This window comes from Camellia sinensis, chromosome 3, assembly GCF_055761805.1.
Source record: "Camellia sinensis isolate YWXY chromosome 3, ASM5576180v1, whole genome shotgun sequence".
Classification (NCBI taxonomy): domain Eukaryota; kingdom Viridiplantae; phylum Streptophyta; class Magnoliopsida; order Ericales; family Theaceae; genus Camellia; species Camellia sinensis.
Genome location: NC_138963.1, coordinates 51,590,074 through 51,734,252, shown reverse-complemented (window position 1 = coordinate 51,734,252; position 144,179 = coordinate 51,590,074). Strand labels below are relative to the sequence as shown.

The 144,179-nt window shown below is 37.7% G+C and overlaps 4 protein-coding genes across 12 annotated transcripts; 2 read left to right on the top strand and 2 right to left on the bottom strand.

The window, feature by feature from the left end:
- Positions 1-54,516: 54,516 nt before the first annotated feature.
- LOC114265732 (uncharacterized) lies at positions 54,517-56,898 on the top strand. Its single transcript, XM_028206553.2, has 2 exons — positions 54,517-54,682; positions 54,854-56,898. Exons 1-2 carry the CDS (start codon positions 54,664-54,666, stop codon positions 56,896-56,898), a joined length of 2,064 nt encoding a protein of 687 aa, XP_028062354.2. The 5' UTR covers positions 54,517-54,663.
- Positions 56,899-68,697: 11,799 nt separating this feature from the next.
- Positions 68,698-72,569, bottom strand: LOC114265731 (disease resistance protein RPP13). Its single transcript, XM_082919741.1, has 2 exons — positions 69,695-72,569; positions 68,698-69,077 (listed from the first exon to the last, which is right to left on the bottom strand). Coding segments are annotated over exons 1-2 (2,760 nt in total). The 5' UTR covers positions 72,453-72,569; the 3' UTR covers positions 68,698-69,075.
- A 5,780-nt stretch (positions 72,570-78,349) lies between these two features.
- On the top strand, positions 78,350-109,752 carry LOC114265730 (protein PHLOEM PROTEIN 2-LIKE A1). 9 transcript variants are annotated; one of them, XM_082919738.1, is made up of 6 exons: positions 78,377-78,597; positions 84,994-85,213; positions 86,337-86,452; positions 89,481-89,514; positions 109,336-109,377; positions 109,517-109,752. In XM_082919738.1, the coding sequence occupies exons 2-6, from the start codon at positions 84,995-84,997 to the stop codon at positions 109,583-109,585; spliced, it is 480 nt and encodes a 159-aa protein (XP_082775864.1). In that variant the 5' UTR covers positions 78,377-78,597; position 84,994; the 3' UTR covers positions 109,586-109,752. The 9 variants fall into 9 exon arrangements, 8 of the variants coding, with proteins under 8 accessions (XP_028062347.2, XP_082775864.1, XP_082775866.1 ...); XM_082919740.1 differs by having other exon boundaries at positions 109,513-109,752; XM_082919739.1 differs by having other exon boundaries at positions 78,386-78,597; positions 84,986-85,213.
- An 18,414-nt stretch (positions 109,753-128,166) lies between these two features.
- On the bottom strand, positions 128,167-129,363 carry LOC145821517 (uncharacterized). The gene is made up of 2 exons (XM_082918038.1): positions 128,496-129,363; positions 128,167-128,411 (listed from the first exon to the last, which is right to left on the bottom strand). The coding sequence occupies exons 1-2, from the start codon at positions 129,361-129,363 to the stop codon at positions 128,167-128,169; spliced, it is 1,113 nt and encodes a 370-aa protein (XP_082774164.1).
- Positions 129,364-144,179: the final 14,816 nt, after the last annotated feature.

The following is a 144,179-nucleotide window of genomic DNA, read 5'->3' as shown; positions in this document are numbered from 1 at the left end:
TTGTATCCGGACTTAGGTTCCGTAGATTCTGTCATTGTATAATTGTTGTTGTTGTCCCTTATTTTCTCATTTGGAATTATAGAATGTGTTGGGCAGGTTTGTTTCAGGTTGGTTGGGTTTAGAAACCAAGTGTTGCTGTCCAAGTTTTTGGTTCTTCGCTCGAGCGAGGTGTTGGTCGCTCGAGCGAGAGATGGCGTCCAGTATGGACCTGTAGCTTTGCATTCTTGGCTCGAGCGAGCTTCTCTTCGCTCGAGCGAGTTAGTTCGTTCTTCGCTCAAGCAATATTTCCTTCGCTCGAGCGTGTGTCTGGTTTCGGACCTGGGGGTTTGAGTTCTTCGCTCGATCGAGTTTTCTTTCGCTCGAGCGAGCTTTTGGGTTGTTGGCTCGAGCAAGGCTTCCTTGGCTCGAGCGTTGCTTCTCTGTGTCTGGTCGCTCGAGCGACCAAGTCTTCGCTCGAGCGAGCCTATCCAGTTTATATACGCAGCAGCGGGTTTTTAATCAGTTTTTATCATCTTTTTAGATTCCAAACCCTAAGGTCCGACTTTTCTCTCTCCCTACTCACCTTCTCTCTTAGGTTTGATCTGTTTAGAGTGTGTTTCTATCTTAGATCCTTTATTAAAAAGATAGAGTGGGTCGAGGGCTTCCATTTAATCTGAACAATTGGCGATTTGGAGCACATTGGTATTTGGGTATTCATCTCTGTCTTCTCCATTTGGGTTGTCTTCTTTGAGGTAGGGATTTCCTACTCCATTTTATAAGTTTTGTTCTAAGTTTTGGTATTTTGATAAGTTGGGGTTACTTTGATAATTTTGGGAAAACCCTAGTTGTTTAAATTAATTAATTTGTATAATTAATTTAAGGGGATTGGGGAATTTGGTTAAATTCATGAAATTGGGAGATTTATTGCTTAAATGGTGTAGTTGAATAATGTAAATTACTCGCCCATTGAATTGTTGATATATTTATTTCCAGTCTAGAAATAACTGTTTTGGGCTATCGGTGGAGGATAGTCGTGATTGTTGTAGACATTGCATGTGGATTAGGAATAACTGAAATTAATCACATTGGTTAAGTCATTAATTTTGACTATTGCATTGATACAGAAAATACGTGTATTGATTGAGCATTGCATTTGCATACATTGTTTTGTGTGTGGGAGGAGATAGGGGATGTACTCCACGGTTTAGGGGAAGATAGGGGATGGACCTCTAAACCGGATTTTGTTTGGGAGGAGATAGGGGATGGACTCCATTAGCATCACTTTTATGTGTGCTTATTTATATAGAAGTGTTTTATTGATACAGCACTAAAATGTGTATCAATCTGGAAGTATGAAGTGTTTTGATTTGAGCTCGAGACTCATTTGTTTGTTGATATTGGAAGAATGTGAATATGATATATATATAATTCACTGTTGTAAGTTTGGCCAGGTTCTGAGCCATGTTGATAAAGTTGGAAAGTAAAACGTATCTTAGACAATAGTGTCATGAGGCTGTAAAATTAAGTAATTGATTATCTTGGTTAACCATCTGTTGAATGCTATTGCTTTATTAATTGGTTATATGTGGTTTAGTATATTTCTACTGGGCTGTGGCTCACCCTTTATGGGAACATCATTTTCAGGTTCAGGTGATAAACTACCTCCAAGGACTTAGCTTGGGAGGGTTTGGCTTCTGGATTGAAGAAGACTACCTTTAGTTAATGGCCTTTATTTATTAGTACATGTAAACATTCAAGCCTAGGGCTTTTCTTGTATTGAGTTAGAACTTATATTTTGTATCCAAGTGTTGGCTTGGAAAGATGTAAGCCTGTAGGGCATTTTATTCGATGTTACATGTAATGCTTTTATTTAGTAATACTCTGATGTATGAATCAATAAATTGTTTTCTTTAAATAATGCATGTCAATGATATATATATAATGGGTTTATTTTTGAGGGCGTTACAGCTTCTATCAATTAAAGTTGTTAGAGATCTTCTTTAAATGTTGTAACTAAAAAACAATAGAAGACTGGGTGGTTCAGGCGTATTGTCTGGTGCTACTACAAATTCCATGTATTCTGACAACAAAATTTTTTATGCTTAATAAAACCTTCCAATACGTTTAAACTGTCAAAAACTTCCATCAATTTAAGTTGTTAGAGAGCATCTTTGAATTTTGTTGCTAAAAAAAAAAATTAGAAGTTATTGATTGGGTGGTTCAGGCGTATTGTTTAGTGCTACTACAAATTGCGTATTGTCTGGTGCTACTAGAAATCGTATGTATTTTGACAAAATTTTTTTTCATGCTTTATAAAGCCTTCCAATACATTTAAACTGTCAAAAGCTTCCATCAATTCAAGCTGTTAGAGAGCATCTTTGAATGCTGTAGCTAAAAAATAATAGAATTTATTGATTGGGTTGGTTATTGTCTGGTGCTACTACAAATTGCATGTGATTAGTTGAGGAAGTGAGACCCGTCACTTTTCTGTTGGATTTTAAGAGATAAGATATAAGAGTTGGTAAATTATGAATGTTATGGGACAATGCTACAAGATCATTAAATAATTTTTTTGTGTTAAAACGTGTTATATGATATAAAGTATAAAAAATAAGATTTATTTGTGTGTGCTAAGTGTTTATTAATTTAGCAAAAAATTGTGTTTTAATATTATAATTAAAATATATGTTAAAATTTGTTACGTACATGTGAAATCTATTTAAATATTTATACTTACATATGTATATAAATTATTATTATATTTTTTAAAAAAAGCAAAGAAAAGGTGGTTGTCACGAACCGAATCAGGATCCTCTCTAGCCACTCTCTTCAGCCCCCGCCCTTGGAACGGTTTAGATCACTCTAGAGAGAATCCAACAGTCCAGATCACTCTATTAAAAAAACTAAAAAAAATAAATTAAATTTTTTATTTTTTAATAGAGTGATCTAGACCGTTGGATCCTCTCTTGGGTGAATCTGGACCATTGCAAGAAGGGTAGTAGAGAGTCGTTGGGGAGGATCCTTATACGTGATCCTTGTGGTGCATGATGTGACAGATCCTAGCTAGATGTACATGTAACCTCTACAAGCACGGAATAATCTTCTTGTATAATTCTGTTGATCAAGTTTGCACTCCTCCAAACGTCGTCGCTTTGTTACTTGAAAACACGTGAGCTGGCAGGTGTTTGCCTGAAACCCCTCCAATGCCTAAGTCAGCAAAATAGACAATAAGCTCTGTGTATTTAGGAGTAAGAATTCTAATACCTGTGCATAAGTCTTGTCATGAGCTTATATAGATTCTGCCTGACACAATCTTATTAGGACTCCAACTCTCTTTTAATAAAGTCCTTTTAGGAACCACATTCTCAGGATAAATCCTATCCTGAGAACACCCTTCTCACAGCCCACCAAGTGAAATGGTTCAAACCCCTTACCTCGGCTGGTAGTATGGTCAACCGAACTAACTTGGCTCCTGCCCTGAGTTGGATAGAACCAAGATGGCATTCTATCGAGCTGAACCTAGTTCGGCCCTCTGTACTGGTGATACCTTGGTCCGCTCCTGGACTACATCTAGTCAACCTGGTCTACGCCTTGGCTCAATGTCTGCCCAGCTCAAGATTGAGCTGCTTAAGTTCTTACCTCAGCCAGAACCGCTGCCCAACGACCAAAGAAGACTCTACCTAGCTCGGCCCAATTTAATAGGTGGACTTAGCCTGGCCTAATTTATACATAAATTACCCTCTTAATTGTCCCTTAATTCCATCTGCCAAGCATGATTGAGATTATTTGTCCTCTGGCCGTGCTAAAGTATTCACACCAACTGAGCTAGGGCTCGCTCGGCTACCAGAATCTTCCCCGGTCGTACAACTTGTTTTCCCACGTTTCTGACATTATGTTCTGATTAGGAAACGTGGCACGCGATAATTGCTCCCACCCTCTGTGACAGCTGTCACACACTGCCCCAGAAATTCAAAACGGCCCGCCTTTTTGACTTGTGCATATAATACAAACACATTCGAAAAGCCACTCACACTGTTCATTTTCCAAACTCCAATCCGAGCTGTAGACCGCCCTGAGAACTCCGCTCTCCGCGCTGAGGGTGCGAATCATGGTTCAGAAGCTACTACAGTTTGGACTTGTGTCACGGTTCTGAATCTAATCTCACAAAGTGCAATGTGAGACCGATAAATCACCAAAGAGTCCAAATCCGACAAATTGTTTTGGAAAACTGATTTTTATAAAGAAGTGCCAACCATGGACTGCTTTGCCAGATACAGAGTCGCCACCTAAATGTTTTATTTTGGGGGAAATTTAAGAAACCCTGACTCGTGCCTAAGGCCATGTGTCCGTCATCACCAAAGTTGCCTCGGCGCGGGAACTTGGGTACTAGAGGGGAAGGTCATGCAATGAGCACCCCCGCTCGCCCGATCGAAGATCGGCCTTTACTAACATGATATTTTGTTTTTGAAAACACATGTGTTCTTATTTCGGTTTATTAGCCTAGAATTACTATGTGATGCGCACAACATACAAGTATAGACTAGATCGCCTAAGTTGGAACAAAACATTGCATATTCATTTGTGAAAATGATTTGAAGTTTGCTACTCGCAAGTAGGCCAAGACATAGATTTTGCCACCCTCAAGTGGGCTTAAAACGTACATTTTGATGAATTGTTCCAATTCAAGCAATCCAACCTTCACCCACAGGCATTTATGCAGTTATATCAGTTAAGCAAATAGCCTCATGGCAAGCATGCTAAACATGGCAACATTTACACACATGCAGTATGCTAAAGTGTAAACACTCACAGTGTACTCCGAGCCAAAACAGAGAACTAGTTAGAAATCATGCATGATCCTAGTTCATGTTAAGATGGCTAATGCAACACATGCAAAAATGCAACACATGCAAAAATGCAACTTAGATAGTCTCGGCTATTCTAAGATGGCATATGAAATGCAACAATTGATACATGTATTCAAATTGGAATTAAAATTCAATGTGGTTTGTATGATGCGCCGAGCCTGGTGCATGCAAAACAAATGAATGGATGCACGCATGCAAGCATAAGGTATGCTAATCGAAATAGGCCTTAAAACTAACCATCGTAAGTTGTTAAGTAAAAGGGAGAAAGTAATGGGGGTTGGAAGACATGCATCACATACACGCACGCTTATTACAACAGTTGGCCCTCTCGATGGAGGGTCCGAATAAGAAGCTAACTAGCTAATCTAAGCTAATTAAACTAATTATTACATTACAAAAACTGAATAACTAGCTACAACTAATTATTACAAATCAAGCTAATTAAATACAAATAAGCAGCTAAACGCATTAACTACTTAAGTACAGAACCAAAGCATAAACTAGCTAAGGAAAGCAATAAAGGGAGGTCCTCGAGAAGAGGAGTGCATACATGCTCGGTCGCCTCGTTCTGAAATCCAATGCGATGCTTCGATTTGCCTCTGTTTGCAACTGCTCTCAGAACCTTGCACCAAGCTCCAAAAAGCTTCTAACTTACCTTGGGGACCCTCAGGAGCATGGCCGACCAGTTGTTGATGTTTCCAACCGCCTGCCGACCACTTTTCTTTGCTGCAGACCAGAAAAAGTGGTCGGCCAGCTAGTTTTTTTGGTCGGCCGACCAGTTGTTGTTGCACTCTTCCAGCTTGCTGCAATAGAGAGCAAGAAAGGGCATGGCAATGTATTTGCAAGATATGTGTGCACCACCACTCTCCCTATCATTTCATAAGCTCAAGGGAATGTGGTTCTCGACCCTCGGGCCACCAATCACGCATCTCGATGCATGATGGCCGAGAAGCTAAATTGCACAATTTCAATATGAAATGAATGCACAAATAAACACATAAAGCCTTGACCTATCATGCTTGATCAAGAGGGTCGGCGACCGAGAATTGAGGCACGTTTCATCACTTCAAGTATGAAATGTCCCTCGTTTCTCATCTTTGGACTAACACCTAATCCAAACACAATGCAAGCAACAACATGCATAACACAATCCAATTAACAACATGGCATACACAATGCAATGTAACAACATGGCATACACAATGCAATGTAACATGAGCATACACAATGCAAAGAACATGGCATACACAATGCGATGTAACATAGCATACACAATACAATGAACAACATGGCATACTCAATGCAATGTGACACAAGCATGCAAACAACATGGCATACACAATGCTAAATGCTAAGAACGACATGGCATACTCAATGCAATGTGACATAAGCATGCAAGCAACATACAAATAAACATGCTAAATGGACTTACGCCGAATGTGGACATACCTCATCCATGCCCAAAATAGTGGCCATTATGATGAAACTAAGGCATGAAGATCAAGACAAGCATGCTCAATGCAATGGCCCATCAACTAGGCATAAGAGCACAACTCTCAAGAGTGCTTAAGGAGTGATAAAAATGGAAGTGTAATAACACCAAATGCACTGAAATTAAGCAAGAAATGATGCCAAATCATTCAAACAACATAAGCATGGCATGCTAGGGTCCTTAAGGCATAAGGCTAGTAAAGAGGACTATACAAAAGGACATGCAACACATGGCACAAATGTGTGAACCAACCATGGACAGAGCTTAATTAGGTCTAAACAAAGACCAAAACATGCTAAGATGAGGGCTCAAGGACCTAGGCAAGATGGCATACATGCTAGGCCACAAACAAGGCAACAATGCATAACACTCAAAGGCACTTAAAGAGTGAATGAAATGGGAACATGGCAGTCCTATATGCTCTGAAATGTCATGGTAAATGATGCCAAATCATGCACACAATGAAAATGAAGCATGCTATGGTTCTCAAAGCTCAAAGCTAGCATAGGAACTTGCACTATAGCCATACAAAACATGAAGCATATGGTCAAGGCAACCTAAAATAGTCCTAGAGTATGTCAAAATAAGTCTAAAACATGCATGGAAGGAAGCCAAAACAAGCTAGCATGAAGGGCAAAAGGCATGATGCATACAAGGCCAAAAGGGAGGATTACACTACACCTATCAAGACCAAGCATGAGATGACTTAACCAATAAAAATCAGAGTTATATCATGGCAAAATAACCCCAAAAACACATTGAAATGATACCTCGCAAGCTTAGGCATGAAGGCATGCGCAATGACTCATGTTTAAGGCATAAAGGACCAACTCTCCAAAGCATGGAAAGAGTGACAAATGCAAGTGTATGGTAACATTACATGTACTGAAATCACATTTCAAATGATGCCAAATCATGAAAATAGTCCAAGTAATGCATGCTAATGGACTTGATACACAAAGCTAACAAGCTAGAATGCATTATAGCTATACAAAGCATGGCATGCATGACCAAAACAACACAAATCAAAGCTAGAGCATGCCAAAACATGGACAAAAGCTTCTTAGGGTTAAGTCAAAACATGCTAGAATGATGGTCTAAACACATGATGCATGTTAGGCTAGTTTGTGGGATTGCACTACAAGTGCATGGAGCATGCAAGGGGCTATCAAACCAAATCTTAACAGAGGTATATCATGGCAAAAAAACACCAAGAACATGCTGAGATAGAATCAAATCATGCTAGAAAGGCATGCTACTTCATGAAGCACACAAAGCTAGTTTGCAAGATTTACACTACAAGTGTAAAAAGCATGCATGAGGTGACAAAACCAAGTCAAAACAGAGGTATGACATACTGAAATAAGGCCAAAAATGGCCTGATATGGAGCCAACATATGCTAGATAAACATGCTCAAACATAAGGCAAGTAAGGCAAGCATACAAGACACAAGGAGAGGGGATAACCCTCTCCTATTTGGGACCTCAAAACACCATTTCCACCACTGAAATTCCTCTAAGTTTCAGTGGTGAGAAGGCCAAAACAAGGTGGTCCCAATAGCTTAAAAGGAAGGTTCAAAACAAGGCCTCACAAGGCACAAGAGGGGGTAGACCACCCCCAACACAAAAGGGACCTTAAACAAACATGTTAAGCCTTGAAAATCAGAACTTTTTTCAGTAGAAAGTCAAGCCAAAAACAGCATGCAAGTAGGGCTAAAAGCTTAAGCAAAAAGCAAGGTTCAAGAGGGTAGAAACTCACCCTTGTAGAACCCTTTAAAGCTGCAACTCCAGCAACTTTCCTTGATCAAAACCAGTCTAAAGACTTCAAAACCAACCTCAAAGAGCCTTAGCAACAAGAGTATGGTGTTTGTGTGCAATAGTGTGATAAAAAGGCACTTTTGAACACAAAAATGAAGAGAAGATGCAATATAGATACAAAGATGTATGTATAACTCTCAAGAACCAAAATGTGAACCTGAAGGAGGGAGGGAGGGCCTCATTCTTATAGAAAAATAAAGTGTAAGCTTGTTGGACAAGCTTTGGCTTAAAGCCATCCCTCCATACACGTGTATGGAGGATCACTTCTATGCCCTCCAGCTGTTACAGCTGGCCTAAAAATATCTCCAAAAAGGTGATGGAAAGTTGTCAAGTGGTCGGCTAGCTACTTCTACTGGTCGGCCGACTAGTGGAAGTGGTTGGCCAGGGAAGAAAGTGGTCGGCCATGGGGGGGAGATGGTCTGCAGCATGAAAGCAAGGTGGTGGTGTGGTGGCCAACCAGAAAAGGTGGCCCAAAGACCAAGAAAACCAGTTAGCCGACCAGAAAACTGGCTGACAAGAAGGAAAGTGGTCTCTAAGGAGAAGAACTGGTCTCCCACCCTTGTACCACCTTCCAAACAAGGAAAACAAGGTTTGTACCAAAAACAAACCAAAAAGGATGCAAGGCGAAAGTCCGGGAGGCAAGGCGCGCAGCCGGGAGCCTCGAAAACAAGTCTACAGGCATCAAAAGTGGTCTCCCGGATCACAGTGTCCCTCTAGGAAGAGGCAACAAGGTGTGGTTCGAAAACCAAGCCAAACGGAGGACATTATGCGGTCCCGAGTCAAGGCGCACGACCAAAGGCTCCAAAAATCGGAAACAAGTCTCCAAGCAGGAAAAGTGGTCTACGACCACAAAAGGGTGGTCCACAGACCTCCTTCTCCCTCCAGGGAAGGGAAAACAAGGTTCGGTCCACAAACCGAGCCGAAACACAAAGAGTTCAGAGGCCCGGGGGTAAGGCACCCAACCGAAAACTCTGAAACCTCGAAACGAGCATAACATGCGCAATCACCGAGCGCTCAATCGATGACGTCTGGGTCTTAAGGTCCGCAAAAAATGGGGTGTCTACACGAGCTCTTATTGTTGTGATCCGTCTATTGCTGCCACTGGTGAAGGCTGAATCGTGTTCCTGTGAACTCGTAATCAAACGACAAAGCACGCCTACTACGCGAAATCAGATTTGTCCTACAAATTGGTACATTTCAAAACGCTGTACAACGTTTTTGTTGATATTTGCTTGCTATTTTCTATGTTCTGCGATGTTTCGATTCAATCACGCCACTATGCATGCTCTAGAGTAAGATTTAAACCGTAAAACCACTAAAACACGTTTTCAACATAATGGAAAGCTACATGCTCATCCATCGGTTAGGATATAAACCAGTGAACCCCTGTAATTTTTGATTTGAATCCATAAATGCACCAAATCAAACAACTGTTGAGAGTCCATATACATGAGTATAACCGTACTAGGGATTTCCCTTTAAACCGAACTAATACCCTTGCCCCTGGTCAAGACCGGCGTAAACCCCACTTGTGTGTAGTCGAATTTTGAAACAACGCCCTTCACACCACCGGGCTAATACCTTGACCCCACTCTAGCTGAGCTACACGTTGCATACACTCGTCCGGTCGAGAAAAATACGAGTTAATATGAACTGTTGCCTTAGCCTGGTTATCATATGGTCATAACACATTCTATGTTCTTCACTTTGTAGACTTGGACTAGGTTATTTCAGGCACACCATTCACATTAACGCCGGGCTAAGGAGCTGAGTAGATAATTATAAACAAACTAAGGCCGCACCTATGGGCAAATATCGATGTATGGTGAGTTCGCCCTTTGCAATAGTCGAGTTTCATAGGGACTACCACATCCCTGACGACGTACAATTTACCCTTGCTGAGCTGGACACTACTTCATGGGGCAAGCCCGGTTTCGTCCCTTTCACCCTTATATCCATCATCGATGGTGGGCTTCAGTTCCCTATCTAGCCCCTCATCTGTGAGTTTCTTAGGCAAATCAGACTATGCCCTACCCAATTATCCACCAACACATATAGAATAATAACGGAATAGGTGAACTAAACTGTCATCTCGGTCTCAACCTCGGATTGGCCGAGCTCTTTCACTATTATTTGCTCGGTCAAAATGATGACGGTTGGGTTCATTACCTCAGAATAAGAAAGGGTCGAGAAAAAATCGTTCAGCGCACACCGGATAAAGACTTAAATGATGACGATTTCCTATGGGTTTCTGGTAACTTTGAAGACCAGAATGCTCAAATACCGAGTTATAACATAAACTGGAACAAGGGGGTGCCTGGTGAGAATAACTCAGTTTCTCTTTCTGGGTTACAAAACCTGTACTACTAATAAGCCGTACTATCACTTGCAATTTTCGCAGATTTGAACCGATTAAAAGCTGATTACGCTTATGCCAACCAAGCCGCACTACGCGTTGCACTACGGTACCGCTACTGCGACTGGATCGAGCTATTAGGGGTTGAACCAACCTACCGCTATAGCGGCAAAAGAAAAAGCAGAGTCACTGATTTTTCACTTGAGTCGTTGCCCGAACCGAACCCCAATCTTCCCTAGATCAATCTCATTCCTCTCACCGAAGAACAAGAAATGGCCAAAAAATAAACCGTTCGTGCCCTAATTATCGAGCAGGCCTTTGCCTCAAATACTGAGGTCCAGCCTGAGCTACCATCGACTGGTCAACCCCGTGATGCAATTGTGGCCCTTCCATCCACCAGTGCTATTGTATCTTGGCCAAGCAAAAGGCTCCGCACTAGCTCTGTCGCGCCACAATGCCTGGTTGATGAAGACCTTGAGCCGTTGGAGACAGAGCTAGCTGAGATCAAACTGCTCCAAGGGAGCCGAGGCTCCGGTCATGCCAATCCTTCTTCCCCTCTAACATGGGCACCAACCATGACCTTCAAAGGCCGTGCTGTGACTACCCATGATTCCGTGAGTGCTGAGAAGGATAACCTTTTGGCTTTCAACTTAGCCAAGCGTGTCTGTTTGCCAGCCGAAATGGAGCGCCACGCGCACCTGACCGAGCTGAAGGCGATTCGATCTGCTGCCAAGTTGCTTATTTTGGTAAAATCATAACTCCCAGACTAAATTTTGTAATTTTTTTTGTGTGGCCTAGCTAACCGATTTGTATGCTGCGCAGATTGTACATAAAAACCAAGTTGCTCACCAATGTATACTTGAGTTGCGAAGAATGGCTAGAGTGGCTATTGCTGAAACGAGCTCCAAAGAGGCCGAGCTAAAGGTCCTCAAGGCATCTTTGGCCAAGCTAACTGTCGAAAAAGAAAAACTGGCCGAGATGATCAATGTGACCGAGGCAGATAAACAGAAAGGCCTAGTCGAGAAAAAAGATTGCTACTTGCGCGAGCTCGCAAAGATAGAAAAAAAGGACGCCGAGATCCAAGAGCTAAAAAAAAAATGGAGGACACAGAGGACCAGGGTTTCAAGGAGGGAGAAGAAACCTACATCCAACAATGTGAGGCGGCAAAAGACATCCTTTTCAAGTGCGACTGGGAGGCTGCGGCTGAAAATTTCGGCTAGGCTCACGATTCTAAAATATTGCTAAATCCCCATTCTCATTACATGTTGAGCTACATGACGGACTACGCCAACACTGTCTAGCAGATGTTCCTCCAAGAGGAAGAGGAGGAAGTCCCCCATCCTATTGATGTTTCGCTTACGAACACTGACCCCGGCCGCTCAACCACCTTACCAGCTCGGCTGGAAGTGCCCAGTCAAACTGAGCCAATTTTGACCGGCGGGGGAGATATAACCGATCTGACTCAAGATGCTGATGCTGGGGCCACTCTGTCCAGTGGTGAGGCGCACAGTGACCATGATGCCAAGCTCGATGATTTCTTTGCATGACCGGGATCCCATTCTCTTGTCTTCTGTTATAACTTTGTTGCTTTTTCTTTGCTTTGTAATCGGACCATAAGCCTCACCTTTTGTAATCACCTTTTACCTAATGAAAAACTTCGATCAGTTTGCTCGGTTACTGTGTTTCTTCTTCGTTCATTATTTTGACTACATGCCTAGCTGAACTAATTTGCTCGGTTCTACATTATTCTGCCAACCTTCTTTAGCCTAGATCCTTATCTCGGCTAAAGAGTGCAAAAACTTTGTTAGTCAAACCTGCCAACGACCTTTAGCCTAGATCCTTATCTCGTCTGAAGAGTACAAAAAATATTGGTCAAACCTGCCAACTTTCTTTAGCCTAAATCCTTATCTTGGCTAAAGAGTTTCAAAAACTTTGTTGGTCAAACCTACCAACCTTCTTTAGCCTAGATCCTTATCTCGGCTAAAGAGTGCAAAAAATTTGTTGGTCAAACTTGCCAACCTTCTTTAGCCTAGATCCTTATTTCTGCTAAAGAGTTTCAAAAACTTTGTTGGTCAAACCTGCTAACCTTCTTTAGCCTAGATCCTTATAATAGTGCAAAAATTTGTTTGTCAAACCTGCCAACCTTCTTTAGCCTAGATCCTTATCTCGGCTAAAAATTACAAAACATGTGTTGGTTAAACCTGCCAACCTATATTACCTCCCAGTCGGGCAATGAGTACAAACAAGTTTACAAATAGAGGAATACAAGTACTGAAAAAAAAAGTCTACTTGTTTTACTGAATGTTTGAAAGAAAATATAACTAAATAAAAAAGCTAAAAATAAAAGACTTTGAGATTGGTCGTGTTCCATGGCATTAGGATAGCTTGGCCGTCTGCGTCCTCAAGGTGATATGCTCATTTGCCTGCTAGACCAATCACTTTGTATGGTTCCTCCCAGTTGGGTCCCAATTTGCCATCTCCAGGTAAGTATTTCCCATTACTTTGTGTAGGAATTGTCTTGGATGTAACGCCTTGTTGTATTTTCTAGACAGCTCCTGTTGTTACAAGGCAATATGGACCAATGCCCTTTCTCTTCTTTCTTCAACAAGGTATAGTTCCAAGGCTATGGCCTCTCCATTCAAGTCTGGATCAAAATTTTCGCTTCTAATAGTGGGGAGGCCGACTTCCAGGGGGATTACTGTTTTCATGCCGTAGGCCAACGAAAAAGGCGTTTCGTCGGTCGATCGTCGTGGCTTAGTTCAGTAAGCCCATAAGACATGTGGAAGTTCTTCTGTCCATTTGCCTTTTTCTTTTTCCAGCCTCTTTTTCAGACCATCTAAGACTTCCTTGTTTGAAGCTTCCACCGGGCCATTAGCTTGGGGGTACGCCGACGTGGAGTTATAAAATTCTATCTTTTATTCTTCACAAAAACCCCTAAAGATTTTTCTATCAAATTGAGTGCCGTTATCAGATATCAAAGCCTTGGGAATTCCAAACCAGGTTATGATGTTCTGCCAGACAAACTTCTTGACATCTTTCTCTATGATGGATGCGACTGCTTTTGCCTCCACCCACTTTGTGAAGTAGTCTATTGCCGCAATAAAGAACTTTTTGTTGCCCCGGCACGGTTGGGAGTGGTCCCACTATGTCTAGGCCTCACATTGCAAAAGGCCAAGGGCTGGTCAAAGGTAGGAGCTCTCTAGATGGCTGATGGATTTGATGCGCGAATTGCTGACATTTTTCACACTTCTTGATATACTTCTCGGCATTTGCTTGCATGTATGGCCATCAATACCCTTGTGAGATAGCTCGATAGGCCAGAGATCTTCCCCCTTGATGGCTTCTGCAAATGCCTTCGCGAATTTCAAACGAGAAAGCCTCGACCTTGCTGGGATGGACACATTTCAAGTAAGGTCTTGTGAAGGACTTTTTGCAGAACGCAAGGGATGGATAAAGCCAGACCGTTGTGATTTGGCGCGAATCTTGTTGGCTTCCTTCTTTTCTTCAGGTAGAATGCCATCTTTTAAAAACACTATGATGTGGTCCATCCAAGAGGGACCTAGATCGGCGCAGCATACTTCGGCCGCTTCAGGTTCTTCAATACTTGGTCTTGGCAAGAAGTCCATTAGCAATGGGTGTGGGATAGACGTGTCTGCCATCGACGCAAAACCAACCAACTCATCTGCCTTGCTATTTTCTTCTCAGCCGATTTGCTTTATCCTTACCACTTCAAACTTCATGATCTTATTTTTGACCAACTCTTAGTACTTGGCCATTCTATCATCCTTTGCTTCGTAGTCGCCCGAAATTTGGTTGACTACTAGTTGGGAGTCACTGTACACCATTAGCTCGGTGGCCTCAATGCGGAATGCTAACTTCAAACTGACTAACAATGCCTCGTACTCCGCCTCGTTATTGGATGCTGGAAATCTAAGGTTAATTGTTTGTTCAATGGTCAAGTTATCTGGCGAGATGAGGACTATCCTAAGTCCAGCACCGTGCCTGTTGGATGCTCCATCCATGAAGAGCTTTCACATTTCCCTTACAAATAGCTTCCAGCAAGTGAAGGGATCTGATGACGCCTTAGGATCTGGGATGTTGACAACGCTTTACTTTGTGTCCGTTGTAGTGATTTGTTCCTCACTGCTCGATTGTTTTAGCATTATATTCTCAAACGTTTCCTCAGCAGTCACTGTAGGACTAGGTGGTTCGCTGCTCGCTTGCTCGTCTTGTTGCGGGGGCGGTGGTATTCCCACGGCCCTTTCCCCCATTTGCTCGGTTGTTTCAGTCAAGTCCACTGGGCAGACATAATGACTACCTGGCGCAAACTCTGCCACGAAGTCTGCCAATGCTGGGGCTTTTATCGTGGCTCATGACTAAAACTTGATGTTGAACTATCCCAACTCCATAGTCCACTTTAATATCCACCTAGAAAAGTCTGCCTTTTCAAATAAGGCTTTTAAGGGGAATGCTGTTAAGACGACCACTGTGTGGGCGTGGAAATAGTGTGCCAGCTTTCTTGAGGCCATCATTAAGGCTAAAGAGAGCTTTTCTAATGGCAAGTACCTTGTTTCAGCGCCCAGTAATGTCTTTCTTACATAAAAGATGGGCAAGTGCTATATTCCTTCGACGCGCACCAACACTGCGCTAACAGCGTGCTCTATAGCGATCCCGGGTTTACCCTTGTTGTACAGTGATCCGGACATGTGTCCGTGGATGTTGGTAGTTGTTTATTATCTTGTTTGCATTCTTTTTACTTTGTATATTGAGTTAAGAGATGTGTTGGGCAGGTTTGTTACAGGTTGGTTGTGTTTGGGAGCCTAGTGTTGCTGCCCAGATTTTTGGACCTTCGCTCGAGCGAGGAGTTGGTCGCTCGAGCGAGAGTGAGGTTCGTGTCTGGTGGGTCGAGCCAGGGTGGCTTCGCTCGAGCGAGTGTTGCGTCTGGTTCTGGACCTGAGAGTTGCCTTTCTTGGCTCGAGCGAGCTTCCTTCGCTCGAGCGGTCTGGGTTTTTCTTCGCTCGATCGAGAACTTCTTGGCTCGAGCGAGAGTTTTCTGTGTCTGGTCGCTCGAGCGACCAAGTCTTCGCTCGAGTGAGCGTGTTTTATATCAGCGGACAGTAGCGATTTTGAACTTCAGTTTTTCATTTCTTTTTTTGATCAAACCCTAAATCCGAGACCCTCTCTCTCTAAAACTTACACCCTCTCTAAGATTTGATCTCCCTAGAGTGTGAATCTAGCCTAGAGCCTTTGTTAAAAAGATAGAGGGCGTTGAGAGCTTTGATTTAATCTGAAAAAGTTTGGATTTGGAGCAAGTTGATCTTTGAGTCTTCATCTCCTTTTTGGCTTAAACTTCGAGGTAGGGATACCCTACTCCTCTCTATGGATTTTGTCTTTAAATTTTGGTATTTTGAGATGTTGGGCTTGGCTTGGTAATTTTGTGAAAGTTTGGGGCTTTTGTGCAATTTTACAAAAGTTGGGATTTTATTCATAATAAACCTAGATGCATGTTTGGCATAGAGAAATGGAATAAATGTTGAATCATTGATGAAAATGGGACCTAAGGGTTGAAATGGTAATTATGGATAACGACCTAATTACATTGTTTAATTAATTGGGATAATTAATTGTGAGAAATGAGGAAATGAAATGTTGATTGAATATCCATTGTGCATTTATTTTCTGTTTAGAAATAACTGCTTTGGGCTATTGGTGGAGGATAGTCGTGATTGTTGTAGACAATGCATGATGATTAGGCAAACTGAAACTAATCAATGAAATGTGTCATGGAACTTGACGGTTGATAGAATACATTAACTGTATGTATTGGGTGATTGTATATAGAACCAATGTGTTTATATACGTTATGTGTAGAGGAGGAGATAGGGGATGTACTCCGCGGTTTAGGGGAAGATAGGGGATGTACCTCTAAACCGGATAGTGTTGGGAGAAGATAGGGGATGAACTCCGTAGATACAGCTCATATGCTTGTCTAGAGAAGTGAAGATAGAGCTTATATGCTTATCTTGGTAAAGTGTGGATACAGCTTATATGCTTATCTGTGAATGTGGGATATTGTTGTTATACATATCTGTTGAGAATGTGGATATAGCTTATATGCTTATCTGTGAATGTGGGATATAGTTTTTATACATATCTGTGGAAATGATGATAGAGCTAGCATGCTTATCTGTTGAAAAAGGGAAAATGAAAGGTAACTTAGACTCTTAAGTTATATGACATAAATGTGTAATTTATGTGAATGTATCTGTGTTAGCCATCTATCAATTGCTAATCTTTTAGTCATTGTTCATGGTTGGTTTAGTGTATTTCTACTGGGCTGTGGCTCACCCTATATGGGAACATCATTTTCAGGTACAGGAAGCATGCCACCTCCAAGGACATAGCTTGGAAGGCTAGAGGCGGACATAATGTAGTCGTTTTACTTTTTGACGTATTACATGTAAATACAAGCCAAGGGCTTAATGTGTATGAGTTAGTACTCTTTTGTTGTAACCAAGTGTTAACTTGGAAAGCTGTAAGCCCGTAAGGCATTTTGTTTTGATGTTAACATGTAATACCTATGTAATGGAACTCTAATGTATAAAAGTATGTGGTTAGTTTATATGTAAATGCATGTCTTATCTGATGGGTTTAATGTTGTTATTTTGAGGGCGTTACATGCTCGGACACTGCTAAGTAAATGAAGAGTTCCTCTCCTGGCACTGGGGTTGCCAACAGTAGCGGGGCGGTCATGTATTCTTTTAAGTTTTTCAGAGCTCGGTCAAAATCATCATCCCACTCAAACTTGGCTTTAAGTGCTTGGAAGAACGGTCGACACTTGTCTGATGACCGACTGATGAATTGGTTTAGGGCTGTAGCCAGGCCTGTGAGATGTAACGCCCCGAAAATTAGGCAGGGTATATCTATTTATGCTACAAAACCCACTTGATAGACAAACACATATATATAGCTAACTATTCCATACATCCATTTTCATTAAATCCCAAATGCCAAATACATGCTATTCACATCTTAATGCCCCAGTTCCAATTCCAATTATACATTTTACAACAAGTATAAAATGGAAGTCAAACAGATAATAAGTGCCCTACAGGCTTACAAATTTATCCAAGAACATTCTTGGTTACACAAAATGGAGTTTCAACTCAACGCAAATACAGCCCTGGGCTTACATTCAACAAATAACAATAAAACAAAAATGAAGCCTCAGCTCTGAGTCCTCCTAAGTTAATGCCTTGGCGGAGGCATAACACCTGTACTTGAAATGGTTTCCCTTATAGGGTGAGCCACAACACAGTAGAGATATACTACACAACATATGAACCATGACAAGACTAAAGAGGAGTATGCTCATGCCATGCTCATGATAAAACAATTTATCTCTCTTTTTATAAAGCATGTAATGCTGAGATGCAACAACAGATATAAAACCATTTCCATTTTAAACCATAACTGTTACATGAATACAGGCTCTGTGAATCTCTAAGTGAGTGTCTGCAAGTAGGCCCTAATGCACTATCACTGTCATTTTTACCAGTAAACTGGAAGGCTCGACACCTAACTGCGCGGTTCTACACCCCTTACCCAGATTCACCAAGTATTCATCTTTTCACAAATAGATACATTTCCAAACATTTCTAAAAAATAGATGCATTTCTAATAAAATGAATGTAATGCAATGTCCAATACAACAAATAAGGAGTGTGGTTCAATTTACTGAAGTCTCATGCATTTCTACAACAATCACGGCTATCCTCCACCGATAGCCCAAAACAGATATTTCTAAACAGATATTTAAACAATTAAATTTCAAAAAAAAGTCCGATAAATACAATCTATTCCACATCTCATCAAATATGAACAACTACACTAGTTTTCATATCACAATCACGCCCGGTAACCTCTCAAGGTCCATTTATAATCGTGTCGGTTTTATTCCAACAAATACATTAAGCAAAATAATACCGTTAATGCCCAAGAAAACATCATTTTCTTTCCAAACTCATTCTCCAAGCATTATTCAACTATGACATCCTATTTTGATCAAAAGCCCCAAAAGTTAAACATAATTTCTTTGTTTTCTTTAAAAATACTCTTTTGGTCGCAAACCGGTAAAAATTTCAAAACCAATCGAGTCGAAGTCCGTTTTTGTTCAAATTTAAAACATAGCTCTTTCATAACCTTACAAACATATTCCAAGTTTACACTTTTACAATTTAGGCATCAACTCTTTATTTTTCTCAAAAATTCTCTTTTAAGCAAATAAATCACAATTTTTTCAAAAATTCTAATTAAATTATATACAACTCTAAACTCCATGTAATCAAGTAAAAGTGCATAAAGAAGAGTAGGAAAAATCCCTACCTCAAGTTCGAAGAGGAAACAAGCAAAAAGCCCAATTTTTGATTTTGTTGGATTTTGATCTCCACCGGTCAAAACGTTGCTCTCATTAAGCTTTTCCCTTTGATCTTAAGAACTATGGTCTAAAACCTAATAGATTTTGGTGGATCAAAAGTTTTACATGATGAATGTCAAAGAGAAAAAAAAAATGAGGAAGAGAGAACTGAGCCAAAAGAGAGAGAGAGAGAACCGAAAGTGGGAGAGAGAGAGAGAGAGAGCTAGGTAGCTCTGGAAAATGCAAATAAAAGAATAGCAAAAGGGTTGGACAACCCCACGTGGGGTTTGTGCCTTTTTTATTTTTTCAAATTAGTACAAATATCTATCAATATATATACATATATATATATATATATATCAATTAAAAGTATGTTTCAATATCATTATAAATTTAGTAGCATAAATGACAAAAATGATATAATCTTTTCACACCACAAAATATATTTCGTTTAATGGCACACACCATAAATATTCACAATTTTTTTATGGCAATTAAATAATAATAATAAAACCACAATAATATTACATGGTTACTAACGGGTCACAATTCAATCAATTGGGTCTAAAATGAATGGAGTTTAATAATTTGAAATAAATCCCCAACTGAGATTAAAATATAAATTAACTTTAAAAGACTTAAGGTGGTCCCCAACATTTACATAATTAAATATGAACCAAAATGATTAAGTATGGGCTAATCAAATAAAATCCAAAAATTGAATTTATATCTCATTTATTACTCAAGACCCAAGAATCATTATAACTAAAACTAAAAATAATAATTTTGCCAAGCAGGCCTCACAAAGTCGAAATCAAGAAGTAATATAATTTATTTTCACCAATTTAAATAGAATGGTCGACGACACCACAACAATAATAATAAGGGCAAAATTCAATTTGATTCAACTCGTTACATGAGATATTGTACTTTTTTGACTGTGTTGGGCCTTTCTAGCTCTTGAATGGCTTTGATCTGTGATGGATCAGCTTTTATCCCTCGGTTTGTCACTAGAAAGCCCATAAATTTTCCTGACCCCACGCCAAACGCGCACTTGGATGCGTTTGGTCGCAATTTGTGGGTCTTCAAAATTCGAAATATCTCAACTACGTCTTTGAGATGGTCTTTTCATTCTTGCTCTCGACCACTATGTCGTCTATATAAGCTTCCATTGTTCTGCCTAACAATAGCTCGAACATTTTGGTGATCAAGTTGGAACGTTGCTCCTGCATTTTTTAGGCCAAAGGGCATGACCTTGTAGTAATATAATCCCCTGGGTGTTGTAAAGGATGTGACCTCTTGGTCCAGTTCATACATAGCAATTTGATGGTAACTGCAATACTCATTGTTATCCCAGTTAGGCAACCCAATAGGGGGGTGAATTGGGTAATTAATTTTTTTTTTTACAATATTAAAAAAAATAATAAACACAACATTCAGAATAAAAAACAACACAATAATTATTAATATAAAAGTAAGAGAGATAGGGAGAGAAAATCAAACACTGAGATTTATAGTGGTTTGGCACGCCAGGCCTACGTTCACTTCCCAAGGAACCTCCGTGAGAATTTCTTCACTATCAAAATGAATCAATACACCACCAATGCTTCACTAAGCTTGTGGACTTTACACAGATCTTACTTTTAACAATTGAGTCTCATTCAACAATAAATACCTTACCCTTACAAAAATCTCTCACAAAATAATTAATAAAAATAAGAGGTGCTTTAACTCTCTTTTACAATAATTTTATCACAAAGAGTAGATATGAAAGTGTAAGAACAAGGACTACACTTAAATCTGAAAGTGAAAGAGCATAATACAATGCACTCAAAATTTTGGAGCACACAGATTTTTTCTCTTCAAGTTCTTGATTTTTCTTTATACAAAACACTTCTATTTATACACAAAAATATACCCGTTGGAGGTAGCATGCTCCTTGCTGACGTCATGGATTATGTGGGCACGCTCCTTGACAGAACAAAAGACATCTATTTGTTTTCAATAAATACATCATGTGGCACCCTTTTTTTTTTGTCAAAAATTATGGCTAGATATTTGAACAAACTTACTAACATGTGGGTTTTGACCATTGTATATATATATATATATAAACAATTGAGGTAAAAATAATGTGCCTGCAAAGTCTACATTCTCCTTTATATAAAATTAATTTATATAGAAGATGTAGCTTCAACATTTTAATTTCAAACTACAACATGTGAAATGTGTTGCAACTTTTCAACCTTTTGTTTTTAAATTATATTAATATATATATGTGTGTGTATATATATAAGCAAAGGATGTAAAAAAAAAATATATACAGCACCGCTCCGCCATGCCACTTTATATTTTATATAAGATGCAATTCCCAGCTTTGCTAACTTCATATTATATTATATATTCACATAATATATTTAAAGTATGTAAAATAATTGCACATGATACTCATTATGTGGGTATGTTTTACATAAGAAAAAGGTGCAAAATTATTTTGAATTTAGTGCAATATGTATACAAAAGATATAATACAATTTTACTTAAAAGGGACAATCACATCAAATTTGTCAAAAGATGAATAGTGATCAACTGAATTATTCAAAACAAGAATAGTAAAATTTTCAAAATAGTTTTATTTATATAACAAATGTATCATACAAAAAGTATTTTAAATAGTTAATATTTTGTGTCCAATAATATAAATATGTATATTATTTACAATTTTTCAATTAATATTTTAGACATTGTCAAAATTAAACAACATGATTAACAATCTCCCTCTTTTTGATGATGGCAATACATGAATGGATTTGGCAAAATTAAAATCAACAAAATATTTGATAATTTTGTCACATAAGATATTTGACACATGCACAACAACATAATTTTGTCACATAAGATATTCGATACATGCACAACAATTCACAGCAATTCAATCATGTTTTTTTTCTCCCCCTTTGACATTATCAAAATAAAATAGGAAGGTTTTGAGAGAATTTTTATTTATTTATTTATTATTTATTTATTATTTTTTTTTTGCAGTGATCAAAACAAAAATCAGAGATGCGAAAAAAAATATATATATATATATATAATAATGGTGCTTATGTCTTGTCGTGATAATTATAGGGATTTTGGAGCATCACCGGCGCCTAAAATGTTGACAAACAAGAGATTTTAATAGATATGCATCGAGTATTGGATCGGTGGAGTGTATAAAAAATGACAAAAATGATAGGCAAAGATACGAAATTGTTAAGTGTTGTTAGAGAAAAATTTGGTGTACCTTCTTGTGTAATCATGTCATTCCTTACCTTAACCATCAATGGTTCTGACATGCAGGAGGTGCCTGTAATGCAGGAAAATGAGAGGTTACCAATGGTGTAGTCACACGCTATTCTTCTAAATGAGAGTCCTAGTGTTGTCGGTAATCGGAATGATATCAATATTATTTATAACACTATGGCTCTTAGTACGCAGGCGATGACTGCGGTTTCCAATATGGCTCGACGACTATAAGCAAGAATACAAGAAAATCTGCAATGAAGAGATGGGATGTGCTTGTTAAAACAACAACTGACTAATACTTGTTAGGAGAAGAGAGAGCTAGAAAGGAAAAATGGGCAGTTGGAGAATACAGTGCAATATTATGCAACAGTTATAATGCCAAGACTCACAGAAGTCGAAAATAGAGCGAGACATGTAAAGGAGGCTCATGAAAAGTTGTTGAGGAAGTGAAATGCAAAAAATCCGTGAAGCCTTCTGAAAACTTACATGTAATCTATAGCGATCCCGGTTTTACCTTGACCTTTATTGTGTTCCAGACTCGGGTTCCGTGATGGTATATTGTTGTCTATGTCTTGTTTCTTCCCTTTAATTCTTTGAATTTGAGTTTTGGGACTTGTGGGGCGAGTTTGGAACAGGTTGGTTGTCTTTTGGTACAAATGGTAGTTGCCCAGATTTTGGCCTCTTTGCTCGAGCGAGGCTTCTTGCGCTCGAGCGAGCTCTGTGAAAATGTTTCTTCGCTCGAGCGAGGATTCTTGCCCTCGAGCGTGCATCTGCGTTGGGTGGCAGACCTGAAGCTTTGCATATTACGCTCGAGCGATGTTTCTTGCGCTTGAGCGAGGCGACCTTTTTGTGGCTGGTCACTCGAGCAAGAACTCCTTCGCTCGAGCGAGCCTGTGTATATTAGATCGTGAATGAAACATTTCAGAACACTTTTTGCAACCTACTCTCTCTAAAGCTCTCCAAATGCAGGTTTTCATACCCTCTCTCTAGAAAACCATCTTCTTCCTTTGATTTCCCCAAATCCATTGGGATTTTGGCCATAGTTCCTTCGTCAAAGTTGTGTAACTTTTCGAGGGCTTCGTTGTGTGCGGTGGAGATCGAGTTTTGACACCGTAAATTTTGGGGTTTCATCTCAATCTTTCCTCAAAACTTGAGGTAGGAAATTTCTATACTCTAATATGGTCTTTAGCTTAGTTATTTTCTATTGTGTATAGATGATGAGATTTAGTTGTGGTTTGGAAAAATCTAGGATTTGGGTGTGAAATGAAAAGAGGGGTTTTGATGGATATGAGGTAAATGAGTATGAGGCTTGAAGATATGATCATGTTGTGCCAAAATAGTTGATTTTGGTGAATTGGGTTTATATTTGGAAAGAGGGGGATTGTGTCCTAATTTTGATTAAATCATTATTTTTCATAAATAATTGGAATTAACATTGAAAATGTGAAATTGGAAGGTTGTGGGTATAGATGGTGATATTGGATAAGTATTATCTCAACTATGTAAGTTTTGAATAAAATACTTATTTTGAGATTGAACATCTCTTAGAAATAATCGTATTGGGCTATCGGTGGAAGATAACCATGAGTGTTGTCGAAATTGCATGAGGATTAGGAGATTTAATGCTAATCTATTATTGGTGTCATTGAATATGACCATGTTATAAATACATTGTATATGTATGTTTATTGGGAGGAGAAAGGGCATGTACAACATATATGATTATGTTTATAAATACATTGCATATGTATATTTGCTTGGGAGGAGAAAGAGGATGGACTCCATTTTAAACAAGTTGGCCAGAGTGTCTTGGGTGAAAGACCCGAAATTTCATATATAAATGGGTGCCGATTCCTTTGGACGAAATATCCGCAAAATGGCAGATTTGAAGTGATTATATGTGTTTTGCATAATTGGAAACCATTGAGTTGTAGTCTCATTTTGGTTGTTGAAAGATAATGAATTTAACTCATGAATTGGGTAGCATATATGAACTTGAAATGAATTGAAGGAAAATGGAAATGAGGTTTGGTCTTAGTGGCATATGAATATGCAGGCCTTGTGGATGTTTTAGTATCGGTATTGTTTATGCACGTAGTATTTATGCCTTTGCTAAATCTCATATATTGTGTTAGATTATCTCTACTGGGCTGTTGGCTCACCATATACGGAAACATCATTTTCAGGTACAGGTGAGGTGTTTACCTCTAAGGCAATAGCATGGATGGACTCTGGGGAAGCAAGAGCTTCTTAATTATGTTTTGTTGTGTGTATTTTATTTATTTGTAAAGCCAAGGGCTTAAGATATAATAGGGGAGACTCAATTTGTGTAACCAAGCAATGACTTGGAAAGATGTAAGCCTACATGGCATTTAACTGGTTGTTAAACAGTGAACTCTGATATATGAAAGTATGTTGTTTCTCATATTTATTCTGCATATGAGTTATCTTTATTGTATTATTTTGGGGGCATTACAACTTGGTATCAGAGCGTACCGGGTTTGAATAGTTTGGGTACGTGGGAAGTTGTTAGTACCATAATGGGTTTGTCTCGCTTGATTGAGATGTTAGCATGTATTGTATGCTTATGTGATAACATGCTTATGTGATTGTGTGGGTATGGAATTTAGTTCCTAAGATGTTTATTGAGTCTACGGGTTTGTGTAAGTCCTATTAGAAGAGCACTTGATCACTGCTATTTATAATTGGAACTCTAACAATGCCGTGGGACGGTCATTATCTAGGAAGGAAATTCGTATGTGTTTATGGGATTATATGTCTATGTGGAGTGATTTATTATTGTCCAATGTATTAGGCCACGAGTGAGTTAAATTTGGCACGTTTATAAATGTGCTAATCCTGTTGTTACCTTTATTAGGATGTCAGGACGTGGGCGTGGTGGTAATAGGCGTGGTAGGCCTAGAAGGCATAAGGTGCCTTTACTGGATGATATTCCGACATAGGAAGAAGGAGTTGGTCGAACCAATGTGGCCGAACCAGTAAATCAACAGGCTATAGGCGTCTTAGCCCGCGAAATGGTCGGAGTATTTAGGGAGTCTATAGACATTCTCCGAGCTGAGAATCAAGTCCAGGCCCAAGTAGCTGAAACAAGGCCATCTTTCTTAAAAAGAGAGTTTTTCTGGTCGAATCCAGATGAGTTTTTGGGTGATCCTAAGGAGCCATTGAAGGCAGATGAGTGGCTAGAACAGTTAGTGAAGACATTCGAGATGCTTGGCATCGAGGATGATCAGTTGAAAGTGATCTTGGCGTCTTTCCAGTTGAAGGGGGATGCGGGTCAGTGGTGGAAGTATGCGTGTGGGCGCATTGGAGGAACTTGGGAGGCTTTTGTTGAGGCTTTCCAAGATAAATTTCTACCTCCGGCGGTTAGGGAGAGGTTGAGAGATCAATTCTCTAAATTGTTGCAGTTGAACACGCTAGTGGCTGAGTTTGAGGCAACCTTTACTAGTCTGTCGAGGTTTGCACCTGAGTTGGTGGCGACTGAGGAATGTCGTTGTTTGGAGTTTAAAAAGAGGTTAAGGACAGGGTTAATGTATAAAGTTGCCGGTTCCATGACTAGAGATTATGGGCGCCTTGTGCAGTCTGTAGCCCACCTTGAAACTATTATGCAGGCAGAAGATGAAAGGGTGAGGGGCTCCAGGAGGAGTTAGGATAGTCAGGGAGACAGTATAAGGCAGAGGGGTTCCTACCCTCAACAGTCTCAAGGAACTCAGTCGAGGTCCACTTTTCCAATACCGAGTTCAGGTTCTAGGAGAGGTGGGCAGAGAGATTTTACTTGCTTTAAGTGTGGTCAGTTGGGCCACAAGTTTCCAACTTGTCCTCAGAAAGGAGGAGGACAGCGAGCAGCATCATCTTTAGCTCGTTTTCAGAGCCAGAGTCAGGGAAGAGGCCAGCCGCTCACTTGCTATTAGTGCGGGCAAGCGGGGTACCTAAAGAGGTTTTGCCCATAGTTGGTGGTACACCTGGTGTGTCTGGTTCGAGACAGACACAGAGTTACCAGTCGACACAGTCAGCACAGGCCTCGAGGGCTAATTAGGGAGTCTCTTCGGCTTGGTCTGTGCATCAAGCTTATGCTTCGAGAGGTGAACAGGTTGAGCATAGGCCTACTGGACGCATGTATACAGTTGTACGGCTAGATCTTGTACCTGATCCTTTTGTAGTGAGAGGTACCTTTTTGTTTTGCAATTCAGTTGCTAATGTGTTGATTGATATGGGTGCATCCTATTCTTTTATGTCGTATGCGTTTGCATTAGTTTTGGGTTTGGAGTTGGTACAGTTAGCATCTCCTATTTGTGTAGAGTCACCTATTGGTGGTCAGACTATCTTGAGACAGGGATGTCGGGGTTGTGACATCGAAGTTACTGGTCGTTGATTACCTTTTGCATTGGTGTTGATTGATATGCTTAGTTTTGATGCCATATTGGGTATGGACTGGTTATCGTCACATTAAGCTGTTATAGATTGCTACCGTCAGAAGGTTACTGTATGTACCTTGAGCGGTGATTGCTTTTATTTCTTGGGGGACTGGATGGTTAGAGTCTTATCATCGGTATATGATCCGCGTGGGCGGAGTGAACTTAGTTGTCTCCTTGCTAGCTTTTTAAGTAGTGAGTGTGATGAAATTCGGGTTGAATTGCCGAGAGTAGTTTGTGAATACTCGGATGTTTTTCCCGAGGTTCTTGTCAGTTTACTGTCTCACCGAGAGGTCGAGTTCTCTATTGATTTAGTGCCTAGCACGACACCGGTTTCTATGGCACCATATAGATTTGCACCTGCTGAATTGAGTGAGTTGAAGAGTCAACTCTAGGAATTGCTAGATAAGGGTTTTATTCGTCCTAGTACTTGACCTTGGGGAGCGCCGGCTCTCTTTGCTAAAAAGAAAGATGGAGCATTACGGCTTTGTATTGATTACAAAAAGTTGAACCGGGTTACTGTTAAGAATAAGTACCCAATGCCTCGTATAGATGATCTGTTTGATCAGTTGAAGGGGTCTTGTTGTTTCTCTAAGATAGACTTGAGATCGGGTTATCATCAGTTGAGGGTAAGGGAGGAGGATATTCCGAAGACGACATTCCGTACGCGACATGGCCATTACGAGTTTCTTGTAATGCCTTTTGGGTTAGCTAATGCTCCAGCTGTGTTTATGGATTTAATGAATCAGATCTTCCGTGAATTCTTAGATCGTTTTGTGGTCGTCTTTGTGGATGACATTTTGATTTATTCACCTTCTGAGGAGGAACACGAGGAACATTTACGAATAGTACTTGAGTTACTTAGAGTCCATAAGTTGTATGCTAAGTTTGAGAAATGTGACTTTTGGCTGGAAGAGGTTAGATTCCTAGGCCATGTAGTGTCAATGGAAGGGGTGATTGTAGATTCATCCAAGATAGAGGCAGTGCAAGATTGGGCACAACCTGAGAACGCTTTCGAGATTCGTAGTTTCTTAGGGTTGGCTGGGTATTACCGCCGGTTTGTGAAGGATTTCTCTAGACTAGCTTCACCTTTGACTAAGTTGACTAGAAAGGAAATCAAGTTTGCGTGGAGTGAGACTTGTGAAAGGTCGTTCCAAGAGCTCAAGATTAGACTCACCACTGCTCCAGTATTGATTATACCGAAGAGGGGTTTGAGTTATTCAGTTTATTGTGATGCTTCACGAGAAGGTTTAGGTTGTGTATTGATGCAAGAGGGTAAAGTGGTAGCCTATGGCTCACGGCAATTGAAAACACATGAGAGGAATTACCCTACTCATGACTTAGAGTTAGCAACGGTGATTTTTTCCTTGAAGATTTGGAGGCATTATTTGTATGGTGAGAAATTTGAGGTGTTCTCTGATCACAAGAGTCTGAAATATCTGTTTGCACAGAACGACTTGAATTTGAGGCAGATGAGGTGGATGGAATTCATAGAGGATTATGATTTTGAGCTTCATTATCATCCCGGGAAGGCCAATGTTGTGGTCGATGCTTTGAGTAGAAAGCCAATCAGCAGTGTAGCTTCTATTGCCATCCGAGAATGGGAAATGTTGGGTACTCTTAATGAGTTTGACTTGCATCTGGGCGAGTCTGTTGAGTCTGCGGCTTTGTTTTCAGAAGTTGCACAACCTACACTTGTGAATCAAGTGTTGGAAATGCACAAGGGTGACCTTGAGGTGGAATCCTTTCGAGAGAAGATTTCCAATGGGAAAGTGGAAAGAGGTTTGACTGTGTATTCCGACCAAAGTGTGAGATATCGTGACCGTTTGTTTGTACCGGAGTCTTGCCAAGAGGAAGTACTTCGAGAGTTTCATCATTCGCGCCTTGCGGTGCATCCGGGAGGCACAAAGATATATTGTGACCTTAGTCGCCAGTTTTGGTGGAGGGATATGAAAAAGGATGTGGCTGTGTTTGTATCGAAATGTCTTACTTGTCAACAAGTGAAGGCTGAGCATCAGAGGCCAACGGGTTTGTTGCAACCCTTACCTGTAGCTGAGTGGAAGTGGGAGCATGTTACGATGGACTTCGTTGTGGGCCTTCTGAGGACTCAACGGGGTAGTGATGCCATTTGGGTGGTCGTTGACCAATTGACTAAATCGGCGCATTTTATTCCCATGCACGTAAGTGACTCGGTAGATTATCTTGCCGACCTGTATATTAGGGACATAGTGAGGTTGCACAGGGTCCTTGTGACGATTGTTTCGGATAGAGATCCGCGTTTCACTGCTCGGTTGTGGCAGAGTTTGCAGAGTGCCTTGGGCACTAGATTGACTTTTAGTACTGCGTATCATCCTCAGACTGACGGGTAGTCCGAGCGTACTATTCAGATCCTTGAGGATATGCTTCGAGGCTGTGTCCTTGACTTTAAGGGTTCATAGGAGAGACACCTACCCTTAGTGGAGTTTGCTTACAATAACAGTTTCCAATTGAGTATTGGCATGGCACCGTTTGAGGCCTGGTATGGTCGACTGTGTAGATCCCCTGTGTGTTGGGCCAAGGTAGGTGATGCACCTTTGTTAGGTCCAGAGTTGGTTCGGGAAACTACGGAGAAAGTTGCACTTATCCGTAAGAGGCTAGCTACGGCCCAAAGTTGCCAGAAGAGTTATGCCGATCGTAGGAGGAGACCTTTGTCATTTGAGGTGGGTGATCATGTCTTTTTGAAAATATCACCTAGACGGGGTTTGATGAGGTTTGGAAAGAGTGGGAAGTTATCCTCTCAGTTTATTGGCCCTTTTGAGATCCTTGAACAGATTGGGGAGGTTGCTTACCGTTTGGCGTTACCGCCACAGATTTTCGAGGTTCATGACGTGTTTCATATTTGTATGCTTCGGAAATATGAGCCGGATCCATCGCACGTGTTGGATTGGACCGACTTAGAGGTAGATGAGGATGCTTCGTATGAGGAGAGACCGGTGGAAATCTTGGATGAACGGGACCAAGTCTTGTGAGGCAAGACAATTCCCTTGGTAAAGGTATTGTGGAAACATCACGGAGTCGAGGAAGCGACTTGGGAACGTGAATTAAAAGTCCGAGAGAAATATCCGGATTTGTTTGTTGATGCATGAGCATGTATTGAGAATTTATTGTATTAATGAAAAGTCTAAGCATTGTATATGTTTTGAGAATGTGGAATATTGTGGGTGTTGTATCGTCCTTGGAAACATTGTATATGCTGTGTACGATTTTTGAAACTTTGGACTTTGGTTAAATATTGTAAATGTTTTGGGAAGATTGAAAATTTCTTTTTAATTTGGGACTTGTGGATCGAGTCGGTGTGAATAGATGACCGGAGGATGGGTCATGGTGTTGAACTTGTGGGAATAACATGGTTGTGAATAGTTCAATTATGTTTTAGAGCCTGATTTGTAATTTCGGGGACAAAATTTCCTAAGGTGGGGAGGTTATAGCGATCCCGGTTTTACCCCGACCTTTATTGTGTTTCGGACTCGGGTTCTGTGATGGTATATTGTTGTCTATGTCTTGTTTCTTCCTTTTAATTCTTTGAATTTGAGTTTTGGGACTTGTTGGGCGAGTTTGGAACAAGTTGGTTGTCTTTTGGTACAAATGGTAGTTGCCCAGATTTTGGCCTCTTCGCTCGAGCGAGGCTTCTTGCGCTCAAGCGAGCTCTGTGAAAATGTTTCTTCGCTCGAGTGAGGATTCTTGTGCTCGAGCGTGCGTCTGTGTTGGGTGGCTGACCAGAAGCTTTGCATTTTACGCTTGAGCGACACTTCTTGTGCTCGAGTGAGGCGACCTTTTTGTGGCTGGTCGCTCGAGCGAGAACTCCTTCGCTCGAGCGAGCCAGTGTATATCAGATCGTGAATGAAACATTTCATAACACTTTTTGCAACCTACTCTCTCTCTAAAGCTCTCCAAATGCAGGTTTTCATACTCTCTCTCTAGAAAACCATTTTCTTCCTTTGATTTCCCCAAATCCATTGGGATTTTGGCCATAGTTCCTGCGTCAAAGTTGTGTAACTTCTCGAGGGCTTCGTTGTGTGCAGTGGAGATCGAGTTTCCACGCCGTAAATTTTGGGGTTTCATTTAAATCTTTCTTCAAAACTTGAGGTAGGGAATTTCTACACTCTGATATGGTTTTTAGCTTAGTTTTTTGCTATTGTGTATAGATGATGAGATCTGGTTGTGGTTTGGAAAAATCTAGGATTTGGGTGTGAAATGAAAAGAGGGGTTTTGATGGAGATGAGGTAAATGAGTATGAGGCTTGAAGATATGATCATGTTGTGCCAAAATAGTTGATTTTGGTAAATTGGGTTGATATTTGGAAAGAGGGGGATTGTGTTCTAATTTTGATTAAATCATTATTTTGCATAAATAATTGGAATTAACATTGAAAATGTGAAATTGGAAGGTTGTGGGTATAGATGGTGATATTGGATATGTATTATCTCACCTATGTAAGTTTTGAATAAAATACTTATTTTGAGATTGAACATCTCTTAGAAATAATTGTATTGGGCTATCGGTGGAGGATAACCATGATTGTTGTAGAAATTGGATGAGGATTAGGCGATTTAATGCTAATCTATTGTTGGTGTCATTGAATATGACCATGTTATAAATACATTGTATATGTATGTTTATTGGGAGGAGAAAGGGGATGTACAACATATATGATTATGTTTATAAATACATTGCATATTTATATTTGCTTGGGAGGAGAAAGGGGATGGATTCCATTTTAAACAAGTTGGCCAGAGTGTCTTGGGTGAAAGACCCGAAATTTCATATATAAATGGGTGTCGATTCCTTTGGACGAAATATCTGTAAAATGGCAGATTTGAAGTGATTATGTGTGTTTTGCATAATTGGAAACCATTGAGTTGTAGTCTCATTTTGGTTGTTGAAAGATAATGAATTTAACTCATGAATTGGGTAGCATATATGAACTTGAAATGAATTGAAGGAAAATGGAAATGAGGTTTGGTCTTAGTAGCATATGAATATGCAGGCCTTGTGGATGTTTTAGTATCGGTATTGTTTATGCACGTAGTATTTATACCTTTGCTAAATCTCATATATTGTGTTAGATTATCTCTACTGGGCTGTTGGCTCACCATATACGGAAACATCATTTTTAGGTACAGGTGAGGTGTTTACCTCTAAGGCAATAGCATGGATGGACTCTGGGGAAGCAAGAGCTTCTTAATTATGTTTTGTTGTGTGTATTTTATTTATTTGTAAAGCCAAGGGCTTAAGATGTAATGAGCGAGACTCAATTTGTGTAACCAAGCAATGACTTGGAAAGATGTAAGCTTACATGGCATTTAACTAGTTGTTAAACAGTGAACTCTGATATATGAAAGTATGTTGTTTCTCACATTTATTCCGCATATGAGTTATCTTTATTTTATTATTTTGGGGGCGTTACATAATTGAGTAATATTTTCTCCTTCTGAAATAAAATTGCAAGCATTTCTCTTAAATTTTTTTGTCTGAAAAAAAAAAAATTGTTGGTGCAGATAAAGGGAAAAGAAAATTATATATACTCCCCCTAAAATTATGCACAGAATATACAAACACCCTCTTAAGATTACTCGTTTTTTTATGTTTTATTTTTATTTCATTGATGTAATCTCAAAAGATTACATAATACGAATTTCCCCTAAATTAATGCACAAAAGAAAATTACACAAATTGTAAGAAAATAGATTACTAATTTATAATACCAAGGGCCATTAAGATTCGGCCAAAAACAACTACACCAAGTGCACTTGCATAAAAAGAGAAAATACAAATAAAAACAATTTCTTCAGACAGGGTAGAAGCAAATATTATTAAATCCAAGAGAGTTTGGAGCATATGCAACCATATAAAAAATATAACACAATGCAAAAATAATTTTAACATGTTGATCGGCGACGATGTTGATGATCGGAAATAATGGAGAAGATCGGGGATGAATTTTTTTAGATCGGTGATGGATCTTGGTGGATCAGTTACGGATCTTGATGGATCGGTAATGAAACTTGAGGAATCAAAAATGATGTCGAAGATCGGTGATGAAGATTTTGTGGAGAGCAGTGACGGATCTCGGTAGATCGGTAAGGGATTTGGGTGGATGATGGTAGTGATGAAAGTGATGGATGATGTTGTGGATGGTGGAGCTGATGGTGGACGATGGTGAGAATGAAGATGGTGTCTGAGGATGAGAGGAAGAAAGAGAGAACGAGAGAGCGAGAGAAAGAATATATAAGATATTATTATTACTCCCTCTGTCCCAAAATATTAGTCCCTTATTCCATTTTTCATTGTCCCAAAATATTAGTCCCTCTTCAAAAATCAAGTACAAAAATAATATAAATTTCTTATTTTGCCCTTCTTTTATATTAATAAACAATATAAAAAGTACAATTATGACATTGATATTCCCAAAAAATGTACTATCAAAAGGGTAATTTTGAAAAATCAACTTTTTAAAGTGTAATAATTGTACTATCCAAAAAAGTTAGATTCCCCTAAAGGGATCATTATTTTAGGATAGAGGGAGTATTATTATTATTTTTAATCTTAATTTTACTTTTATTATTATTATTAATATTAATTTTTTTTGTTTTATTTTATTTTATTTTATTATAAGGGAGAATTCTTCATACCAAATTTAGTTCTAATATAACAAAATTGTTCTTCATTAAGAGGCTTGGTAAATATGTCAGCTAATTGACGATGTGTAGGCACAAACTCAAGTTCAATGTCACCTTTGAGTACATGATCTCTAAGAAAATGATGCCTTATTTCAACGTGAGTGCTGAATAGGATTTCTAGAAAGGTTAATGGCACTTGTGTTGTCACATTTTATAGGAAAATGATCATAGTGAAGTCCAAAATCTTGAAGTTGTTGTTTCATCCAAAGTAATTGTACACAACACCCAGCGGCAGAATGTATTCTGCATCAGTAGTTGACAGAGTCACTGAGTTTTGTTTTTTGCAAAACCAAGAAGTGAGAGAGTATCCAAGAAAATGACAAGTACTACTTGTGCTTTTTTGATCAAGTCTACATTCCGCAAAGTCGGCATCTGAGTAATCAAAAAGTTCAAAAGTGGTTTCCTTAAGATACCATAATCCCAAATTTGGAGTGCCAACAAGATATCTGAAAATAGGTTTGACTACGGTAATGTGTGACTCTTTCGGTGCGGATTGAAAATGTGCACACATACAAACGTTAAACATTATATCGGGTCTACTTGCAGTAAGACAGAGTAAGGAACCAATCATACCTCGATATTTCTTTTCATCTATAGGTTTACCTTGCTCATCTTTGTCAATTTTTATTGATGTACTCATTGGAGTTGCTGCAGGCTTTGATGATTCCATTTCAAACATTTTGAGTAGATCTTTGATATATTTCGTTTGATTTAAATGGATTCCATCATTAGTTTGTTTAATTTGTAGACCAAGGAAGTAATTTAACTCCCCCAACATACTCATTTCAAATTCACCCTGCATATCTTTAGCAAACTCTTTGCACAAATTTTCATTAGTAGCACAAAAAATAATATCATCAACATAAATTTGAACAATTAGCATATCCTCCTTTTTGGTTTTTATAAAAAGTGTTGTATCAATTTTTCCTCTAGAAAATCCTTTGTCAAGTAGAAAATTATTTAATCTTTCATACCATGCTCTAGGAGCTTGTTTTAAACCATGTAAAGCTTTTGAAAGTTTGAAAACATGATCCAGGTATTTATGACTTTCAAAATCGGGAGGTTGTTCAACATAAACTTCCTCCAAAATGTACCCATTTAAGAAAGCACTTTTAACATCCATTTGTTACAATTTGAAATCTTTAAAACATGCAAAAGTTAAGTAACATTCTAATAGCTTCAAGTCTAGCAACCGGTGCAAAAGTTTTCTTAAAATCAACGCCTTCTTCTTGATTATAACCTTGGGCTACTAATCTAGCTTTATTTCTAGTAACAACTCCGGATTCATCCATTTTGTTTCGAAAAACCCATTTTGTTCCAATAACTGGATGATCCTTAGACCGAGGAGTCAAAAACCAAACTTCATTTCTTTCAAATTAATTTAATTCTTCTTGCATTGCTAAAATCCAATTTTCATCTTTTTCAGCATCTAAAAATGATTTTGGTTCAATTTGTGAAACAAATGCTAAGTTATCACAAACATTTCTAATAGAGGAACGAGTTTTTATACCTTTTGCTGCATTACCTATGATAAGGTCTTTAGGATGGCCATGAGCATACTTCAAATCCTTTGGTAGATTTGATTCGTTTTTTGAACGAGCATATTCTTCTTAAAAAATTTTCATTGTGATTTCTTCTTTTTGTTCAGGGGATGGATTTTCTTCATTTGTTATGTAAATGCTCTCTATTCTTGGATATGTTTCTACAGTGTCATCACTTACAAGATTCTTGGAAACAACGTTGTTAGATTCATCAAAGGCAACGTGTACAGATTCTTCAACAAGTAAAGTTCTTTTATTGAATACTCTATAAGCCTTACTAGAATTCGAATAACCAAGAAATACAGTTTCATCCGATTTAGCATCAAATTTTCCTAAGTTATCTTTATTGTTATTTAATAGAAAGCATTTACAATCAAAAGCACGCAAGTGGCTAATATTAGGCTTTCTACCTTTCCAAAGTTCATTAGGGATTTTCTTAAGAATAGGTCTAATCATGGCACGGTTTATAACATAACATGCAGTGAAAATAGCTTCAGCCCAAAAATATCTAGGTAAATCAATCTCACAAAGCATAGTACGGGCCATTTCTTCAAGAGTTCTATTTTTTCTTTCAACCACACCATTTTGTTGAGGAGTTCTAGGAGCTAAGAAATTATGATCTATTCCTAGGTCATCACAAAACATAATGAAATCATCATTTTCAAATTCTCTACAATGATCACTTCTAATACTACAAATATTAAGATTTTTTTCATTTTGAATTCTTTTACATAGTTTTGAAAAATTATAAAAAACTTCACTTTTGTATGCTAAAAATAATATACCCATGTATATCTAGTATAATCATCAACACAAACAAGAGCATACGATTTTCCTCCTAAACTTAATGTTCTAGATGGTCCGAATAAATCATTATGCAAGAGTTGAAGCGATCTAGTAATTGAAACAATATTTTTAGATTTAAAAGAAATTCTAGTTTGTTTTCCAAGTTGGCATGCATCACAAAGTTTGTCTTTTTCAAAACTAATTTTAGACAATCCAATGACTAACTCATTTTTTGAAAGTTTTGAAATTAAATCTAAATGAGCATGTCCTAATCTTCTATGCCATAACCAACCAGTTTCATTTATTGCAGATAAACATTTAACATCAAAATGAGAAGACAAGTTATGCAAATCAAACACATATACATTCTCATATCTATGTACTACAAACAATGTTTTATTATCTTTGGTGTTTTCAATTGTGTAGTGAGTTTTTTTTAAAAAATTACGGTATTACCTTTATCATATATTTGACTAATGCTATTCAAGTTATGTTTTAAACCTTCAACAAGTAAAACATTTTCTATAATAGGAGAAGAATTTTTACCAATACTACCTACACCAATGATTTTTCCCTTGCTATTGTCACCAAAAGTCGCATATCCGCCATCCTTTGGTTGGAGTGTGTGAACATAGTTTTATTTCTGGTCACGTGCCTTGAATATGCACTGTCGAGATACCATCTATCCTTACTGGATTTTCTCTTGAAACATACCTACAAAAATTTGATTTTTCTATTGGTACCCATATTTTCTTAGGTACATTAAAGTTAGAATTTGACACTCTTGAAATGTTCTTAGGGACCCACATCTTTTTTATTTTAGCAAAATGATTTCTTTTAACAGGACATGAAGGTGAAATATGACCTTTTGTACCACAAACATGACATGTGAGATGAGAGTGCCTAGAAGATGCATGCACAAAACCATTTTTGGCAATTTTTACTTTTGAAAAATGTTTACATACTAAAAGTATGATTTTGATTTTTAAGAATTTTATCTAAAGTCTCTCTACCTTGAATGAATTTGGAAAGAGTATTTTTCAAGTCTTCGATATTTTCTTTCAAAATAATTTGCTCCTTTTTTAAAGACTCATTTTCTTCTTGCAATACAACTAATTTTTTCTCAGAAATTGAAGACTCTTTTCGAGTTAAAATATCATTTTCCTTTTACATTTTCATGGATTCATTTTCTAAAACATTTATTTTGGAATTTAAGGATTCATTTTTTTTTTTGATAAACTTGAAATCACTTTCTTTTGGTAGTTACTTTGCAAAATAAGTTTCATAAATTCAGCATGTATTCATCAAAAGCTGATTGTAATTCATCAAACATAAATGATTCGTCATTTACCTCATCTTTATTTCCAAGTGCCATTAACTATAGGTTTGCAACCTCATTTTTGAAAACTTCGGTTTCTGAGTCGCTTTCATTGCTATCTTCTCCCCATGCTGCAATCATGGCTTTCTTCTTATTCTTCTTGATTGTTTCTTAAGTTCTAGACGTTCTGATTTGTAGTGTCAGGTTTTCGCATTCGTAGCAGGTAACTTCAGATTTTTTGTGATTTTCTCCCATTTGAAAATCCTTGTTGAAGTCTTTTCTAAAAAATTTTCGCATACCTTGTTTCTTTTTCGCAAACCTTTTGAACTTCCTAGTGATGAATGCAATTTTCTCATCATCATCCTCCTCATCCTTCTCATCCTCTTGATGTTTCAAAGTGGATTTGAAGGCTATTCCTTTCTTCTTGTTGTTGTCCTCCTTTTCCTTTTCTTCTTGTATTATAAGCTCACGAGTTAAGAAAGATCCCATTAACTCATCTAGACTTAGCTTTGATAAATCATTGGCTTCGGTAATAGTAATGACTTTTGTCTCCTAACTTTTTGGCAATGACCTAAGCACTTTTCTTACAATTTCAACATTAGTATATATTTTGCCAAAAGAAGTTAAACCATTAATAGTTTCATCAGGCTTCATTTTAAAGAGTTCATAATTATGGACTAGTAAACTAACTCAAGATCCTTTAACTTGTTCGGTTCCCTCATGAGTCACTATAAACATATCCCAAATTTCTTTTGCGGTTTTACATGTGGAAATTATGTTGAACTTGTTGGCATCTAAGGCGCAGTACAACATGTTTGTGGCTTTGACATTAATTTAGGCCATTCTAGTATCTGATTCATTCCACTCATCTTCAGGTTTTGGTACCTTAAGGCCATCTATGGTTTTGGTAGGAATTTTTGGACTATTGCAAATAATTTTTCAGCATTCATAATCATTAGATTGAATATGTATGGCCATCCTAGTTTTCCAATAGCTAAAATTTGTGCCGCTAAACAGTGGTGGCCTATTGAATGCTTGTCCTTTTGTTAAGGAATAACTAGGGGTTGCAATGATCTACTCTAAGACGGTTAAGTCACACAAACTAGAGTCTAGGCTCTTATACCAATTGTTATCCCAGTTAGGCAACCTAAGAGGGGGGTGAATTGGGTTATTAAAAAAAATAATTTACAATATTAAAAAAAATAATGAACACAAAATTTAGAATAAAAACAACACAATAATTATCAATATAAAAGTAAGAGAGATAAGGAGAGAAAATCAAACACTGAGATTTATAATGGTTCGGCATGCAAGGCCTACGTCCACTTCCCAAGGATCCTCCTTGAGAATTTCTTCACTATCAAAATGAATCAATACACCACAAATACTTCACCAAGCTTGTGGACTTTACACAGGTCTTACTTTTAACTATTGAGTCTCACTCAACAATAAATGCTCTACCCTTTCAAAAATCTCTCACAAAATAATGAATAAAAATAAGAGGTTTTTTAACCCTCTTTTACAATAATTTTTTCACAAAGGGTAGATATGAAAGTGTAAGAACAAAGACTACACTTAGATCTAAAGTGAAAGAGCAGAACACAATGCACTCAAAATTTTGGAGCACACAGATTTTTTCTCTTCAAGTTCTTGATTTTTCTCTATACAAAGCACTTCTATTTATACACAAAAATATATTCGTTGGAGGTAGGACGCTCTTTGCTAACGTCATGGATTACGTGGGCACGCTTGTTGTAGCGATCCCGGTTTCGACCCTTCTTTCATGTTTTGCCACTTCGACTGGACAGGTTGGGGATCGAGCTTCCTGGTCAGCTCGCGGGGGTCAAGGGGGCAGCGCCCCTTGGCAGGGTCGAGGGGCAGCACCCTCGAAGCAAAAATGCAAAATGCATTTAAAATTGCTTGTCTGCTCGAGCGGCCGTTTATGCGCTCGAGCGGAGAATGTTTGGTTCCAGAAGTTTGACCAGTCTGCAAATGTACTGGGAAGGTGTATTCGACGCTCGAGCGGGGCTTTCCACGCTCGAGCGGACCATGTTATATTAGTTTATGAATCTGATATTTCAGATCACTTTTGCATATCTCTTTCTCTAAAAATATTTCCTCTCCCTTCTCTCTACATTTCCCTACGCCAAATTGGATCAAAACCTTGATTTCTCAAGATCCATTAGAGTTCTGCCATAGGTTCTTCATCAAAGTTGGCTAACTTCTCGAGGGCTTCATTGCGTGCGGTGAAGATCGAGTTTCAACACCGTTGATTTTGAGGGTTTCATCTCATTTCTTTTTCAAAACTTGAGGTAGGGATTTTCTTAGAGTTATATATATATTTTTGCAAGATCTAGATGATTTTCGAAATCATTTTTCGATAGCTTTGAAAATTGATAGTTAATTCAAGAAGTTGAGCGATTTTGAAAGTGGGTTTGTCTCTTGTTCTTTTAAAATGATCTTATGGGTTTTGATCTTCGTTGATTGAAGAAAAGATGATTTTGGAAAGTTTTCTTTCAAAAGATTTGAGTTGTATAGTTTTGGTGAGAAAACCTAGAATTTGGAGATTTTTTTTAAAGAGACTGAAAATCCATGAATGATATTGTTATATTTATTTTTTGTGTCAAAATAAATGGATGTTTGGAAAATTTCTTATTTATATTTATATAAATGATGAATTTCAGGGAATATGAAAATTGTTGTTCATTTTGGAAATTATTGTTCAAAATGTTGAAATAGTCTTGAAATGACTAATTGTAGAGGGAATTGTGTTATTCCTTAGATGATGAATTGGAATAAAAGTATTTATATTCATCTTGTGTTATTGGCATATCAATTCATTTGATTACATTAAACTTTGAAAGTTGATTTGAAAACTTGCATTGAGAAAAGAATGTTGAGAAACAAGTTTCCATGAATTGGTTTTGGGGTAAATACGGTGGTAAGTCTTGACAAGTGGTGTAGATGAAATTGAATAGGTGTTGAGCCTTCTAGTTAATACTAGTAAAAATGACAGATTATAGGTGTCGAGCCTTCTAGTCAATGCTGGTAAAAATGACAAATTGGTAATACTTGTATAGTCTACTTGCAGACACCAACCTAGGGATTACCAGAGTTGTATTTACCGCTCTTGAAATGAATTGTTAAGTTTTGAAGAATTGAAATTGCATGACATCATTGAGCATGATGGTTTTCAAAGATGAAGATGTGATTTTCTTTCAAAAGGGCATAGCATGACATGTGCATTTCATCTCTTGAGACTTGTATAAAATGTATATACTTCGTTAAGGATTTCCTACTGAGCTTTATGCTCATCCTATGGGATTTTTGTGCAGGAAAAGATGTGGTGATGCTGCCTAACTAGAGGCGAGGAAATGTGTGTTGAGAGTACGAGACTCTCATTTTGCTGTGACTCTGTGTGTAAGCCAAGGGCTGTATGTGTGTGGGTTTGAATAACCGTTTTGTGTAACTAGGCTCAAGCCTTGGAAACTTGTAAACCCCTTGGGGGTATTTATTTGTTTATTTACTTGTTGTTGGATTAATGTATTGTTGCATGAAGAACGATTGTATCATGTAATGTAAGTTTGGAGATTTATATTCGGTTTTCCTTGAAAGAGCCATGAATGTTGTATTATCATTTGGGCTAGAAATTTGGGGCGTTACACTCCTTGACAGAACAAAAGGCATCTATTTTGTTTTCAATAAATACATCATGTGGGACCCCTTTTTTTGGTCAAAAATTGTGGCTAGATATTTGAACAAACTTACTAACATGTGGGTTTTGACCATTGTATATATTTTTCTATCTATATCTATATCTATATCTATATATAAAGAATTGAAGTAAAAATAATATGCCTGCAATGTCCACATTTTCCTTTATATAAAATTAATTTATATAGAAGATGTAGCTTCAGTATTTTAATTTCAAACTACAACAAGTGAAATGTGTTGCAACTTTTCAACCTTTTCTTTTATATATATATATATATATATATAAGAAAAGGACGTAAAAAAATATATATACAGTACCGCTCCGCCATGCTACTTTATATTTTATATAAGATGCAATTCCCAGCTTTGCTAACTTTATATTATATTATATATTTACATAATATATTTAAAGTGTTAGACTTATTTATTTTGATGATTTATTTAATTATGTTTTAATTTATTTGAAAGAGAAAAATAGAATTCAAAATTTATTTTGATGATTTATTTAATTATATTTTAATAGAATCAAAATTTATTTTGATGATTTATTCGAAAGAGAAAATCAAAATTTATTTGTCTAATTATTTCTCACCTAAACCTTTATCCTAAATGTTGTTAGAATGTATTTAATATTTAATTAAATCAGGAGTTCAAACAGCCCATAACAAATGTTCAAACAGCCTAGCATAGCAACAGGCCAAAAGGTTCAAGTGGAAGATATTCAAATTAGTAATGATGGAAGTACAATGGCTATAAACGGCTATAAAAGTTCAAAAAGCCAAAAGGTTCAAAAGGTTCAAGTGGAAGATATTCAAATTTGTAATGATGGAGTGGAAGATATTCAAATTAGTAATGATGGAAGTACAATGGCTATAAACGGCTATAAATTCAAATGACTACAACGGCTATAAACGGCTATAATTCAAATGAATACAACGGCTATAAACGGCTATTATTTTCATTATATATACCAAAGTCTCTAATGTAAACAAGTAACAAAAACCTAAAAATATTCTTTGATCTATAATCACTCACATCTATTCTCAGAAATTATACACTGAGCCTTATAGCTTTAAGCCCATCTTTCTTGTGTGAGATTTATAGAAAAATCAAAACTTCATTTTATATATCTATCTTTGAGAGATATTTATTGTAAGCTTTCTTTGAAAGTAAAAATACCATTTCATCTTGTAAAAGTGTTGCAAACACTGTGTTCTTGAAATCTTGAGAGTGATTGTGAATCACCTAAGATTTGTAAGGGTTTAGGCTTGTGAAGTTTGTGTAAAATCCGTGGAGGATTGCTCTATTTGTAAAGAGGTTGCTAGCACCCCTATGAAGCTAGAAGATAGTGGAAAGTCTCAAGTGAAACTTGAGGAGTGGACGTAGGCCGAGTTGAAGCCGAACCACTATAAATTTGTTTGCCTCTCTCTCCCTTACCTCTTTATTTTATTTTAAATTGCCATAGCTATATTTCACATTTTTACTGTGTGCTAAAATCATTAACTGACATAGTTGTTAAGACACTTGTGTTAATTATTTTTATTTCATTAATTATATTTATCTATTATGCTAGTCATAATTATTATTAAGGTATTATTAATTTTAATTGTAAAAACCTAATTCACTCCCCCTCTTAGGTTGTCTTTTGGGTAACATAAAGGATGTAAAATAATTACACGTGATACTCATTATGTGGGTATGTTTTACATACAAAAAGATGCAAAATTATTTTCAATTTAGTGCAATATGTATCAAAAAAATATAATACAATTTTACTTAAAGAGACAATCACATCAAATTTGTCAAAAGATGAATAGTGATCAACCGAATTATTCAAAACAAGAATAGTAAAATTTTCAAAATAGTTTTATTTATATAACAAATGTATCATACAAAAAGTATTTTAAACAGATAATATTTTGTGTCAAATAATATAAAATATGTATATTATTTACAAATTTTCAATTAATATTTTAGACATCATTAAAATTAAACAACATGATTAACACGCATCAAGAAAGCTAAGTCGGTTGTGACCTACAGTTAGGTCCAACAGTTGGTCTATCTGTGGTAGAGGGAAACTGTCTTTTGGACACTTTTTGTTGACTGTCTTGTAGTCCATGCAAACGCGCCACTTGCCCGTTCTTTTTGGGCACCACTACGGTGTTGGAGATCCACTTGGGATAGTGAACCTCTCTGATTGCCCCTGCTTCTAGTAGGTTTCCCACTTCCTCAGCCACTACCTCAGCGTGGTGAAGTGGCGATAGGCGAGTTCGCTGTATAATTGGTCTGGCGGTTAGGTGGACATTGAGTTGATGACAGATGAAGTTAGGGTCAATGCTTCTAGTAGGTTTCCCACTTCTTCAGCCACTACCTCAGCGTGGTGAAGTGGCGATAGGCGAGTTCGTTGTATAATTGGTCTGGCGGTTAGGTGGACATTGAGTTGATGACAGATGAAGTTAGGGTCAATGCCAGGTATATCGTACAACGTCTAGGCAAACACCTCGATGTTAGAGATCAAGAATTCCATGATCTCTATTCTCTCGGTGTTGGACAAAGATGAGCTGAGCAAAAAAAACTTTTCTGGGACCTTCTCGTTTATTTTGACCTCCACCAAATCTTCTACTGCATTTTGTTCAGCTACCTTGCCGACGTCTGCGAATAGCTCGTTGCTTTCTGGCTTCTCCATCATTTGTACGAACCCTTTTGCAGCTTGGCTTCCATTTATTGTCACGAAGCACTGTTTGGACATGATTTGGTCTCCTAAGACCTCTTCAATCATTCCAGTTTCGTTAGGGAACCGCATCACCTGATGGTAGGTTGATGCTACCGCTGGCATGGCGTGCAACCATGCTCTTCCCAAGATTATGTTATAAATGGAAGAGGCTTTCAATTCCCAGAACTCCACTTGTTTTGCCATTGTTCCAGCTTTTACTGGCAGAATTATCTTGCCAACCGGCCATTTTGGCATTGAGTTGAAGCCGACCAAGGGAGATGTCGCGGGTGCTAAATATTTGTCCTCCAATTTGAGTTGCTTGAAGGTCTCATAGTACATTATCTTGCACGAGCTCCCTTGGTCAATCAGGATACGTTTGATGTCAAAATTCTTGACGCGCAAAGAAACCACTAGTGCATTGTTGTGAGGGCTTTGCAACCTTACTAAGTCCTTGTTAGAAAAGGTGATGACATTTGTTGCCTCCGTTTTCTCTTTTTCCACAGTAGGCTGTGCACTCTGTACCTCTCTCATGTGCTCGGCCTTCTTGATTATCCCTCTGAGCTCACATACTCATTCGATGATCCCATGTATCACATTGATTACGCCTTGGAGCGGACCGTCAGCTGGCATCCTATCTGGCATATTGAGGTTTTAGGGGGCTAGCTGAGCTCCCCCTTCAATATACTGGTCCAGATGGCTTGCGGCCACTAACTCCTGCAAATGCTTCCTTAATGGCGTACAAGTTTCAGTTCGGTGTCCCACTTTATCATGGAAGGTGCACCCATACCTAGCGTCGTAGCCCTTTTGCGCTTCTCCCAACTTGGCTGGTCGCTGAACAAAGGGTGCGTCGCGTATCTCACTAAGAATTCGGTAGATAGGTTTATTGAACACCGTGGTGATGGCGGTGCGGACTCTCGACCTCCTTGCTTGGGGGTTTCGCCGTTTGGTAGTTTGCCTCTACCATTGTTGTTTGGTCGGTCCTTACGGTTGATTGTATTGACTTTTGCCATGGGCTTTTTGTCCGACATCGCTGTTATGTCGGACTTTGTCTTAGCGCGAGCACCATCTTTATACACCCTGATATGCTGATGCACTCTCTCCATTAGGGCCTTCATTATGAGGGGTGACACCATTATTATTGAATCCTTTAATTTATTGCCCGTCGGTAAACCCTGTTTGTATTGTGCGATAGCTAGGTTTGCGGGGCAATCTTCAATCAGATTAAAAGTCTTTCAATACCGGTTATTGTAAGACTTTAGTGTTTCTTTCTCGCCCATGTCGATGGAGTGCAGCTGGTCTATCTCCACCAGCGTCTTGGTGTTTGTCTTAAACCTGGTAACAACGATTCTGCAAGTTGCACCCATGAAGCTATGCTACCTTCTGGCAACCTCTCAAACCATGTCAAGCCCAGGTCACCTAAGCTTGAGGGAAACAAGATACACATTAGAGTCTTGTTCTGTCAGTACATAGCCTTAACCTGGCGGAAGTGGCCCAAGTTTATGTAAGGGTTTGATTTCCCCTCATAAGTGGTTAACTTTGGCTAATGGAAGCCCAAGGGTAACGGTTCGTTCTCTATTGCTGGAACAAACGGCGAGCTTTGCAACCTTGCTAACGCTTTGTTTGCTGGCTCGTAAGCAAGGCATGGTATTGGCATTCTAACCTTAACACTTCTATGTGTCCAAGGAGCCAACCGTTGCAGAGTAGAGACCCTTTGGAGGTCGTGTGCATGGGTGTCTTCTCTCATTTGAGCACTCTCTTCTAGCACTGTCCGCAGGTCCATTGACCTAGGCAACTCCGTATGCCTAGATGTCGTTTCGTGTGTATGTGAGGGCCGATAACTGCTTCCCTCCGTGTAAGACCTTTTAGTCTTCGTTTTCTCAGACCTGGAGAAACGAGTCCTGGAAGTCCTTGATTGGGTCTCGCCTGTCCTGAGGCTCCTGCTTTCACTTTGGGAGGGTGTGACTTGCCTGTTACAATCCTCTGAGTGGTGAGAATCCGTTTTGCCTTCGCGGATCTCTTCTCCTGCCATCCCTTTTTCCTTTATCTGATGTTTCATCGTCTTCATGTCAGGGGTCATTCTCCTTATCAATTCGTCTTGCTCATTCACGCGATCTTCCAGAACCTGAGGATCAATCCTCCGCCTCTGTCTATCAGGGCTTTGAAAGCGACGAGGACTAGTGCCTCGTCTTTCTCGCGTGTCCCTCCGCGAGTTCCATCACTGGGGTTCTAATTCTGCCATGGGTGGGGCAAAAGGCAAACCTTCGCGCCTCACGCCCCCATCTGGGGTTTGTCTATCAATAGCAGAATGTGGCAAATCTTCATTGTGCGCTATTGAAATCAATTGAAAGAAAACTTAATCAAAAGGTTTGTTCTCTGTTGCCTTCCCACAGACGGCGCCAATTGTATGAGCATAAAATAATCTTCTCGTATAATTTTGTTGATCAAGTTTGCACTCCTTCAAACGTCGCCACTTTGTTACCTGAAAACACAAACGTGAGCTGGCCGGCGGGTGTTTGCCAGAAACCCCTCGAATGCCTAAGTCAGCAAAATAGACAATAAGCTCTGTGTATTTAGGAGTAAGAATTCTGATACCTGTACATAGGTCCTGTCATGAGCTTATATAGATTCCGCTTTGCACAATCCTATTAGGATTTCAACTCTTTTTTAACAGAGTCCTTCTAGGAATCACATTCTCAAGATAAAGCCTATCCTGAGAACACTCTTCTCATTGCCCACCAAGTGAAATGGTTCAAACCCCATACCTCGACTAGTAGTACGATCGATTGAGCTAACTTGGCCCCTGCCTTGAGTTGGACAGAACCAAGATGGCATTCTACCGAGCTAAACCCAGTTCAACCCTCTGTACTGGTGATACCCCGGTCCGCTCCTGGACTACATCTAGTCAACCTGGTCCAGGCCTTGGCTCAATGTCTGCCTGGCTCAAGACCGAGCTACTCAAGTTCTTACGTCGGCCCGGAACGCGACCTAATGACCAAAGGAGACTCTACCTAACTCGGCCAATTTAACAGATGGACTTAGCTCGGCCTAATTTATACATAAATTACCCTCTCATAACCTAACCAGCCAAACCAGCTGTATCTAATGAGGTGTTATTTAAAAAAAAAAATTAGAGTATTGTTAAGGATCTAAATATTTTATTAAATATTTTATCAAATATTTTATATGAGTACGGGATTCGTATAAGATCCACATAATATGAGTCCTACATTTATGTGAGATATTTGATAAATTATTTAGAATTCTTGACATTTTTCCAAAAATTATTAGTTGATCTAATAACACCACGTCACTATACGACTAGCTAATCATAAATTACTTAAACGTACATGTAAGCCAACTAGCCAAACCAACTGTATACAATGAGGTGTTATTTTCCCAACTGTATACAATGAGGTGTTATTTGAAAAAAATATTATTAGTTGGTTCAAGTATACCATATGATTATATGCTTGATTAATTATAAATTATTATGTTCTATAATATTTTTTAATCATTCAATATAAATTGGAATAGGGAGTGAAAGTGGCTTATTTAAACACCAACCCCTCCCCCCAAAAAAAAAAAAAACAAAACCTAACATTGTACCATATATGACGATGACAAGGGGATTGCTTTTTCTATATATCCAGACTGGTTCCAACCAAAGGAGTCCTAATTGGTGGGCTCTAAACAAAGCTTGTAAGAGGTGATTGGGAAATTAGTTAAAAGTTGGCTTTTAGTTTTTTTGATTTTTTTGTGAGTAAAAAATGTGAGAGGCAATGTGACTCAAAATGAGAAAAATTTATTTCCACATACTTAATTAGCTCAGGGCACATATTTTCTCAATATACACATCTAATAATTTGATTATCAATTAATTTTCTCAATCTACACACTTAAAGTTACAATTACACCCTTCACTCATAACCATTGTGCACACACACCGCTAACCCTCTTTTTCCACACGTTTGATTGACCCTACTTCCATATTGACCCACCTACGCCTTTGAAGACTTTGGTCTGAAGTGAAATATTTCCTCCATTGAAGACTTGCATAGAAGACCTACATTCAACCTCCATTGAAGACCATTGTAAATCCTCCAAAATAGTGTTGAAGGTAAGAAATTTTTCCATTTTCTTATTACATTTATCATTTGTTATTGCATTTATTATTTTCGGACTTATGTGCACTCCATTAACATAAAACTTTCGATTTCGGTCTTGTGGGTGACGGTTTGGGGCCTTCAGCACTGGGTTTCCAAAAAAATAGACTGAATTCGGAACATAACTTTCGAATAAATTGTATTTTTTCGATAAATTACTTCTGAAAAAAAAAAAAGAAATCTCGATTAATAGTTTTCAAAGTTTATGAATTTATTCCATCCTGTAGTTCTGAAATTATTCCATGTTTTCGGCAGTTTATGAATTTATTCGATTATGTGTGAATTAGTCTTTTCTGACTCCCTTTGGAATATTATGAGATGAAGATTCAAACACTAGGAAAGACTTGGACTTGGTTTTCGATTCAGGGTCATTATTGTATGGCTGCGTTTCAGCCAGCCACTCAAAAGATAATAATGTGCGCAAATGAAGAACAATAGGCGAATTACATTTAAGTGGAGCAGTGAAAGAATAATTTTATAGAGCGACAAACAAAGTGAAAACAGTGGAAAAATTATGATTTATTTTTTTTAATTAAAATAGTGTATATTGAGATTTTTTTTATTCTTAAAAGATGTGTATAGAGAATTTTTGCATATAATATTATGGGTGTTACTGGATGCCTATTATAGTCATTTTAAATTAGGATATAGCTGTTATTAAATTAAAAATTCATTAGGTATGTTTCTTGAGTTAATTAGGTGTGTGGAAATATAATTTCTCTAAAAATGAATTAAAAGTTAAAAACTAACTTTTTACTAGTTTTCCAAAATGCCCCTAAAATAAAAAACACGAAACTCTGGAATTTTTTTTAAAAATTTATTCTTTATTTATTTATTTATTTAAATTATTATTTGGGTTCCATTTTATGTTTGTGGTTGGAATGAATTTCATGACCTCCTTCAGAGGAAGAGGAGGTGGATGATGCTTCACTTTCACTGTTTCATCATGCTGATGCCACTGCCTGATGTCACCTACATATATGGACAAAAACAATCTTATTATTGTTTATTTTAATGCATTTGCTGACCAGCGCATCAGTTTCATGGAGTTTCTGTGAACTACTACTAATAATATTGTTAGTGTGAAACAAATATAAATAATAAACCGACAATGGTAGGTAGCTCAAATTTTTGTGGTTCAAATGGTTCAAATCTGTCAAAACGACGTCGTTTTGACAGATTTTGCGACAATGCTACGTAGCTCAAATTTTGTGGCTCAAAAGTGGCTCAAATGGCCAAAACGACGTCGTTTTGAGTACAGAACAACATAAAAATGGCCAAAACGACGTCGTTTTGGCCATTTGAGCCACTTTTGAGCTATAAAATTTGAGTTACGAGACATTTTCCTTTTCATAATAAACCCACAATGTTGGTACATGGTAAGAGCTTGTTTGGGAAGACACTCTAGGCTAAAATAATTATATAAGATAAAATATGTTATTTTAGTCAAGTAAGATAAAATATCATATTTAACTCATAATCATTTCATTTTTTTTCTCACAAAAGTTAAAAATCCTATCCCAAACGAGACATTTTATCCCCAGGTTAAAATAACTAAAAAGTCAAAAAATCAACCCACATTCCAAATGAGTTCTAAGTTGGTACTTTGAAGGGCAACTTGCAGATTTATCTTCAAAGTTCCAAACCATAGAAAGTCTCACAAGAAGAGAGTGAAAGAGAATGCTGCTGGTGGTAGCTAGCCAACTACTCACCAGTTCTGTTTATTGCAATTTATGGAGGTTGAACGGTTCGAATTATCGAAACAAGATCTGTGATGAGTCTTCACAGGTCCAACAACACCCTCCAATCTCATCACGGATTGGACGGAAGCCAGATCCATTGATATATGATAAAGTAATAATATAGAAAGTCACATATATTTTATCAAAAAGAAAAAAAGAAAAGAAAAGAAGAAGACAAACACCGTCTTACAGACTTACATGTGGCACAATCATGACCATTGAATATTAATAAACTGCTGTGAGATCCATTACATTTGTGCTTATGATTGTATCATATAAGATAGTATTTGAAATGTGATCAAAAGAAATAATCTTTGTAACGTTATTCTATTTATAAATTCAATTAAATGACACAAATATCAATGATGAAAAACAATTTTAAGGAAAAATTATTTTTTGCTCAATGAGCAAATTCATGTGGTGTTCAAATTTTAATTTGATTGGTTAAAATAATAGATTTCACCACTTTTGTTGTTTCTTCTGAAAAGATAACACAACAAGTGTCTTTTCCCGATAAGTGTGTAGCAATATTTCAAAACCACCAAATAACTTCTCAATTATAAGACGCAGAGAATAAATAAATTAACGCCCTCAAATGTCACCTGTGTGGTATTTTCTCTTCAATTAACAACAGACTTGGTGGCTAGTGTCATACATGAATTTACAACAACAGTCAGTAAGTGTTTTTTAGCTCCAAGTGTGGTGTACGAGCATGAAATATTCTTTTCATATAATTATGTTGATTAAGTTTGCATTTTTTCAAATGTTGTCGTTTTGTTATTTGAAAACACACGTGAGCTAGCTAGTGGGTGTGTGCCAGAAACCCCTCCGATGTCTAAGTTAACAAGTAGACAATAAACAACAAGCTCTATGTATTTTTGAGTAAGAATTGTAATACCTCTCCATAGGTTCTGTCATGAGCCTTTATAGATTCTTCTTGGCACAATCCTAGTAGGACTCTAACTCTCCCTTGCAGAGTCCTCCCAGGAATCACACTACTAAGGATAATGCCTATCCTTAGAACACTCTTTTCATTACCAACCAACCTTTTACCTCAGTTGGCGCTACGGTCAACCAAGCTAGCACGGCTCTGCGTTGCTCTGGGCAGAACCGTGGTAGCCCTAACTGCAAGATGGCGCACTACCGAGCTACACTTAGCTCGGTCCTCTTCCTTGGTAACACTTCGGTTCGCTACACGACTTAGCTTTAGATAGCTAGGTCAAGGCCCCAGTGACATATCTTTGCTTGGCTTGGGGTTTGGATGGCCTAGGATCAGGCTATCCAAGCTCTCACCTCAGCCCATAGCTAGGCCCAATGTCTAAGATTGATGGACTTAGCTCGACTCAATTTATATACATAAATTACCCTTTCATGTAATTAACTTGTTACTAATTTGGTTGTTTGTTAACTATCGACAACATTCTGAGCAAGGATCCTCTTCTTGGCTCCCTACTTGGTAGGCTATTGAGCCCACTTTTGGACCCAATTTTGATGATTCGAACTGTTCACATTTTAGGATTTGTAATGTATATCATACACGTAAAAAATCAAGTTGATTGGATATCGGAAGAACTAAAAATCGTTTATTAAAAAAAATTTAATAAACAATCTTATTGTTTAATAAAACTTTTAGATTTTTAGTTCTTCCGATATCCGATCAATTTGATTTTTTATAAGTATGATATACATGACAAATTTTAAAATGTGAATGGTTCGGATGATCGACATTAGACCTAAAAGTGAGCCCAATAACTCACCATATAAAGAGCCAAGGAGAGAATTCAAGGAGAGAATCCTTGCTCCAAGGGTTACCTGGCTTCACCTACTCATTTCAGTAAAGTGGGGTTGAATTCAAAGATGGACACAAATGGGGCATTGTCCTAGTCCTAGAGGACTTGATTTCTTTCTCAAAGCCTGTGGGAGTGAGCTTTTTGTCCTTTTGCGTGGCTATGAATTTTTTAATTTTTTATCATTTTTTTTTGCACCGACAAAAAAGATGCTTTGTGTGTCGTCATTGAATCTGTAAGTTTTGGTCTTGGGATGATCAGTTATCGATCAGATTTAATTTAACTCATAAAAATGGATCTATTACGGAGACACTAATAAAATTCAGTCACACATCATAGAAGAATCTAAGATTGATCGGAATACAATACGAAATCTCAAAGAGAACCAGTTGAAAGTCAGCCATTTTTACACCCTTAAGGTTCGAACCTGGGTCTCACCCTTGTGAATTGAATTGCTTTCTTCACTTAGCCACTACTCCTGGTGATTTCTTAGTGGTTGTGTAGATTGCTTTGGAGACCTAGTTTCTTCCCCCCCCCTCCCCTATTAATTTATATATTAAAAACTGTTAAAAGAATAAATTTTAAATTTTTTATTAGTGTTGAAAATTATGTAAAAATTATATTAAAATAAGTAAAAAATATATTAAAATATGTGAAAGATATATTAAAATTATTGACAACTCTTAGAACTATTTTAGAATTATCAAAATATTTACAATTTCAATATAATTTTTACATATGTCAAAATATTTTTATTTATTTTAAACTTTTTTTTTATTTTTTTTTTACATATTTCAATATCTATATCTATATCTATATATATATATATTTTGTGTTATGTAGAGTATCTTGGGTCAGCTTACGTGCACCAGACTAAGTCCCTGCAGCTCGAACAAGCCTTCTAAAATAGGCTTTGTAACGGCCCAAATTTGTAGCCCAAATGATAATACAACAATCATGGCTCTTTCAAGGAAAAACCGAATATAAATCTCCAAACTTACATTACATGATACAATAGTTCTTTGTGCAACAGTACATCAATCCAACAACGAATAAATAAACAAATAAATACCCTCAAGGGTTTACAAGTTTCCAAAGCTTGAGCCTAGTTACACAAAACGGTTATTCAAATCTACACACATACAGCCCTTGGCTTATACACAAAGTCACAGCAAAATGAGAGTCTCGTACTCTCAACACACATTTTCTCGCCTTTAGTTAGGCGGCATCACCACATCTTTTCCTGCACAAAAATCCCGTAGGGTGAGCATAAAGCCTAGGAGGAAATCCTTAACAATGTATATACATTTTATACAAGTCTCAATAGATGAAATGCACATACCATGCTATGCCCTTTTTGAAGATAAATCACATTTTCGTCTTTTGAAAACCATCATGCTCAATGATACCATGCAATTTCAATTGTTCAAAACCTAACAATTTATTTCAAGGGCGGTAAATACGACTCTGGTAATCCCTAGGTCGGTGTCTACAAGTAGACTATATAAGTACTACCAAATTTTCATTTTTACCGGTATTAACCGGAAGGCTCGACACCTATCCGCGTAGGTTTTCGGTCTTTCACCCCGGACTCTCAGGCCAACTTATTCAATATCATCTACATCACCTATCAAGACTTACCAACGTATTTACTCCAAAATCATACCATGAAAACTTGTTTATCAACATTCTTTTCTCAATACTAGTTTTCAAATCAACTTTCAAAGTTTAATGTAATCAAATGAATTGATATGCCAATAACACAAGATGAATATAAATACTTTTATTCTACTTTATCATCCAAGGAATAAAACAATTCCCTCTTCTCAAGTATCCTCAACAATTAGTCATTTTAAGACTATTTCAACGTTTTGAACAATAATTTTCAAAATGAACAACAATTCTCATATTCCCTGAAATTCATCATTTATATAAATGTAAACAAAAAATTTTCCAAACATCCATTTATTTTGACACACAAAATAAATATAACAATATCATTCATGGATTTTCAGTCTCTTTAAAAAAAATTCCCAAATTCTAAGTTTTCTCACCAAAACTATACAACTCAAATCTTTTGAAAGAAAACTTTCCAAAATCATCTTTTCATCAATCAACGAAGATCAAAACTCATAAGATCATTCTGAAAGAACAAGAGACAAACCCACTTTCAAAATCGCTCAACTTCTTGAATCAACAATCAATTTCAAAGCTATCGAAAGATAATTTCGAAAATCATATATATCTTGCAAAAATATATATATATATATATATATAACTCTAAGAAAATTCCTACCTCAAGTTCTGAAGAAGAAATGAGATGAAACTTCCAAAATCAACGGTGTCGAAACTCGATCTTCAGAAGTTAACCAACTTTGATGAAGAACCTATGGCAGAACATTAATGGATCTTGAGAAATCAAGGTTTTGATCCAATTTGGCATAGGGAAATGTAGAGAGAAGGGAGATGAAATGTTTTTAGAGAGAGAGATATACAAAAGTGATCTGAAATATCCGATTTACGAACTGATATAATACATGGTCCGCTCGAGCGTGGAAAGCCCCGCTCGAGCTTCAAATACACTTTCCTAGTACTTTTGCAGACATGCCAAACGTCTAGAACCAAACATTCTCCGCTCGAACGCATAAACGGCCACTCGAGCGGACAAGCAACTTCTAATGCATTTTGCATTTTTGCTTTGAGGGTGCTGACCCTTAACCCCGCCAGGACGCTGCCCTAGGACCCGCCAAGGGGCGCTGCCCCTTGGACCCCCGCGAGCTGACCGGGCAGCTTGATCCCCGACATACTCAGTGAAGTGGCAAAACTGGGATCGCTAAGCTTACACCTTGTGGTCCGTGGCCCCAAAGTATGTGTTTGCTGGCTAAGAGATTCAAACCTGAGGTGTTACCCTTGGACCCGCCCAGGGGCGCTGCCCTCTGGACCCCCGCGAGTTGACCGGGCAGCTTGATCCCTGACATACTCAGTGAAGTGGCAAAACTGGGATCACTAGGCTTACGCCTTGTGGTCCGTGGCCCCAAAGTATGTGTTTGCTGGCTAAGAGATTCAAACCTGAGACCTGGGAGGGAGCAAACCTCCAGGTCTCAGTCGTCATCCACTAGGCAAACCCCCTTGTGGTTTATCTATATATCTATATATATAAGAACCGCCTAATTGCTTGAGGTTCGTATTTTCTTTCCGATTTTGCCCTTTCATTTTGATAATTTATTAATGGTGGCCTATATGTTAAGTGAAGGTTTTTTTTTATAATTACACAAACATTTTTGGTCAATTATGCAATAAGTTTTTTCATAATTAAATGAACATTCTTAGTCAATCATAAAATAGATTTTTTCATAATTACGCAAACATTCTTGGTCAACTGCCTCTGGCTACTGAGCCTAGTCTCAGTCGGGATTCATTCTTTCTCTCTCCACAGCTAAACACCCAATCACAAAAGAAATCATATCGTTCAGAAAGCACCCATTTGACAAAAAAAGGTTGCATTTTTCAGCTATTCTGGAAGCAAACCGATGATGTTGTTGCAAGCAGGTACTAATATAATAGAACAGATTTTGGTAATCACCATGCTGTTAGATTCATGTTGCAGAATCATTATCCCCTTCATTAACCATCAATTTTTTCACATTTCATCTGCACTACGTATTTTCTTTCCTTTTTCTTTCTGCATTTAGTAACTGATGCATATGAGTTTTTGATCAGTTGTTGGCAGTATGATTATAATGAACAAGAGGAGGACGATGGAGTCCATTCCTCCAAGTTTGAGGCAACTGTGGAAGGAATGGGAATTGCGAGTAATGATTCTACTTAGCCTCACTACCCAAATAGTTCTTGTCATTCTGGGCAATCGTAGAAAGTATATTGCCGGAACATGGATCAGAATCATTGTTTGGACGGCCTACTTACTCGCCGATTCGGTAGCGATAATGGCCGCTGGAATACTCTCAAATAATCTTGGAGACATCTGCAGGAAGGATTCTTTTGGTCCAGAGTATGAGCTATTAGCATTTTGGGCTCCAATGATGTTGTTACACTTGGGTGGCACAGATGCAATTACTGCTTACTCCTTGGAAGACAATGAGTTGTGGAAAAGGCACTCATTTGGAGTAGTTGCCCAAGCAATGACCACAATGTACATCTTCGTTTTGGCTTGGACAAGCTCTTTATTTTCCCTACTCTTTGTTGTAATGTTCTATGTTGGGCTTGTCAAGTACTGTGAAAGAGTGTGGGTTCTATATTGGGCAAGTGACAACAAATTTAGGGACTCGATTCCAGATATCCCTTCTGGTGAATCCAAGCTTGTGGAGGAATGTAGATTGAAGCAAATGGAGGGGTACCATGTCACACCACATCAAACTCTTGAGGTTGACGTGCCGAATCATTTAACCAATAATATTCCATCATCATCACTTGAATGTGTTCCTTATGGAAACGAATTACTTGCAGCATATGGGTTTCTTGAGATGGTCAAGCGTCTCTTTGCAGATCTTGTAATTGGCTTCCAAGATGGGTATGCAACCTGGTCAATCTTCGCAAACCACGCCATGTCTGCGAGCAAGGCATTCAGGATAATTGAGATTGAACTAGGGCTTATATATGATTTGCGCTACACAAAGGCAAAGATAGTCTACTCTGCTTGGGGCATTGCTGGACGATTCATCAGAATATTTCTGACCCTCATTGTATTGCTGATGGTATCTTTGCATGAGATAATACTAATCACAGAGAAACATCGCCACCACTCCAAGATTGACCGTACCATAACTTTGGTATTGTTGGCGGCCGCTCTTCTCGTGGAGTTATGGGCATTTCTGCAACTAATTCTCTCCGACCAAACTGCTTATTGGTTAATTAAGCGTAAGAATACCACCATCTTACGAGTAATCAAGTGCATTTCACATTCACCACTAACTAATTGGGCGATTCCAAAACGGAGGTGGTCGAATTCCATTGCTCAGTTTAGTCTGCTAAAATTTGCCTCGAGAGAAAACCCCCTCCCCTGCCTTAGAGTCCAAAAAATGCTAGGCATTGAAGAATTTCTAGATACTATCCAATACAAGAGTACTCCTATATCACTCAGCAAAGTTGATTTAAGAGGCAGAATCTTCAAAGATATCCATGACAGTGTTAGGCGATGGACGGAAAAGTATGGCTACGACACAAATCTTAAAGCTATATACGGGCAGAGGGGAGGCCGCACAATAGAATGGTTCAATGATCATGATCTTGAGTGGAGTGTCGAATTGGAGTTCGACCAGAGTATTCTTACTTGGCACCTTGCTACAGAAATCATGTACTACCAAGATCGCGAACCTAATGAAATAGGCAATTGTTTGTCACGATATATGCTTTACCTCCTAGTCGAGCATCCTTACATGTTGCCACTTGGGATGGCACACATCAAGTTCCGGGACATTTATGCCGGGCTAGGGGACTTCCTTGAAAAGGAGGTCATCAGGGACAATTATCCTAGGCCAAGAGAGTTAATTGAGGAGGGAGATTCGGAGGACGAGGCCGGGGATGAGAACGAGGACAAGGAGGATCTAGACGCCACATCTAGTAGCCACGCCAGTGGCAGTGGCAGCGGTGGCAGCCAGCAGCCAGCGGCAGAGTCCAGAAGAAGCGGCCGCTGTTGGTGGTGGTTGAAACTGCCACCACCAGCCGCCGGCAGAAGCATCCAGAAGCAACAGAAGAAGAAAGACCCTAGAAGTGTTGGGTATACCTCCTTATTGGAGTGTGGTTTGTAAGTTGGTTAATTTAAAATATAAAGATGTGAGGCATGTTCCCGACATTCGCCTCAATTTGATCTCTACCGGGAAACTAGATGATGAAGGCTACAACAACAAATTTGGTGATGGAATATGGAAGCTCACAAAGGGTTCCTTGGTGGTGGCTAAGTGTAAGAAGACTCATACACTTTATTCGATGCAAGGAAAAATTTGTAAAGGTGTTGTCAACACACTTGAAGATGATACTTCTACTGAATTGTGGCACAGGCGACTTGGGCACATGAGTGAAAAGGGGCTGCAAGTTTTGTTCAAGAAAGAGCTTCTACCCGGTTTGAAAGGTACACATCTTAAAACTTGTGTTCATTGTTTGGCGGGTAAACAACATAGAGTTTCTTTTCATAAAAATGTTGTTTCTAGAAAAGAAAATGTTTTGGAGTTGATTCATTCTGATGTTTGTGGTCCTTTAAAAGTTAGAACACATGGTGGTGCACTTTATTTTGTTACTTTCATTGATGATTATTCAAGGAAAGTTTGGGCTTTTCTACTAAAAACTAAAGATCAAGTTCTAGAAGTATTTAAGCATTTTCAGGCCATGGTTGAAAGAGAAACAGGGCAGAAATTGAAGTGCATCCGATCAGACAATGGTGGTGAATACATTGGGCCATTTGATGAGTATTGTTGTAGCCAAGGTATTCGGCACCAAAAGACAGTTAAGAAGACTCCTCAACAAAATGGAGTTGCCGAGAGGATGAACCGCACAATTGTGGAAAGAACAAGGTGTTTGCTTTCACAAGCTAAATTGCCAAGATCCTTTTGGGGTGAGGCATTGAAGACAGCGGTTGACGTGATCAATTTGTCTCCTTCCTATCCTTTGAATGGTGATGTTCCAGAAAGAGTTTGGACCGGTAAAGATGTGTCTTATGAGCACTTGAGAGTGTTTGGTTGCCGAGCTTTTGTTCACATTCCAAAAGATGAGAGGTCCAAGCTTGATAGTAAGTCAAGACAATGTATTTTTCTTGGCTATGGGCGTGATGAATTTGGTTATAGATTGTGGGATCCGGTCGACAAGAAAGTCATTCGAAGCCGTGATGTTGTGTTTCTTGAAGACCAAACAATTGAAGACTTTGGCAAAGGTGATCAACCGGAGCCAAAAGCTAGTGATCTCATTGACATGGATTTATCTCCTTCATCTTCAGTTGATGATGAAAACGGGGGAGATGTGCAGCCACCCATTGAAGATGTGGAGGATGATGCTAATCCTAATGAAGATGAGCCAGAAATTGAGGAAGAGCATCCAACTCAAGTACCGTCACCACAACTTGAGTTGAGGAAATCTACAAGGGACCGACAACCTTCAAGAAAGTATCCTCCCAATGAATTTGTGTTGATTTCTGATCAAGGGGAGCCTGAGAGCTACCAAGAAGCAATTGAGCATGCAAAGAAAGGTGATTGGAAAAAGGCCATGGAAGAGGAGATGAATTCCTTAGTTGAAAATCACACTTATGATTTAGTGAAGTTGCCTAAAGGGAGGAAAATTCTGAAAAATAAGTGGGTCTTCAAATTGAAGAATGATGGCAAGAATCTGAGGTACAAGGCACGTCTTGTTGTGAAAGGCTTTGGGCAAAAGAAAGGTATTGATTTTGATGAAATTTTCTCACCAGTTGTAAAGATGTCTTCTATTCGGGTTGTACTTGGCATGGCTGCAAGTATGAACCTTGAAGTTGAGCAACTTGATGTGAAGACCGCATTTCTTCATGGTGACCTTGAAGAAGAAATTTACATGGAGCAACCGGAAGGCTTTGTGGAAAAAGGGAAAGAGAAATTTGTTTGCAAATTGAAGAAAAGTTTGTATGGTCTCAAGCAAGCCCCGCGGCAATGGTACAAAAAATTTGACTCTTTCATGATGAATAATGGTTTTTCTAAAACCACTTCGGATCATTGTGTGTTTGTGAAAAATTTTCCAGATGGTAAATTTATTATTCTTTTGCTTTATGTTGATGACATATTAATTGTGGGTCAAGATTCTACCTTGATAAACAGGTTGAAATTGGAGTTGAGCAAGTCTTTTGCTATGAAAGATTTGGGGCCGGCAAAGCAAATTCTTGGTATGAAAATTGTTCGTGATCGCAAAGGGGGGCTGATTTGGTTGTCTCAAGAAAGCTACATTGAGAAAGTTCTTGAGAGGTTCAACATGAATAAAGCAAAGCCGGTTGGTTGTCCACTTGCGGGTCACTTCAAGCTTAGTTCGAATCAATGTCCTATAAGTGAGAAAGACAAAGAAGAGATGTTGAAAGTTCCTTATGCTTCAGCAGTTGGTTCTTTGATGTACGCCATGGTTTGTACAAGGCCGGATATTGCTCACGCCATTGGTGTGGTGAGTCGTTTTCTCTCTAATCCGGGTAAAGAACATTGGGCAGCGGTAAAATGGATTCTAAGGTATCTTCGAGGGACTTCGAAGGTGTGTTTGTGTTTTGGGAATGGTAAGCCGATGCTTGATGGGTTCACAGATTCTGACATGGCTGGTGATGTTGATTCTCGGAAATCTACTTCGGGGTATTTGATGACTTTTGCAGGGGGAGCTGTGGCATGGCAATCTAAATTACAAAAATGTGTTGCTCTCTCAACTACCGAAGCTGAATTTATTGCCATTACAGAAGCTTGCAAAGAAGAGTTATGGTTGAAGAAATTTTTGCAAGAGTTGGGTTTGAAGCAAGAAAAGTATGTGCTTTATTGTGATAGTCAAAGTGCTATTCATTTGAGTAAAAATTCTACTTTTCATTCGAGATCGAAACACATTGATGTGAGATACCATTGGATTCGTGATGTGTTAGATTCGAAATTGTTACAACTCGAAAAGGTTCACACAGATGATAATATTTCAGACATGTTGACAAAGACTTTGTCGAGGGACAAACATTTGAAGTGTCGAACTTTGGCGGGTATGGTTGATGTCTCCACCTAAGTCGGTAGGGGGAGAATTGTTGGGTATACCTCCTTATTGGAGTGTGGGACCCAATTGGTTTGTTAAAGAATTTTAATTTGACTTGGTTTAGGTATAATATATTTTTATATATTATATTTGAGGAGACCCAATTCAATTTGGATACAATTAGGTTTTGATTACAAAACCCTAGATTCACAATATAAGTTTTGGTTTTTTTTTTTGTGTGTGCCGTCGGGAGACCTAGTTGTAGTGGCTAATTGATTTTGGGTAAAAAATTGGACTTGGAAATCAATTCGGCTGGGTTTGACTTTGAGCAGCAGCATTAACTTCTATTGATCATCTTCGGTGGGTTATCATTGTGATAAGAATAGTGATGCTTTGCTTGGTTGCTGTTTGAAGATAAGTTGGTTCGTTATTTTGGATCTTTTACAATTCTGGTTCTGAAGATTTTGGTTCTTCTATTTTGTGAGGTCTTTCCTCTTTGTTTATTTGTGATTATTTAGAATTCACCTAAGGGTGGTTTGTGAGACCATTAGTGTCTCGTTTGTAATCGTTTGGAATTATTTGGTTGATAGTGGAATCGGATTTCGATCCCGTGGACGTACCTCACATTGAGGGAACCACGTAAAAATTCTTGTGTTGCCTTTGATTTAATTTTTCCGCATTAGTTTTTATTCCCATTGATTGATTTACTTGTGGGGAATCACATATTTTCCCTAACAAGAAGAATAGTTGATATGCTGCTTCAAAAGTATGGACAGAAGAAACTGGAGAGGAGCAATTCTGTGATACTGCATGGGTGTAAGCTAGCATCACTACTTGGTTTGAGAGATAATAGATGGGAAATAATAGATGCAGTATGGATGGAAATGTTGTGTCATGCAGCTAGCCAATGCAGTGGAAGATATCATGCTCAACAATTGAGACGAGGAGGGGAGTTTCATACTCATGTCTGGCTTCTCATGGCACATTTTGGCTTGAATGATCACTTTCAGGTCATACCGCGTAGCCGCGCAATGGCTGATGCAGTTCTAAGGTAGATTAAACAATTAAAAGGGAAGTCATAGGATTTATTATATTTCTTTAAAAATCAAGATAATTGAGTGTAATTTAGCCAAAATATTTAATTTAAAAATTTGGCCAACGACTGAAAAGGCCATTTGTATAGGCGTGTAGTGCCATTCAGATAAAATTGCTAGACCAAAGTTATAAACTGATTTACTTGGCTGCTCTGCACTTGTTGTGTCCATTAGTTGGTTGGTATATGCATAGTTTGAGCTTTGGGTTTTCTTGGCTGAATTTGAAGTTGTTGCATGTCAGCTATTTGTGGGAACTTCATTTGAATTAATGGTTTTGTTCTGTGTATGTGGAAATGAATTTGTCAGGCTGTGTGAAAATAATACCATCTTTTTTATTGGGTTAGTCATCTAAAACCGTAAACTCATCTAAAGAATATGTTCATCCATTCAAATTTGGAGAAAGTTATTTCGTAATTTTAGAATAATACTCTGCACTATTCATTTTATTGTTGTCTCTCAAAAATGATTACAAAATATTTAGAATTACTGTTTTAGTCAATAAAAAATAAGTTAGGACGTCCATAAATTTGCTTGAAAATCATTATATATTTTCTCTAAGTGGGGTTCACAATTTTAAACCATTAAAATGGTAAAATTATTCGTTGCCTTTAGCATACCATGTGATTATGTTATCCACCAATTATCAAATATTATGTGTCATGCTTTTCATTCATGTCCTAATACAAAATTATCAGTTGTATCCCCTTAATCAATCACAACATTCTTAGGATATAGCCAATGGCCATGTTCATGACTACTAAATAACTTCTCATGAAAATGTGTATGTTTTGCAAAACTCTAGTCAATTGTCGCAAGAGAAATTATTTAATACTCTTTGAACATTACTCTATTTCATTTATAAATTAACACATAATAACTTGTATCTTAAAATTCTAATACAAAACTTTTTATCTCTTAAAAATTTAAAACAAATATAATAAATTCCATAATTTAAAGCAATAATAACACCCTATTGGATGAAGTATACGAGAACGATTCTATGTGATGCTCCAATTTAAATTTGAATAGTAAAAACAATTGAACCCACCACTTTTACGTCTCATTTGTGAAGACATCAGCACACGTGTCTATTGAGTGGTGTGAAGCAATGTGACAGTTGATTGGCTAAAACAATTGATCCCACGACTTTTATGTCTTATTTAGGGATTGTTTGGGGTGTCCTAAATAAGTATATTTTTTATCTTATTGGATTAAAAAATTAAGAAAAAAAATATGGATGCTTGGGTTAACTTTTTGATTTTTTATGAAAAAATGTGTATTAAAAAATTGTATAAATTAGTGTGTAGGGAAAAATTAGGATTGGGAGTTGTGCAGCCGTAATTTTTGAATTTTGGTGAATAGTGATAACTTTTTAACTTTTTGAGTAACTTTTTGACTTTTTGACTTTTTGGCAACTTGTCAAACTTGGCCTAAAAATAGATAAAGGTAAAATAAACTAAGGCCAAGTTTGGCAACCAAAAAATAATCCATCTTTTTATCTTTTTTCCATCACATCACCTCTCTATTTTTCTGCACATCTTTTCATAAAAAGACAAAAAGTACACTTATTTAGGTCATCCCAAACAACCCCTAAATAAGTCAATAAGATAAAATATTACATTTAAATCATAATCATTTCACTTTCTCTTACAAAAGTCAAAAAAATAAAAAATAAAAAATTTGCTAAACGAACTTTTTAATCCCAAACTAAAAAGGTCCTAATTCCAAAAAGCCAACTAAGGAAAGAGGTTAAAAGACTCAGTTTTTTGACTTTTTAATTTTTTTAGTCAAAAAAATCAGCTTTTTTACCCAAAAAAAAAGCCAACTTTTTGCCAAAAAAATCACAAATAAAGCCAAAAAATTAAAAAGTTAATTTTTTACCAACTTTCCAAAACACCACTAAATTTTTTTTTGCCAAAACAGAGGAAGAGGAATTGTTGATTGAGAGAGGCGGAATTTGAACGATTGCCAAGTGCAAGACTATACACAATTCATTAAAAAAAAAAAAAAAAAAGGGAAATTTATTGAAAAGTTCTATCTAATAATTGTCTACTGTATTAGATTTAGTAAATATTTTTTATTGGTAAGAGATTCATCTTTTTGTAAAATAGTTTGATAAGAAGTCTATTTTTTATTTTTGGATGACATTTTATTTTCAATTTTATCCTTTAAGCTATCTGTTTAATTTTTTTGACTATCTATTTAAATAATTTTTTATTTGTTTAACTTTTTTGACTTACTCTGAAATTTTGTTTGGGTGAAAAACCTTTTTTCTTTTTCTTTTTTTATAAATATTTTTTGATATTTGGTATAATAAAAAGAGAAATGATACAAAACTCTAAATCTAGAGTTCTAATTTGAGCTCTGGTGATCTGGTAAAGCAAAAAAAAAAAAAATAATAATAATAATAAAATAAAATAAAAAACAAGGCACAAACACCACATCATGAGTGGCGGCCAGCTCATTAGAGCTCCTCTAGAGCTCTATATTTAGAGCTCTCAAACTTTATCCTAATAAAAAATGAAAGTTAAATGAAAATATTTTTTTATAATCAATAAAAAATAAGTTTATATTGACAGAAAATATCTTCTACTTTTAAAAGGTAAAAAATATTTTATGGACTAAAATTTACTAAAATATCTTCTACTTTTAAAAGGTAATAAATATTTTATGGACTAAAATTTACTAATGTCACTATACTATCATTGACACTCTCACCTCCACTATCACATCACTATCACTGTCACCATTACTGTTGCTATTACCATTGTCACAGCCCACTATCATATCACCACCTCCACTTTCACTTTTGTTTCACCACCACCACCACCACCACCACCACCAACACCAAATATAAAAAAAATATTTTCTTCCGAATATATTCTTTGAAAACAAAATTTTCATAAAAAATATTTTTAATTTAAAAATATTATTTGCCCAAACAAACGAGCCTGAGTGTTGTGAAGTAATGGAGCAAAAGCTACTAAATAACGAGAAGTTATTGGTTGGTCCAAGAGCAGCTTCACGTGATGCTATATATTGCAATTGGTGGAGGGGATAAGACTCACGATTTTGTGTTAAATGATTAAAAAATATGACAGAATATAGTAATTTGTGATTAATTAAAAATATAATCACGTGATATTTTTGAACCAACTAATAATCAGTGTATTTGGTTTCAGTGTTTTGAAAATTGAGTTTTTTGTTTTTCGTTTTAAGTGAATATTTTTAAAAATTTAAGCATTTTTTTTTAACTTTTTTAGATGCACCTTACTTAGATGTATATAAAAAGTAAAATATTTGTTGACAAACATTTTAAAAAATTAATAAATACAAAAAAATATGAAAAATATATTGATTTTTTGTATTTTTTTGTATTTTTGGTATTTAGTAAATTTTTTAAAGATTTTTTTTTTCACAAAAATTATACTTTTTAAGTGTATTTATGTTAGGTATATCTAAAAATTAAAACATTTTCTTAAAATATTAAAAAAATTCAGTAAAAAAAAAAATACAGAAAACAAGAAAGTAGAATTTTCTGAAAAGTGTTTTCAAAAAACTGAAAACAAACAGAGTGAATATTTTTTCAAATAACACCTATATGTTGAGTGAAAGTTTTTTTTTGTAATTACGCAAACATTTTTGGTCAATTATGCAACAGGTTTTTTTCGTAATTCCGCAAACATTCTTGGTCAATCATGAAACAGGTTTTTCGTAATTACGCAAACATTCTCGGTCAATTATGAAACATAAATCATTTAGTTTTTAACAAATTATAAATACACCCATTAGGTTTGTTTCAAATATGAATCAGTCCTATAATATTAAAAATTACAATTACCGTTTGTTATAAATTTTCATTGAACACAATACTTAGGAAAAAAAAAAAAAACCAATTCTCTTATACAATAATAAATTATCAAAATTGTTTATTGAAAAATATTTCTCGTATCATTAAAAATTGTAAATTGACTTAATGATTTATTTATTAACAAAAATAGTTAACTAAAAAATATTTTTCATATCATTAAAAATTGTTAATTTACTTAATGATTTACTTATTAATAAAATTGGTCATTTTTTATGTGAGTATGGTTTATGTATTAATAAAATTAGTTATTTGTATATATATATATATATATATTTTCTTATACTTCTTTATTAGTTCAATGAATTATCTTAATAGTTTTTTTTAGATGGGAGAATTATCTTCGTATTTATTTTATATTTATCTGTTGAGAAAAGCTACACACCTTATTTATTTATTTATTTATAAATTTAGAAGAAATGTTAAAAAGTCATAAATTCACCCAAAACGATATGGTAATAGAATTGAAATCTACATTATTGGATGTACAACAAATCAGAAAATGATACATATCAAACCACATAATTCTATTATATTTCTATTCAACTTCATATAATAATGTTTTAATTTTTAAAAAATTATCAAAATACAAAACTTAAATATACTGTAATAATAACCCGTGCCTTGCACGAGCCTTCTTAAACTAGTATAGATATAAGAACCGCTTAGCTGCTTAAGGTTCGCCTCTTTTTTTTTTCATCCCAATTTTACCCTTTTATTTTGAATAATTTACTAAAGGTGTCCTATATGTTGAATGAAAGTTTTTTTTTATAATTACGTAAACTTTCTTGGTTAATTATGCAACAGTTTTTCCGTAATTACACAAACATTCTTGATCAATTATGAAACAGGTTTTTTCGTAATAACGCAAACATTCTTGGTCAATTATGAAACATAAATCTTTTATTTTTTTAACAAATTACAAATACACCCATAAGGTTTGTTTAAAATATGAATCGGTTCTATAATATTATAAATTACAACTATTGTTTGTTATAAATTTTAATTTGATACAATATTCAGGGGAAAAAAAATATTCTCTTATACAATAATAAATTATCAAAATTGTTTATTGAAAAATATTTCTTTTTTTTTTGGGTGAATAAAAAAAAATATTTCTCATATCTTCAAAAACTGTTAATTGACTTAATGATTTATTTATTAACAAAATGGTTGATTGCAAAATATTTTTGATATCATTAAAAATTATTAATTTACTTATTGATTTATTTATTAATAAAATTGCTCATTTGTTAAACGAGTATGATTTATGTATTAATAAAATTAGTTATTTGTATATGTATATGTATTTTATTTTGCTTCTTTATTAGTTCAGTGAATTATTTTAGTAATTTTTTTTAGATGAAAGAGTTATCTTAGTATCTGTTTTATATTTTATTTGTTGAGAAAAGTTACACACCATACATACTTTTTTTTTTAAAAAAAAATTCGGAAGAAATGTTCGAGACTCATAAATTTACCCAAAATGATATGGTAATAGAATTGGAGTCTACATCATTAGATGTATAATAAATCAAAAAATAATACATATCATATCACATAATTCTATCATATATCTAATAATTTATTCTATTCAATTTTATTGAATAATATTTTAATTTTTTTTAAATTATTACAATATTAAACTTAAATACACTATAATAATAATCCCTGTTTTACACGAACCTTTTTAAACTAGTATATATATATATTTGTCAGGGAAAACTCTGAGTTTGTATATATATATCATTGTAATAGATAAAGTACAATAACAAAATTAGTAAAATGCACTCCCTTTATAGCGACCCCGGTCTTTTCCCATTTGATTATTGTATCCGGACTTAGGTTCCGTAGATTCCGTCATTGTATAATTGTTGTTGTCATTCATTATTTTCTTATTTTGAGTCTTTGGTTGTGTTGGGAAGATTTGGAGCAGGTTGGTTGAGCTTAGAAACCAAGTCTAGTTGCCCAGATTTTGGCTTGTCCGCTCGAGCGGGGGTTTGGACGCTCGAGCGGGGAATACACCCATCCAGTATGTCCTGTGTAGTGTTGGCCGCTCGAGCGGGGGATTGGACGCTCGAGCGGGAAGTCGTGAGTGACGCTCGAGCGGGGATTTGGGCGCTCGAGCGGGGACCTGTCTGCAAAAACTTCTGGGAGTGTGCATTCGCCGCTCGAGCGGGAGTTTGGCCGCTCGAGCGGGAGTCTGTGAGTGGCGCTCGAGCGGGGGTTTCCACGCTCGAGCGGGGCGACTGGTATAAAAATCCGAGATCCGACTTTCTGGATCATTTTTCATCTCCTTTTTGATTTTAAAACCCTAGAACCGTCTTCTCCCTCTCCCTACACACCTTCTCTCTTAGGTTTGATCTACTTAGAGTGTATTTCTACCCTAAGTCCTTTGTTAAAAAGATAGAGTGGGTCGAGGGCTTCCGTTTAATCTGAACAATCCTGGGTTTGGAGCACTTTGGTTTTCGTCATCTTCTCCATTCGAATTCTTCGCTTCAAGGTAGGGATTTCCTACTCCATCCTATAAGTTTTGTCCTAAGTTTTGGTATTTTGATATGTTGGGAGTACTTTGGTAATTTTGGGAAAAACCCTAGTTGTATTAATAAATTAATTTGTATAATTAATTTAAGGAAATTGGAGAAATTGGTTAAATGCATGAAATTGAGGAATTCATTGATTAAATGGTGTAGTTGGATAATTAAAATCACTCGCCTATTGAATTGTTGATATGTTTATTTCCAGTCTAGAAATAACTGTTTTGGGCTATCGGTGGAGGATAGTCGTGTTTGTTGTAGACATTGCATGTGGATTAGGAATAACTGAAACTAATCACATTGGTTAAGTCATTAATTTTAACTATTGCATTAATACAGAAAATACGTGTATTGATTGAGCATTGCATTTGCATATATTGTTTTGTGTGGGAGGAGATAGGGGATGTACTCCACGGTTTAGGGGAAGATAGGGGATGGACCTCTAAACCGGATTTTGTTTGGGAGGAGATAGGGGATGGACTCCATTAGCATCACTTTTATGTGTGCTTATTTATATTGAGTGTTTTATTTGATACAGCACTAAAATGTGTATCAAACTGGAAGTATGAAGTGTTTGATTTGAGCCTGAGTCTCATCTGTTTGTTGACATTGGAAGAATGTGAATATATTATATATAGTTCACTGTTGTAAGTTTGGCCAGGTTCTGAGCCATATTGATAAAGTTGGAAAGTAAAACGTGTCTTAGACAATATTGTCATGAGACTGTAAAATGATGTAATTAATTATCTTGGTTAACCATCTATTGAATGCTAATGCTTTATTCAATGCTTATATTTGGTTTAGTATTTTTCTACTAGGCTGTGGCTCACCCTTTATGGGAACATCATTTTCAGGTTCAGGTGATAAGCTACCTCCAAGGACTTAGCTTGGAAGGATTTAGCTTTTGGATTCTGAAGACCATCTTTAGTTATTTGTTTTTATTTGATATATAATCAAGCCTAGGGCTTTATTTGTATTTGAGTTAGAACTCATATTTTGTGTCCAAGTGTTGGCTTGGAAAAATGTAAGCCCGTAGGGCATTTAATTTGGTATTATATGTAATGTTTTTATTTAATAATACTCTGATGAATGGGATAATGAATTGTTTTCTTTTAATATTGCATGTCAATGATATATATATAATGGGTTTATTTTGAGGGCGTGACACCCTTCTCTATGCTATTATTATGGGTCTATGTCGAACTATTTGATCATAATATTTTTTTTGGGTTATTTTGAGAGGAAACTTATAAGCTGATTTTTGACTTATTACGGAAAAATAATAAAAAATAGAGATTTAATTTGATCTAAATAAGTTAATAAGTCAATAAATTAACTTATTTTCCCTTTATATATAATATTTTCATTTATTTAATCAAGCCTAACACAAATTGAAACAGAGTTGCAACTTTATTTTACAAAGAAAAGCACAGTGATGTGAAGAGTATTAATACAGCAAGCTGCGAAATGGACATTCTTTTTTTTTTGGTAACAGTAAAGCAGTAATATTATGGATAAAAAAAGTAAATGGCTACAAGGTTCTAGGATAGTAGACCATCCTAGCAAGCATCATCAAACATTTGATTACAAATACAAGGAGGGGAATGTTGAAAAATATGAGTTTCTTTTATTAGCAGAATTCCTTGATTTGTTAGATTGTCAGCATAAGTATTTTCTTTCTTAGAAGTGTGGTTGGTTGTCTTCACTTTCAAGCAGTTCATCAGCAAGCTGCAATCTAGATTTGCCTCCAGCCTCCATGAGTACTAATCCTACATTAAAAACGTAAATATATGTCACAAATAATTTTTTTTTTTTGGAAAAAATTACAACATATTGTGATTTTTATTAAAAAATATTATGACTGTGCTAGATTATTTTTAATTATTTCAGCAATCAAATTAGTGTGTCTAAACTTTTTAGACACTCACATAATCTCTAATCATTGTCGTATTTTTGTTCAAATTTGATGAAATTTTAAAAAGACTAAGGATTAGAGTTGATTTTCTTTCATAAAAAGTAATTAAAATAGGTCTAAATATAAGTTTGGAAATTTTCAAAAATGATTTGATGAAAAAAGACAAAAAACCGAGGGGAGTGCTCAGTCTCATATCAAACCTTCTAGTCAAATTAGATTGAAAAAAGTGAGAGTAAGCATTGGACATATGATCCAATAACGGCAATTCTCAAAAACCATGGTCTTGTTCATGTTTAAACATAAATAATTTTTTATTTTATTTTATTTTTAAATAGAACGCCTGGCAATTCAATGTATTATTGTTGAGTACAGAACTACGTGTAAACTGTAATGAAAAAGATCTAAATCCGAACATGAATGTATTTAATTTAAAAAAAAAAACTTTCATGGTAGTGAAGAAATTGAACTTACAGGCAAGGGGGAAAGACTTCCACTCATTGGTGACTACTATGTCTCTGTCTCTGTCCAACTTTTCTCTCAAATCTGCTACAAACTCTTGTGGCATGTTTGTTAAAATCATTTCTTTCAATTCAGGCAGCTCCTTTAACCCCTCCAAGTTTTCCAGATTATCACAACCTCTAATTTCTAATTCCACAAGTTGGGGCAGAGCTCCCTTCCTCACTGTCCATTGCCTTAAATCTTCCAGCTTCCACAATTTCAAGACGCGGAGTTCGAGAAATTCCCCAGAAAGACATCTTATTTTCTCCCCAACATAGGCGCGTGTGAAAAGGTTGAGGATGTTTAGCCGAGGCAGCTTCCCTAGCACACGCATCGAATCTTTTCTTAGTCCCGACATCGACAATGTTAGGATTTTGAGATTGAGAGGAAGATTGTGTATCCCATCTTTTATCAGTCCAAACAAATGTAATTTTGACAGAGTCTGATGGTCTTTTAAAGGACTCAACACGAGGTCTGAAGGTTGACCGAATGGAAGGTCTCTTGATCTCAATTTCAAGGTTTCAAGTTTGTCGAGTCGTGAAATGCACTCAACTGTTTTATCTACCGATTTAGAATGGCAAGTGAGTCCTAATTTCTTTAGGCCTGTGAACCGGTCCAGGCGATAGTTGTCATTTTCTTTATCAGATTCCTCTTTAGAACCAATCAGGAGCCCCGTTAACGTCTCAAGTTTGGATGTTGAAGTCAAAGACTCTTTCGATGATGGCTTTCGAATGGACACCCCGGTCATATAGAGATGCCGAAGGCTCTTTGCCTTCCAAATTGAACTTGGCAAAGCGGTTATATTAGTATACTTCAAATCTAAAGTCTCTAGGCATTGCAAATCCCCAATAGACTCCGGACATGTGTATAGGCCGGTCCATCGCAAGCCTATGTACCTTAGGTTCTTCAAGTACTGGCCGAGTTTCTCGGGTAGCCAAGGTTTGTAGACACCCTCTAAATCAAGCACCTTCAAAGGAACAAAACTTTTCCCCTTATTGACTACTGAATTAAGCAAATTACCAATTTTTGTGTTGGATGTAACTCGCTTTTGGGCTTCGAAAGAAACATAAGAACATAGATTTTGGGTATGAGATTCTGAAGTAGACTTAACCCCAAGAAACTGATCTGCAATCCTCCGAATAATATGTGAATCTGCAACTGTGCAATCTGAATTGAGACGGTGGACGTGAAGAAATCCTATATCCTCGGCTTTTGGTAAGAAGATATTGTAGAGGAAACACGGCATACGACATGTCTTGGGGCTTCCGTCTGATTTCCTTTCCGCAATTTCAATCATGTTTCTTCGCTCTAGTTCTTTCAAACATGTCATGGCCATATCTTGAGAGTCGATGCTTGGTTCATTTGATGTTTGAACAAACCCCTCAGCAACCCACAACTGCAATAACCTCCGCGTTGGAATCTCATACGATTTAGGAAACATAGCCAAATAAAGAAAACAAAGCTTCAATCTAGATGATAATTTTTCATAGCTCAAATCAACAATACATTTTAAGAAATGGTGATCCTGAGCAAGGAGATGATCAATGACTGTTGACCACTCGCTTAATTCTACAGTCGACAACAAGCCTCCCAACAAGACAATTGCCATAGGCAAACCGCGACACAATCTCAGAATTTCAGCCTTGACATTGTTTAAATTATTATGTGAACTATTGTCTGGTTCCGCTTTGTCCAAGAACAATGCCCAAGTATCCTCTTCTGTTAACTGCATCAGATTCAGAGGATGACTCCACGGATCTACCTCTGACGCGACCTTAGAGTGGCGAGTAGTGATTATGACTCTGCTACCATTCTCGGCGTCTGGGAAGGGACTCACAAATTTGAGCCAGTCATCAGTGGTGCAGATATCATCCAAGACTATTAGAAACCTGAGCTCCATTAAAATCTTGAAAAGGAAAATTGAGAGTTCGTTCTCCTTCATTAGCTCTATGTCTTTCAATAAATTTGGAGTCTGTCTGAGTATGACAAGTAGTACATCTTTGTATGAAAATTCTTTCGGAACATGGAGCCAAGCACGGGACTGGAAATGCTGCCGAATGTCTAGTCTGTTGTAAACTTTTCTTGCCAGAGTTGTCTTTCCGATTGCTTCTTCGCCAACTAGCGAAATCACGCGGAGGCTTTTCTCGTTTTCGTCGATCAATCGTGCTACGATCTCTTTTTCAGCATCTTCGCGTCCAACAAATATGTCATTATCAGGTCGGTAGTTTTTAATTGCTCGACTAAGTGTGTGATGATCAAATTCAAGTGTAGTATTGGTTGTGAGATCGTGAGCGATGCGTGCTTCTAACCGATCTGCAAATTCACCATAGGAAGCTCTGAAATGATTTACGATTTTCTTCATTTTGGTGGTGAATTGAACTTGTCTCCGTGGTGGAAACACCATTAATGGCTTTTGAAGAATAATTTGACACGCTGCACTAACACCATCTGATCTTCTTCTTGTTCTGTTTGCATTTAGGAGGAAAACATCGGTGATGTGTTCTGCAAAGTAAACAGTAGGAAGAAGACGAGCCTTTAGCGAATTGTTACAACTGGTGTTATTCTCTGCTTCGACTTCGAGGAAGCTCAAAATCAGTTTGAGTTCGTTGATGGTAACACGCAAGCTCTTTCTGAGTCCAGGAAAGATTAAAAATCTTCCCTTGGCAAGCGCTAGCAGATTCTGCAATTTCTCTGATAATAATGAAATTGTAATGTGCAATTCGGTCCCCATGGTTTCTCTCAATCTCTTTGGTTCTTCGTTCTTAATTTCACACTGGTTATGTTTCTATCAAGGATTTACAAGGGGATAAGGAAAAGACAAACAAGGAAAAAGTGATTTACAAGTAAAAAAAAATTAGAGAAATGGTATATAAGTTTGGATTTCCACAGGTTTGTTATTTCAACAACTTGAGAGAATATTTGAATGAATCCATTTTGGGGTTGATCTAGTAATTCGAATGGGTTATTTTTTAATACTCGTTAGCTAAAATATTTATGTAAAAAATTAAGATGATTGGGTATTAATAGGTATATATTTGAATTACATTTGTATTACAAAAAATGAATAGTTATTTTTAAAATTATAATTATCGTCTAATTTTTTTTTATAAATGTGATTAAAACATATAATTACTGATATCTAATCATTTTTGCATATATATTCTACCCAATACATTTTAAAATGTGAATGATTCGTATCACCAAAGTCAGTTCCAAAATGAGTTCAACAAGCCCAAATGCTCTCTCAAATTTTTGGTTCCAAAATCAGTTCATCAAGCCTAAATACTCTCTCAAATTAGATGGCAAACTTGAGAGATTCTTATCACATATTATTTTTGTAATCTTTTTATATCACATCTCATATTGGTTTTCTTGGAGAAATTTTTATATGCTAGAAGGGTACCACGTGGCACTGTGAAGTAGTACCTTCCACTAATTAAAAATGCATATACTCCCTATTGTCTCTCACACATCCAACATAAATATAATATATTCTACTATCAAATTTAATCACAATAAAAAAAAAATACCATGTAACATTTACCTTATTGACACCAAAAAATTTCTCGTTTTCTTGAATCAAGATAATAGCATAAAGCTAGAGACACAAAAAGTATATACAAAAATTTAAACATAAATAGATTATGTGCTGAGATTTACTCTAGAGACACAAGATGTGAATACAAAAATTTAAACATAAATAGATTACGTGGTTGATATTTACTCTTATTTAGTGGAGTTATACTTAAAAAATAATAATTTGAGCTACATATTTATTTTTTTATGTAAATTTTGTGTATCTACCCTTATTCTTAATAATATCTTATCATACAATCCATTGATACTAAATGGTGGAAAAGAAATGTGATTAATAATAGTCCTAAAAAATTTATACAAAGAAAACATTTAAAATGATATTTCAATGGCATTTGTAAAATTATGATGATGATTTTTTGATTGAAAATGAATAGAACATAAAAAGTCACTTCATTGTATATAGAAATGAGATGAGATTAGAAGGTGCTTTCTAAAATTCGTAAAATTTACTACAGATCATATTTTAGTAATTTGAATTGTTCTTTTTTTAAATCTATATGAATATATCATTCTTAAAAAAATAAAAAATAAATTAAATAGATCAAATTATTCCAACGCCCTTTAAGATTTTATTGTATTTAATTTTGGAAAAAAAAATGAATAATAAAATAATTTCAAAACTAGACTGTCTTTTTTCTTCTTCTAATATATGTAAGGGCCTGCGAAATAAATAAATTAGATATGGTCAAAGTAGAGCTCATAATGCCCCCACGAAATTGGACAATACCTCCCCTCTTTATTTGTATTTGTATTGGAGGGAATTCATTTCTCATAGAAATTAGATTTGTACGAGAAAGAATCCATTTCTTATAAAAGTTTTGAACAAAAATTTTATTTATACAACATTACTTATAGGAAAAATTACTCATAGGTCTCATATTGAAAAATGTTGCTCTATTTAGTTTTAAGTGTTTTTTTATAATCATTAGTCCTTTTTTTACATTACAACATTATCATCAAAACAATATCAAACATTATCATCAAAACAATATCAAACATCACAACATCATCATCAAACAACATCAAACATCATCATCAACACAACATGCAGCCTCCCCATTTTTCTTCGTCTTCAACATTAAGTACACCATCAAAAAAGTTGAGGCTCAGATCTACGAATGAACAGGCGTGAATCCGAAAACGCCATGGCTACAACAACAAAGAGCTTCTCATTGTACAGTGCCATATCTCATAACCAAAACTCACGAATTCGAAATCGAATTCGAAAGCGACGGTGATGTTTAACGAGAGGGACGTTGTAGATACTGTTAGGGTTAGGGTTCCTCCGAATTCATCATCATCATCATCATCATCATCATCATCATCATCATCATCATCACCTTGTGCTCGTGATTGTTGTTATACAAAGTTCTTGCTTGAAAACCACTTGACTTTCAAGCGAAGCGCTTCCCCTGCGAAGATTATGCGTTACGAGGACGGATTGTGGGTTGATTTCGCTTCAGAAGTCGTCAATTTGCTCCGATCGGGGTTCGTGGAAGGGAAATTGGTGGTCGAGGTTCGAATTGAGGGAATTCGTTGCTTGTTCGATTTTTATCGAATGTTGCAGATTGATGAGAGAGAGAGAGAGGGGTGATTGCGGGAGGGGGGGGGGGCTCGAATTCGATCTGAGATGTTGTTGATGTTATGATGATGTTTGATAAAAAAATTGTTATGATGATGTTTGATCGAAAAAAATTGTTATGTTGATGATGTTTGATCAGAAAAAATTGTTTAATCGTTATTTTGATGTTTGGTGTTATTTTAATCGTTATTTTGATGTTTAATCGTTATTTAAAAAATTGTTTAATCGTTATTTTGATGTTGTTTTGATGATGATGTTGTGATGTTTGATGTTGTTTTGATGCTGATGTTTGATGTTGTTGTTTGATGTTGTTTCGATGATGTTACTCATAAATCTGATGTTTGATGTTTGATGAATAATCCTAACGTTTAATGGTTCCGAATCTGTGTTTGATGTTTGATGAATAATCCTAATGTTTAATGGTTGATGACGTTGCTAATGTTTGATGTTGGATGAATAATTCTAACGTTGCTAATGTTTTCACCGACATTATACGAATAATCTTGCCGTTGCTAATGTTTGATGTTTGATAAATAATCCTGACGTTGCTAATGTTTGATGTTTGATGAATAATGTTTGATGTTCGAAAAGAAGGGAAATCATAAAAAGACCTATAGTAAGTTTCTTGGGAAATAGGACCTATTAGTCCAACAAAAAACCTTCGCGACTAAATGGGTTAACATTTCCAAATTTGAGAATTATTGGTCCTTTCCCCCTACTTATATATATATATATATATATAAACTAATAAAAAAGATAAATTAAGATCTAAATATAAGTTATAACAACAAAGTCACAAATATTTCAAATTATCACAAAGGATATTATCTAGATTGTGTTTGGTTAGAAGATTTTGAAAGAAATTTGAAATTCTCAAAGAAAAAATAAATTATCTAATTTTATGCACATTTTTTTATTTTAAATTTTTTTTTTTCCCCTGAATCTCCCAACTGATACAACCCTAATATATTTTACAATCGAAAACTTCATATGTCAACAAGTCAAACAAAACAGTGAGTGAGACCGTTCAAAAAAAAAAAAAAAACAAAACAGTGAGACACAGTTACACACCCTGTTTGGATTGCCGGATGCAGGATAAGAAAATAAAAATAAAAATGATTATAATGTTTTATTTAAGTGAAATTTTTTTAAAATATGCTTCGTCATAATTATATTTGGATAAAAAGAAAGTACTTGATATTAACATATGAGTGAAAATTCTTTTACCTTTTTGTATTTTAATAGATAATTTCAATATTATAAAACTACACAACTAATCAATTTGTTTAAATTTTATTTAAATCATGAATTTGAAAAAAAAATTTAAAAAAAAAATTGAATGACTAGTGTGTTTAGTTTTAGTTTTCTGAATTCAATTTTTTGAAAATTGAGTTTGTCATTTTTCGTATTTTTTTTTGTTTTTAGTGAATATTTTTTAAATTTTAAGTAATTCTTTTACTTTTTTAGATACACTTTACTTAGAGGTATCTAAATAGTAAAATATTTGTGAAATAATATTTTAAAAAATTAATAAATACACAAAAATATGAAAAAAGTACTGAATTTTCGTATTTTTTATATATTTTTTGGTATTTAGTGTATTTTTTTTAAAAAAATTTCACAAATATTATACTTTTTAAGTGTATTTATGTTAGGTGTGTCTAAAAATTAAAAAAAATTGCTTAAAATATTAAAAAAATATTGAAAACATTAAAATACAGAAAATAAAAAAGTAGAATTTTTTAAAACTGTTTTCTGAAAACTATAACGAAACAAGCTGAGCTTTTATTTTTATTTTTTTCTTATTTTTTGAACTCTATCCAAATTTACAATCTAAACTCACTAACATCATTCAACTTGTTTGGTTTCCTAACTCAGAATTTACTTTTCAAAAAATTGAAATTTTTTATTTTTCAAATTTTTTATTTTTCATATTTTTTTGTTTTTATTAATTTTTTTTTAAAAAATATTTTAAGCAATTTTTTTTTTGATTTTTAGATACACCTAACATAAATACACTTGAAAAGTATAATATTTATGAAAAATCTTTAAAAAAAATCACTAAATACCAAAAATACACACACAAAAAAAAAGAAAGAAAATTCAGTATATTTTTCATATTCTTGTGCATTTATTGATTTTTTAAAAATATTTTACTTTTTAGATACATTTAAATAAGGTGCATCTAAAAAAATAAAAAAATATTTAAAATTTAAAAAATATTCACTAAAAATTAAAAAAATTACGAAAAATAAAAAAGTCAATTTTTAGAAAATTGAATTCAGAAAATTGAAACCAAACACAGTGATTATGTTTTGTTAAAAATAAATAATTATAAATTAATATTATATTTGGATCATGAATTTGAATAAAGATTTAGAATTTGAATAAAGATTTAAAAAAATAGAGAAAATTAGTTAACAGTTGAATAGAGAAAAAAAAAACACAAATATTTCACTTGCACCCCATTACAAATTTACTTGCACTCCTATGCTTTTGTAATTTTTTTTTCTCCCTATCACTATCAAGTAATTCAACATAATTATGTATCACTATCAAGTAATTCAACATAAATATGTATATATATATATATATATATAGGATAATTCTTTAATGTGCAAGTATATGGTATGTCACTTATGTATTTTTGTGACTTAAGTTACACATTTTTATGATAACTTACGACACATTTATGAGTTAATTTACACAAATTTGTGTTAAGTTATGCGATTTTGTGAGATGGTTTATGTATATATTTGAAAATTTATGCCAAATTATAATTTCTTAAATTTTTATAGGTTAACTTATGTGAATTTATATTTAAGTTACACAATTTTGTAAAGTGGGTTACGTATGTTTGTAAAAACTAACACTAAATTATGATATCTCAAATTTTTATGAGTTAATTTATGCAAATTTGTGTTTAAATTATGTGATTTTATAAAATAACTTATGTATTCTTGTGTTTAAGTTACTCCCTCCGTCCCAAAATAATGGTCCCTTTTGGGGAATCTAACTTTTTTTGATAGTACAATTATTGTACTTTTAAAAAGTTGGTTTTCCAAAATTACCCTTTGATAGTACACTTTTTTGATAATATCAATGTCATAATTGTACTTTTTATATTATTTATGAATTTAAAAGAAGGGCAAAATGGGAAATTTATATTATTTTTGTACTTGATTTTTGAAGAGGGACTAATATTTTGGGACAATGAAAAATGGAATAAGGGACTAATATTATAGGACGGAAGGAGTATGTGATTTCATGTTTTTAATGGAATTTTTCTTTGCCCAAAAAAAAAAAAAAAGGAAAAAAACAACTTACACATATTTACATAGCCCTTATACTTTCCAAATAAATTATAATTACATTTTATTCATATTTTACATATTTTTTTATTTTATATTTAAATTTATACAAAAATCTATAATCACAGCCCACAGTATATTTTGAGAATTATCTTTCCCACAATTACTCATCACATTGATAAACCAAAGGACATTTCTTATACTTCCTCGCCAAACCACTCATCCAATCCAAAGCACCCACATGATTTCCGAGCGATTTTGAGAGAATCAGGCAAAACAATCGTTACTTCTTTCCAATCAAGTTTGATCATAACGTCTATATATCTCTAAATTTTTTATCTGAGCGATTCGTGATCTGTGGATCGCAAAGTTTAGAGACAACAGAGGTCAGTGATTGTAGTTTTCTTCTCATCTTGCTGTTTTTTGCTTGATCCAGTCAATTTTGCCTAAGCAAAACAACATGTTAAAAGCTTTTTTGCTGTTTCTCCTAATCTTTTTCCCCTGTTACCTACCAGTATAAAGATGTTTGTTTGTTTGTTTGTGTTTTTCAATTTATACAATTCACTCACTTTCTTTTCATGAACCAGCGAGCACATAAGCAAGAAATCCATCTGTATATCTACTTTCACATGTGATGATGTAACCATGGTCAAAAGAGGTAAAGATGACCAACATGACAATAGATTTTGTAGAGAGCCCTCTACAAATGTTTTTCTCTCACGTTATACGATTTGATCTTGACTTAGAGACAAGGATACAGTAAAACTCATTCCACGATTTTGCTTGGATGTGTATGGTAAAAAATTCCTATAATACACTTTCCCACTTTTTGCTAATCATTTTGACAAATTGAACATCCTGTAATCTGGTAAAAATAGGCTTTTCTGCCACTTCCAGTATCCAGTTCTGTTCCATCTACCCATAGGTAGATTTTGTTTATGGATCTAGGGGGATGCTGCCACTTCCTGTTGATGCCGTCACTTTCCGGTAGATGCTGCCTCGCTTCGACCCCTTACCCTTCACTCACTCTGTCCTTCCTTTCTCTGCTTCCTTTTCTTTTCTTCTCTGCTGCTGTGTTGTTGTTGGTGGTATTTTTTTTAAAAATTTTATTGCCTCCCTGTCAACATGGGTTTGTGGTTTTGCTGTGTTTTGTGTCTTTATTTTAATGTTGTATTTGGTTGGAGAATTTGAAAATGGAAAGAGAAAAGAAAAAGGTAGGTGAAATATAAATAAAATATACCTATATTTCACCTAGTTTCACATAGCTTTTCTTTTTTTTCTTTTCAAATCCCTTCTCAAATCTCTTAACTAAACACAACATTAAGGTACGACTTCCTGTCTCATTATCCTTAATTTCATTTCCATGGCCTTGTTTCTGCATCTTTCCCCCAAATCCTAGGGTTGTATTTGGCCATGTAGTGGAAGCCCTAGATTGGGGCAGTGCTATATTGTGAGGTGATCTGGTTGTACTGGTGTCGAGTTTCCTTGGCTTTGGGTTGGGGGGTGTGATCCTCGTGATTCTCTTGTTTGATGAGTGCTTAATATTTCAGGGTCTTTCCATTGTCCTATTGGAATGAGTGTTTGACTGTGGCTAGTTCTAATATAAATTTACTTAATGCTTCGGGATCTATTCGGACTATGGCTAGTTTTGGTATATTGATGCGGGATGCTTTGAGGTCGCTTCACTTTCTTTTCTGTGTTTTTTTTTTTTTTGGATTTGTTTTGACTGCGGCCAATATTTAACATGATTTTCAGGAGAGGTCCTTATCAGGATGGCACTTTGCTGCTTACTAGGATAGCGAGTAACCTTATAGGGCTAAGCATAAACACAAGTTAATGGGTGTCGATGGATTTGTGAAGGCGATTTGGGTGATAGATGTGCTTTTATTTTTCTATTTCTTACCCATTTCATTTGTTTTATCTATTGATGAACTTATTTTCCTATGAGCATGTTAGTTTCACCTAGCCTCTCGGGTTGTGAGAGATTTATCATAGTAGGTGAGGTGTACTATTTCGTCCAAGCATGTGTCTTGGGTGTCTCTTCTTTGAAGTTGTGTTGACCCTCAGGATTGTGGAGCAATTTGGGAACTTGGTAAAAAGTCAGTTTTTTGGCTTTTTACCTAGTTCTCCCAAAAAAGCTACCAAAAAAGTCAAAAAGTCAAAAAAATTAATTTTTTACCAACTTCTCAAAACACCTCTATGTATTGAACATCGTTATGATCTCTTTTTCTGGTATAAAATTAACAGCCTACGTACAAATAAAATAAATAAATAAATTAAAAGGAAAATTAAAAAAGATTTAATACTATTTGGTTGACGAAGACGTGACCGAATGTTGCCTTGAGGTTGTCAGTGAGAAAGATGGATTTGGAGGAGCCAGTACTTCTTTGACAAATAACTTAATTAAACAGGAATATGAGTTACAAAAATGTCTAAATATAAGAGGCTCCAATACATCAAAGCAGAAAACATAGTATGAGAACTATGGGCGTGGGGGGGCTATCAGGGTACAAACATCTATGTGCAAGGGAAGAAGCAACATGCTTTGCCAAAGCATCTGTAGCAAAAGTAAGGATGGATATTGATGAAGAGCTCTTGAAACCTTATCGTGTCTATTGCCAACAAAATTAGTTTGGGGCTAGCTTTCGAGGCTTTTTGTATGCTCGGATGGATACTGAAGAAGAGCTTATCATGCTTGATATTTCTTCTAGCTTTGAGGTGTTGGTGTTTGTTTTTTATGTCTGTATCATTTTATTATTGAATCAATTAATTTGGGGGTAGTCTAGTTGGCCCCTTGCAACTCTCGTAAGTCTCCTCTGATTAACGTCTCTCCTTGTGGCAACCTAGTTGGGATGGGGTTTGTTTTGCCATGATGCATTTGTACGTAAACAATTTTGATGTAATTTGGGATGTTTTGGGTGTACCTTAGTTAATTACATCAATAAATTTTTTTTTTGCTGATCCCAAAAAAAAAAAAGTATGATTTTTAAAATGAACAGGTTAGCTGTGCATCCTGGGCTTTTGCTTTCATTTAAGAATTAGAGCATTTCAGAAATGGAAAACAAGTGGGGATACAATTAAGAAAATTTGTTGGTACTTTTGGCAGAGATACGATGGATGACTTTGTTGTGATGGAAAAATTAGCAATAGTATCCGCGAATAAGCCATTTGGAAGTTCTCATCTTGCTTTAGTTGAAGGATGAAATTTTTGGTCCATTAGTAATTCAAGTGGTTGGAGGTGGCCGTAGAGGGAGTGGGTTGGGATCACTACAAGAAAAAACACTTTTGGCAACCACCTATTTTTTTTGGTCGCAAATAGTCCACTTTTTGCGACTAAAATTTAACTTTTGGCGACCACAATTTTTTTGATCGCGAAAAATCACCTTTTGGCGACCAAAAAAAAAAGTTGGCTGCGGAAAGTATACCTATTAGCGACCAAAGGCTTTTTTGGTTGCGAAATATCACCTTTTGGCGACAAAAAAAAAAAGTTGGTCATGGAAAGTATACCCTTTGGCTACCAAAGGCTTTTTTGGTCGTGGAAAGTATACCTTTTGGCGACCAAAGGCTTTTTTGGTCGCGGAGAGTATACCCTTTGGCGACAAAAAAAAAAGTTGGTCGCGGAAAGTATACCTATTGGCGACCAAAGGCTTTTTTGGTCGCGGAAGATTACCCTTTGGCAACAACAAAAAAAAAGTTGGTCGCGGAAAGTATACCTATTGGTGACCAAAGGCTTTTTTAGTCGCAGAAGATTACCCTTTGGCGACCAAAAAAAAAAAGTTGGTCGTGGAAAGTTATGGCAGGATAAATTTTTAAAAAAAGGATACTACAGTAATTACATGTTATTTTTCTGTTTAGGCATTAAAAGTTAAAGGAAAATTTACCCATAAGTCCTAGTTTTTGAAACGTTGAACCATTTAGTCCTAAAAGTTTTCTTATGCTCCATTTAGTCCCATTTTTACATCAACATGATGTGAATGATGTAAATGATCTGATGTTTCATTCTATAATTTCAAAATTTATTGAAATCTGATGAACATTAGATGTTTTTCATCCTATATTTTCAAACATTATTGAAATTTGATGAACATTAGATGTTTGAAATCTAATGTTTGTAACATGACTCTGATGTTATTAACATTGTATCTGATGTTATTAACATTGTAATGGGACCTTTCAGTCTATAAGAAAACTTTTAGGACTAAACAGTGCATAAGTTATTAATTTGGGATTTATTGGTGCATCCCCTTTTTATAAAATAATATATAACCCGATTTTTATGGGTTGTATAATTTTTCTGCCAAATATGAACAAGAAGCATGTTATTGGCAGAGTGGATTGGGTGCATGGTGACTCATTGGTTAGGAGTTCAAGTCCCAGGCAGCACAAAAGAATTATTTTTTTTGGGTCAAGGCGCTTACTTTTGGGGACCAACTTATCTTTGGTCGCTAAAAGTTCCCTTTTGGCTAATATGAATTGGACTTTCTGCAACCAAAAAAGTTGGTCGCAAATGGTCACTTTTAGCGACCAAAGGCTTTTTTGGTCACAGAAAACTATCTGTCACGAGGCTTTAGCGACCAACATATTTTGGTCACGAAATGGTTTTAGCGACCAAATATGGTACTTTTTGCGACCAAAATGTTGGTCACGGAAAGTGCTTTTTCTTGTAGTGGATTTTCACATGGGTTAGAGGTGTAGAAGATGAAGACACAGACAATAATGTCCTTTGCATTAGAATTTGACTTCGACTAAAAAATAAAAATTCTTGTCAACCCACAATATGTGTGTGAATTTGGATGGAATTTTTAATAGTAGCCATGTTAACATGGACTTCTTATATTACATGAACTTGGGTATGACTATTGGGTGCGACTGTGCGATGTGTGTCTTAGGAGTTAGCACCAGTGTTTTAAAATGCTCTAGTTGCACTAAGGTGATAAGGTCTCCTATAACCTAAGTGCAAGGCACGAGACGAGACGTGTGCCTCACCAAAGCGAGACACAAATAGTATAAGAAAAGCAAAATTATAAAATAGGCAAACTTTTCAATATAACAAATATATGTGTAATGCCAAAAATCATAAAGCAAGCTTCACAAGCATAATATAGAAGAAAAAAAATAGATAACTCAATGAAGAAGCAAGAGAAGAAAAGAAGAAGAGAAGAATAAAATAAGAAAAGAAGAAGAGAAGAAAAATAAGGAAAGAAAAAATAGAGGCAGACCCATGAAGAGAATCCATCGAAGAAGAGAAAAAGAAAATAAGAAGAGAAAAAAATAAAGGAAGAAAAAACAAAGATAGAGAGACAGTACAACCAAGAGAACCCATTGAAGAAGAGAAGAAGAGAAGAAGAGAAAGAGAACCACCGAGAAGAAGAGAAGAACTTGAAGAAGAAGCATAAATCTTGTCATTTTCTCACTTTCTGATCGCTTTTTTTAATCTTCTCCACTTAGGTTTTTTTTTTAATCACTTTCTGCTCTTTTTTGATTACGTTTGCTCATTTTATATTGAAGAGTTTTGATTCCTTGTGGGTATGCCTACAAAAAAAGCACTTGATCAAAAGTTGTGGTAAAAAAATAGGTAAAGCCCATGAAACCCATGTCTAAAAAAAAGGCACTCGCCTCAGCGCCTAAATTGCGCCTTGCGTATTGCAAGTCACCTCGATTTGTTTGAAGCGCAAGGCTACACCTCATTGCGCTGCGCATAAGCATGCCTTTTAAAACAATGGTTAGCACCAAACCTTCATAAACCTAAAACTTAGGATATTTGGATATGTATCCAAAACTTAGATATGGGTGCACTGATGTGTCATGGACACTTGCTTATATTACATATTGTATCATATTTTTAGACAAGATATTGTAAATTATGTAGAAATATACTTGAAATATATAGGATTTACAAAAAATATAGAATTTTGATCTCTCAGTCATGTGAGAGATTAGAAATGTTTAATGTGGGTTTTCTTTTTCTTCAAACATCATAAAAAATTAGATGGTCTGTTTCAATTGTGTACGGATATCAAACACATATCACACACCCTTACAATTATCATAGTTGAGGTACGCGTAAGTTGCCTCGGATACCCGTTCTTCAAAAAAAAAAAAAAAAAAAACCTATGACATAGGTGCTAAGTGTTCTGGCCATATTATACGGTAGGGGTGTTCTCGGTGCAGTTTGAGGGTAAAATGATATATGAAACTATGAACGGCGAATTGGCAAATAACTAAACTGCGATTTGAACGGTTTGGGTGGTTTCAATTTATTAGTTGATTGAAGAATAATTTTAAACAATTATCAAGTATTTGCATAATGCATAATACTAATTTGCATAATATCTTTTATATATATATAACACTAACTAAGTTTACATATTTTTCATATATATATATGACATTAATTTTCAACAAATTCCACATCTTAAATCACTTTGACACTGGTTTTTACTTCAATATTTCATTAGAGGTAAAAAAAAAAACATATGTATTAACTATAGCAGAACAGAGCTGTTTTGAAGGCGAATTATAAATTTCAAACCATGGTTCAAACTAACCCCGCGGGTGGATCGGTGTAGATTGGGTAGATTGGTGCGGATTGGGTGGTATTTTGCATGGCCGTACTATACAGGATAAATTGGATTTTGTCCTAAATTTTACTTCTTTTTTATCAAGTATTAATTTAATACTAATGTTTATTAGCCTCTTAAAATATGAAATAGCACTTCTGATTTTGTCGTGTTACTTTTTTTGCTTCCTCCTATTTCCTTTTTCTTTTTGGAGGTGGTTAGGATGGCAGCTAGTGGGACTGCAGATATCCAACAAGGTGGAAAAACCAGTAAGACATACTCAATGAAAGGAAAGGAAATTGCATCAAAAAAAGGAAAAACAAGGCCCCCACTTAATTTCCTATCAATTTTGAATAATGCAAAGAAAACGATCGACACGTCTTGTCCTGACAAGCTGTGTGAGAAGCTCTACGCTGGAGTATTCTTAAAAGAAAACGAACTGGCAAGTCTATAAAGATTTTCTCCCACATCTTAGATGAACTGATGGAACTTTTTATTATTATTTTAGAATCAGTATATATTTCATATTTCATATTTCATATTTCATAGTGATTGTCTAGATATATTTATTTATTCTTTGAACCTTAACTATGAAATGAAATATATGTAATGTACCTATATATAATATTGCGTGCACATATAAAATATTTATACTCCACCAAAATAAACTTGTGCTTTTATGTTTAATAAATCTAGAAACTGTTTATATTCAAAATTTGATGTGAAGATGATTTTGTTTTTATTTTTTTTTTCTGCAAAATAGAAAATATGTAAACAAAAATGTATTATTAGAGGGTGTCAATGATCAAGATCATGATTTATGGTACTTGACATAATTTCACAATATATATAGGTATATATAGCAATTTGTACTGTTTACAAACACCATAAGTTGGAGTATGTACAAATTGGTCCCGTTTGGTGTAGCTTTTGCATTTTGATTATCAATTTTTAGCTTGTTAGAAACTATACCAAACAGGACCAATATCAATTGTATTGTTCATGATATTGTAGGAACTATTTGAAAGCGCCGTGTACTAATAAAGCTAGGGTTTTAATGGTGTTTTGGTCTTTTTGTTATTTTTAGGTAAGGATGTGTATAGTTTAGATTATATTTAGTTAAGGGGTATGATTTAATCTTATGAGGATTTTAGGATTCAATTCTATGATTAAGTAGAGAATGTAACAACTTTGTAAGACAAGTTTTCTATAGATATGTCTTGTCATCAATGAAAATTACCTTGATCTTCTACATATGTTCTTTTGAAATCTGTAAGGTTTGCATGATTGTTAAGCACCTATGTAGAGGTTTTTTCCTTGTTTCTCTCCAATAAACTTAAACTTTTGACTGAAATTGAGAAATTCAAAGTAATTCTATAATTAATTGTGCTCTCAACTGTGTCATGTTTTATGCATGTGTTGTACTCCTCTTCTTAGCGCAGCAAATAGAACAGTTATCTATTACATTTAAGTATGGATAGTTGGTATCGTTATTTTTATTTTATTTTTCCATTGTTGTCATTATTTATTGTTGTTCATGCATGTTTTCGATACTACAATTGCAGAAGTATTTTGTTGACAAGAAGACGAACAAGAATTGCTTCATGCTATTTGCAAGGAAACTTAATATCTGTTGGATTGATGATTCTCGTTATTGGAAATGGACCAAAGAGAAGACGAGGTAAGTGAAATAATATGTATAGCTTAAGAACTTCATGTATTGCTATCTTTAAGGCTACTTAAAGTTTAATCAATGAAACTGATCGATGGCATGATAAGAAGCAATAGGGCTTAATCAATGTTACTAGAAAATGCTAATATTTTAGCGATTTATGTTTTGGAACATGTAGGGATGAAACCAGGATTTCACTGTAGAGATCAAAAGATAAATAATTGTTTTTTACCATATAGACAAACAAACATGTATGTATAATACCACATATAAATTACATATTCACATAAAAAAAATTCAAATATCATATAATCAATCTCTAATAGAATGATGAAATTTTTTGCTAGAAAATAAAAAGAGAATGCAATGTTAGGCTTTTGTAATTGGCAATCTCGTTTGACAAAACTCCTTTCAGTTGTAATTTTATTTGCTCTTTTGTTTCAGTAAGGCTATAAGTGTTTAGATGAAAAATCTAACCCAAATTGTGCTTTGCATAGGAGTTTGTGATCTTAATCCTTTCATATTTACCACTTCGCTGACTAAGCAAAAAGCAAAAATGTAGTCGAAATTGTTTGACTGCTTGAGCGGTCATTTGTGCGCTTGAGCAAAGAAAAAGATCATCTAGTATTTTGCAGAGCGCCTAAACTTTTAGGAAGAAAGTTTTACCACTCGAGAGGTCAACCTATATGTTTCGCACCGCCTTTAGTCACATTGCTTGAGTGGTGAAATGTGCGCTCTAGTGGTCTGCGCGATTCTGATTCCTATAAAGTGCGCTGCTCACTGTTTTTAGGGTTTCAGCCGTCCAGATTTTTAGAGAGGATGAAAAAACAATGTGTTTTATATTGGAGGCTATTTTATATGAGTTTCCTTGATGTATAAAAGGTGATTGATTGATCAATGAACTTCAAATTGTCGAACATCAAGGGTTGTTATTATTGTTTCGTTTACAAAAGAGAGAGTTGTTCTTCGATGGATTCTGGGGAACTTGAGCCTAAAACTTTGGTGGATTCCAGAGTGGTTCATCGCCGTGGATTCGACATTAGCTTTGTGAATTCAACGTTAGACAAGACAATTCTGAGGTAAAGACGGTGGTGGAAGAGGCACATTGGGGTCGGTTTAATTCGGGCGTGAATTTGCTAGGTAATTGAGAGTACACTTGTGTAATTCTTTTTTGTCTTCTTAATGGATTGTTTTGTGGCTTTGACCCTCTTTTTTTTTTTCTTTTTTTTTATCACAATTGGAGGTGCTCCAATTGTGATTTTTTCATGTTAAATCGTTGTGTCGTTTTGTTTTTGATTGTTTGATTAGGATTGTTATTCATTGTTTAAAATTGAAACATCATCACAAATCAATATCTTGGGGCCATGGCCCTTCATAGTCTTTTCCTAGTTCCATTCCTAGGAACATGGGTCCCAAAATATGTTTTACTTTCATTCGAAAATAGTGAATTTAGCAATTCAAAGCAATCCTAAATTTATTTCTAAAAAATTTAGAAATCCCCTAGATATTGATTTGTGATTATGTATCAATTTAAAGCAGTGAATACCAATCCCAATCAAACAATCAAGACAAATCGACACAATGATTTTAACGTGAAAAAACCACGATTGGAGTGTCTCCAATTGTGATAAAAAACCACAGGCCAAAATCACAAAACAATCCACTAAGAAGACAAAAGGAATTACATAAGTGTACTTTCAATTATCTAGCGAATCCACGCCCGAATTGAACCGACTCCTATATGCCTCTTTTACCACGGTCTCGCCTCGGAACTGTCTTGCCTAACGTTGAATCCACAACGCCGATGTCGAATCACGATGATGAGCCACTTTGGAATCCACCAAAGTTTCAATCCCGAATTCCCTAGAATCCACTGAAGAAGAACACTCTTTTGTATAGAATAAACAAACAATCCTTTGATGTATACTTCTTAAACCATGAGTTGAATACTCAATCAAACATCAAAGAAAACTAGCAAAATAGCCCTAAAAGAAAATCCTAGAACCCTTAAAGAAGATCTGAGAGCAGTAACCCTAAAATCTGACTGAAACACATATTTATAGCAATCTATTCCGCGATCTCCGCTCGAGCGCAGGAATGGCCTCTCAAGCAAATCTCGCTCGAGCGTAGGAAAGTTCGCTCAAGCGTAAAATCCCAACTTCCAGTACTTTTGCAGATTGATCAAATTTCTGGAACCAAACATTCTCTGCTCGAGCACACAAACGGCTGCTCGAGCAGACAAGCAACTTCGAATGCATTTTTGCATTTTGCTTCGGGGGTGTTGCCCCTCAATCCTGCCGTGGCGCTGCCTCGGACCCGCCAAGGGGTGCTGCCCCCTGGACCCCTGCAAGCTGACCGAGCAGTTTGATCCCCTTCATAGTCAGCGAAGTGGCAAATACGAAAGAATTAACACCACAAACTTCTTTGCAAGGCACAATTCGAGTTGGATTCGCATCTAAAAACTTATAACCTCACTGAAATAAAAGTGCGAATACAAGTACAACTGAAAGGAGTTTTGTTAAATGGGATTGCCAAGAATAAAAACCTAACAATTTCCTTAAAAAGAAAAAGACTAATTATAATGAATAATATCTAGGGAGAGTGGAGTTTTGGAATGACAAAAAAAAAAAAAAAAAAGGATCAAAATGCTCGTAGAAATATGTTTTTACATGATCAATTTAAAAAAATATATGGGCTATAGTTTGTTGGATGTCTAATTGTTAAAAAAAAATTTCTATGGAAGTACCATATTTTAATAGCATAATCTATAGACGTTTACTCTATCATCCCACATTTGCGTTTCTGATTCACATATTGGAACATATTGGAATGATCTATGTTTCAAGTAACACAGGGCCTAACTATGAATTACTTCTTCAAGGAACATTTGTTGATGAAATGGGCAAACTGTTTTTCTTATTTTACAGGAAAAAATACGTTTACAATGGATATGGGGATATTTGTGGTTATAAAACTTTTTGTTTTCTTCTTTTCCAAACATGGACAGTTTTAACCTTTTACATGGTTTTGCATGTAGTGGTGAAGAGATTGAAATGGCAGAGCTAAAAAAGGTAAGTTGGCTAGATATTAGAGGGGTTTTTGATAGAACAATTGATCTCTCACCAGGAACAATGTATGAAATTGTTTTTGTCGTGAGGATGATTGGTGGCGATGAGTACTATACTCATATATCAAATTATACAGTGACGCTTGTCTTGATTCTCCCGGGTTCAAAAACGCAACGTAATGAAAGTTTAAAAGGAAGGCATGTAGAAGAATGGTTTGAGATCCTGGTGGGTGAGTTTATAATGTCGCCAGAAAACGTTGGAAGTGTTGAATTCTCCATGGAGGAACATGGTGACTGGAAGAGTGGGCTTATTCTGAAATGTGCTATCATTCGACCCAAGGAGTAAATAACTTTAGGCACTTGGATGGTTGGTAAATTTCTCTATATCCCAAGGAATATCCAATGCAATTAATGTGAGAACATGTGTAGTGGAATATGTAAGCAAATTATTATTATTATTATTATTATTATTATTATTATTATTATTATTATTATTATTATTATTATTATTATTATTATTATTATTATTATTTTGTAGAATGCTTGTATAATATATATTTCCAAATTTTGTGTATGAGATTGCATGGATTCATGGATGTATATTTATCGGAGAGTAGTTAAATTAAGTTTGTGTGATTCAACTAACAAAAATGCCATGGATTATGAAAATTTATCTGAATTTTAATCTGAAAGTGAGTGTGGTGTAGATTTAAAGTTTATGGGATGTGGGGAGGGGTGCCATTGAGATCTAGCTCCGGTTTCTGGAGTTGCAGGTTGGTTTAGATTGAGCTCTTAGTGTCCCAAATTCAAAGGTATGGCATTGCTTCCCCAGCCTCTGATGAAAAGAGGTACGTTGTCCATGCAAGATAGAAGCAAGGAAAGCCCTGGTCCCAAAGCAAGCAAGTTCTAATAAATATAGACCATTGATTTCTTTTTGTAGATATTTTTTGAAAAATTTTCTTTTGGATATGGAAGTGTTGCTTGTTTGGAAATATGTTATTTTAGTAATTTTTTGGTTTTTATGAAAAGATATGCAGAAGTAGAGAGATTTTTGACATTTTATGAAAAGATAAGCCTGATTGCCTTCTCTTCTCTCTTCTGTGTATGTGTGTGTATACAAGTACATTCAATTTAGTACTCAATAGATGGAGGGCTAAAGAGGGTCAATATGAGATTCAATTGACCTAATGTGTTAATTTATTTGGTTTTCAGAATTTCAAAAATTAGGTTTTGATTTCTTTGATTTTGTTTTTTTATTGGGTAAATCACACTTAGCACCTTTATACTTTACCTCCAATTTTACATGCTAATCTCAGGCCAAACCTAGCATAGGCAACACTAACAACACTAACATCAAAACTAGAACACGAAGACCATGCAATTCATAAAGCATAGGAAACACTTGACATGCAAACAAACAACAAACCTGAACCATCTAACTGAACCAGACAACACCGAAATAATTATGAGGACGTGCAAAACAGTTATAAACCTTTAATCTATTACTAGATGGCCGAGAAGTTGTAAATGAGGATGGTAGTGCTTATAAATAGTAGTTCAGATGAAGAAATGAGAAATCAAATTCCATCCAGTCATAATTTAATTACTCTATTTTCTTCGTTATGCCTTTCCTTTCCAAATACGATCCTTTCCAAATAAGATTAGTTATAACAGTAACCTGAACAGTAACAAGATTAGGAGTTGACCTGGGTGGGCCCATAAAGGACATGGCTCACCACTTAAGGTCCAGTCCATGATTCAAATACTAAAACCCAACATTCTTGAAGCCCAACGTTACACCAAGCACCAATGACATTTAAACACTTGGCAAGTGAAGAACAAGCCACTTCAGCAGACAAAGATCCTACAGAGTTATTGCACCACACATCAGCCATTAATGAGTTTCCCTGCAGCATTTATTACGATAACCTTTCACGTCGGAACATAACAGCCTCACCATGAACAAGGCAAGCTAGAACATAGACTTTCGGCCAACATGACAGCTCCAAGTGGACAAGGAAGTGATGAACAAAGGATATAAGCAGGCTTCGACGACAAGGAGAAGGTTAAGTTCTCTATCTCCATCCTCTTTCTACATCTTCACCACTCTCACCTCTTTAACTTGCTCGTCGGAGGGTTTGCTGGGGGACTCCCCATTCCCCGTTGAACTCTTTTGCAAGTTTCTTTGTGGGTATCATCAATCGGACAACGGTTTGAGAAGCGTGGATTGACCCGGCCTGTTCCTTCTGGAGTATGCAGTAACATCAGTTGGCGCCGTCTGTGGGAACCCTTTTGTTCCATGTGGTAACTGTGCTCATTGTCGCCGAAGATCCATTCCTGATAATCCTTACTTGCCACCCACCCAGGTGGATGGTCACAACTAGATCCATGGCCTTTCAACACAATGTTGTTGACCCCCAAGCTGACCCTCCTAACCTAAACAACCCACCGTCGTATTTCACAGAACTCACCAACAGTATTAACCGTTGAGTCGAGCAAAACCAAGCCCTGATTAATGCTTTGCTTCAAAGAGACCTCCCCATACCTCCGCCACCACCTCAAGATATACCACCCAACCGAAAACGAGCCCCAAGCCACCCATCCAAACAATCCCAACCATCCAACTTGGAGGGCTTGCGACCCCCTCCTCCAGAAATGAATCCACCACCTTGGGCCCCACACCCATCGTTCCAAGCGCCTGTCCTCGAGGGAGAGGCCAGTAGTGTCCAGCTTTCATTGCATTCTGGCGGTGACAACGTTCCCCATTGGGATGCCGAACTTCGAGCCATGAAACTCCAGCTTCAAGGAGTCATGCAGAACATACAGAATAAACCCTCCACCACAGCCAACTCACCATTTGTTACCTCCATTAGGGACAAACCCCTACCTCCTAAGTTCAAAATGCCCTCGATCGACTCTTTCGACGGTACAACGGACCCAGTCGACCACTTGGAGACTTATAGGACTCTCATGGTCCTCCATGCATTCCCTGATGAGATCATGTGTTGGGCTTTCCCTATAACACTTAAGGGGTCGGCCCGACTCTAGTTTAGTCAGCTGCCGACAAACTTTATCTCTACTTTTCAGCACCTAAGTGACTCTTTTCTCAGCCACTTCATTGGTGCCCAACGCTAGCGGCGTTCGGCAACCTAACTCCTCAACATCTGTCAAACAGAGGGGGAGTCCCTGTGTAGCTTCGTCACCCGCTTCAACATCGAAGCCTTGCAAGTGGCGGAAAACGATGACAACATCATTCTCACGGCTTTCATGGCCGGTCTACGATCATTCGATTTCCTTTTCTCCCTCTCCAAAAAACCTTCAACATCTATGGCAACTCTCCTCTCCAAAGCCCAAAAACACATGAACGCCGAAGATTCCCTAACCGCCCGACAAGATTCCACAACCAAAAACCCAACCCCCAGAGAGAAGAGAAAGGACCCTGAAATCAGAAGCACCCAGTACACATAGCAAACACCTCAGTATACCGACCGACCTGCTCAAGCTGACCGGTCGGCACCTATCCGACCGTCTGGCCTGTTCGAATGGTACACACCCCTCAATTTCTCCATGGAACAAGTCTTGAACCAGATCCAACGAGATTATTCCTTAAAATGGCCCCAACTGTCGCGGTCTCCCTCCAACCGTCGAGACCAGTCCAAATACTGCCATTTCCATCAGGACTACGATCACAATACCGAGGAGTGTGTTAACCTTAAAGAACAGGTCGAGGGCTTGTTACGCTAGGGGCGTCTCAGTCGGTTCACAGTAGCCCGCCCTCAGCAACGGCCAAGGACCGAACCTACCAGAAACAACCACCGGTGCACCCCTCCTCGACAACCTGCACAACCTAACCAAGGCCATGACTGGCCCCCACAGCAACCCCGGGCGGAAGGCAACCCTGCCCCCCCGGTTGGAGAGATTAGAGTTATTGCTGGCAGGCTTGCTTATGGAGGACCATCCTGTTCGACAAAACGGGGAGAACTCAGAAAAATAAGGCAGGGCTCAGATAAACAAGTTGCAACATTAAACCGCCCCTTCAAACACCCCAAGCAGTGGATGAAGCCCATCACCTTTACGGATGCCGATTGCACAGGTATCCGTTATCCCCATGACGACCCCCTCTCCATTTTTGCTCTCATTTCCAATTACAAAGTCAGACGGGTGCTTGTCGACAACGGTAGCTCCTCAAATGTCATCTTCCTAAACGCCTATCATCGGCTTAAGGTCGGGGAAGAAAGTTTGTCCCCTCTCCAAACCCCACTGGTTGGCTTCACTGGAGACCGGGTGACCTTCATAGGCTTCATCGATCTTCCCATCACCATTGGAGAATACGTACGACAGACCACTAAGTTGCTCACTTTTCTCGTCTTCGACGGTCCCTCTGCTTATAACATCATCCTCGGTCACACCGTCCTTAATGCTTTTCAAGCTGTCACATCCACGTACCATCTGGCCATGAAATTTCCTATCGACCTCAGAGTCGGCACTGTGAGGAGAGAGCAGACTGTGGCCAGAGAATGCTACATCGCTTCACTCAAAGAGGTCAAGCTGAAGGAGACCATGATAATTAAAGGACTCGACGTTAGAGACAAAAATGAGTTAGTCAGAGGGGAACCAATGAAAGAACTTGTTGAAGTCCCCATAAATCCCACCAACCCAACAAAAACATCCAAGATCGATAGCCAACTATCCCCCTAAGCCAAGGCCGACCTTACAACCCTCCTAACCGAGCACAATGATGTGTTTGCCTGGACCCATTCCAACATGCCGGGTATCGATCCCTCCTTCGTCACTCATCGTCTGAGCATCGAGCCCCATTTCCGACCCTTCCGCCAGAAGCAGCACATCTTTTATCTAGAACGCAACGCTCTTATTGCTTCTGAGGTGGATAAGCTACTGGAGGCACAATTTGTCAAGAACGTAGACTACCCTAGATGGCTGTCAAATGTGCTCTTGGTCCGAAAAAATAACAGTAAATGGCGACTCTGTGTCGACTACTCCGATCTCAATTGAGCTTGCCCCAAAGACAGTTATCCCCATCCTCGCATAGATCTGCTTGTCGACGCTACAGTCAGACATCAAATGCTCAGTTTCATGGACGCCTTTTCTGGCTACAATCAAATTCTGATGTACCCGTCTAACCAAGAACATACCTTCTTCATCACTGACCGGGGAACCTACCACTATCGTGTCATGCCATTTGGGTTGAAAAATGCTGGAGCAACTTACCAACGATTAGTCAATGCCGTTTTTCATCACCAGATAGGTAGGAACATGGAAGTGTACGCCGATGACATGCTAGTCAAGAGCAAACTCTCCTCTGATCATCTGGTAGACCTGCGGGAGACCTTTGGCACCCTACGTAAGTATCAAATGAAGCTAAATCCCGAGAAATGTGCCTTCGACATTGGATTTGGGAAATTCCTGGGTTTTATGGTCAGTCAACGGGGTATTGAGGCCAACCCCGAAAAGATCAAGGCCTTGGTAGAAATGTAGTCTCCCAGAACGGCTAAAAAAGTTCAAAGGCTTACTGGCCGTGTCGCTGCCCTCAACCATTTTATTTCCTGTGCAACAAACAAGTTCCTTCCCTTCTTTAAAGTCCTTCGGCAAGCTTTTGAGTGGACCACCGAATCCGAAGAGGCCTTCTAACAATTGAAGCAGTGCATGGCCAACTCCTCATACTCTCTCAGGCACTCAGGGGTGAGCCCCTTTTTCTCTACTTAGTCGTATCGAGCACCGCAGTTAGTACGGCCCTCATCAGGGAGGACGACTCAATATAGCGTCCGGTTTATTACATTAGCTAGGCTTTCAGGGGAGCAGAACAGAACTACCCATTGTGGGAAGAAATGGCCTTGGCCTTGGTCATAGCCTCAAGACGACTCTGACCTTACTTCCAAGCTCACTCCATAGTGGTCCTCACTGACCAACCTTTGAGGAAGATAAATGCAACAACCAAAGTTGTCCGGCAGACTTATGCAATGATCAGTCGAGCTCAGCCAATTTGAAATCTCCTACCGACCTCGAACAGTGATCAAAGGACAAGCCGTCGTTGATTTTATTCCGGAATTCACTAACCCCACTCCAACCATGGCCCCCTTGCTCAGGCAATTCAACACTGAGGCAGAAGATCCCCACTCTTGGACCCTCAATGTTGATGGATCATCCCACAAAGAAGGCAGTGGGACTGCTCTCATCCTCACCGCCCCCGAGGATGGCTATTTCAAGTGTGCTCTCCGCTTCCTGTTTGATGCAAGCAATAACGAGGCTGAGTATGAGGCCCTGATAGCAGGTCTTCGCTTAGCCAGAGACATTGGTGTGAGCCATCTCCGAGTGTTCAATGATTCCCAACTAATCGTTGGACAAATCATGGGGGAATTTGACGCCAAGGACGACACAATGCAAGCTTATAGGGACATTGCACTCCCCCTTGTTCGCCTTTTCAACACTTTCCACATCAAACACATCCCTCAGTTAGAAAACTTTAAGACAGATGAAATGGCCCAATTAGCCTCAGCTGACCAGCCAGACCTCAGCCATGGCGTTCGTCTTGAATACCTAGCCTACCCGGTTACTTCGCCAACCCAGCTGCAGGTCCACTTCTTCCAAAATGAACTTATCCCATGGGCGGCGGACATCCTTCTATTTTTGACAAGTAGGGAGTTACCAGATGACAAACAACAGGCCGCTAAAGTCAGAGCCCGGTCGTCCAATTACATCCTCATTAGCGGCCTCCTGTACAAATGCGGATTTTCACACCCATAACTCAGGTGCCTCAGTCCTTCCCAAGTGACCTATGTCATGGGAGAAGTCCACGAGGGTGTTTGTGGTAATCATTCGGTTGCCAAGTCGCTGGCCCATAAAATACTCCGCACCGGCTATTTCTGGCCTACTCTCAACGAAGATGCCACTGAGTTTATGCTTAAGTGCGATAAATGGCAACACTTTGCCAACATCTCCCATGCCTTGCTGACAGAATTGATTACACTCAGCAGTCCCTACCCATTTACCGAGTGGGGCATTGACTTAGTTGGTCCATTGCCCACTGGTAGGGGGCCAAACCAAGTTTGCTGTGGTCGCCATTGATTACTTCACCAAATGGGTGGAGGCGGAACCCCTCGCCACAATCACCGAACGGAACACAACCAGATTTATCTGGCAATCGATTGTATGCCGATTCGGAATCCCCCAAGCCATCGTCTCAGACAATGGCAAGCAATTCGACAATGCCAAGTTCAGGACATTTTGTGCAGAGCTCCACATTCGCCGTGCTTCTCTTCCCCAGGCCATCCCCAAGCCAACGGGCAAGTCGAGGTCACCAACCGCTCTCTCTTGAAGATCATCAAAACTAAGTTGGAAGCCGCCAAGGGACTCTGGGCTGAGGAACTGCCAAACGTACCCTGGGCCTATCGCACTATCGCCCGAACCCTTACTGGGGAGACCCCCTTTCGCTTAACATACGGTGCTGAGGCAATCATCCTGGTGGAAATCGGCTTGCCGACCTTGAGGATTCTGCACCCAGACCCAGAACTAACCGAAGACCTACGTCGGGTTGACTTAGATATGATTGAAGAGCTCTGAGAGACAGCTGCTATTAGGCGGGCCTCATATCAACATAAAATGAGAGCACACTACAACCGCAGAGTTCGACCGAGGGAGTTCGCAGTTGGGGACCTAGTTTTGTGCGAAGCAACTCTGGCCACCAAAAATTCTGCTGAGGGCAAGCTCGCAGCCAAGTGGAAAGGACCTTACGTTGTTAAGGCTAGACCTCGCCCGGACACTTACCGACTCCATGACATGGAAGGCTGAGACCTCCTCCACCCGTGGAACGCCGAGCACTTGAAGCGTTATTTCTAGTAAAGTGCCATGTCCTATTTTTGTATTAATCATTTGCTGTATGTTCTTGTTGACCACCTACACATTTGGTTATTTTTGTCCTCTTCATACATGGTGTAAATTTGTGATCAATAGGATATGGCTTAAATGCCAATGATTTTATGTTTCCATTATCTGTGTTGTGTTTCAATAACGACTTGTTAAACAGAGTTAATTAAAGCCTCAGCCAGACTGAGCACAAAGGGCTCAGCCAGACTGAGTTAATTAAAAGTCTCAACCAGACTGAGCACGCAGGGCTTAGCCAGACTGAGTTAATTAAAGCCCCAGCCAGATTAAGCACGAATTAAGAGTTCGGTCGGTCCATTTCGTAATTTCATGTTACATTTTAACATTCTTTACAGTTTTAGCTTCACATTTTTAATTCATTTAAAATCCAGGTCCATAGTCCTCCAAGCCAATCTTTCATTTCTAACACTTTTAACATTTTCATGAATGTCGATTTTTAACGATTTTTTGCATCATGGTTTTCTCACAAGTTAGGTTGGCCGCCCATTTCTACACTTTTTACATCACAATCTACTAGCAACGTTCAACCATTTTTCATTAAACTCTGTTCCGCCATTTTCATTATTTCTAAGTTTACAACTCACAAGAAACAGCGACAACAATAATACCCAAAATTCGTTGTTTTGTTTACACACTTACGATTTCATACACTTCGCTGCTAGAATTGCACAAAATTACATGTCAAAAAAAAAAAAAAAAACAACAACCAACAAAACACACAAACACAATTTTTTACATAGATCACTCTTCCTCACTTGAGGCCAGATCTTCCTTCTCAATCCCCTCGTCCAGGGGTGTCTGGGCGACGTCATCTTCTCCTATCTTCACGAGGCTGAAGTCGACGTCCGGAAACAGCTCTTGCATTTTGTGCATGAAGGTTTTCCAGTTACTGTCCCAAAACTCGCTCATTTCGTGCTTATAGAAGTCTAACCGCTGGAAGCTCTGGATCACTTCTTCTTCACTCCTTCCTCCAGCGGCCGCCCCCGACAGCCCAGCCCCCCCACCACCCTCCTTCGCCAAGCTATTGGCGACAGCGGTATCAATGGCCATCTGGAAGTCGGCAGACCCCTTAAACTACTTTACGGTCGCTATACACAAGTCGGGATACGCCGCCCTCTCAGACACCAATTTGGCCCTCTCCTTCGCCAGGGCCCTCTCAAACTCTACAATTCAAGCATCGGTCTCTTCCTTATCCTTGATCCCCTAGTCGCGCAGTACTTCACTGTTGGTCATGGCCTCTTCCCACCTCTCGTTGGCAGTGGTGCAGGCCTATTGGGCCAGCTCTAGTTGCTTCCTCTTGCTCGCCAGCTGGAACTCCAGCGTTACCACCTTGCGGCGTTCCACTTCCAGCTCTAATCTTGTCGCGAGGAGCTTAGCACCAGCACAGTCTGCTGCATGGGTCTGCACCACCGCCAATACTTCTATTTTCTTCGCTCTTTGCGCATGTTCCAGTGCCTTCACGGATACGCTCTGAGCGGCTTTCTTCCAGCCCGCTGTCTCCCCCAGTAATTTTTGAAACTGCCCCTTCACCCCTAAAAGCTGAACCCTCAGCGGTTTTATCTCGCCCGCGCTGCTTTATTTAACAGGGCAGCTACCAAGGTCGCTGCCTCTATCTAGGCCGAGCACAGCCCTCTAAGGAGGTCGGCGTCCCCCAACCGTGCCATCGATCGCACGGCGGCGTCCTCTAGCACCCCAATTAGGCGGTCGGTTGACACCTTGGCTCTCCCTCCTTCGTCCTCCAAGTGAACTACCAGTGCGCGCGTAGTATAATGCAGTCATTAGTGCGGCACTTGCCCTTGGAGTGCTGGTCTCAGTCTTCCCTTCGCCAGGACTGGGGGTTACTTCTAGCACAGGAAATGCTGCCACTGTTTGGGCAGTTGGGCTCAAGTTTTCCTTCAGCACTTGGGCGCTTGGACCCTCGTCTTCAGTAGCCGCCGGAGCGGTCTCTACGTGTTATTTTGACACTCAGGCGATCTCCCTTTCTGGAGTTGCCTCCACCTTTCCCTCTTTCGTCCTCTCCACCATAGGGGCGTCCTCGCTCCCGACCTTCATCTTCTTCAAGACGGGGGCGCTTTTTCCCCCCTCTACAGCCGCCTTCTTCTTTTTTGTCTTCTTCAACACTGTCTCCACCTCCTGCTTGCCCCTTTCCTTCAACAGGTTTACTGGGGACGGCAGTGGGGCGAAGCCAGTTAAGTCCTTGTCACCCAATGGCTTAGGACGCGGTCGGACCCGCTCCCTCATCACCAGCTTAGGGGCAGGCCCCAACTGTGTCTCCTTAAACTTTTCTGCCCTGACAAGGGTCTTCCGCTCTTCCGCCTTCTTCGCCTTTCGCCTTGTCTCCAACTCCTCCGCTGCAGGGTCTTCTCCCACCAGCTGCGGTCCTAACCCTAAGGCATATAAAGATAAAGGACGGATCAGGTCGTTCCACCTAACACCCTCATTCTCCCTTCACTCCTTCACATTTTTGACCCTACCCTCTGCTTCCTCCCCCAACTTCGGCTCCGCCGACTTCGTGGGGACCTTCCATGTCATGTGTACCCCTGCCCCTCCATTCGTCGATACGAAGAACCACCTCAGTCTCCAACCCTTTACAAACGATGGCAGCCCGGCTACTAACCCCTTACCTGCCACCGCCTGTGTAGACACCCCATTTTTGACCGTCCTCAAGACTTGGACGTCATCGTTTGAACACTCGGTGATCATCCTTGTTTGTGTTCGTCTTGAGTTCCCGGAGGCCTCGGCTGTGCGCCTTGCCTCAGAATCTCTCAGCTCGACTGCTTTGTGTCTAGTTTTGCACAAAGAGCTTGTGGATGTGTTCCTGAGGGAAGGGGATGGCCTGTCGACCAAGTCTTCTGCCCACCGGCCACCTTGATTTTCAATCGGCCAAATGTGATGACCGGTCGGCCAGTTTGACTGCCGGTCGGCCACTTTGATGGCCGGCCGGCCAAGTGTGGTTTTTAACAGATATCTCTGTAGACAGCTGGCAGCTGTCATTCCAGGCCATACCCCAACCCATGCCTGGACGTGGGAGTTCTGAGGGGCTGCAGATTGATATATTTCTATATCAATCAAGCTCTCTAAAAGAAAAAAAAGAAGAGATACAATTTTGAGCAAAAAAATCTCTCTCTCTCTCTACATTTTCTGTCTCTCTCTCTAAGGTTTAGGGCTTGTTTGTGCTCAAAAATGCATTTTCTTTGCACTTTTGCAAACAAACACCTAGTTCTCTACTCCCTTTATTGAGCTGAGGTCCTTGGAGGTGATTTTTGGGGTGATTTAAAGTTTTTTTTGGTCCAAATGTTGCTGATTTGCTGCTATGCTTCAAGTGTGAGGTTTTACCTCTTTTAAGCCTTTTTTCATAGCTTATTTTGCCATATTTGAAACTATTTTTGAGCTTAACATATAACATAGAAAAGTCTTGTTTTTATCTGCCCTAAATAGTTTCTTAAGGGTGTTTTAAGCTTTGGGGTTGCTTAACCCCTCTTAAGGCTTGTTTGGCCCTTGTTTTGTGCCATTTCGGTTGAGTTCCAAGACCATTGTGTTTGGGCCTCCTCACCACTAAAATCTTGAGATATTTCAGTGATGAGGATGGTGACTTGAGGTCCTAAGAAGGAGAGGGCCACCCCCTCTCCTTGTTGTCCTTGAAAAGGGCCATTTTTGCCTCTTGAGGGAGCATCTTGTTTAAGTGTATGTTGGCCATGCTTTAACTAATTTTTGTGCTTATTATGTCATAATATAGCTCTGTTTTCAGTTGGTTTGGACACACCTTGCATGCCTTGCATACATGTCTTGTAATGCCACATTTTTGTCTTAACATGCTTTAGGTGTAGACCCTTGTTCTAGCATGATTTAGGCTTAGCTTTGTGAAGCTTACATGCATATTTTGATGTGCTAAGGGACTGTTTTAGGTCATTTGAGTCATTCATGTCTTGCTTTGTATAGCTACCGTGCAATCCCTCTTGAATGCCTTAAGCTTTGGCCTCTCTAGCATGCATTACTTGCATTGTTTCAGTGGTTTGGAACCACTTACAATGTTATTTCGGTCCTTATAACATGCTTGTATGCTTGCCTTTGATGCCTCTTTGATGCCTTATGAGGTTGTGCCTTGTGCTCCATGTTTGGTCATTGTGCATGCCCTTGAATTTAAGTCATTTAGATGCCATCTAAGTGGCCTTTAGGCTTTGTTTTAATATGTTAAAACTCTGTTTTGATCATTTAATTCATGCCATGTTTGGTTTTGCTAAGGGTAGTTCAATACCTCCTTAGCTTGCCTTAAGTACTTGGACTATTATTGCATGCTTTGCTTGTTTTGATTACTTGGTTCGGCACCTCTCTTTCATGCAATTTCAGAGCTTATGATACATGCCATATGCCCATGTTTGTCTTCCTTTAAGTGTGCTTAAAGGTTGCTTATTTGATGTTCAAGTGTTAGCCCATTTGCTTGCATGTGTGTGTGTATTGGTTATCATTTCCATAGCATTGGTCACTGTTTTAGGCTTGTTTAAGGGCTGCCTAATTTAGTTTAAGTCCACCCTTTGGCATGTTGTTGCATGCTTAGCTTATGACATGTTGTTGCATGTTGAAATGATGTTGCATTTGGCATGTATTCTCCTCCTTGTTTTGGTTGCTTAACATGCCATATGTTTTGCATGCTTGTGTGTTGACATTGTGCCTTGTATGCTTATTTAACTTGCATGCTTGTTATATGCCTTGCATGCTTCCCATATGTTCATGTTGCATGCCTAGTTAACATACTTAGGTTGCATCGCATTTGCATGCATCTTTCACCTCTTGATCAAGCCATGATAGAGGTTGAAAGCCCCTTTGTTTGCTTATTTGCATTGCATTTCATTTAAAATCAAAGTGCATACTTGGTTTCTTGGGCCATCATGCATTGAAATGCGCGATTGATGGTCCGAGAATCGAGAACCGTGTCCCTTTGAGTCATAAACATGATAGGGGATATGTTGGGTGCATACATTTGCTTGAAATACATTGCCATGCCTTGCCTGCCCTCTGCTGCTGTCAAATAGGTTTCTGCAGGAAGTTTTGGCCGGCCGGCCATATATACTGCCGACCGACCAAATATATTTGGCCGAGAGCTCAATGGATGGTCGATGACCACTTCAAAATGGTCGGTGATGATCTCACTCAGCCAGTGGTGTTCCACAATACTCAGAGAAGCAACCTTGGGAGTTGTGCAATTTTCAGAGAAGCAGAACAGTTAAAGCAGAGGCAAACTTGTGCATGGCGTTGGATTTCCGAGCAAACCCGAGCACGCGCGCATTGGATCCTCTTCCCGAGGCCTTTACTGCTTTCTTAGCTTAGTTAATTTGCTTAATTAATTAGGTGGTCTGTAATAATTAATTAGCTTGTAGGTTAATTAATTTGTATTATTCTTTTGGTCCCTCTGAGCGAGGGTGAATTTGTAATAAGTGTGGGTGCGTGTGTGCATGTCCTCCAACCCCCACTTCTTTCTCCCTTTTACTTACCTGCTTTGATGGTTAGTATTAGGACATGTTTACTTTAGTATACCTTATGCTATGCATGCGTGCATCATTCATTAGTCTTGCATGCACCAGGCTCGGCGCATCATACTAACTGCATAAGTATTTCAAATCTAACTTGAATACATGCTACTTGTGCAATTTCACATGTCATTTATAGATAAGCCGAGCCTACTCTAGTGGCATTCCGTATGCGTTGCATTAGGCATTTAAACATGGACTTGGATCATGCATGATTGCTAACATGTTCTTGTTTTGGCACGGAGTACTAGGTGAGCTCTTTATGCTTTAGCATCTCACATGAGTGTGAACGTTAACATGATAGCATGATTACCATGAGGCTAGATGCTTATTTGATGAACTGCTTGAATGCCTGTGGGTGGAGGTTGGATTGTTTGAGTTGGGATAACTCGTTGAAATCCGTATTTTAGCCTACTTGTGAGTAGCAAATTCCAAAGCGTTTTCCAAACAAACGGATATGCAATGTTTTGTTCCAATTTAGGCGATTTGGTCTATACTTGTTTGTTGTGCGCATAACATAGTAAATCTAGGCTAATAACCGGAATAACACATAACGTTCTCAAAAATGGATATCACAGTTAGTAGAGGCCGATCTTCGGATCGGGCGAGAGGGGGTGCTCATAGCTGACCTTCTCCAATCGTACCCAAGCTCCCGAGCCGAGGCAACTTTGGTGATAACGGACACGTGGCCTTTGGCACCAAGTCAGGGTTTCCTAAATTCCCCCATAAAAAATATTTAGGTGGCGACTCTATATCTGGCAAAGCAGTCCATGTTTGGCATTTCTTTTCTAAAATCTGTTTTCTCAAAACGATTTGCCGGATTTAGACTCTTTGGTTCAGATTAAGAACCGTGACAATTTGAGAGTCAGAACTGTAGCGAGCCCTATATGAACAGAACGAGGGGACTCGTCCTCCCGGGGCGTTCGGGGACGTCTACAGCCTGCAAAGTCACCCACGTCTCTTGCTGATCGGACGTTTTGTAGTAAGAAAAGAATTCTTTCACTGTCATCGCCGCTCCCCCGGTCGCCCGTAGCCATGTGATTGCACAGGCCATTATAATTTTCCATGTGTTGGGCATCAGCTGCCTCGACGCCACCTCCAGTCGATTTAGTATATCTACCACTACTGGGGGGATAGGCAACCGCAGCCCCGCCCGCAATGCTTCTTCGTACAACGAGAACTCTATCGGCCGCGCATCTGACGCCTTCTCCTTAGATGTGGGCACCCTCAACTCTATCTCTGCCGGAATTTGGTACTTCCTTCGTACCTCCTCTAACTCCTCCGCCGTAAATGTGGACTTGTCGGCCATGGTGTGCCACTGGTCTGGCTCCACTTGGCTAATTGGCCTAGGGACGGTGATCATCGTCGTCGGACGGTCCCGCACCACTTGCCCCACTCCCATCTCCTCCCTTTGCTCTGCTTATTACTGTTCTGCTAGCTCCAATGCGTCGTCATCCCCTAAAAAGTCTAGTCTCGTGGTTGGCACTTTGTCTCGAGCCATCTCTCCTATGTGTCTGCGAATAGCTTCAAACGCTGGCACGAGGAGGTTCGCAAAGTGTTGCAGAGGTGTATCACTGGAAACAATGAGCTTACTTCTGGGACGTGTTGGTTTTTGGCAAAAAGGTAAGTAAAGTGAACAATCCCAAACGCCTAAGGTTTGCCTTTATTCCAAGGGTTAAGATTAAATTTCGCCAGCTTGAAAATTTTCAAAATTTTTTCCTAACCCGCCCTTTCAACGTCCTATATTACCATATCCCTTCGTTTCTTGTTAAACGCATTGCCTTCCCCACCATGAGATTCCGCCACGTGTATGACCACGATCCACTGCCCCCTTTCCCTACCCCGTCTATTCCACTTCACATCACCACATGCCCCGCCGCTCCTCGAGCCTCGCGCACTGCCACTCCACCTTCTCACTCGGTCACCCTTTGCGATCGACCTTCCTCTCAGTCGACCTTCTCACTCGGTCAGCCTTTGCGATCGACCCTCCTCTCAGTTAGCCTCCTCACTTGGTCACCCTTCGCGGTCAGCCCTCTCTCGGCCGATCGTCTCACTCGGTCATCCTTCGCGTTCGGCCTACCTTCTGGTCGGTCTTCTCTCCGTCAACCTGTCACAACCCTCTGACCTCTCGCACCCCGATGGGATATTGTCTGCTTTGCCGGGGTGGGCGCAGGACCCTGTCGGCCTCACGGCTTTAAAACGCGTCCTCTTCCTTATTCCATTCATTGGACTGATGTGGCACTTGGGAATGGGGGACTACTGACATGGGTGGGCCCATAAAGGACATGGCCCCCCACTTAAGGCCCAGTCCATGATTCAAATACTAAAACCCAACATTCTTGAAACCCAACGTTACACCAACCACCAATGACATCTAAACACTTGGCAAGTGAAGAACCAACCACATCAGCAGACAAAGATCCTGCAGAGTTATTGTACCACACATCAGCCATTAATGAGTTTCCCTACAGCATTTATTACGATAACCTTTCACGTCGGAACATAACAGCCTCACCATGAACAAGGCAAGCTAGAACATAGACTTTCGGCCAACATGACAGCTCAAAGTGGACAAGGAAGTGATGAACAAAGGATATAAGCAGGCTTCGACAACAAGGAGAAGGTTAAGTTCTCTATCTCCATCCTCTCTCTACATCTTCACCACTCTCACCTCTCTACCTTGCTCGTCGGAGGATTCACTGGGGGACTCCCCGTTCCCCGTTGAACTCTTTTGTAGGTTTCTCTGTGGGCATCATCAATCGGACAACGGTTTGAGAAGCGTGGATCAACCCGGACTGTTCCTTCTGGAGCACGCAGTAACATCAGGAGTAAATTCAAATACTTATAATTCTAAAAATGATATACTTGGAAAGAGTAGAAGTAGAAGTAGTAAAGTACATTTCTATCTTTTGTAATTGTATTGACACTCCATCAAAATGAAATTTATTTCCTTTCCTTTTAACTTTTTATATTCAACTTTTTTGTTAAGTGGTTTCATTTGACACTTTAACGGCGTAGGAAGTGTTTGAAGGGGTAGACGAGTTAGGTTTAGGGTTTGAGTCAAAGGTAGAAGAAGAAGATGGAGAACAAGAAAAAGGTATATATGTTTTTTAAAAAGCGGCCACAACAGCTAGGTAATATCGTTACGTAACGATTGTAATAGTTACCACTATCCATTATAGTCGTCATAGTGATGCGGTAAAAATCTACAACCGTAATGGCTGCCACTGTTACGTAATAGCTGTAACAGTCATTACATTGTCGCCACAGCAGTGTTACGGCCGTTACATTGCTGCGTTACGGCCATTATGACAATTACACTTCTACTTTTTTACATTTTTTTTCTTAAATTTTATATATAATGCTATTTTTTCTTTTTCTTTTTCTTTTCTAGTTACATAGAATTTAAGTAAAAATCTTATCTATGCATATTTGAATATCCAATCTTCAAGTTCTACAATATTTCGTTACGTTTTTGCTTAATTATAATTGAATATTAACTTATATCTATTTTTCTTATATTAAATTTATTGAACAAATTTTTACATGTTATGTACTTTTACATTATATTTAGGGGCGGAATTATGTAGGGGCCGAGAGGGCCCCGACCCCCTCTGATTTTTTATAATTTAATATTAATTTTATATTAAAGAACAATTGTAAAATATATAATGGGATGGTTTATTAAATTTATAAAAATTACTTTACTAATTTTCTATTTCATTAATATTTCAGTATATAATGGAAAATGATATCTAATTATTTCACATTTTAAATAATAGTATCAATTTTATCGAGTCAATTTTATTAATCCAAGAGGTGCATGTCACTTATTTTTTAAATTTAAAAAATAAAATGGTATGTATATTTTTTTTATGAGTAATTTTAAAGAATCTAAAATCTAAAACTTCACTTATAAATTTGTCCACAACAACATTGCAGGGGCTGGGTTTTAATTGATTGATTTCTAAACATATTAATTGACATGTAACATTCAACGTCATTGAGTGTAAATTTAAGGATTATGTTTTAGAGGCTTTAAGCAATTTTCACTTCTTATTTACTACATTATATCAATCAATAAAATACCTTAAAACAATGGTTTAACCGATTGTATATTGAGATCTAATAGTTCAAAACTTTTAACAACTAAAAAAACTATTTGTTATATTTATTTAGTTTTCTCGTGAAATACTTCTATTGCACGTTTATATAAGAAATTATGTTCAATTAATAATGTACCAAAACTAACTCAGTGTTTTTTATGTATATATGTTGGCTTCTCCTGGACAAAATTCCTGGTTACGCCCCTAATTATGTTGACATTTTGTATTTTGAATTGATGTTTACGGGACAATTATTTTAATATTTAATGTACTTCACTTTTTTTTTTTTTTTTAACAAATTAGAAGTTATCCATAAGTATAATTAGTAACAAAGAAGATTAGATAAATTCAATGATAGAAAAAAAATTTCAGATCGACTTAAAACTAATATAAAAATAAGTATATAAGTATTGGATCATGTTTTAAAACTAAGCAAAAATACTAAAAATTATTTTGAACCTCACTAAATGTGATTCTGAAATAAAAACATGCTTATTGATATGTTTTTCTAATGTTGTGCAAAGATTTAAAAAATTTAGGAATCCGATTGCCGCCACCATTATGTACTCCGCAATCGTATCAAAGCTACCGTTACCGTTGCAATAATCACCACCGTTATTTAAAGGGAGAATATGAAAAACGTGGAGGGTAGAAAAATTAATTTAAAAATGATAACAGTGTAAATCTTTATTGCATAAATTTATGTATGAATCACTTGTACTTCCATTGTTTCAAAATCATTTGGTCTACACTTGTAATGACCCCAAAATGCATATCATGATTATAATTAATTAATTAGGTGTTAAATTTTAGTTGTAATATGTATTATGTGATTTTTGAATGCCTATCTGTTGAATGTAGACATATCTGTTATAAATTCTGCTATAATCCGAAATTGAGGGTCGTAAAGGTGACAGAAACCGAAATTGTTTAATTTATTGTGATCAGCATAATTTTTAGAACCTATGACGAATTTTAATTAAAAATTAATTCAGACTAAAGTAATTAGATTAAATTAATTAAACTTAAGTGAGATTGATTAACCTTAAGCATGTTTAATTAGTCTAAGCCAATTACCTAGTATATATATAAGGAAAAGTGTGATTAAGCTCAAATTTGAACTCAAAAATCTGAAAATTCATTCTAGAGAGAGAGAGTGAATTCACTTTTATAGAGAGAAAGCTAAAGAATTGGAAGATTAAGAAGAGAAACTCTAAGATTTACAAGAATTTGGCTTATTCAAGGCTCTAGGTAAATTTTTGAAGCTTAATTATGAACTTAAGCCATCAATTAGATCAATTCAAGAGGAATTTGTGATTAAGTGCAAGAATTGAACTAAAGATGATGAATTTAGAGTCAATTCATACATGCACGCATAGTTTTGTTTAATTTCATCATTTTGAACATGATTCATGTCATTCATGTTGGATTTAGAAGATGAATTGTACATGCATGCATAATTCACAAAGTTTTGAGAGTAAATTTCATGTTTTATGAGCTTTGGAAAAAGAATTTGAAATAATTCTACATGTACGCATGATTTTGCCATATTTTGCCATTCTTGAGTTTGAATCCTATCACCCATGATGATTTGGAAGCTAATTTACACATGCATCATTGATTTCTAAAGCTTCAAGAGTTCTACTTCATGAATTTGAGGGTTAAATCCATGTTTTGAAGAGTATAAGATAAAAGGGGTTGAAAATCTTATATGCATGAAAGTTTTGAGCTTTGATGTAGTAAATTGACCTTGAATTCATGATTTTAAAGACGTTTCTAAGTGTTGTCCAAGTGTTTTCATGAGTTTGGAATGGTCATGTAAGGTTCTACAAGTTATAATACATTTTTGCAGCTCAAACTTTGTGTTTTAAAACTCAGAAATTTCACAGACGGCTCGAGCAACCAAGTGGTGGCTTGAGCCAACATTACGAGCTCCCAGTACTTTTGCAGTCTGCATAAGTTGGCTCGAGCAACCAAAAGTTGGCTCTAGCCAACAACTTACTTTCAGCATGTTTTCAAAAGACGTTTTGAGTTCATATCTTCGTTCCCATCTATTTTCGGGCATTCTTAGGCATGACTTATGAATCATTAAGGCTTAAGAAGTAAGAAACCAACATGAGTAATTGAATTAGAAAAGAAAAGAAGAATTATTCGATCCGAATATGTAGTTCAATATGAACAAGTTATGTGACATGGAATGAATAAGTAGTTAATGTAAACAAAGCTAACCCATGTTGGCCATATGAATGTACAATAATAAGACATGTTTTGTGCTATGTATGTCTGTGATTGTAGGTCAAGATTCGAAGACTGATCAACCGTTTCTGGAAGTCCACTGTGAGTAACGTTATTGTAAAGATATGTTCATGTGAATTATATTTGAAATGTTATTTGATAAGTTATAATTTCTGAAATGATATTTTGTTTAAGTGAACTAATGTCCTATTTTTGAATCTACTATGGCATCCAAAGGAAGTCCCAAGTCATGAGGGACAACATGTTAATGCGGGTCCATGACATATGTATGATTACAAGATCTCGATAGCCATTTGACAAAGTGGTGTTATGTTTGATAATTGGTCTCCAAGACTGATTACTCTAGTCAGAAGACGATATGTTATGTTTTGTTGGATGTACCATTATTATGTTCAGATATGAGAACGATTATGTTATGATTTGTTTTATGATTATGAAATGTTTGGAATTCGTTCACTAACCTCTTTACCTTAATGTTATTCACTGGGCTTTAGGTCACTGTATATATATGTATAGGTGGGTGACATGAACATCAGGCCTAAGGGCTTTTATCTGGATCTGTTTTGTCAAACCAACCTTTGTGCCTCATGTGGAGGTTTGTGAAGTGTCTAGTGTTATAAGCTCATGTGTTCGAGGATTAAGTTCTTATTTTCTTTCTGTTAATTAAGATGTTTGGACTCAAGGATAATAACAATGTTTTGTATATTGGGTTTGACCCCTACAATATGATTATGTATGTATGTATGTGTATAAAAGATGAAATTTTCTCTGTCCCATATAAGTCTGCACAACTCAATGGACAATGTATGTTTATATATTTGCTTCTACTAGCCCCTTATATTGTGATTTTGTTAAAAGGCTTTCGGTAATCTTCGAATTGTTGGCCGATCATGACTCTAAACCCATAGGAGCGGGTTTGGATTGTGACAACACTCCACTTTTTTGAAATTCTCCCTTATTTAAAACCTTGATCTTTTCACATTGATATTTAATTTTAACAAAAGAAATTTCTTCCTTACATTCTAAACATGCTGGTGTAGCACACTCTCCATTTTTTTGGATAGAAAAAATTATAACATAGCAATTTTGGCCAAAACCACATTGGAGGCATGTGGATATTTCTAAAAGGTAGAGAGATAAAGTGCTATTTGGCCATATCATTGTTGGAACAATTCCTTATCTGTATTGTGTGAAACACGTAATAATTGTATTAAATATATTATCAAATTATATATAAAAATATAAGTTGAAAACAACATAATTTGTTTGGGTAAAACCAAACCAAAACACTCACAGAGAAGTAGAAAATTTACAAAAAGATTGTATAAATCTAAAATCAAAAACAATTTTATCAGGGCTTGTGTTGAACATAATTTTCCTTAAGACAAATTTGTCTTCTACTATGGTACTCGCGAGTTTTTATTGGACATTCATCTCCTAAGATACAACAATCGAACCTTGCAGTAGCAGCACTATTACTGCAAGTCTGGTGAACCTTACTGTGTAGAATTCTCTTACAGAAAGACATAGTGTCAAAAGGAAATGAATACAAGATGAATTCGATGATTAATGAATGCAATGTGAGTCTATTTATATAGGTGAATTGGTGAGTCCTCGAATGTTTGTGATGACTTTTTGAACGAGTCACATCATTTTCCCCGGAAAAGGTGCAGCCATAACAAATATGATAGTTCTCACAAATAGGTTTGAATTTTGTATTGAATCTGGTTCAAAATATTCCCAAAAAATACAAATTTATTTAAATAAAAATTAAATTTTAAATTAAATAAAATTTTTCTTAAAACCATACTCAAATGGTGCATTTTAGAGTCAATTTCTCATTCACCTATTAATGATTTCCAAATCATTTTTCCAACAATCATAAGGGGTAAAATAAATTTTGTCACAAAATTCATTTAACAGTCTTCTTAGAGACACCATTTTCTATCATATTTTTTATTGCCTACTCACAATAACTTCCATTGCGACTGGACAGTAAAAAAATGGGGCAAAACTAGTGTATTTAATCTTATTTTTTTCAATTTATTTAGGCCAACAATATGTTAAAAACAAACTTACAACTTATTTTACATAAAAAGCACAGTGCCATGAACAGTAGTGATTTAGCAAATGGCCTCAAAAAAATTTAAAAAGAAAAAAGAGAAAAAAAGCACACCATATTTAAGACTCCATTTTGTCCCAACTCCAGCCTCCATGAGCGCCAATCCTACATTAAAAACGTTAATATACTTAGAAGCCCTTTATTGATCATCTGCAATATTTTTAAGATTTGATTTATTTATCATTTTCATTTTTTAGTGATGGCAGAAATTTTGATAACTGCCATAAGTTTAAGATTTAATGGAAAAAAGATTTGTGATTATGGGTATCAAAATTTTGTATATTTTTTTTTGTGTGTAATCTAATGATTTTCTTTGTTATGTAGTGTAGAAGGAGAGACTTAAAAAGATATATATATATATATATATTATAATATAATATAATATAAACAAAAACATTTTTAGATCTATGAAGTCAAAACTCCTAAACTATTTTTTTTTTAAATTTTGAATTAAAAAAATGTAAAATTACACGTGTCGTAAAATCATTGGCTCTTTCATTTTAATTATAGTTATTGGGTCCTATTATGCCAATTATGTATTGAATATGAGATGGTATATATATTGAATGTGGTATGAAAAGATAAGAAGTGTAACATTACTCATTATTTTATTTTCTCATTCCAAGACAAAAAACAAAGCGGCTCTCGTTAGTAAATGTATGTGAAATTCACTCATGTGTGTCTTGTCGAAGAATGAGAAACAAAGATAAGAAATATAATTATAGATAGAAATTTAAAATTTAAAAAAAAAAAAAGAAAGAAAGAAGAAGAAGAAGAAGAGGAGAAGACTTACATGCAAGAGTGGTGCAAGACTTGAAGTTGGTGAGTAGTATGCGCGATCTGCCCATGGACGCCAAATTTTGTTTAACATCTTCTACAAATTCCCACTTCATGTTTGTTAAAGTCAATTCCTTGAGGTGACTCAGCCGCTCCAATCCTTTTGACTTTTCCAGTTTTTCATAACCTCTAACTTCTAATTCTACAAGTTTGGGCATATCACCTTCCTCAACGATCTACTCCTTTAGGTTTTCTAACACCCACAATTTCAACACACGAAGTTTGGGAAATCCCCCACCAAGACAATTCACATTCTTCTCTACAAAAGAGTCAGCAAAAAGCCTGAGTATGTTCAGCTGAGGCAGACACTTCCCTAGATTCAGCATTGGATCATTTTCAATTTTCGACATTGACAGTGTCAGGGTTTTGAGGTTTTTGGGAAGGTTTCCAACCTCGAACACTCTGAACAAATATAAATTTGAGAGAGACGGATGGGTTGTTAGATTGTCAAGAATCATGAGCTTTGAAGGTTGACCGAATTGATGATCTCTTGATCTCAGCTTGAAAGTTTGAAGTTTGTTAAGTTGTGAGATGCAATCGGCTATTTTCTCCGCTGATGATCTTGAATGGCAAATCAGTCCCAATTTCCGAAGGCTGGTGAACCCATTCAAGCCGTATTCTTTGGGGTCCACAAAATCGATAAGGAGGCCTATTAAGGTCTGAATGTTTGACATTGAAGTTTGTTAGGTTTTTGTAATTGGAAATCATGTTTGACAAGACTCCTTTCAGTTGTAATTTTATTCGATCTTTTATTTCAGTGAGGCTATGAGTATTTAGATGCGAATCCAACCCGAATTGTGCCTATGCAGAGGAGTTTGTGATCTTAATCCTATTATGTTTACCACTTCGCTGATTATGTCAGGGATCGAGCGAAGATGCAATCCTTTCAGAAGTTTCAATCGCCTGCAAAAGTACTGAGAGTTGTATTTTTATGCTCGAGCGGCCTTTTTTGTTCTCGAGTGTAGATCCGTGTTCTAAAACACGCGTTTTAGTCAGACCGTTCGAGCGTCTATTCCTGCACTCGAGTGGAGATCGTGATTCCGTTTTTTATAAATTTGCGATTAATTCAGTTTCTAGGGTACGGCTTCCAGATCTTCTACTTGAGTATTAGGGTTTTCATCTGGAGCTTCCTTGCTTGTTTTCTTTGATATCTGTGAGAGTTTATATCATGAATTGAGTGGATTATATTAAAGGTTTTGTTTATTTTGTTTTATTAAAAAAAGAGAGAGTTGTTTTTTGATAGATTCTGTGAAATTTGAACCTAAAGCTTTGGTGGATTCTGGAGTGGCTTATCATCGTGGATTCAACGTTGGACAAGATAATTCTGAGGTACAGACGGTGGTGGAAGAGGCACATTGGGGTCGGTTCAATTTGGGTGTGGATTTGCTAGGTAATTGAGAGTACACTTGTGTAATTCTTTTTTGTCTTCTTAGTGGATTGTTTTGTGACTTTAGCCCATGATTTTTTTATCACAATTGGAGGAGCTCCAATTGTGATTTTTCCACGTTAAAATCATTGTGTCAATTTATCTTTGATTGTTTGATTAGGATTGCTATTTATGGGTTAAAATTGACACATAATCACAAATCAATATCTCAGGGATTTTAAAATTTTCAAAGTTGAAGACTGTTTTGATGATGATGGCTTCGAAATGGACACCTCGTTCATAAGCAGATGTCGAAGGTTGTTCGCCGTCCAAATGGAACTCGATAGATTGGTTATGTTAGTATACTTCAAATCTAAAGTCTCCAGGTTCCAAATTTTTTAGTCTCTACAAGTGAAAATTTTGTTGCAAAAGACATTTAGGGACCAATTTCTATCGTCGTGAGGATAGTTGCTAAAAGGTCATCGCGAAAAGTAAAAAACAAGGCTTTTAGCAACAAAATTTTGAAAATGTTACTAATAAATTGACTTTTAGGGACAAAATAATTTGGTCTCAAAATGGTTTATTTTTTGAGACAAAAAATTTGGTTCCAAAAAGATAATAATTCATCACTAATGTTCAATTTTCGTTACTAAAAATATAATAACAACACTTTTCGCAACAAAAATATTTGGTACCTAAAAAATAATTTTGTCCCTAAATTCTAGTCTCTAAAACCTTAATTTTTTGTAGTGACGGTAGATTGCCAATAGATTCTGGGCATGAGTCTATACCGGTCCATCGTAAGCTTATGTACCTTAAGTTGCTCAAAAACTTGTCGAGTTTTGCATGCAGCGAAGGTCTGTGGGCACCTTCTAGATCAAGCACCTTCATCAACACAAAACCTCTAGATCTCCTCCTATTGATAATTGTTTTAAGTAACTCATTGATTTCTTCATTGGATGTACCTCTCTTTTGGGCTTTAAAACAGACATCTGATAAACAAACAATATTAGGCTGAGTAGGTGAATCATGAATTTGTATTAGGGTGATCAGTGGGTGCAACTATATTAGGCTGAGCTGATGAACGTTTATTAAGCTAAGTAGGTGAATCTACAGATGTACAATTTTCTTTGCAATGGTGGGCGTGAATAAATTCTATATCGATTTTGGAAAGAAGAAATCATGAAGAAAGCTTGGCATTCGACATGTTTTATGCCTTCCATCTTCCTTCCTCGTTGCTATTTCGATCATGTTTCTGCACACGAGTTCTTTCAAATATTTACTGGCTATATCTTTAGGTTGTTGGGTACTTGACATTTTCATAAACACCTCTGCAATCCACAATTGCAACAGCCTCCGCACCGAGCCAAGTAAAGAAAACATAGCTTCAACTTAGACCATAGCTCACGAAAACTTAAAGCTATAATATTCGAGAGAGGTGATTAATAAAGTTTTCCCAAGTCGTCTAAAAGACGATCAATTACATTGAACAACTCATTAGATTGTATAGTTGAAAACAATGGTCCGAGCAGGACAATTGCTGGAGGCAAACCGCCATATATTTTCAAAAATTTTACCTTGTAACTGTTCAATTGGTGGTGTGTATCTGTATCATAATAATGTCTGCCTACATGAAACTTGTTCAAGAACAATTCCCAGTGATGGGTGACTCCAGAGATCAACATCCGAGGCTATCTTAGAGTCGCGAGTAGTAAGGTTGACTCTGTTGCCATTGGCGACGTCTGCAAAGGGACATGCTAACATGAGCCAGACATCAAACGAGAAGACATTATCCAAGACTATTAGAAACCTGAGCTCCATTAAAGTTTGGAAATGCAGAGCAGACAGCTCGTCCACGCTCATGAGCTCTACCCCCTTCAACAACTCCATCGGAATCTGTTTGAGTAAGACAATCAACAGATCCTTGCACTCAATATTTTTTGGAACATGGAGCCAAACACGACACTTGAAATGCTACGAACATCAAGTCTGTTATAAACCTTCCTTGCCAGAGCTGTCTTACCCATAGCATCTTCGCTCACCAGAGAAATCATGCGGAGGCTTTTATCGTCGTCGTTGATTAGTCGTTCTATCAGATTCTTCTCTAACACATCTTCAAATTCAACAAGTTCATCATCATCATCATCATATCCACCGTTGTTAAGTTCACCCATGTGGATAGAGGCCGCCACCATTGTTGACATTGGTTGGCAGAAATGTAGAGAAGCCACCAATTGTTGACAATGGCGGGTGAGGAGCTAGGGAGACAAGCCGTCATAGGGAGGTAGTAAGACATACCTTCACATGGGAGAAGTATGGGTTGTTATCTTTAACTCCCTCTATGTATTTGAGTTAACTTGCAAGAGGAAAAATATACAGGAAATGAAGAACACAGGTGATTTACAAGAGAGTGTATATCTCTGTAAGAGTGATAGAAAAACCAGAGAGTGTAAAGCAGTAGAGAGTGTGTGAGTTGAGTGAGAGTGTCTCATCCTTTGTGTAATCTCTATTTGTTTTATTAGAAATCTCCGGTTCTCTATGTGGACGTAGACATTGAGGCCGAACCACGCAAATCTTGTGTCCGTTATTGTGTGTTTGATTTCTAGTAGTTTAGGTGGGTTGCCTTAAATTCCAACAGTTGGTATCAAAGTTTAGGTTGAGCAAGGAGGCAAAATAAAGGCTCAGATACTTTGTTTTTTCAAAACTGCCAGAAATAAAGTTGCTTGAAATTCACTTTTGTGCATACCCGGAAGAAGGTCTCAACGAGAAGAGTCTAGACCCAGAAACAATAGGTAAAAAGGATGTTCGGTGGCCCACATGCGCCGGTCAAAGTTTGGCGCGTAAAGTCAACTCTAAACCATAGTCCCACTCGCGGCTAGAGGTTGAAGATGGGCATTTTGTATCCAATCCAGATACTTTAAATATTTATCTGGGAAAATATTGTCACAAGGGTGAGTTTGGCTCAATGGTCAAGTGGTTTGGTCTTAACCTCTTGGTCTAGAGTTCAAGTCCCTCAGACAACATTTGTGGAATTGTATATCCTTTTTTGGGTATAGCTGATGTCAGCGCCAACTCACTGCCAAGTCATCACCAGTCAGCGCCACGTGACCCAGCCACGTCGGCGAATCTACCACATCAGCAGAAAGTTTCAAAAATTACATATTGGCCCCTGGAAGTTTAGTAAATTGTAATCTGGTCCTTGAAGTTTTCAAAAATTACAATTTAGTCACTGAATTTTTGGAAATTTTCATTTTGGCCCCTAAAGAGAAAGGAAGTGTGTTCCTAGGTAAGAACGATGTTCTGGTCGCAACCGTGAGATCAGAATAGTCAAATTCTGAACGGTTCTTTTTGAGGAGATCAAAATGGTAGGAAAAGGTGCAAGTTTCATGATAGAACCTTTCAATGATAATAATGACTTTACCCTATGGCAGCAAAGGGTGAAAAACATTTTAACGCGGGAGGGCTTGGTGAAAGCTCTCAACAAGAAGTCCGACAAACCGGCAGACATGGGTGATGACAAGTGGAAGGAGTTAAGAGCACTGGAAAATAGCATGATCCAGTTATATCTCAGGAATAACACATTCAGAGAAGTCATAAATGAAGAAGATCCGGCAAAGCTATGGACAAAGTTAGAAATGAGGTACAAGTCAAAGTCCTTGGCAAATCGGTTATCGTTGAAGAAACAGTTTCACGCACTTCAAATGACAGAATGAGTGAACCTTACTAAACATCTGGACGAGTTCAATAGGCTCACGATGGTGTTGGAGTCTACCGGGGTGAAGATCAAAGAAGAAGATAAGGCAATTATCTTGCTAATCTCCTTACCCTCATCATATGAGCATCTCAGGACTACTCTACTGTACGTGAAATGTCACGACCCAAACTCGCCCCTATAGATTTAGCATCGTAACCGGCCAGTAATCATAGGATTACCGAAGGCCTCTGAGACAGATTAACATAATATTAAGGGCTAGCGGAAGCAAATAACAAATATACTACATCCATTGAGTTGTGCAGACTTATATGAGACAGAAAAATTTTAAAATTTTTATATACATATCTGCACATCATCCCTACGTCATCATATATATACAGATTAGACAAAAAGGGACTTAACCCTATTTACAAATAACAAAGACTTGTTTAACCAAACAAGAAAACAAAACTTGTACTTAATCACATAGCCATAACCACTTGACATATCTGGAACCTCCACGAGAAGCACACAGGTTGGCTGACAAGAACAGATTCTAGGCAGACGTCTCTAAGCCTGGTCACGCGCCTGATCACCTACATACATAAATAATATAGTGAGCTAAAGCCCAGTGAATAATAACAAAGTAAAAGGTTTTAATGAATGTTGTCCATAACAGTTACAGAAAAAAGAATTTAGTAGTTAATAGAAATGGATTCATAATCATGTTCAGAAATCAAAGTTCACAACAGAAATAGATTCAGAATCATACTCATAATTAGAATTTGCAGTTAATCATACGTGGTACATCCATTAGCACTAGTAGAAACAGTTTACCCATAAAGGAACGACCATAAAGGCATATAGGTGACTCACATGCACGGAGACGGTACAATTAGCTCATGAGACATACAGTTGACCCATAAAATGGGACATATACATAAGGATCCATAATAGTTGGCTCATGAGACGTACAATGGACCCATAATTGGGACGTAACATAATAGATAATAGGTGTCATATGAAGCTAATGATGCCACGAATACATTTCAGAAACATTGGACACCATTCATTCATGCAAAAAATAATATTTCAGAAAACAGATCATCTTTTATCATTCAGAAAATATTTATAATTGAACATAGCTTTAACAAAGTTATTACACACAGATAGCAGCATAAGCAAATCAGACAGATCAGACAGATCAGGCAGATAATAGCGCGTGACCTACACAAACACATAATATATACACATTGAAACACAATATTACTTCCTTAATCAAACTTGACTTTTCTTTGTTTTCTGTCTAAATAATCCGAAGGTCTACTATGCTTATCCTTTCTTCAATCAAATGAATCGAGTTCTCATTTCACATACCCCTTTCATTACTAAATCATTCTTTTCTGTATAAACCAATTTCTTATTTGGCTTCTTAATCAATTACTATTAATTTAATGACTTATTCCTTAACCAACTAAGTTATGTTGATTGTTGGCTTATTAATCTTCAATGAGCCATAAATCACGTTTAAAATGCTTGGGAAGAGATGAGAATAAAAATATGAGCTAAATGTAATTTTTCAAATTATGCTGAAAATCATTGTTCGCTCGCTCGAACCTTTAGTCACTTGAGTGGTCTGTAAAAGATGGCAAAAGTATTAGAAGCCTTCAATGTGTGCTCGAGCAGTAGCTAGTCCGCTCGAGTAGTCTGTAAAATTCTAGAATTCTAAATTTCTCAAAAATAGCTTCCCAGTGCATTTTTGATTTTTAAACCCATACTAATCTTGATCAAAACTTTGAAAATACTTTAGAAAACATAAACACTTATTTATAAATTATTTGCTCAAAATATTAAAACACAATATTTAAATCAAAACCCATGAACTCATTATTCTAAAAGTCATTTCAAAATCAAACGCACAATAAAATTGCATATAATTTATGGAGCTTGATTTAATTACAACTTCCAAAATCAAATCCAAAATAATTAATTTCTAATTAAACTTCATAAATTTGATCTTAGCTCCAATTCTTCATTTTTTTGTCAACTTTCCTAACAAACATTGCATGTATGTAATTCAAATAAAACTAACTAATTAAATATATTCCATATCAAGTTTACATTAAATAAAACTCTTAAATTACATTACATGCATGGATTCAAATTTAAAATTACACTAATTCCTATCTTTCATAATAAAATCAAAACCTTGTCTAACTTTAGGATTAACCCCAAATTTCCATAAACTTGATTTTTTTAATTTAATTTTATAATATTCTTCATTCTCTTCAAAACATGAAATTGCATGGCTCAATTCTTAAAAACTTCATTATGCATGTAATTATTTCCATATTGATTAACCTTAAACATGTTCATGAATTAATTCTTTAATTTCTCCAAATTACATGCATGTAACAATAAGATTCAAATTCATATAAGATATTCAAAATCAAACCCAAAATAATTAATTTCTAAATTAATTTCCATAATCAGGAACCTAACTCATTTTCTTGCTAATTTATTTTTGTTTACATAAAATTGACTTCAAACTCTTTTCTATCTTCCTTCAAGACATGAAATTAAAATTATAAACTTCTTAGATAATCATTTGCATGTATGAAATTAAGATCAAAACTAACTATTTTATATTTTCAAATCATAATTTTACTTCTTGAATTGCTCTAATTTAGATTTTTATTACTTTCTTCATATCAATCCTAATTTTAAGCCCATAAACTTTTAAAACATGAATTAAAGTCTAAAATATTAAAAATCCACAATGCATGTAAGGTTAGACTTCAAATTATGAAGGATGACAAAAATAAAACTCAAACTAATTAATTTCCAAATTTATTTCCATAATCTAAAACTTAACTCCATTTTTCTTCATCTTCTTGCTAATTCCTTTCAATTACATGATTTTGATTCCTATTTCATCTTTAATTTCAAGTGTAATGTAAAGATTCTACAAAAATTAAGTATGATTTCATATCTTAAACTTTAATCTCAAAAAGTTTAGTTGATTCCCTTCTAATTCTCTTGTTCCTCCTAACTTTTCTTCCCTTAATTTTTCTTCTTCTTGAGCTGAAATTTGCTTCTCTCTCTCTCTCATGGGTTTGCCCAAAACAAATATGAAGCCACACTCTTTTTTTGTTCTCAATCTCCTTCCATCACAATAATGCTTCCAGCCAGTAATAAAATAGAGTTGCCTACTCTATCTCTCCTCATGTATACACACTCGTCTCTTCACAATGCACACGTGCACACTTATTGAAGTCTCCAGCACAACACTCACATGCACGCGCGTGCGTGCGCGCACACACACACAAAAAAAAAAAATCTGCACACCCAGATTTCTCAACACACACACCCACATATATCCTCCAACTCTAAATCAATCTACAATTTAATTTATGGTTAAGATTAATTTAATTAAATAACACTTATTCTTATTAAATCTTGATTAACACATAATTAAAGTAATCATAACTAATCATAAATTCCACATACTTTAATTAGTCTAATTGACTTTCATTATTATATTTTTTTTATAAAAAATTATCTTGATTAACACATAATTAAAGTAATCATAACTAATCATAAATTCCACATACTTTAATTAGTCTAATTGACTTTCATTATTATATTTTTTTTATAAAAAAAAAAATTGAACAGAGAAATGAGATAAACAAGCAAACCAACAAGCCAAACAAGATAGCTAAGTAGTCCGAACTAAAGAGTGAAGAGCAGACTGAGGGTGAGAGACCTAATCAATGGGAAGATTTGTTGGAAATGGTTAATTTTTCCTCAAGTTTGGTCTATTTTTTAGGTGGGCCCCGAGTGTCGATTTACTCGGGTCAAAGTGGTAACGCGTTCTATGCCGCGTTGTGATTCACGTGGTATATTTGGTTGCTCAAAACCATTACCGAGTGAATGGGAAATTGAAGCCAAAGTGTGCTCCATGGAAATGGAGTTTTGGTGGAAATCCCTTAAGGTTGTAAATTGGCTTGTCCCACATTGATTTGGTGGGAGGTTTTGAAAGGGTTTATAAGGCTTAGGGTGAGATACTTGGGGTGTGCCCCAAGGGGTACCCAAGTGTTTTAGAGGGAGAGGTTATGGGCAAAATGGGCTAGACCCATTGAACCCAAAAATCACCACACACGCGCGCGCCGCCGTCCGTCCGGTCGGGCGGGCTGGGCGCGGGTGTGTTCTAATCTTTTTGGGCCAAAAACATTTGAATTTAATTTTATTTTTTATTAAAATAAAATCCAGAATTCAAATTAAATTAGTTTGGATTTTTTGTTCATCCAAACAGGGCCCTTCCCGGTTTCAAACAGAAATAAACTGTTTTGGAATTAATGCACACCCAAACAGGGCCCTTCCCGTTTTACTATCTGTTTGAATTAATTCAAATCTGTTTGAATTCAAAACCCAACAGGTATGATACCTGTTCAATTCAAAACCAAGAGCTACATACCTGTTTAATTCAAAATGAAGAGCCACCTTCACATCTATAAATAGGACCACCCTCATTTGATATTTTGCATTCAGAAATTTCGTATTTCACCTCTCCTAATTATATTCTTCATCTTGCTGCATTTTATTTCTGAAAGAAAGAGTGTAAACACTTAGTGTGTTCGTAAGGCAAACAATTTGTAGTGCTGCTATTGTTTGTGGTAGATCATTTCATCCTGGGAGATAGACGTCCATATTCTGAAAGCATCGTGGAGAGGACGAATCTGTCTTAAGGACACAGTGTTAAACACTGGACTTGATCAGAAATATTATTATTCATATAAATTAACCAAGTAAGTTGTTTAATTTAATTCTGGTTTTATTTGTTTATTTAATCAGATTTTAATTTTGTTTTTGTAACAAAATAAAATCTGTGATTTTATTTATTTATTTTTATTTCGAGTTTGATTTTTGTAATCAAACATATTCTCTCCTTTTCTCTATTTCTTTTATTCTTGTTGTTGTTTTGTACACAACAGAATTAAATCTTTTTAAATACAGTGAAATTTGTCCAACAATCTTAAGACAGATTCCTTTTTTGGTATCTTCATTGTATTTAATTTTCTGTGTTTTCAAATTAATATTCTGGTTGGAAAAACAAATAGTGATTTATGCTATTTGACAGATAGTAGTAATATACTGTCTCTTTTCTTTGACAACTACTAGTAGTACGATACTGGTGTCATTAACAATTCAGAATATTATTTGGTATTACAGAAAATTCTTGTGATATTTTATTTTTCTGGTTTTAGTAACTAGAAAATTAATTTGTGTTTTAATTTGTTCTGATTTTTGTAATCAGATAGTTTTGTGGTATTTTATTTTCTAGTTTCAGTAACAAGGAAAATAAAATTGCAGTATTTTCTAGTTTTAGTAACAAGGAAAAATAGAATGATTTTGTGTTATAATTTATTTTCTGGTTTAAGTAACTAGAAAATTAAGTTGTGGTTTGGTTTTCTGATTTTTGTAATCAGATATTATTTCGGTATTTTATTTTACTAGTTTTAGTAACAAGGAAAATAAAATTATTTTGTATTGTAATTTATTTTCTGGTTTTAGTAAGTAGAAAATTAATTTTGTTAATCTATCATGTAACCTTTGTGACTCGGTCACAATCTGTTAATTTTGTAAGTAACTTATGATTTCGTTTGGTAGACCATTTATTTTTGAATCCTTTGTGAAAAGGTATTAATTATTTTAACTTTATCATAGTTCATCGTGAGTATACATGGAAGAATTTGTTTCTAGAATAAAATATTAGTTTTACAAACTAATTTTAGTTTATTACAATGTGGATTCATAGTCTTGAATTGTTTCTGCACTTGAGTCGGAAAATATATATATATATATATATTCACAAGAACATTTTAATGCATATTTAATTTGTTTATTTATGTACAAATCAAACTTATTAAATGAAGGTATGCTTTGTCATTTTGAAGTTTAAAGTTTAAATGCGTTGGATTTTATTTATGAGTTGAGAATCCTTTTATTTCATGATGCAAGTGATGGGATCGTGCATGATTAATTTATTTTGTTGATTCATTATTTTTAATTGATGCGTTTGATATGCATGTATGATATCAACTCAAGTTATTTCTTAACAATAATTTCAAGTGATTTGGAATGATAAATTGTTATGTCGACTTAGGACATAAGCAGGTTAATTTGAATATTTCTAATCAATTTTGAATGAGTGTTTATACACCAAAGAAATTTAAACATGAAGATGTATGTAATTATATCGGTCTGTTTAATTGGGAAGTAATTTAAGAAATCTTTTATGTTGATTATTGAATTATGTGACATGAGATGTCATTAATAATTATTTTACTTGCGTAGTAGAATTTGTTAAACCATGAACCATTTTAATAATATGGGGGTGTATCTCTTGCATTAGTTGAGATAATTTAATTTTCTTCTGTCACAAATATTTTTGTGACAGTGACATTTATTTGTTATTGAGTTGCAAGAATGTATACAATCAAATGGGTTTTTGAATTGTTTAATTCTTAGGCAAAAATTTTTATGAGGATATGATTTTGTCAAAACATTAATTCTGACTTGAGTAGTCATAATTATTTTGGTTTTTTCTTGAATTTGTTTTAAAATTCATTGATTTATATTAGAAGTGATAGGGGTGGTGAATATGATGCACCATTAAATGAATTTTGTGCACAACATGGCCTTATTCACCAAACTACAGCCCCTTATTCTCCACAGCAAAATGGAATTGCTGAAAGGAAGAATAGAACCCTAAAAGAAATGATGAATGCCATGTTACTAAGTTCAAGCTTACCACAGAACTTGTGGGGGGAAGCAATATTGTCTGCTAATTATGTTCTTAATTGAATACCCCACAAGAATACTAAAAGCATTCCTTATGAATTGTGGAAAGGTCGACCACCTTCCTACAAATACTTAAAAGTATGGGGGTGTTTGGCAAAAGTTGAAGTACCTGTTCCTAAAAAGACTAAAATTGGACCAAAAATAGTAGATTGTGTGTTTATTGGTTATGCTCAGAATAGTAGTGCATATCGGTTTCTGACTTATAAATCAGATATACCTGATATAAATGTGAACACTATTATAGAGTCAAGGAATGCTGTGTTTTTTGAACATGTCTTTCCTTACAAGAAAGGACAGGAATTAAGTTCCCAGAAAAGAACTTATGATTGTACACAAAGTCAAGAGACTACTGACAATCAAACACAAGAGACTAGTAATAGTCTCGACCAACAGGATTTAACTAATGATGAACCTAGACGAGGTAAGAGAGCGAGAACATCAAAATCCTTTGGTCCAGATTTTCTGACATACTTGTTAGAAAATGAACCTCAAAACTTTAAGGCAGCAATGACAGGTCCTGAAGCACCTTTGTGGAAAGAGGCTGTTAATAATGAAATTGAATCCATTATGCAAAATCATACTTGGGAATTGGTGGATCTTCCACCAGGTTCTAAACCTCTTGGATATAAATGGATATTCAAGAGAAAAATGAAAGCAGATGGTTCAATTGACAAGTATAAAGCAAGACTTGTTGTTAAAAGTTACAGACAAAAGGAAGGTCTGGACTATTTTGACACATATTCCCCTGTGACAAGAATAACATCCATTCGCATGCTTATTTCTATAGCAGCGTTGTTTAAATTAGAAATACATCAAATGGATGTTAAAACAGCTTTCTTAAACGGTGATCTAAATGAAGAGATCTATATGGAACAACCCAAAGGGTTTGTAGTATCAGGGCAAGAAAAGAAAGTTTGTCGACTTGTAAACTCCCTTTATGGATTAAAACAAGCACCTAAGCAATGGCAAGAAAATTTTGATCATGCAATGCTTACTAATGGGTTTAAGATAAACGAATGTGACAAATGTGTCTATGTTAAAAACACTGACCAAGGATATGTCATAGTTTGTCTTTATGTGAATGACATGCTTATCATCGGAAGCAGTCAAAACATGATCAAATCAACTAAGCAGATGCTTAACAAAAGATTTGATATGAAAGATATGGGGGTCGCAGATGTTATATTAGGAATGAAAATTACTAAAACATCTGACGGATATGCATTATCTCAATCTCATTATATTGAGAAAATTCTTGATAAATTTATCAAGGATGATTTGAATTTAGCTAGAACACCTGTAGACATCAGTCTTTATTTATCAAAAAATAAAGGTGATGCAGTGTCTCAATTAAAATACTCCCAAATCATTGGAAGCCTAATGTACCTAATGAATTGTACTCGTCCTGATATAGCTTATGCTATAAGTAAATTGAGTAGGTACACTAGTAACCCTGGAGAAGACCATTGGAAAGCGATCATTCGGGTTCTTAGATATCTAAGATTTACTCGTGATCATGGTTTGAACTTTACGCGATATCCAGCAGTACTCGAAGGTTATTGTGATGCCAATTGGATATCGGATACTAAAGATTCAAAATTCACTAGTGGATATGTCTTTACTCTAGGAGGCGCTGCTGTTTCTTGGAAGTCCACGAAACAAACTTGCATCGCACGATCCACAATGGAATCCGAGTTCATTGCTTTAGACAAAGCAGGTGAAGAAGCAGAATGGCTTCGTCACTTCTTAGAAGACATTCCAATGTGGCCAAAACCTGTGCCAGCTATTTGCATTCATTGTGATAGTCAATCTGCAATAGGCAGGGCACAGAATCATATGTATAACGGTAAGTCACGACATATACGTCGTCGACATAATAGCGTAAGGCAATTGTTGTCAAACGGAATAATCTCAATAGATTATATCAAATCTAAAGAGAATATTGCAGATCCGTTAACAAAAGGTTTGACAAAAGAGCTAGTGTATAGTTCATCGAAGGGGATGGGATTAAAGCCTATTACATAAGAGTCGTCATAATGGTAACCCTACTTATATGACTGGAGATCCCAAGAACTAAGTTCAAAGGGACAACTAAGTTATGTATGGCTCGCCAGAAATCACCAAGGGATTAAAATTCCTACCCATTCCTATGGTGAGAGTGATATCTGCAACATATGTTGTCTGCAGGGGTATAAGGATAAGCTTTGCTTTTAATGATTACTTATATCTTGATTACGGTATAAAATCAAGATGAGTATAAGGGGATACTCACAATAAGAATCACCTATATGAGTGTTGAACTGGGGCCGGTTCTATGAGAATGAAAAGGCTAAATTCTCTAGAAACACTTATGAAAACCAGGCGCGTTCAAGGCCAAAATGAACACAACAGTGAGAACCACGATGTGTTAGAAGATATTTTGTGTGAAATCTATTGTCTTGGCTTACACAAACGGCTGAACAATTCAAGGCATCGCGTCCATTGGTTAGCTAGTAAGTCCGATAGGTTATCACTAGGGAAGGTTCAAAGCCGAAAACTACCTATCCTGATGCAAGATATTTTCGACTTATACTCTTTCGTTAAGTCTGCATATTGTTGCATTTCCGTTGTCATCAAATTCCATTCATGTGGGGGATTGTTGGAAATGGTTAATTTTTCCTCAAGTTTGGTCTATTTTTAGGTGGGCCCCGAGTGTCGATTTACTCGGGTCAAAGTGGTAACGCGTTCTATGCCACGTTGTGATTCACGTGGTATATTTGGTTGCTCAAAACCATTACCGAGTGAATGGGAAATTGAAGCCAAAGTGTGCTCCATGGAAATGGAGTTTTGGTGGAAATCCCTTAAGGTTGTAAATTGGCTTGTCCCACATTGATTTGGTGGGAGGTTTTGAAAGGGTTTATAAGGCTTAGGGTGAGATACTTGGGGTGTGCCCCAAGGGGTACCCAAGTGTTTTAGAGGGAGAGGTTATGGGCAAAATGGGCTAGACCCATTGGACCCAAAAATCACCACACACGCGCGCGCCGCCGCCGCCGTCCGTCCGGTCGGTCGGGCGGGCTGGGCTGGGCTTGGGCGCGGGTGCGTGGTGTGTGGTTGGGTTGGGCTTCTAATCTTTTTGGGCCAAAAACATTTGAATTTAATTTTATTTTTTATTAAAATAAAATCCAGAATTCAAATTAAATTAGTTTGGATTTTTTGTTCATCCAAACAGGGCCCTTCCCGGTTTCAAACAGAAATAAACTGTTTTGGAATTAATGCACACCCAAACAGGGCCCTTCCCGTTTTACTATCTGTTTGAATTAATTCAAATCTGTTTGAATTCAAAACCCAACAGGTATGATACCTGTTCAATTCAAAACCAAGAGCTACATACCTGTTTAATTCAAAATGAAGAGCCACCTTCACATCTATAAATAGGACCACCCTCATTTGATATTTTGCATTCAGAAATTTCGTATTTCACCTCTCCTAATTATATTCTTCATCTTGCTGCATTTTATTTCTGAAAGAAAGAGTGTAAACACTTAGTGTGTTCGTAAGGCAAACAATTTGTAGTGCTGCTATTGTTTGTGGTAGATCATTTCATCCTGGGAGATAGACGTCCATATTCTGAAAGCACCGTGGAGAGGACGAATCTGTCTTAAGGACACAGTGTTAAACACTGGACTTGATCAGAAATATTATTATTCATATAAATTAACCAAGTAAGTTGTTTAATTTAATTCTGGTTTTATTTGTTTATTTAATCAGATTTTAATTTTGTTTTTGTAACAAAATAAAATCTGTGATTTTATTTATTTATTTTTATTTCGAGTTTGATTTTTGTAATCAAACATATTCTCTCCTTTTCTCTATTTCTTTTATTCTTGTTGTTGTTTTGTACACAACAGAATTAAATCTTTTTAAATACAGTGAAATTTGTCCAACAAGATTGCCAAGCAGGGAGGCCTGGGCCACCCAGTGGGCAGCACCATTTGCTATTCTCGAACATCAATGAAAAGAGAGGGTGCCTTGATCAGCTAGTTGCTTGATGTCATGAACAATAGCTCCACATTCCCAAGGGGGAACATCCTCAGAAACAAACAGATGAATGACTTGCTTATTATCACCTTCCACCTCTACTATCGCAGGATGATAAGCTTCAGCCAACTGACAAGCAAGACGACATGCAAGAGCTTCACCTTGGAGAGAGGATGAAATGCACCACTTCTGAGTCAACCCATCTACCATCTGGCCTATAGAATTCCGAAGGATAGCAGCAGCTACTGCTTAAGAAGAGCCCATTTGCACAGCTACATCACAGTTAATTTTGAACTGACCCGAGGGCAGAGGAACCCAATGTGCACTAAAGAAATTGGCAGCAGCAAGAACCTGTGGGCGTAAAGAAACACCCATATCAGAGGCTGATTCATACTCCGCGCTGGCCTTTCGAGCGCGATGTAAGACTGAGACAGGATCAATTGACTGGTGGTTAAAAATAAATTCATTCCTTCCTTTCCAAATAAACCAACCAGTCCAAGCAACTTGGCTAAAGAAGCTAGCACAATTAGCAGGAGTCTGAAACTGTTCCATCAAGGCACTTGACCATTCTAAAATCGAGTGGATGGAATCCCATTTGACTCTATAATTGAGATTACTCCCAAACCATATTGGACGAACCCAATCACAACCAAACAATAAGTGTTCAAACGATTCGGGCCTGGAATGACAGATAGGACATAGGTCTGAGTAAGCACACCACCGTTTAAACAGGTTCTTCCGAGGTGCTAAAGCATTGTTGCATACACGCCACCAGAAATGGCGAATTTTCGATGGGCCTTTGAAAGCCCAAATCAGTTTCCAATACTTACTAGGAGGTTGGAAAGAAGATGATGGTTTCTGGACCATACTATTATTGAAAACAGACCTGGCAATGTGATATCCCGAGTTAACTAAATACACCTTTAGAATCACAGTGCCATACTTGAGAATTTGCCATGGGGCCAAAGCAGTGGGAATAAAGGATATAGCTTGGAGCTCAGAATTTGACACGAGGACGGAGGGCAGCCAGATTCCACCTCTTTGTAGTTTTATCAATAGCATTCTCCACTCTCTCAATTTCACAATCCACAGGTTTTGAAGAGGATATTTTAAAATCCGGGAGAGATAGAACCCATTTATCAACCCAAAAGCTAATCGCAGACCCATTATGAGCTTACCACCTGACACCCTATTTTAGAAGTTCCCGTCCTTAGAGAATACTGGCCCATGCCCATGAAGCTCGGCGGCCCTTAGATGCATACATAAAGCTAGAATGGGGGAAATAAATGCCTTTCAAAATGTGGGTACTAAAAGACTGGGGATATTTAAGTAATCTCCACCCTTGTCTTGCTAGCAAAGTCAAATTGAACATATTGAAATCTCTAAATCCCAATCCACCTTGAAATTTTGATAGCACCAGTTTCTCCCAACCAACCCAATGAATTCCTTTACCATTCATATCCCCTCCCCACCAAAATCTCCAGATGTAGGAATTCAATTTAGCATAGAATTGTTTGGGAAAAGCAAAGCAAGCCATTGCATACGAAGGTATTGCTTGAACCATTGCCTTAATCCATGTTTCCCTTGCAGCTTGCGAGAGCAATTTCATCTTCCAACCCTAAAGTTTTGACACCACTTTTTCAATGAGGAACTCATAGGCCTCCGCTTTTGACCTCCCCCAAAATGAGGGCAGGCCCAAGTACTTTGCATTTGGGAGTGAAACCTGAAGCCCAGAGAAAGTGCAAATGGAGCTACACAAAGATGGGGAGACGTTGGAGGAGAATTGAACACTAGACTTGTCAAAATTAATCAGTTGTCCCGATGCCACACAATAAGTCGACAAAAGATCCAACACTTTATGACATTTAGAAATATCTGCCTTTAGGAATAGCAGCACATCATCAGCAAATAATAGATGGGAGAGGGTTAGGCAATGCCTTGCAATCTTGAATCCAGAAATTTGCCGGTCTCAAAGGCTTTTTGAGAGAAGATTTGAAAGGACATCCGCAACCAGGATAAAAAGATATGGAGATAAAGGATCCCCTTGGCGAAGCCCACGGGTGGGGACAAAAGAGGCCCTTTGTTCACCATTAGCAAAAACTGAGAAGCTCACAGTTGAAACACATTCCATCACCCATTGGACCCGTATCAGATGAAAACCCATCTTCTGTAAGACTGCAGCCAAGAAGTCCCATTCTATACGATCATAGGCTTTGTTGGAATCGAGCTTTATGGCCATGTAACCCACATTTCCTCCCCCTCTTCAGCTTCAAAGAATGAAAAGCTTCATAAGCTATAAGGATACTGTCCTAAATTAACCTTCCCGGGACAAAAGCTGATTGGTTTGAAGAATTCAAAAGACCGAAAACTTTTTTCAAACGATTAGCCAGGATTTTTGTAATGATCTTAATAGTAAAATTACAAAGACTAATAGAGCGGAACTGTGATAACTTTGACAGATTACCAACCTTAGGAATCAGGACCAAATTCGTTTAGTTGAGCTCTTTGAGCAGGTGCCCTCCTATGAAAAATCTGCGGACAGCTAGACAAATTTGGTTGCCCACCACATCCCAGTAATTTTGGTAAAAGAACCTAGGATAATTGTCTAGCCCGGGTGCTTTAAAAGCACCGAGCTGGAAAATCGTTGCGCGAATTTCTTCATCAGATAACAATGTAGTCAACTGATGATTCATTGATTCAGTCACCAACGACTGAACCACAGAAAAAGCTTCGGTAAAATTTTTATCCCCTGAACTCGAAAACAACTGGTAGAAATACTCAAGAAGATGGTGATTAATCTCAAAATCGGATTCCAGCCAACTTCTAGTCTCGTCTTGAAGTTTAAGAATCTGATTTCGCTGACGACGTTGAATCATAGTGGCATGAAAGAAACTGAAATTTTTATCCCCATAATTCAGCCATTATAGCGACCCCGGTCTTTTTCCCATTTGATTATTGTATCTGGACTTAGGTTCCATAGATTCGGTCATTGTATAATTGTTGTTGTCATTCTTTATTCTCTTATTTGGAATTATAGGATGTGTTGGGCAGGTTTGTTTCAGGTTGGTTGGGTTCGTAAACCAAGTGTTGCTGTCCAGCTTTTGGGTTGGTCGCTCGAGCCAGGATTTGGTCGCTCGAGCGAGGTTTGTTTTTCTGACTTCTGGCTTGATCCAGATTTGCTTCGCTCGAGCGAGCGACTGCATCTGGCTTAGGCCTGAGGGCAGTGCTTATTCGCTCGAGCGAGAGTCTCTTCGCTCGAGCGAGCGAGGTGTTTCTTTTCGAGTTCCTTGCTCGAGCGAGCATTCTGTCGCTCGAGCGTGCTCCAGGGTTGTAGACCTGTAGCATTGCATTCTTGGCTCGAGCGAGCTTTTCTTCGCTCGAGCGTGGTTTTCGTGTGTCTGGTCGCTCGAGCGACCAAGTCTTCGCTCGAGCGAGCCTGTCCAGTTTAATTAGACAGCAGCGGGTTTTTAATCAGTTTTTCATCTTCTTTTTAGATTCCAAACCCTAAGGTCTGACTTCTCTCTCACCCTGCTCACCTTCTCTCTTAGATTTGATCCACTTAGGGTGTGTTTCTACCCTAGATCCTTCATTAAAAAGAGTGTGTGAGTCGAGGGCTTCGTTTTAATCTGAATTGTTGTTAGTTTGGAGCACTTTAGAGTTTGGGTCTTCATCTCCATCTTCTCTTTTGGGGCTATTTCTTCGAGGTAGGGATTTCCTACTCCATTCTATAAGTTTTGTTCTAAGTTTTGGTATTTTGATATGTTGGGGATACTTTGGAAATTTTGGGAAAAACCCTAATTGTATTAATTAATTAATTTGTATAATTAATTTAAGGGAATTGGGGAAATTGGTTAAATTCATGAAATTGGGAAATTTATTGATTAAATGGTGTAGTTGGATAGTGTAAATCACTCGCCTATTGAATTGTTGGTATATTTATTTCCAATTCTAGAAATAACTGTGTTGGGCTATCGGTGGAGGATAGTCGTGCTTGTTGTAGACACTGCATGTGGAATAGGAATAACTGAAACTAATCATTGATTAAGTTATCAATTTTTGACTGCTGAATTAATACAAACATTTATGTGTATTGATTGTGTGTTGTATATGATATGTGTTTGCATACATTGTTTTGTGTGGGAGGAGATAGGGGATGTACTCCACGGTTTAGGGAAAGATAGGGGATGGACCTCTAAACCGGATTTTGTTTGGGAGGAGATAGGGGATGGACTCCATTAGCATCACTTTTATGTGTGCTTATTTATATTGAAGTGTTTTATTGATACAGCACTAAAATGTGTATCAAACTGGAAGTATGAAGTGTTTTGATTTGAGCCTGAGTCTCAATTGTTTGTTGACATTGGAAGAATGTGAATATGATATCTATATAGTTCATTGTTGTAAGTTTGGCTAGGTTCTGAGCCATATTGATAATGTTGGAAAGTAAAACAAGTTTTAGACATTAGTGTCATGAGACTGTTTGATGATGTAATTGATTATCTTGGTTAACCATCTATTAAATACTGATGCTTTATTCAATGCTTATATTTGGTTTAGTATATTTCTACTGGGCTGTGGCTCACCCTTTATGGGAACATCATTTTCAGGTCCAGGTGATAAGCTACCACCCAGGACTTAGCTTGGAAGGATTTGGATTGTGAAGACTATCTTTAGTTATTTGTTTTCATTTGATAAATAATCAAGCCTAGGGCTTTATTTGTATTTGAGTTAGAACTCATATTTTGTGTCCAAGTGTTGGCTTGGAAAGATGTAAGCCCATAGGGCATTTAATTTGATGTTACATGTAATATTTTTATTTAGTAATACTCTGATGAATGAATTAATAAATTGTTTTCTTTAAATAATGCATGTCGATGATATACATATAATGGGTTTATTTTGAGGGCGTTACAACTTGGTATCAGAGCGTACCGGGTTTGAATACTTTGGGTACGTGGGAAGTGATTAGTATCACAATGGGTTCGTCTCGTTTGATAGAGACTTAGTGTAATGTTATATGCTTACGTGATAACATGTTTGTGTGACTATGTGGGTATGGAATGTAGTTTCTAGGATGGTGATTGGACCCTTGAGTTTCTAGTAGTCTTGTTGGAAAGGCACTTGATCACTGCTGCTTCCAACCAGAACTATAGCAACGCATTGGAACTATCATTATCCAGGAATGAAATTCGTAGGTGTTTATGTGGTTATGTGCTTACGTGGAATGAATTATTGTTGTCCCATGCATTAGGACGCGAGTGTTTAGTTTCGGCACATTTATTAATGTACTAACGTCTTTGTTTCCTATATTAGGATGTCAGGACGAGGACGAGGACGAGGACGCGGTAGACGTGGTAGGCCGGGTAGGCAGGAGGTGCCTGTGCCAGAGGAGATTCCAGCAATTCAGGAGGGAGTTGGCCAGGCCAATGTAGCCGAGCCAGTAGGCCAGCAGGCTATGGGCGCTCTAGCCCGAGAGATAGCAGGGGCATTCAGGGAGTCAGTAGGCATTCTCAGAGCTGAGAATCAAGCTCGGGATGTTGTTGCAGATGCAGGACCTTCCTTTCTGAAGAGGGAGTTCTTCCGGTCTAATCCGGAGGAATTTGTGGGTGATCCTAAAGAGCCGCTTAAGGCAGATGAATGGCTTGAACAGACAACGAAGACGTTTGAGATGCTTGGCATTGAAGACGAGGGGTTGAAAGTGACCTTGGCATCTTTCCAGTTGAAGGGGGATGCGAGTCAGTGGTGGAAGTTTACTAAGGGCCGTATAGGAGGTACATGGGAGGCTTTTGTGAATGCTTTCCAGGAGAAGTTCTTATCTCCAGCAGTTAGGGAGAAGCTGAGAGACCAGTTCTGCCAGCTTAAGCAGTCGAGTTCTTCAGTGGCCGAGTTTGAGGCTGCATTTACTAGCTTGTCCAGGTTTGCACCTGAGTTGGTGGCGTCTGAGGAACGCCGTTGTATCGAGTTTGAGAAGAAGTTGAGGCGTGGCCTCAAGCTGCGAGTTGGGGGAACTATGATTCAGGATTATAGGCGTATGGTTGATGCTGCAGCCCATATGGAGATCATGATGCAGGAGGAGGAGGAAGGGCAGAAGGGCTTCAAGAGGAGTCAAGATGGTCAGAGTGATGGTAGGAGACAGAAGGGTTTTAATCCTCAGCAGTCTCAGAGTAGCTTTTCTAGATCGACTTTTCCTGTGCCGAGTGCTAGTTCGGGGAAAGGCAGTCAGGGAGACATTACCTGTTTCAAGTGTGGCCAGCTGGGCCACAAGTCTCCAGTTTGTCCTCAGAGGGGAGGAGTGCAGAGAGCAGCATCATCTTCGGCTCGATCTCAGAGCCAGAGTCAGGGTAGAGGCCAGTCACTCTCGTGTTATCAGTGTGGTCAGCCAGGGCATATGAAGAGGTATTGCCCTCAGTTGGGTGGCACACCTAGTGCATCTGGTTTGAGGCAGATTCAGGGTCAGCAGCCAGCTCAGTCGGGTCAGGCCTCGAGGGCCAATCAGGGGGCTTCATCGTCCCAGTCGGTGCAGCAATCTTATGCTCCTAGGGGCGAGCAGGTTGATCAGAGGTCGTCCGGGCGCGTGTACGCTGTTACCGCGCAGGATCTTGTGCCGGCACCATCAGTTGTGAGAGGTACCTTCTTGTTTTGCAACTCGGTTGCTAATGTTTTGATTGATACGGGTGCATCCCATTCCTTTGTGTCTGCTGCATTTGCATCTGTTTTGGAGTTGGAGTTAGCACAGTTAGCATCTCCTATTTGTGTAGTGTCACCTCTTGGGGGTGAATTGATTTTGAAACAAGGTGTTAGGGGTTGTGATATAGAGGTTGATTACCATAGAATCCCATTTTCCTTTGTAGTTATGCCTATGAGGGGTTTCGATGCTATTTTGGATATGGACTGGTTATCGTCATACCGGGCAGTTATTGATTGCTACCGCCCGAGGGTCACTTGTTGTACCGTGAGCGGAGAGTATTTTCATTTTCTGGGGGACCGGGTTGGTAATGTGTTGCCACCGGGGTATGTTCCGCGAGGACGGAGTGAGCTTAGTGGTCTACTTGCTAACCTTTCGATTAGTGAGGATGATGAGACTCAGATTGTGTTGCCAATGGTGGTTTGTGAGTACTCGGATGTCTTTCCCGAGGATCTTATTGGTTTGCCACCGCATCGGGAGATTGAGTTCTCTATTGACCTAGTGCCCGGCACGGCGTCAATTTCTATGTCACCTTATCGTTTTGCCCCAGCCGAGTTAGTTGAGTTGAAGATTCAGCTCCAGGAGTTGCTAGATAAGGGCTTTATACGTCCTAGTGTTTCACCGTGAGGAGCACCGGCTCTCTTTGTTAAAAAGAAAGGTGGTGCTTTGAGACTTTGTATAGATTATCGGAAATTGAATCGGGCTACGGTTAAGAATAAGTACCCTATGCCTCGTATAGATGATCTGTTCGATCAGTTGAAGGGTTCCCGTTGTTTCTCGAAGATAGACTTGAGATCGGGTTATCATCAGTTAAGAGTCCGGGAGGAGGATATTCCGAAGACGGCATTCCATACACGGTATGGCCACTATGAGTTTTTGGTGATGCCATTTGGGCTCACCAATGCACCGGCAGTTTTTATGGATTTGATGAACCGGATATTCCGGGAATTTTTAGATCGTTTTGTAGTCGTCTTCGTGGACGACATCCTTATCTATTCACCTTCTGAGGAGAAGCACAAGGAACACTTGAGAGTGGTGCTTGAGTTACTTAGAGCCCATAAGCTTTATGCTAAGTTTGGGAAGTGTGAGTTTTGGCTAGAAGAGGTCAAGTTTTTAGGTCATGTAGTTTCTGGGGAAGGAGTGTCTGTTGATACATCCAAGACTGAGGCAGTGCAAGATTGGGCACAGCCTAAGAGTGTGTTTGAGATCCGCAATTTTCTGGGGTTAGCTGGGTATTATCGTCGGTTTGTGAAAGATTTCTCCAGATTAGCTTCGCCTTTGACTAGATTGACTCGGAAGGGAGTCAAATTTGTATGGAGTGAGACTTGTGAAAAGTCGTTCCAGGAGTTGAAAGTTAGACTGACCACCGCTCCAGTCTTGATTATTCCAGAGAGAGGGTTGGGTTATGCAGTCTATTGTGACGCCTCACGAGAGGGTCTGGGTTGTATGTTGATGCAGGAGGGAAAAGTGATTGCCTATGGCTCACGTCAGTTGAAAATTCACGAGCAGAATTACCCTACGCATGATCTAGAGTTAGCAGTTGTGATATTTGCCTTGAAGATTTGGAGGCATTATCTTTATGGTGAGAGATTCGAGGTATTCTCAGATCATAAGAGTCTGAAATATTTGTTTACACAGAAAGACTTGAACTTGAGGCAGAGGAGGTGGATGGAGTTCATAGAGGATTATGACTTTGAGTTGCATTATCATCCGGGAAAGGCCAATGTGGTGGCCGATGCCCTTAGCAGGAAACCTGTTGGTGACATAGCTAGTATAGCCATCCGAGAATGGGAGATGTTGGGTGCACTTCGGGAGTTTAATTTCCTTCTGGGCGAATCTGTTGAGGCTGCGGCCTTGTTTTCTGTTGTTGCACAGCCTACACTTGTGACTCGAGTGTTAGAGGCTCAGGGGGGTGACCTTGAGGTAGAATCCCTCCGTGAGAAGATTTCCAGTGGGAAGGTTGAGAAGGGTTTGACGGTGTATCCCGACCTCAGTGTGAGATACCGAGACCGTCTGTTTGTGCTGGAGTCTTGTCGAGAGGAGGTACTCCGAGAGTTCCATCATTCACGCCTTGCGGTGCATCCGGGAGGCACTAAGATGTATCGGGATTTGGGTCGTCAGTTCTGGTGGCGGGGTATGAAGAGAGATGTGGCAGCTTTCGTATCTAAGTGCCTTACTTGTCAGCAAATGAAGGCCGAACATCAGAGGCCAGCGGGTTTGTTGCAACCCTTGCCTATTGCCGAGTGGAAATGGGAACATGTTACTATGGACTTCGTTGTGGGTCTTCCGAGGACTCAGCGGGGTAGTGATGCTATTTGGGTAGTTGTGGACCGGTTGACTAAGTCGGCGCACTTTATTCCTATGCGTGTTAGAGATTCAGTCGATCATCTGGCCGATTTATATATTCGGGACATAGTGAGGTTACACGGGGTTCCAGTGACGATCGTCTCAGATAGAGATCCTCGTTTTACTGCCAGGTTGTGGCAGAGTTTGCAGAGTGCCTTAGGCACTAAGTTGACCTTTAGCACGGCTTATCATCCTCAGACTGACGGGCAGTCCGAGCGTACTATTCAGATCCTTGAAGATATGCTTCGGGGTTGTGTTCTAGACTTTAGTGGGTCATGGGAGAGGCACTTACCGTTGGTGGAGTTTGCCTACAACAACAGTTTCCAGTCTAGTATCGGTATGGCACCATTTGAGGCCTTGTATGGCCGACCGTGTAGATCTCCTGTTTGTTGGGCCGAGGTGGGTGATGCACCTCTGTTGGGTCCGGAATTGGTGAGGGAAACGACGGAGAAAGTTGAGTTTATCCGTAAGAGGCTTGTTACAGCACAGAGTCGTCAGAAATCTTATGCAGACCGTAGGAGGAGACCTTTGGTGTTTGAGGTGGGTGATCATGTCTTTCTGAAGATATTACCTAGGCGGGGTTTGATGAGGTTTGGGAAGAGCGGGAAGTTGTCCCCTCGGTTCATTGGTCCATTTGAGATCCTTGAGAGGATTGGCGAGGCTGCTTATCGTCTAGCTTTACCGCCGCAACTGTCCGGAGTACATGATGTGTTTCATGTGAGTATGCTTCGGAAGTATGAGCCGGATCCATCACATGTGTTGGATTGGACCGATTTAGTGGTTGATGAGGATGTCTCGTATGAGGAGAGACCGGTTCGGGTCTTGGATAGGCGGGATCAAGTTTTGCGAGGCAAAACCATCCCTTTGGTGAAAGTTCTGTGGAAACATCACGGAGTGGAGGAAGCCACTTGGGAATGTGAATTGGAAGTCCGCCAGAAATATCCGGACATGTTTGTTGATTTGTAATCTTATAATTAGATTCTGTTATATTGTTGAACTTAAGAGCTTTATATATGTTTTAAGTTGTAAAACATTGAGTTTGCATTGGTAAATGGGTGTATCTTGAAACTTGCTTCATTATGGAAGTTTAGTGTAACATTGCATCTGTTGAGTACATTGTTGAATGTGTTGTATATATATCATGCGATTGAATATGATATGAGAATTGTTAACATTGAAAGGAATAATGCATAATAATGATACAAGTTGAAATATATGTTGTTTTATATATATTGTGAGATACCCCTTGATAAAGAGATGAAGTGACCAGTATTGGGTATAGATGTTTATTGTTATTATATAATATCTTTGAGAATTGAGAAAAAAAAAAACTTGTTTTTGTTTACAAACTTATGCTTAATTTCGGGGGCGAAATTCTTTTAAGGGGGGGAGGTTATAGCGACCCCGGTCTTTTTCCCATTTGATTATTGTATCCGGACTTAGGTTCCGTAGATTCGGTCATTGTATAATTGTTGTTGTCATTCTTTATTCTCTTATTTGGAATTATAGGATGTGTTGGGCAGGTTTGTTTCAGGTTGGTTGGGTTCGTAAACCAAGTGTTGCTGTCCAGCTTTTGGGTTGGTCGCTCGAGCCAGGATTTGGTCGCTCGAGCGAGGTTTGTTTTTCTGACTTCTGGCTCGATCCAGATTTGCTTCGCTCGAGCGAGCGAGGTGTTTGTTTTCGAGTTCCTTGCTCGAGCGAGCATTCTGTCACTCGAGCGTGCTCCAGGGTTGTAGACCTGTAGCATTGCATTCTTGGCTCGAGCGAGCTTTTCTTCGCTCGAGCGTGGTTTTCGTGTGTCTGGTCGCTCGAGCGACCAAGTCTTCGCTCGAGCGAGCCTGTCCAGTTTAATTAGACAGCAGCAGGTTTTTAATCAGTTTTTCATCTTCTTTTTAGATTCCAAACCCTAAGGTCCGACTTCTCTCTCACCCTGCTCACCTTCTCTCTTAGATTTGATCCACTTAGGGTGTGTTTCTACCCTAGATCCTTCATTAAAAAGAGTGTGTGAGTCGAGGGCTTCGTTTTAATCTGAATTGTTGTTAGTTTGGAGCACTTTAGAGTTTGGGTCTTCATCTCCATCTTCTCTTTTGGGGCTATTTCTTCGAGGTAGGGATTTCCTACTCCATTCTATAAGTTTTGTTCTAAGTTTTGGTATTTTGATATGTTGGGGATACTTTGGAAATTTTGGGAAAAACCCTAGTTGTATTAATTAATTAATTTATATAATTAATTTAAGGGAATTGGGGAAATTGGTCAAATTCATGAAATTAGGAAATTTATTGATTAAATGGTGTAGTTGGATAATGTAAATCACTCGCCTATTGAATTGTTGGTATATTTATTTCCAATTCCAGAAATAACTGTGTTGGGCTATCGGTGGAGGATAGTCGTGCTTGCTGTAGACACTGCATTTGGAATAGGAATAACTGAAACTAATCATTGATTAAGTCATCAATTTTTGACTGCTGAATTAATACAGACATTTATGTGTATTGATTGTGTGTTGTATATGATATGTGTTTGCATACATTGTTTTGTGTGGGAGGAGATAGGGGATGTACTCCACGGTTTAGGGAAAGATAGGGGATGGACCTCTAAACCGGATTTTGTTTGGGAGGAGATAGGGGATGGACTCCATTAGCATCATTTTTATGTGTGATTATTTATATTGAAGTGTTTTATTGATACAGCACTAAAATGTGTATCAAACGGGAAGTATGAAGTGTTTTGATTTGAGCCTGAGTCTCAATTGTTTGTTGACATTGGAAGAATGTGAATACGATATCTATATAGTTCACTGTTGTAAGTTTGGCCAGGTTCTGAGCCATATTGATAATGTTGGAAAGTAAAACAAGTTTTAGACATTAGTGTCATGAGACTGTTTGATGATGTAATTGATTATCTTGGTTAACCATCTATTAAATACTGATGCTTTATTCAATGCTTATATTTGGTTTAGTATATTTCTACTGGGCTGTGGCTCACCCTTTATGGGAACATCATTTTCAGGTCCAGGTGATAAGCTACCACCCAGGACTTAGCTTGGAAGGATTTGGATTGTGAAGACTATCTTTAGTTGTTTGTTTTCATTTGATAAATAATCAAGCCTAGGGCTTTATTTGTATTTGAGTTAGAACTCATATTTTGTGTACAAGTGTTGGCTTGGAAAGATGTAAGCCCATAGGGCATTTAATTTGATGTTACATGTAATATTTTTATTTAGTAATACTCTGATGAATGAATTAATAAATTGTTTTCTTTAAATAATGCATGTCGATGATATACATATAATGGGTTTATTTTGAGGGCGTTACAACTTGGTATCAGAGCGTACCGGGTTTGAATACTTTGGGTACGTGGGAAGTGATTAGTATCACAATGGGTTCGTCTCGTTTGATAGAGACTTAGTGTAATGTTATATGCTTACGTGATAACATGTTTATGTGACTATGTGGGTATGAAATGTAGTTTCTAGGATGGTGATTGGACCCTTGAGTTTCTAGTAGTCTTGTTGGAAAGGCACTTGATCACTGCTGCTTCCAACCGGAACTATAGCAACGCATTGGGACTATCATTATCCAGGAATGAAATTCGTAGGTGTTTATGTGATTATGTGCTTACGTGGAATGAATTATTGTTGTCCCATGCATTAGGACGCGAGTGTTTAGTTTCGGCACATTTATTAATGTGCTAACGTCTTTGTTTCCTATATTAGGATGTCAGGACGAGGACGAGGACGAGGACGCGGTAGACGTGGTAGGCCGGGTAGGCAGGAGGTGCCTGTGCCAGAGGAGATTCCAACAGTTCAAGAGGGAGTTGGCCAGGCCAATGTAGCCGAGCCAGTAGGCCAGCAGGCTATGGGCGCTCTAGCCCGAGAGATAGCAGGGGCATTCAGGGAGTCAGTAGGCATTCTCAGGGCTGAGAATCAAGCTCAGGATGTTGTTGCAGATGCAGGACCTTCCTTTCTGAAGAGGGAGTTCTTCCGGTCTAATCCGGAGGAATTTGTGGGTGCTCCTAAAGAGCCGCTTAAGGCAGATGAATGGCTCGAACAGACAACGACGACGTTTGAGATGCTTGGCATTGAAGACGAGGGGTTGAAAGTGACCTTGGCATCTTTCCAGTTGAAGGGGGATGCGGGTCAGTGGTGGAAGTTTACTAAGGGCCGTATAGGAGGTACATGGGAGGCTTTTGTGAATGCTTTCCAGGAGAAGTTCTTATCTTCAGCAGTTAGGGAGAAGCTGAGAGACCAGTTCTGCCAGCTTAAGCAGTCGAGTTCTTCAGTGGCCGAGTTTGAGGCTGCATTTACTAGCTTGTCCAGGTTTGCACCTGAGTTGGTGGCGTCAGAGGAACGCCATTGTATCGAGTTTGAGAAGAAATTGAGGCGTGGCCTCAAGCTGCGAGTTGGGGGAACTATGATTCGGGATTATGGGCGTATGGTTGATGCTGCAGCCCATATGGAGATCATGATGCAGGAGGAGGAGGAAGGGCAGAAGGGCTTCAAGAGGAGTCAGGATGGTCAGAGTGATGGTAGGAGACAGAAGGGTTTTAATCCTCAGCAGTCTCAGAGTAGCTTTTCTAGATCGACTTTTCCTGTGCCGAGTGCTAGTTCGGGGAAAGGCAGTCAGGGAGACATTACCTGTTTCAAGTGTGGCCAGCTGGGCCACAAGTCTCCAGTTTGTCCTCAGAGGGGAGGAGTGCAGAGAGCAGCATCATCTTCGGCTCGATCTCAGAGCCAGAGTCAGGGTAGAGGCCAGTCACTCTCGTGTTATCAGTGTGGTCAGCCAGGGCATATGAAGAGGTATTGCCCTCAGTTGGGTGGCACACCTGGTGCATCTGGTTTGAGGCAGATTCAGGGTCAGCAGCCAGCTCAGTCGGGTCAGGCCTCGAGGGCCAATCAGGGGGCTTCATCGTCCCAGTCGGTGCATCAATCTTATGCTCCTAGGGGCGAGCAGGTTGATCAGAGGTCGTCCGGGCGCGTGTACGCTGTTACCGCGCAGGATCTTGTGCCGGCACCATCAGTTGTGAGAGCCTTGTTATGCCGAAAAGACATAAGGCTCAGCAGACATGGCAACCAAAGTGTACAGGAACACATGGAGGTAGTTCGAAGGTGCACAAAAGGGAGCCATTGTAGCCAATTCTAAAGAAAGCTCAGAGTAAAGAGACCAAGACAGCAAAACATGTCCCAAGGAAGAAAAGAGTTTCTTTTGCTCCTGAATTAGAGACATATTGCTATCTCTCCAAGATTGCATGGAAGGGAGAGATGCAATCACAAAGAGTTGCAAAGTAAGTTTTGTGTGGCACCCTAATGAGGGGGTGTAGGGCACTCCAGACAGGGGGTGCAATTGTGGATCACCCTACATGGGTAAAGGGGGTGATTTGTTGAGTTCACCCATGTGGATATAGGTAGCCACCATTGTTGACATTGGTTGACACAAATGTAGAGAAGCCACCAATTGTTGACAATGGCGAGAGAAGGACTAGGGAGACAAGCCGTCATAGGGAAGTGGCAAGCCATACCTTCACATGGGAGAGGTATGGGCTATTGTCTTCAACTCCCTCTATATATTTAAGTTAACTTGCAAGAGGAAAAACATGCAAGAAAGGAAGAACACAAGTGATTTACAAGAGAGTGTATATCTTTGTAAGAGTGAGAGAAAAACGAGAGAGCGTAAGGCAGTAGAGAGTGTGTGAGTTGAGTGAAAGTGTCTCTTCCTTTGTGTAATCTTTATTTGTTTTAGTAGAAATCTATCTTTATTTGTTTTAGTAGAAATCTCCGGTTCTCTCCGTAGACGTAGGCATTGAAGCCGAACCATATAAATCTTGTGTCCATTATTGTGTTTGATTTTTGATAGTTCAGGTGAGTTGCCTTAAATCCCAACAACCGCTGTCCCTTTCAATTGCTGATACTTGAGTAGATTTTCTTGTATCATTATCAAGTTGATCATCTTCAAATTCATAGGTTTTGTGATTGATTGCCGGATGATCTCTACGAGGCCGCGATTCACTATGTACAGCTTTTAAGCTCTTCACGATATTTTTCAATTTGGAGCTGAACCGTAGTTGGGTCCATGGTGGAATCGGAAACGCCATTAATGGTCGGTTTTCGGTGAGATTTTTTAGATCATCCCGTCGGCATTGAATTGGTGTGTTGAGGAGGAAAGTTTCGATTAAAAATTCAGCAGAGTAAACAGAGCGAAGAAGGGTACTGGTATCATCTGGTGAGTAAACAATGGGAAGAAGGGTACTGGTATCCTCTGCTTCTTTTAAGTTTGTTCCGAATACGTTGTAGTTCGTCGATGGCAACATGTACGTGATTTCTCAGTCCTCAATAGATAAATCTTTCCTGGACAACGTCTTTCAACTTGTTTAATTTCTCTAACAAACTTGAAATCGGCACATCAGCTCCCATGTTTTCTCTGTCATCAATCTCTTCTTCCTTTCTACGAGTAATTGATTTCTCACAAATATTGGAAATTACTATGTCACGTGTGTATCAATGACTGGTGTGGTGTGGTGTGGTGGACAGCCATCGGTGGCTGATAATGACTTATCCATATTACGTTAAAAGGGTTATCAGAATTTAAAATCGAAAGTGTAGATTCATTAATGATTTTGTCCACACATACAACTTTTATTGTACACCATAGATTTAGCATTTGGGTTTGGTTTTCTGGGTCCCTAGATTTTTAGCACCCGAAAAAGACGCAAGTTAATTTCACTTCTTTTTTTTCTTTTTTTTTTTAATCTTTAAATTATTAATTTTATCATTTATTTATGGGAGAATTGCAAAAAACGGATATCAATACAAAATAATTGCAATATCATGAAAGTGCAAATAATTTATGAATTAGATTGTGCAACTAAGTGTTGTACTTTCACCTCTTTACAATTATTTTAAGTTTATACCATTTTTTTTTTTTGCAATTGTCCCTTTATTTAATTGAAAAAAATT

Bases quoted from the DNA above. Each gene is read 5' to 3' on its own strand.
- LOC145821517 (XM_082918038.1), bottom strand. From the start codon at position 129,363: ATGGGTCTGCGATTAGCTTTTGGGTTGATAAATGGGTTCTATCTCTCC. The intron at 128,412-128,495 runs GTCAGTTCAAAA...GGAATTCTATAG, and splicing joins TTGGGTTCCTCTGCCCTCGG to GCCAGATGGTAGATGGGTTG.
- LOC114265731 (XM_082919741.1), bottom strand. From the start codon at position 72,452: ATGGGGACCGAATTGCACATTACAATTTCATTATTATCAGAGAAATTG.
- LOC114265730 (XM_028206546.2), top strand. From the start codon at position 84,995: ATGGCAGCTAGTGGGACTGCAGATATCCAACAAGGTGGAAAAACCAGT. The intron at 85,214-86,336 runs GCAAGTCTATAA...CTACAATTGCAG, and splicing joins TCTTAAAAGAAAACGAACTG to AAGTATTTTGTTGACAAGAA. The intron at 86,453-89,480 runs GTAAGTGAAATA...TTTTGCATGTAG, and splicing joins TGGACCAAAGAGAAGACGAG to TGGTGAAGAGATTGAAATGG.